At 40.4% G+C, this 144179-nt stretch overlaps 1 long non-coding RNA gene across 1 annotated transcript; it reads right to left on the reverse strand.

Annotated features, from left to right (window-relative positions):
• Nucleotides 1-28036: 28036 nt before the first annotated feature.
• LOC114292936 (uncharacterized) lies at nucleotides 28037-109145 on the reverse strand. Its single transcript, XR_014366633.1, has 3 exons — nucleotides 109073-109145; nucleotides 107757-108004; nucleotides 28037-28331 (listed from the first exon to the last, which is right to left on the reverse strand). It is a non-coding gene; the product is annotated as an uncharacterized LOC114292936 (long non-coding RNA).
• Nucleotides 109146-144179: the final 35034 nt, after the last annotated feature.

Raw genomic sequence — 144179 nt, forward strand, 5'->3', positions numbered from 1 at the left:
ATTACGTTTGTCTTCTTTAAAGTTTAATTCATATAACACTTAACTTCTTTTTTTATTTTTATTTTTTTAATTATCAATAATTATATAAATAGAAAAATTGTTGAAAAAAATGATTTTGCAATATTATTTTTCATAAACTTTGAGCTATAATTAATGTAGGACCCACATGCCATTTTTTGGTGAGTTTAAGTGGTGATACATTCATTGCCGTGTGACAAATAAAAATATATAATTAGTTAGTCAAAACTATTTACAAGTAAATGAAAAATTGAATTCAAAGTGAACCTCATGAACTTGGTAAATTATTGTGTGGTTCTCAACTAGTTGTTGTGTATTCTTGTACCACATAGAAAACTTACGAAAATTTTGGAGTGTTTGTAAACTGTTAGATCAGCTCCAATGGCTTGCCATTGCCATTGGAGTTACTATTGCCATAATTTGGTCACTGCATCAATGCAGTGTGCTCCGATGGCACTTTATAGCACCTGTTATATTTGAGAAATGTCAAAGTTTGTGTCAAATTTGACACAAGCTTTGGTATGTGCTATTTGTGTCCGTGAAGTGTAACAAAGCAATTGTTTCCCTTCCTCTCTCCAGTTTTTGTTCATCTTCAGACCATTTCAGCAAACGCACAGAGGAAGAAACGCAGAAATTGGTCTATCGAACGTCCACCCAGACGTCCGAACAAAAACTGGAAAGGCTGAAATGGTCTGAGAAGATGAACAAAAACTGGAGAGAAAGTTTGTTGAAATTTGCCAAAATGACAAATGACCATTGGAGTACCATTATTATAATTTGACAATTGGCAATGCTATAATTACATTTGCCATCGGAGATGCTCTTAGTTGGACAAGTGGGGATGGCTCCAAAGAAAACCGAGTTCTATAAGGTGGGGAGTGATTGGCCAGGGTAAGTTGGCCCTAACTGGACCAAAATCACATAATACCTCCCTTCCCTAGACAAAATTTGAGTTGGATTTCGCTAGCTCAATACTTCACCTTTTAAATTTATATTTTTTTGCTCTAATTCAAATTTCAGATTCAAAATCTTGGGCCAAAAACTTTTGAAATCCAAATTCGAACTCCGGTCACCTTCTACGATCAATCACATCTTTCCAGTACGTGGATGCGACTATAAAGTTGTAACTTTTTGGGTCATCCGAACACATTTCCTTGCCTATATAAAGACAATCCCTTTATTCGTTTTTCTCATTGAATTTGTTCTTTGCTTTTGTCTTCCTCTTCTATTTTAATTCTGAATATTATATATTCTAAGAGTTTGAAATTGTGAGTGTGCAAAGCACAATCTTTGGTTCATTGTACACACAAAATCTATGCATACTCTGTGTTGTGGTGATTGTTGTATCCTAAAGATAGAACATTCATTTTATTTTAAAGACATAGTGTTCAAACACCAGTCCTCAATCACAATTTATTCTTCGCAATATACAAAATGTTTGTAAGTAACTTTGTTATTTATTGTTTATTTACTTAGTTTGATTTTTGGACAAATTATACCTGAGGTCCCTACATTTTACCCATTGTGTCATTTTGCTCACTAAATTTTCATTTGACTCAATTTTGATCCTTACTTTTAAATTTTGTGTTAATTTGATCCAATTGATAATATTGTTAGTGATATTTTAGGAAAAATTGATACATAATCACAAATCAACATCTAGGGGATTTCTAAAATTTTCAATTGGTATCAGAGCATGTCGTTCTATTTTTTTAAAAAAAATATTCTTTTAGAGCGAGATCTTGTTTGATTTGTGATAATGGATTCAATTCGTGAGGGAAATTCTATGGTTCGACCACCCCTACTTGACGGATCTAATTATTCTTTTTGGAAAGCTCGAATGAGATCGTTTTTGAAATCTATAGATGAAAAAGTTTGGCAATCTGTCATGAATGGGTGGACTGAACCAACAATTACCATTGATGAAGTAACTTTCCCCAAACCAATTGAAAAGTGGGACACTATTGATTACCAAAATAGTAGCTAGAATAGTAAAGCTATCAATTCTCTCTTTTGCGCTGTCACACCTGAAGAGTTTAGTCGAATTTGCAATTGTGAAGTCGCAAAAGAGGCTTGGGATATCTTACAAACTATTCATGAGGGAACTCCTTCTGTGAAATGCTCAAAACTTCAAAGGCTCACATCTAGTTTCGAAAACCTTTCAATGAAAGATAGTGAGACCTTTGATGAATTTTATGTGAAGTTGAGTGACATTGTAAATTCTAGCTTCAATTTAGGTGAAAAAATACCAGAATCCAAAGTTGTGGGAAAAATTTTGAGATCCTTGCCCGATCAGTTCCAACCAAAAGTTACGGCTATTGAGGAGACTCAACATGTTGATAACCTCAAGCTGGATCAGTTGGTTGGAAATCTCCAAACTTATGAGGCACATAGGAACTTCAAAAAGAAACAAAAAGATATTGCCTTTAGTAGTGCTCATAGAGTTGGAGAGGATTCTGATGAAGATTGTGAGATAGATTCCAAGATTACGGCTGCTTTTGTTAAACAATTTAAAAAATTCTTTTTGAAAAAGAATCCTAATCTTTTGGAATCTACTCAAACTCATAAATCTAAAGGCAAAGATAAACTCAAAATTAATTCTATAGCCAAGAAGGAGAAATGAAAGATACAAGGGAACTCTGAAAGAGTCCAATGCTATGAATGCCAAGGATATGGCCACTTTGCTCAAGAATGCCCCACTCGGTTGAGGAAGAAGAAAGCCCTCGTTATCACTTGGGATGATGAATCAGAATCTGATGAAGATGAAAGTGACAATGAAGATCAAGGTGAAGAGGGACATAAACAATTCCTTGCTTTCATGGTGGCTTCTGAAACTGAAGGATGAACAGAGTATCCGAAGAGCCCGGTTGAGAAAACCACTGATGATGAATCCTCGGGAAGTGATGATGAAGAGCTTGAGCAAGCTTATGAAAAGTTGTATAAGGAATTTCTTAAGTTATCCAAATTGAATGACAAACTCACTATGAAACTCACAGCATGTGAAAGTGAGAATGTCAAACTAAAGGAGAAGATTTCCGAGGCTAGGCTTGATGCCACCAAGATAGCTAATGATCGACAAGCTCTTTGTGCAAAACTCTTGACTTGTGAGACAGAGAGGAATGAGCTACGGCAAATCTATGTAACATATGAAGAAAAAATTGAAACTCTCGAGATGTCTCAAAATGCTTTGGAAGAACTAATGATCAAAAAAAAGGAAGAGCTCAAGTGTGCTATGGCTACCATTGGTCTTTGGAACAAATGATCAAAGTCTTTGGACAATATCAATGGTTCTCAACAAATTTGTTCTGACAAGAGTGGCATTGGCTTTGGTAGTAAGAAAGAGCAAAAACAGAGTGCATCAACATCTCATGATACAAGAACTCAAGGAAAGGGGGAACAAAAAATTCAACATAAGGATGGACTTCTCAAACTTCCTAGAGTTGGTAAGGTAAAAGAAAAGAAGGCACACCCTGTACACCCTGTTTTTATTTGTCATCATTGTGGTATGCATGGTCATATTCGCCCTTATTGTTATAAGTTGCATGGGAAAGTGTATTTGCCCTAGACCTAGGAATAGGAAGTTGGAAACCATGTCGAGACGGGTTCCTCTTGCAAGGGAAAGGAACCACAACGTCAAGACACCACCCAAGAACTGCAATTTTCATAACTTTGTTCGTACTAAAGCAGTTTGGATGAGAAAACTTGACTTGTGTTAATTTGTTTTGTTTTTAAAAAAAAATGTGTGCATGTTCGTTTTTTTGTCTTGCTTTGGTTAAGAAAAAAATGAAATAAATAAATAAATAAATAAATAATCCAAAAAGATTTTCTTAGTATGGTTTTGCAAGCTTGAAATTTTTGAGTGGTCCTTGGTGCATATTGGAATTGATAAGAATATCCATTACATGTTAATATATGTGTGCTTTCTATGGTCTTTTCTCATTTTGGAGTGTGTGTTTTTTGATTAGTATGTCTCATTCTGTACACACTCTTGGATTAGCAAATTTTAGAGTCTTCCGCCTTAGTGATTATTTTTTCTTTATGGACTTCTGTCATTGATCTTTTGCGTTTCTAGAGGAATTGACCTATACTAGCATATCATGGGTGATGTTGAGTCTCTTAACCACCTTCCATCTTTTTGCATCTCCACGGCTTTCCCCTCTATTCTTTGTAGTCCAGCCATGAGGAAAAGGCTACCTCAGAGTCACCAACCAGGCCATCCTTATTATATCCATGCTTCTCTGGTTTGGTTTCCATACTCTTGAGCGTGTCAGCCGCCAATGAGTGTGCAAAAGAATAAGAATAAGAAAAAGAAAAAGAAAAAAAAAGAAAAAAAACTGTGCACAAGAAAGAAAAGAAAAGAAAAAAAAAATGCAAAAGAAAGAAAAGAAAAAGTGTGTGAAAAAAAGAAAAGATTCATTGATTGAGGGGGAGCCTCCGCCTTTACTCACCAAATACCCCTTGATTCCTAGTGGTTTGACTTTCCTTTGTTGTGCTTAGATTCTCTTGCCAGAGGTTCAACTTTCAGATCACTACTAGGATTGAATCTAGTGTTTGTCGAAATCCAAGAGTCACACATGCACTTTTATCATAGGATCTATGCTTTTCACATAATTCATCACTTTCTTTCATGAGGAATCTTCTACAGACTGTGCACATTGTGTTTACTAGTAATTGTGCTTCTTGGATAATCTTGTGTGTTTTAAGGTACAAATCTGAGATTTCTTGCTTCCTCCACCATATTATTGTTGTTGTTTTTCTTCTTGATTCACTGTTTTCAGTGTTTGTGGTTGCTTTTAGTGAGGGGAAGTTTGGTTTTTCATTGCAAGAGTTTGTTAGCATGAACTCTTTGATTTTTTTGGTAAGGGAGATTGGCTATAGTTGTTTTGCATGTTGCTATGCACTGTTTGCTAATTATTTCCTTCTTGCATGTTCTTGGTATTTACATCGTCATATCATTGCCTGTGTGGTTTATGATCTTGCTTTTGTTGTTTAAGAGTTGCTTTTCATGAGTCTTAGTTTTCATCTATTCATGTTTTCCATCTCATGTTTCAAGATAATCGTGTCATATGTCTATTACTTTTTCATATACTCTTGTGGGACTAATAGTTGTTTTGGAGATTGTGGCACTAATAGCTGTTTTGCAGATCATGACCTTGAGAAAGAAGTTTGTGTTTGTTGGCTGTAATGGGTTGGGGTGATTAGGATGTTATTTGTTAAGTGTGTTTTGTCACGGCATTGCCAAAGGAGGAGATTGTTAGGTTTTTATTCTTGGCAACCCCGTCTGACAAAACTCCTTTCAGTTGTATTTGTTTTCGCTCTTTTTATTTCAGTGAGGCTATGAGAGTTTAGATGCGAATCTAACCTGAATTGTGCCTTTTAGAGAAGTTTGTGATGCTAATGCTTTCAAGATTGCCACTTCACTGATTATGACGGGGATCGAGCTTCCCGGTCAGCTCGCGGGGGTCCAGGGGGCAGCGCCCTGGCGAGGTCGAGGGGCAGCGCCTCCGAAGCAAAATGGAAAATTGCCTTCAAAGTTGCCTATCCGCTCGAGCGGAGAATCCCTGGTTCCAGCAGTTTTGGTCGCCTATAAAAGTACTGAGCAGTGTGATTTCGCGCTCGAGTGGGTTCTCTAGCGCTCGAGTGGACCTCTGTTATATCACGCGCATATTTTGCTGAAGCCGCTCAAGCGGGCTGTTAGGCGCTCGAGTGGAGATCGCGGGACAGATTCTATAAATTCGCGTGTTGGGTCAGGTTTTAGGATTACTACTCCAGATCTTCTTTTTGGGTTCTAGGGTTTATATCTGGGGATACTTTGTGAGTTTTCTTTGATGTTTTGATTGAGTATTCAACTCATGGTTTAAAGAGTATACATCAAAGGATTGTTTGTTTAATTCTACACAAAAGAGAGAGTTGTTCTTCGGTGGATTCTGAAGAATTCGAGCCTGAAGCTTTGGTGGATTCCGGTGTGGCTCATCGTCAAGACAATTCCGAGGTGAAGACGGGATTGGAAGAGACACATAGAGGTTGGTTCAATTAGGCGTGGATTCGCTAGGTAATTGAGAGTATACCTGTATAATTCCTTTAAATCTTCTTAGTGGATTGTTTTTGTGGCTGTTGCCCGTGGTTTTTTATCACAATTGGAGGTGTCCAATTGTGGTTTTTCCACGTAAAATCGTTGTGTCGATTTGTCTTGATTGTTTGATTGGGATTGTTATATATTGCTTAAAATTGATACATAATCACAAATCAACATCTAGGGTATTTCTAGAATTTTCAAAGTCAATTAATAATTCTTAATGATATTAGCAATATATTTCAATTAACAATTCTGGTAATTTTATTGTTGTATAGAAGGAGAGTTAAAAAAATTATTTTTTTTCCTGTCAATTCTATTAAATAAAAAATTTTGACAGTGAAATATTTTTAATTTTCATAACCGTTGGGGGTAATTTATTAGGTGTATTTTTAATTTATCTAATTTTTTTTTACTAAAGCCAATAAAACCAAAAACAACAAATTCTTTTGGCTTTTTTTTTTTTTTGTTTTTGTTTAGTGGATTTTTTTCAATTTTTATTATTATTTTGATTTGTCAAGTAGAATCTAATGTACAAAAAAAAAATTTAAATAAAAAAATTAATAAAAAATAAAAAAATAATTAAAAAAGCTAATTTCAAACTTACCTATGCAAAAGTTAAGAGAGAAAATTTGTATGAGAGAGTCCATGAAAAACAAGTCAGAGTTGGCATATCTCATAAATTGTTTACTTTCTTTATTGCTTTTTAAATCTTTATTTATTTCATACTTACAATATTTAATGAGAATTTTTTTTTAAAGAATAATTTTATGTACAAGTGAGTCAAGTTCGACTCCTGGCGATGTGAAATGTTAGGTATTTTCCAGTGATTCTCTTCGAGACCTCGTGTTATGCTCCAATCGAACCTTGGCCTAGCTGGGGGGGTTGATGAGCTTTACTTTCTTTATTGCTTTTAAATATTTATTTATTTGATACTTACAATATTTAATGAGAAAAAAATAAAAATAATAATTTTATGTACAAGTGAGTCAAGTTCGACTCCTTGGGATGTGAAATACTAGGTATTTTCCAGTGGTTCTCTTCGAGACCTTAAGCTGTACTTCAATCGAACCTTGACCCTATTGGGGGTGATTGATGAGTTTCACTGGTGCTTCGGTGGTGGGTCCCTTCTTATGGGTTGGGTTAAATTAGGTCGACAACCTATTACTCCTGGGTTTGGGCCCACAGATGTCGTGATAATACCTCAGAGTATCATTTTTCCTTGTTGAAAAAAAAGGAAGATAAAAAGATAAAAGGAAAATAATATATAAGCTCACTTTTTAGATTCATTTTTTAGATCTATTAATGTGGAAGTGAGATTATTGATTAATGATTAGAGAAAATAAGAGAGAGAAAGTTGTTTTCATATTCTAATTGGTTGTCACATCATTCAATTTAGAAAATAAATTTAATTTTTAAATTTGAATAACAATGTTCAAAAGATAATAGAAAAAGAAAGCTCAACAAATCTTAGCGAGGAATGAATAATTTAAAAAATAAAAAATATAATAAAATAAAATAAAATTGTATAAGTGTAGAAAATGACCTTTTCTAGGTGGTAGTTAATATGGGGAGATGGGGAGCCACAACAATTATGAAGACAAATGCGTGAGAGAAATGACAAAGAAAATGTGTTCTATTAAGAATGTTAGAGAAAGTTGGACGCATGAAATATACAATTTAAAAAATATTTGTATAAAGAAAGGTTAATTTTAGCAAGATTTCTTTAACTAATAGTAAATATTGTTTTGATCCCATCATTAATGAACTCGTACATATTAACTCCATCAATTATGAAAATCGAACAAATATACCCAATTTCAAGGTTGTCTAGATGGGGTAAAACAAATACATTTTTATAATTGAGTAAATCAAAATGCCCAGGTTCATAGATGAGAGGGTCATAATGATATTCACTAATAGTATAGTCTAAATTTAATCAATAGATGATGAACCCACAATACACCATTTGAGACAATCACACTACATATTTAAAATTTTCACCCATAATTTTATTTAGAATTATGAATGTATAGTCTAAATTTAATCAATAGATGATGAACCCACAATACACCATTTGAATCTCAACCCTTTATTTAATTTCTAGATAGTTTTTTTCAAATGAAAAACTAACACCAAATGGGTTAACTATCCAATGAATAGAGAAAAAACATAATACAACAATTAATGAATTCTTTTCTCATAATGCATAAATATAAATAGGGTTTATTATTTTTAGTTTCCAAAGCATGCGATTGGTGTTATTTTGGTTCATAGTGTACAAATTGTATCAATTTAGTTTTTATGGTATAAAAAAGAATTTCAGTTTTGTTCTTGAACCTAATTATGTAGGTAGATGTTGTTAATGTTGGGGTTTGATGTGGAAACCAATTTTTTTTTTTAAAAAAAAAAATACAATTTTTAATCTCCAAAGTGTGCAATCTATATTATTTTGGTCAACTTTTTTTAAATTCAATTCAACCATTAATGTATAAAAAGTATTCAAATATGGTCACCTAATCTAATTTACATATATAACATACTTTGAGAATTCTAATTTTTCTAGTTCAATATATTGGGGGACGAAATGAAAATATTCTTTTATATTGTGGGTACTAAAATCTAACCACACAACTAATACTTTAATCTTCCTACTGGAATTCTGGAAACAAAGTCGACGAACACATGACTACTACTGAGATCCATGCTTGCAAGATAGAAAGAATAACTAACTTGGTTGCTTGTCAATTGAGAGGGCTCTCTGATGATAAAATCAGTAATTAACTCGTGAAATACAATTGCGCAGAGTAACAATAAGTACAAAATCTTATGTATTAATACATATCTCTCACTCATGATACAGTTGCGCACAGTAACAATAAGCACAAAATCTCAGTATTAATACATATCTCTTACTCATGGGGTGTCTGCTTTACATAGAGTGCGTAGTCTCTCTATAATGATCATCTAGTCAAACATTAATTCCCTTGAGGAACAACAAGTCATCTAAGACTTATCTCTCCTAGTTGGATTAGGACTTAGCTCTCTGAAGAGTCTCATCTTACCCAACCTAGAAGTCAACTCTCAGTAAGACTCTAGTCCCATGCCAATTATCTCGAACGAGGCGGTGAACTATTTTCACACCTCAACCAATCACATTTCGCTATGTGGCACCTCGGTTCTCAAGCCTTGCTATGTGGATGAGATGAAAATTATGTCCCCATGCCTACCCCAAGCTCTTATTAGTTGGGGAAATGTAAGGTGATAAGAGCAACCATTTTCCGAATTACCATCATGTCGGCCATCTACTTGTACATTGCTTGCCCCTTAGTAGAGGTCATGGCAAACATTATTTAGATTGATGCCCTCACCCCTCATGGGTTTTATTTACCTCGCCTTAAAATAACATCTTATGTCTAACTTTTGTTACCATGGATGCACTGAATAGATGGTACTCGTTGCCTCGGCTTTACATTAGACAGTTTCATTAACTTAGTTGGCCAATCGTTTGCCACACCTTCTCAGTGCACCTAAGTTAATTTGCTCAGTTTCTCATTGAAACAACTCATCAACCAAGTTGGCCAATCGTCTGTCCACACCCTCTCGGTGTGCCTAGTTTGACTCGCTTAGCGGTTATTCCCAGCTCAAGGGTTGTTCCATTAGAACTAGTTTCATTCAAGGGTTGTTCATTTCGAATTTGTTTCGCTCATGGGTCATTCCCTTAAAACTTGATTTGTTCACCATATCCTCGCCAACTCTCTCTACGTGTCCTTGGACAGTGTTAGGATCCAGCTAGTTTAACTTCGTTCTCACAAATAACACCAAATTATAGGGACTAAAATGTGACTACACAACCAGTACTATAATCTTCCTCTTGGAATTCTGGGAACAAAACCAATGAGCACATGACTACTGCTGAGACCCACTCTTGCAAGACCGAAAGAATAGCTAACAGTTGCTCATTAATTGGAAGGGCACTCCGATGATAAAATCAATAATAGTTGGTGTTTTAGCAAGGAAATGACATTGTTAAGAAGAAACTGTTGAAGATAAGACTTATTACCGATCTCACATTTTTAATTATTATTATTATTATTATTATATTTACTGATGGTTGATTATTGAGGAATGTTGTTGATGATGAAATAGATCTATAATGGATAAGATTTCCTATCAGATTTCTTTAAGAATAGAATTTTTTCAAATTTGTTAAACATTAACGACCTTTTTGATCAACTTAGAGGTTCAAAGTTTTATTTGAAGATTGATCTCAGGTCAAGCAACCATTAACTATGAGTCAAGAATGAGGAAATACCAAAGACTACATTTCAGACTAGGTATGGTCATATGAGTTTATAGTAATGCCCTTCGGACTAATCAATGAGCCAACAGTATTTATGAGCCTAATGAACAAGATCTTTACACCATATCTCAACCAGTTTGTAGTGGTGTTCATTGATGATATTGTAATACATTTAAGGTCCAAAGAGGAGCATGAACAACATTTGAGGATTGTTTTTCCAGTCCTTAGAGATAACTAGCTGTACGTCAAAGCAAGTAAATGTGAGTTCTGGCTAAAAGAAGTAAAATTTTTGGGACATGAAGTATCTGAGAAAGGAATTGCTGTAGATTCAACCAAGGTAGAAGCAATCTTGAATTGGAAGCAACCAAAGACTGTGTCGAAAATCCATAGTTTCTTAGGATTAGCTAGGTATTACTAGATGTTCATTCAAGATTTCCCTAAACTAGCCAAGCCAATGATGCATTTGACGCAGAAAGGAGTAAAGTACAAATGAAATGAAGCTTGCGAAAAGTCTTTTTAGGAATTGAAAATGAGATTAACTAGCCCACCAATACTAATCATTCTAGAACGAGATGTATAGTACACTGTCACGTCCCCAAAATAATACAATAGGCCAACCAAGACAATAAGTGAATGACAGTAGGAACTAGAGTATAAATTCCTTATATTACAAGAGATCCAATTATATAAGAGAGTGACATATACAATTATACATTCATGAGTCTGTCTCTGAATCTACAGCATATATCACAGCACGAGATAGAGCAGGAAGTAAAACAAAGAATAAATGCCCTAAAGGCTTACATCTTTCCAAGATAGTTCTTGGTTACAACAAAAGTCGACTTTCAGTCCAATACATTTAAAGCCCTTTGGTTGTACAAAAGTTAAATACAAAAACAATAAGATTGAGCCTTCAGCTCCACAGTCCTCCCAAGCTAAGTCCTTGGTGGACGCATATTACTAGCACCTGAAAATGGTTTTCCCAAATAAGGTGAGCCAAAGCCCAGTAGAAATAATCTAACACAATATATGAATCTTAACAAAGATATAAATATGATGCACATATATAATACCGGTGACAAAATCATTTATAACTCATTTGCAAACAATGCCATGCCATGTTTTGTATCACAATTCATGCTATCTTAATCTCCTTTTTATCTCATTTCATGAGCTATTTACATTTATCACAAAAACCAAATTGAGGATACAACTCAAAGGTTCTCAAAACCATATAATCATCATATAAAAACTTCCATTTGCCATTTTACGAAAATTTCATCCGCTGGAATCAGCACCCATGTATACATAACATTTCGGGACTTTCACCCTGGACACACAGGCCAACTTAATTCAATAGAGTTCATCACCTTTCTCCTCCCAAACAGCGGAGTACATCCTCTTTCATCTCCCAAACATTATACATATACAATGTATTAAAACACATAGTCATATTCAATGACAACCGATAAGAGATTAGTTTCAATTCACCTAATTCTCATGCAATTTCCACAACAAGCATAGCTATTCTCCACCAATAGCCCAAAACAACTATTTCTAAACAGATATACAATCTTTTCAACAGATATACAATCTCTTCAACAGATAAAATTATCCAAAATTTCATAGGTGGGTGATAACGCAAATTCAACTCCACCATTAACATACACCCTCATCCAATTTCATTATTCCCAATACTAATTTCATTAGTTTATACAAAATAACAATTTGAACCATTTAGGGCAAAACTCTTTTTTATTCCGAACTCCGCCCCGGGTATCAAAATCAACAAATTTACCACAACACAACTTCACATTTACTCCCATAACCATTTTAAATGCATACATTTGAAAACCCCTCTTTGATTTTAAACTGAAACCCTACGTTGTTCAAAATCACCTCACGTTCCAAAGTTTCTTACACATCAACAAATAACTAAGTTAAAAACTATTTGAGCGTGTAGAAAATCGCTACTTCAAGTTTACAAGATCAAGGGAGAAGTGGAGAAACTCCAAAGACGCCGAAACGAGGATTGATTCGGATCAAAACGTAGCTCTTGAAGTGCTCTACCATTTTAACCAAAGCACAAGTGTGGAGGAATCACTAGATCTAGATAAAAAAGTAGAGAGAAGGTAGATTTTAGAGAGAAAGGGTCTCAACTTTAGGGTTTGGAGAGAAATAGATCTGAAAAAGTGATGAAAAGTGTGTTGATGCGAATTGATATACACACAGTCCACTCGAGCGCAAGAAGTGATGCTCGAGCGTAGAATACACAATTCGAGTAGTTTTGTAGAGAACAGATCATTGCTCGAGCACAAAAAGGGCCACTCGTGCTGAGCTCACTTGAGCGCAGAAAGAACTGCTTAAGCGTAGAACACACCCTCCCAGTAGTTTTGTAGACCTGTAAAAGTACTGAGAGTTTGCAAAGCCCGCTCGAGCGCAAGAAGTGCCGCTCGAGCAGAGGGGGCAAAAATCTGGGCAACAAAAGTTTGGAAACTAAGCAACCAACATGTTCCAAACACAACCACAACAACCCAATAGCCAAATTTAAAGGAACACAAGGGAAGCAAGATATGATCAACAATACAACACCATGAAACCCGAGTCCGGAACATAATAAGGATCGCTTCAAAATCGAAATCGCTATAATCTTCATCCCTTAAGGAATTTCGTTCCCGAAATTTCAAATCAAGTTTTAAAACTAAATCAAGACCAATTACGACAATGATAATCATTCGATTTCATCACCAGGACTTATCCTCCGGCCACTCAATCTCATCAACATGATAAATGAATTTTAAATACTGTGTACACAATTCATATTTCCAAAACATTTACAATGTTTATATTAAACCCGTGTTTCCAAGACATATACAGCATATACAAGTTTCCGTACTCTAAAAACACATACAATGTTTTCATATTTCACTAATATAACAAAATTTCAATACATGATCAAGCATCAACAAATAAATCCGGGTATTTCTCATGGACTTCCAACTTACGTTCCCAAGTTGCTTCCTCAACCCCGTGATGTTTCCATAATACCTTAACTGAGGGAATTGTCTTGCCTCACAAGACTTGGTCCTGGGTATCCAAGACTCTCACCGGCCTCATATGAAGCATCCTCATCTACCTTTAACTCAGTCCAATCTAACACGTGCGATGGATCTGGCTCATACTTCCGAAGCATGCTAATATGAAACACATCATGAACCCCTGAAAGCTGTGGCGGCAAGGCCAAATGATAAGCTACCTCTCCAATCCGCTCAAGGATCTCAAAAGGCCTAATGAATCGAGGGGACAACTTTCCACTCTTCCCAAACCTCATCAAACCTCTCCTAGGTGATATCTTTAAGAATACATGGTCTCCCACCTCAAAAGACAAAGGTCTCCTCCTATGGTTGGCATAACTTTTCTGACGACCCTGGGCAGTAACCAATCTCTTACGGATAAGTGTAACTTTCTCCGTCGTTTCTCGGACTAACTCCGGACCCAACATAGGTGCATCACCCACCTTGGCTTAACACATAGGGGATCTACATGGTCGACCATACAAGGCCTCAAACGGTTCCATGCTAATACTCGATTGGAAACTATTATTATAGGTAAACTCCAGTAAGGGCAAGTGCCTCTCCCATGAACCTTTAAAGTCAAGGACACAATCTCGAAGCATATCCTCTAAAATTTGAATGGTGTGTTATGACTGCCTGTCAGTTTGAGGATGATATGCAGTGCTAAAGGTTAATCTCGTGCCCATGGCACTCTGTAGGCTCTTCCACAACCGAGTCATGAAATGCGGATCGCTATATGAAAAAATGGTTACTGGGACCCCGTGCAACCTCACTATGTCTCTAATGTAAAGGTTGGCAAGATAATTTATCGAGTCACTCACACGCATAGGAATAAAGTGTGCCGACTTGGTCAACTGGTCAACTACCACCCAAATTGCATCACTACTGCATTGAGTCCTTGGGAGGCCTACAACAAGATCCATCGTGACATGCTCCCACTTCCACTCGGCTATAAGCAAGGGTTGTAACAAACTCGCTGACCTCTGATGTTCAGCCTTCACTTGTTGACAAGTAAGGCACCTTGACACAAACATAGCTACATCCTTCTTCATTTCCCTCCACTAAAACTGGCGGTTAAGGTCGTGATACATCTTTGTGCCTTCCGGATGCATTGCAAGGCGCAAATGGTGAAACTCTCAGAGTACCTCCTCTCGGCAAGACTTCAGCACGAAGAGACAGTCACAGTATCAAACACTTGAGTCAGAGTACATGTTCAAGCCTCTTTCTACTTTCCCATTGGAGATCTTCTCCCGGAGGGATTCCACCTCAAGGTCACTCCTTTGTGCTTCTATCAGTCGGTTCACAAGTGTAGGTTGTGCAACTACAGAAAACAAGGCTGCCATCTCAACAGACTCGCCAATATGCAAATCAAACTCCCCAATAACATCCAACATCTCTCATTCTCGGATGGCAATACTAGCTACACTACTAATGGATTTCCTTCTCAAAGCATCGGTCACAACATTGGCCTTCCCCAGATGGCAATTTAACTCAAAGTCATAGTCCTCTATGAACTCCATCCATATACTCTGCCTCAAATTCAAGTCTTTCTGTGTAAACAGATATTTCAGACTCTTATAATTAGAAAATACCTCAAACTTCTCTCCATACAAATAGTGTCTCCAAATCTTCAAGGCAAAGATCACCGTCGCTAACTCTAAGTCGTGAGTAGGGTAGTTCCTCTCATGTGTTTTCAACTGCCACGAGCCATAAGCTACCACCTTTCCCTCTTGCATCAAGACACAACCCAAACCTTCCTGTGAGGCATCACAATACACTGAATAGGCCAAACCTCTCTCTGGAATAATTAAACTGGAGCAGTGGTAAGTCTAACCTTAAGTTCTTGAAAAGACTTCTCACAAGTCTCACTCCTCACAAATTTGATCCATTTTCTCGTCAGTTTAGTCAATGGTGAGGTTAGCTTAGAGAAATCATTCACAAATCTATGGTAATACCCTGCCAACCCTAAGAAACTACGGATCTCAAAAGCATTCTTAGGTGGTTCCCAATCTTGCATTGCCTTTATCTTGGATGAATCCACAGTCACCCCTTCTCTGGATACTACATGGCTTAAGAACTTAACTTCCCTCAGTCAAAATTCATATTTCCCAAACTTAGCATACAGTTTGTGGGCTCTATGAAACTCAAGTACCACTCGTAAGTGTTCCTTGTGCTCCTCCCCAAAGGGTGAGTAAATCAAGATGTCGTCTACAAAGATAACTACAAAACGGTCTAGGAAGTCACGGAAGATCCAGTTTGTCAAATTCATAAACACAACCGGTGCATTGGTTACCCAAAGGGGTGCTCCCCAAGGTGAAGTACTAGGGCGAATAAAACCCTTATCTAATAATTCCTGGAGTTGAACCTTCAACTCACTCAATGCGGCAGGTGCAAATTTAAACGGTGCCATAGAAATTGGTGTCGTACCAGGTACTAAATCAATAGAGAACTCGATCTCCCGATGAGGTGGCAAACTGGTAAGATCTTTTGGAAAAACATTCAAATATTCACAAACTACCCTTGACAACTCAACTCGGACTTTATCACACTCACTACTCAAGAAGTTGGAAAGAAGGCAACTAAGCTCACTCCGCCCACGCGGATCATACACCGATGATAAGACCCTATCCACCCGGTCCCCCAAGAAATAAAATAAATTACTGCTCAATGTACATACAGTAACCCTCTAACGGTAGCAGTTTATAGCAGCATGATAGGATGACAACCTGTCTATACCCAATATAACGTCAAAACTAGACATATCAATCAACACAAATGCAAAAGGGAGTCAGCGACTGGCAACCTCTATGTCACAACCCCGACACCCCTACTTCAAAATAACCTCACCACCAATAGGTGATTCTATACAGATAGAAGATGGTAACTGAGCCAACTCTAAGCCCAAAATCAATGCAAATGCAGACGATATAACCTGTATCAATCAACACATTAGCAACTGAATTGCAAAAAGAAAAAGATAGCTCTCACTGTCGAAGGTGCTAGTATAAGATCTGGCGTAGTAATAACATACACACGCCCTATAGGACCTACTCACCCCTCGGAGCATAAACCTGATGCACTGACTGAGCCGAAGAGGCTTCCTAATTGGCCCTTGAGGCCTATAATGACTATGCCGGCTGGTGGCTCTGTGTTTGCCTCTAACCAAACGCACCAGATGTGCCGCCCAACTGAGGGCAAAACCTCTTCATGTGGCTCGTCTGCCCACATTGATAACAAGCGAGTGGCTGGCCTCTCCTCTGACTCTAGCCTTGAGAATGAGCCGAAGACGGTGCAGATTGTTGCTCTCCTCCTCTCTGTGGGCAAGCTATAGACTTGTGGCCCAACTGTCCACACTTGTATCAAGTAACATCTCTTTGAGCACCTCTCCCAGAACCCGAACTTGGCACTGGAAAGGTAGACCTCGACTTTGCTTCCTGGGACTATTGTGGGTTGGAACCCCTCTGCCTCTTATTGTCCCCCTAAATATCCTGACTCCTCCTGGAGTCCTTCATCCTTTTCTCCTCCATCTGTATCACCGTCTCAAGATGAGCCGCCGCTTCCACAAGGTGTCTATAGTCTCTAATCGTTGACCCGATTACTTTAAACATGAACCCGGTCCTCAACCTTTCCTCAAACTTCAAACAATGGTGCTCCTCAGTCACCAATAACTTTGGTGCAAACCTAGAGAGGCTAGTAAATGTGGCCTCAAACTCGGCCACCGGAGTGTTCAATTGCACAAGCTTGGAGAACTGGTCTCTCAACTTTTCCCTAACCGTGGGAGGTAGAAACTTATCTTGGAAGGAACTGACGAAAGCCTCCCAAGTCACCCTAATGACCATCCTGCAGCGTTGCCAGAGTTCCAATTAGAAACAACAGTGATCAAGTGCCTTTCTAATAGGACTCCTAGAAACTCGTAGACTCGATTAACATCATAGAAATTAGATTCCATACCCATATAATCACATAAACATGTTATCACATAGCATTGCAAACATATAAACATCTCTGTGAAACGAGATAAACCCATTGTGGTACTAACCACTTCCCACGTACCCAAAGTATTCAAACCCGGTACGCTTTAATACCAAATTGTCACGCCCCCAAAATAATACAATAGGCCAACCAAGACAATAAGTGAATGACAGTAGGAATCAGAGTATCAAGTCCTTCCATTAGAAGAGATCCAATTATACAAAAGAGTCGCATATATAATTATACATTCATGAGTCTATCCCTGAATCTACAACATATATCACAGCATAAGATAGAGCTGGAAGTAAAACAAAGAATAAATGCCCTAAAGGCTTACATCTTTCCAAGATAGTTCTTGGTTACAACAAAAGTCGACTTTCAGTCCAATACATTTAAAGCCCTTTGGTTGTACAAAAGTTAAGTACAAAAATAATAAGATTGAGCCTTCAGCTCCACAGTCCTCCCAAACTAAATCCTTGGTGGACGCATATTACTAGCACCTGAAAATGGTTTTCCCAAATAAGGTGAGCCAAAGCCCAATAGAAACAATCTAACACAATATATGAATCTTAACAAAGATATAAATATGATACACATATATAATACCGGTGACAAAATCATTTACAACTCATTTGCAAACCATGCCATGCTATGTTTTGTATCACAATTCATGTTATCTTAATCTCCTTTTTTATCTCATTTCATGAGCTATTTACATTTATCACAAAAACCAAACGGAGGATACAACTCAAAGGTTCTCAAAACCATATAATCATCACATAAAAACTTCCATTTTCCATTTTAAAAATTTCATCCGCTGGAATAAGCACCCATGTATACAAAACATTTCAGGACTTTCACCCTGGACACACAGGCCAACTTAATTCAATGGAGTCCATCCCCTTTCTCTTTCCAAACAACGGAGTACATCCCCTTTCATCTCCCAAACATCATACATATACAATGTATTAAAACACACAGTCATATTCAATGACAACCGATAAGAGATTAGTTTCAATTCACTTAATTCTCATGCAATTTCTACAACAATCATAGCTATCATCCACTAATAGCCCAAAACAGCTATTTCTAAACAGATATACAATCTCTTCAACAAATAAAATTATCCAAAATTTCATAGGTGGGTGATAACGCAAATTCAACTCCACCATTAACATACACCCTCATCCAATTTCATTATTCCCAATACTAATTTCATTAGTTTATACAAAATAACAATTTGAACCATTTAGGGCAAAACTCTTTTTTATTCCGAACTCCGCCCCGGGTATCAAAATCAACAAATTTACCACAACACAACTTCACATTTATTCCCATAACCATTTTAAACACATTCATTTGAAAACCCCTCTTTGATTTTAAACTAAAACCCTAGGTTGTTCAAAATCTCCTCAAGTTTCAAAGTTTCTTACACATCAACAAATAACTAAGTCAAAAACCATATGAGAGTGTAGAAAATCGCTACCTCAAGTTTAGAAGATCAAGGGAGAAGTGGAGAAACTCCAAAGATGCCCAAACCAGGGTTGATTCGGATCAAAACGTAGCTCTTGAAGTGCTCTACCTTTTTAACAAAGGCACAAGGGTGGAGAAATCACTAGATCTAGATGAAAAAGTAGAGAGAATGTAGGTTTTAAAGAGAGAGGGTCTCAACTTTAGGGTTTGGAGAGAAATAGATCTGAAAAAGTGTGTTGTTGCGAACTGATATACGCATAGTCCGCTTGAGCGTAAGAAGTGACGCTCGAGCGCTCGAGCTTGGAGCTCGACTTTTTTGCACCCCTTTTTGAAGGTTGAAATAAGCCCTATAGTTTAGACTCCCGCGGTGCTAAATTTGATCTCACAAGTGCATTGTGAAATAGACACACACCAAAGAGACCAAATCCGACAAATCTTTTAGAAAATCGATTCTGAATCAAATTGCCAAAAATGGACTGCTTTGCCAGATACAGAGTCACTACCTAAATATTTTATTTTTGAGAAATTTAAGAAATTCATGACTCGTGCCAAAGGCCACGTGTCCATCATCACCAAGATTGTCTCGGCTCGGGAACTTAGGTACGAGATAGGAAGGTCATGAATGAATTGAGTACCCCCGCTTGCCCGATCAAAGATCGGCCTCTACTAATCATGATATGAATCTTATGTACATTATATGCTCTTGTTCTGGTTTATTAGGCTAGCATTACTATGTAATGTGCACACATACAAGTATAGACTAACTTTGCAAGAATTGGAACACTTGATTCATGTTTGTTTTGAAAATTGTTTCAAAATATGTACCACTTGAAAAAGTGATCTCATATGAACATTACTCAAATTGTTCCAATTTAAGCAACAAGCCTTCATCCATAGGCATTCAAGCAGTTTATCATTTAAGCAATTAGCCTCACAGAAACCATGCTAAACATGGCAACAATCACACACATGTGATATGCTAAAGCGAGTAAAGGCTCACCTAGTACTCCAAGCCAAAAAAGAAAGATGAGTTAGAAAAATGCATGATCCTAACTTATGCAACATGACTAATACAACACATGCAATATGCAACTATTAGGCTCGGCTACTAATATGGCATATGAATCAATTAAATAGCATGCGGTCTAAGCACATATTCAAAGAAGTATTTAAACTAACAATGCAAAATGATGAATCGAGCCTCTGTGCAGACAATACACGTGGATGCAATCATGAAGAATGCTAAACGAAACTTGATGTCCCTAAACTAATCATCATAAGCTAGTAAATAAAAGGGAGAAAGACGTGGGGTTGGAAGACATACACATTATTACAACATTGCGCTCTCACGAAGGAGAGTCCGAATGAATAAACTAGCTAACTAATTAAAACTAAGCTAAGCTAAGCTAATTATTACAAAAAAAAAAAAAGAATAAATAGCTAAACTACTTAACTAATTGTTACAACAAATGAATTAACTATTCTAATTAACTAAAATAATTACAAAACGAAATCGAATAACTAGTTAACTAACTAATTAATTAAAACAGTTTACAAAATTAACTAGCTACAACTAATTAAAAATATTTAAGCTAAATATTTAGACTCAAACATGCCCGGTATGCGAGGAATGCTCATGCACGTGCTCGGTTTCCACCCGAAAAGCCATGATTTTGCTTCCAGAAGGCCTCTGTTGCACAATAGAACACTAACACCTTTGTCCACTTTTAGAATAACTCTGCTCTGCTCAAAGAACACACTGCTAAATTTTGCATTAGTGGCCGGCTGGCCAGTAGTGAGGCCTGCCGGCCACTGGTGATAGCTGGCCGGCCATCAAAGGTGGCCTGCCAGCCACTGCTGCCCAGTTCACCTTGTTGCAATAGAGGACAAATAGAGCATGCATAGGGTATTTCAAGGGTTTGTTCGCACAACTCACTCCTCCTTTTCATGAACAAATCCAAGGCATAGTGAGCTTAAGCCACGAACCACCAACTCAAGCAATTTCATTGCATGATGGCTTGTGAACCAAAGTGTGCAAGTGCAATAAATGCAACAAAATGAGACTCTCAAAACGACCTCCCTATCATGAAAGATCAAGGGAAGTAGTGACCTTAGAACCTTGAATCATTTCATGATTGATGAGTATGAAATTGTTCAAGTTTTCATGTGTTCAATTAACGTCCGATTGAACACAACCAAACTATTATCTTTCACTATTTTTAGCCTTAATTTTAATTACTCCATTTTAGATTACCATCCATTCTTTAATCAATTGAGTCCAACGGTGAGTTTAAGTCCTCTAGCGGAAAGAAGTCTTAAATCAAGAGCTATTTTAGGCATGAAAGAGACATCATACCATTGGTAATGAACCCAAAAGGGATTAAACCATTAAGCATGACATCTCAATCTCATGCTTAAACAAACAAGTAGTTTGAACCAATTTCAAAGCAAAACAAAAGTTAAGAAAGGAGGGAGGTTGCAGACGTGATTAAGTGTGATCATAAGTATGGAAAGCCATAAATAAATGTAATCAACTCAAACAAGAAGGTGCCTAAGGCCTAGAACACCAAACTCATGAGGACTATTACACTACAAGCATGCAAAACAAAGCTCAAATGCAACTAACAGCCCAAAATAGTCTAAAATAGGTCCTAAAACATACTGGAATTAAGACAAAAATAGCTAGATTAATATGCTAAAACATGGCACAAACTAGGCTAGTAAGCAAAACACAAGGAGGGGAGGCTAATCCCTCCAAATTTGGACTTCAAAACATGATTTTAGCCACTGAAATGACTCTGAAAAACAGTATTTAAAAGCTAAAAAAAAAGGTGACAACAAGGTGGGAAACATAAGGGTAAAGGCCTTAGAAGCTAGGTAGAAGGAATGGTGAGCCACCCCTCCACCCTTATTGGCCTTAAACCATAAGTTTCAGCCCAAAAATACAGAGTTTTTACAGTCCAAAAACAGCCCAAAAATAGTACAAAAATGTGCTGGAATGAAAACAAAAGTAGCTAAAATAATAAGGTAAAACATGGAGCAATTTAAGCTAGTAAACAAGCCAAAGGAGGAGTGGCTAACCCCTCCATTTTTGGGACTTCAAAACCACTTTTTTCGCCTCTGAAAATTAGTCGTAAAAAACTCAAAAAAAGTTGATAAAAGAATGGGAAACACAAGTGTAAAGGCTTAGGAAACAAGGTGTAAAGAAGGGTGGTGAACCCCTCTACCTTTAATAGCCTTAAACCACAAGCTTCAACCCATAAAAAAGTAAAAAACAACAAGAAAAGATAGGAGAGAAGCGGTGTAGAGATGGTACAAAAGCAAGAGAAGGTATACCTCTTGAAGTGGAATGCTTTTTTGAGTTATAAACCACTAATTTCACACTCTCAAGTATTTCAAGAGCTCAAATTCAAGCTCAAATCACCTTAGCAAGAAGCTCTCTAGGTTTGGTTTAGAGTGTTTGGGCAAAGGCTATGCAAGTTGCAAAAGAGAGAGAGAGAGAATTGTAAAGAGAGATAATATTTTTCAAAATTATTTCATCACTCTAAATGTTTTTTAACCTTCAAAGCAAGAAGAAAGGTCCTCTATATATAGAAATATGAGCCTTAGGTTGAAAATATCTATAAAGGGACAGCTGGAGCTTTGCAGAAACAGCTGGCAAAAATATTTGGGTTTTACACTAGTGGCCGGCAGGTGGCCGGCTGGCCAGAAGTGTGAATTGCCGGCCACCAATGGTGTCCGGCCGGCTACCAAAAATCTGCTTCTAGGTCCGACTTGAAATGGGTATATCTCCTTCATCCGGACTCGGTTTTAGGTCATTCTTGAGTCTAAATTGAAGCACCAGACGTATAATTTCCAATGGATGTGGCCTAACATCTAAATTCTAAGTGTGCAAAGACATATCCTTATTTTAGTGAAGGTTGCTCAATTTTGTCTAAGTCGAATTGATGCCTAACGTCAAACAACCATATCTCCCTCATCCGAACTCGGCTTTAGGAGATTCTTGAGTATAAAATGAAGCCCTAGAAGTCCAATTTCTAATGGTGGTGGCCTCACAACTAAATTCTAAGTGTACAAAGAGATATGTCTGATTTAGTAAAGGTTGCCCAGTTCTCTCTTAACAGTTTCATGCTCAACCATCCCCGACTAATTTTCTTCCATCTCCTCCTATTTTCTTCAATTCCAAACCTCTAAATAAGATGTTTAAAAATATCTTTTCAAAGATTTCACCTCTCTTCCATTTATTTCCACTTTGTTCGTGCTCAGTTTACCGAAAAGCGTAACTTTTTGAACGAAATGCGAGCCTTAGAACATCGAAGAAACATTTTTAAAAATATTTTGAAAGAGTGGGTTTTAAGGTCTAAAATAGTTTTGGTCCAAAATGGGGTGTAAGATTGAGATTTAGAAGCTCTTCTTGTTGAAGAAATCAAACATTTGCACAGCATAACTTTCATCATCGAGTGATCAATCAGTGGCGCCTAAGTCTTAAGGACGGTTAAAAATGGGGTGTCTACAAACCTGAGTCTGTTTGACTACAGAAAGAACCGCTTTACCGTAGAATACACTCTTCTAGTAGTTTTGCAGACCTGTAAAAGGACTGAGAGTTTGCAAAGCCCGCTCGAGCGCAAGAAGTGCCGCTCGAGCGGAGGGGCAAAAATCTGGGCAACAAAAGTTTGGAAACTAAGCAACCAACCTGTTCTAAACACAACCACAACAACCCAATAGCCAAATTTAAAGAAACACAAGGGAAGCAAGATATGATCAACAATACAACACCATGAAACCCGAGTCCAGAACACAATATGGGTCGGGTCAAAATCTGAATCGCTATATACACCGTGTATTGTGATGCATCTAAGGAAAGATTAGGTTGCGTACTCATGCAGAACAAAAAGGTAGTAGCCTATGGTTCCAAGCAGTTCAAATCGCATGAGCGAAATTATCCAATGCTTGACTTGAAATTGGCGGCCGTGGTTTTTGCCCTAAAACAATGACTATATTGCTTGCTTGGAGAACAGTTTGAGATTTTCACAGATTATAAGAGTTTGAAATATCTGTTTACACAAAAGAACTTAAACTTGAGGCAGAGACAGTGGATTGAGTATCTCGAAGACTATCAGTTTACTCTTTCGTATTATCCCGGTAAGGCTAACATAGTCGTGGATGTGTTGAGTCTCAAAAGTAGGGAAATGATAGCTAGATTAGCTGTGAAAGAGTGGGATGTGATTAAAACTCTCAATGAATTTGGAGTTCAAGTGAAGGTTCAAGATGAGAAGGCATACGTTGGTACACAAAATGTGATGCCTAAGTTAATAAGTGAAGTGATAGAAGCTCAAGATCACGATCAAGTAGTAGTTTTAATTAAGACAAGCTTGGATATATATAAAAAGAGAGAGAGAGAAAGAGAGAGAGAGAGAGAGAGAGAGAGAGAGAGAGGCCAAAAATGCCTGGTGTGCGCTGGAGGAGAGACAAATCAAAGTAGCTACTGTTGTCCGTCGCTGGTGGGGAGATGGGTGGTACCGTCACTGGTGGGGAGGTGGGTCGTACCGTCGTCGGTGAGGAGGTGGGTGCTCGTGTGCGACAGTGGTTGCCGGTAGGAGGGTCGCCTACGATGGAGTGAGAGGAAGAGAGAGAAGAGGGATGAGAGAGAACAATGGGAGAGGACTGACAGAGTAGTCGAATAATTAATAACAATTGGGGACTAAATATTTTAGTTGCTAATTATTTTTTAATCCCTCCAAAATTTGAAATCTCCTTCCAAATATTTTAGATTTTCGGCGACTAAAATATTATTTTGTCGCTGAAAATATATTTTTGGTGACTAAATTTTTGGTCGTCAAAAATAAAAAATATTTTTTTTCTTTTTCATTTGGCTACTAAACAATTGTAGTAGCTAAAACTAACTATACGGCTACTAAATTATTCTCTTGTCGCCGAAAATATACTTTTGGCGACCAAACTTTTGGTCGCCAAATATATATATTTTTGATTCAGTTACTAAATAGTTTTAGTAGCCAAAACTAGCTATATGGCTACTAAATTTTTTTTTAGTCGCCAATTGTGATATTTTTAGTGGCTAAATTTTTTTTAGTCACCAATAATCAATATTCCCCGGATAAAAAAAAAATAGTAGCTAAATATTTGACTTTTGCCGACTAATATTATTTTTGGTCGCCAATTCCACAACTTTTGGCGACTAAATTTTTTTTAGTCGCCAAAAATGTATTTTGTTGTAGTGTCAAGAGAGTGGCACTTTTCACAAAATTGTTAATTTTAATGTCCAATTTAAAAGAAAAGACTAAATGGAAAATGTATAGATCAAATTAAAAAAATTGAAAAAATAAGAACCAAAATCAAATTTAAATCAATAAATAAGAGGAAAAGAAATAACTTATCCAACATTTTATAATACCATGAATGTCAATAGGCTAAATTTGTTCATGCAAAAAAGAGCCCCAACTGTATAGACCCCTACCCAAAATTTATGCCCCACATCTAAATGGCCTCTAAAATTTGTTCCAACCCCACCCAAACCATCACTTAAAATTTAAAAAATTAATTGCTGCCACCATGTTAATAAAGCTTCCTTGGTCAATATTTGTGTCTATATTACTATACTATGGGGGTGTTTGGTGGGGCTTTTTTGAGCCAGCTTATGGCTTCTGGCTTTTAGAAAGTTATTTTGGACTGTTTGGTTAAACTTATTTCAAACAGTTTCTGATTCTAACAATTTATTTTAAGTCAAAAAAGCTGATTCTGAGAAGCTACTCACCCTTGCTTCTTATTATCAGCTTTTGCTGTGGACATATTAATTCACGGTTATACTCATAGATTTTTTTATTTATTATTTTTTTTAAAAATAGAAAAAGACCCAAATGGACTATAAAATATTATTATTATTTTTTATGAAAAATGTAGACAAATAGTGAATAATAAAAAATAAAAATTAATTGAAAAAGTTACTTCACAGCTTATTTAACAAACACTACACAGCAATTTAAATCTATAATCCAACATCTATACCAAACAAATTAACAGTTTCTGATTAAAGTCATAATCTATAATCTGTTAAGCTATAATCTATAATCTATTTTAACAGCTACACCAAACAGCACCTATATATGAAATTTAATACGAGTGTCTAATTAAGCACTTTATACACCTACATGTTGCAAGTATTTTATGCCAACAATACAAAGATAAAAGTTTTGTGGAAGTATACCTCACGTTTTTATCAGGGGAAATTTCAGTCCAATTTAAGTTCTAAGAAATAATTATAAATAAATAATAAATTGCATGAATATTAATAATTAAAATTATAAATTTTTCTATGACATTCTAACAACATTTGAAGTTATAACTGAACAATATTTTTTCCTTTTAACGGAAAAAAATGAGAAAGATGGATGCGTGCGTGCCAATGTTTGTGAAAGAAACGCTTTTGGTGATATGCGGAGGGGTAAATTATACTGACCTTTCTTGTGGTTTTGAAAAATCTAGTACTTAAATCTCACAGTTTTAGCATAATTACATTTGGCTTCTTTAAAGTTTAATTCGTATAACACTTAACCTCTTTTTTTTTTATTATTTATTTATCAATAATTATATAAATAGAAAAATTGTTGAAAAAAAAATGATTTTGCAATATTATTTGTCATAAACTTTGAGCTATAGTTAATATAGGATCCACATGCCATTTTTTGGTGAGTTCGAGTGGTGATACATTCATTGCCGTGTGACGAATGAAAATATATAATTAGTTAGTCAAAACTATTTACAAGTAAATGAAAAATTGAATTAAAAGTGAACCTCATGACCTTGGTAAATTATTGTGTGGTTCTCAATTAGTTGTTATGTATTCTTGTACCACATAGAAGCTTACAAATATTTTGGAGTGTTTGTAAACTGTTAGAGTAGCTCCAATGGCTTGCCATTGCCATTAGAGCTACTATTGCCATAATTTGGTCAGTTTATCAATGCAATGTGCTCCAATGGCACTTTATAGCACCTGTTATATTTGAGAAATGCCAAAGTTTGTGTCAAATTTGACATAAGCTTTGGCTGTTGCTATTTGTGTCCATGAAGTGTAACAAAGCATCTGTTTCCCTTCCTCTCTCTAGTTTTTGTTCATCTTCAAACCATTTCAGCAAACGCACAGAGGAAGAAACACACAAATTGGTCTACCGGACGTCCGAACAAAAACTGGAAGGGTTGAAATGGTCTGAGAAAATGAACAAAAACTAGAGAGAAAGTTCGTTGATATTTGCCAAAATGAAAAATGACCATTGGAGCACCATTATTAGAATTTGACAATTGGCAATGCTATAATTACATTTGCCATCGAAGATGCTCTTAGTTGGACAAGTGGGGATGGCTCCAAAGGAAACCAAGTTCTATAAGGTGGGGAGTGATGGGCCAGGGTAAGTTGGCCCTAACTGGACCAAAATCACATAATACCTCCCTTCCCTAGACACAATTTGAGTTGGATTTCGCTAGCTTAATACTTCACCTTTTAAATTTAAATTTTTTGCTCTAATTCAAATTTCATATTCAAAATCTTGTGCCAAAAACTTCTGAAAACCAAATTCGAACTCCGGTCACCTTCTACGATCAATCACATCTTTCCAGTACGTGGATGCGACTATAAAGTTGTAACTTTTCTGCTCATCCAAACACATTTCCTTGCCTATATAAAGACAATCCCTCTATTCGTTTTTCTCATTGAATTTGTTCTTTGCTTTTGTCTTTCTCTTCTATTTTAATTCTGAATATTATATATTCTAAGAGTTTGAAATTGTGAGAGTGCAAAGCACAATCTTTGGTTCATTGTACACACAAAATCTATGCATACTCTATGTCGTGGTGATTGTTGTATCCTAAAGACAGAACATTCATTTTATTTTAAAGACATAGTGTTCAAACACCAGTCTCAATCACAATCTATTCTTCCCAATAAACAAAATATTTTTAAGTAACTTTGTTATTTATTGTTTATTTACTTGGTTTGATTTTTGGACAAATTATACTGGGGGTCCCTACATTTTACCCCTTGTATAACTCCCCGAAAATAATCCCTCAGATGAAGATGCATTAACCAACATTCTCCAAATAATAATGGCAATCTCCAACCCTTTCATCATAAATCAATATAGTTTATACAAGTTCTACATGTGAATTATACATTCAACCATATGAGAATACATGAATCTATAGCATGTAAAGCGTCAAATTCCAAGTAAATAAAATGCCCTTAAGGGCTTACATCTTCCAAGGCAAATGCTCGGTTACACAAAATGGTCTCTCGGATCCATACACGTTTAGCCCTTGGCTTACAAAAATTACAACAAAATAAAAGAGCAATCTACTATTCACAAAATACATTCACGCCCCCAGCTCGGCAGGATCACCACATCTTTACCTGCACCAATGTCCCATAGAGGTAAGCATAAAGCCCAGTAGAGGAAACCTTAACAAAGTATATAAATTTATGTAAGATATCCAACATCAAATGCAATGCGATGCCATTTTATAAAAAAAAAATCACATGTCATGCTTTACTTGAAAAATCACCATGCCTTCAATAACATTTTTGCAATCTCATTAATTCCAAACTTCCAATTTAATCATAAGGGGCGGCAAATACGATTCAGGTAATCCCTAGGTTGGTGTCTGCAAGTAGGCTCAACAAGCACTACCAATAACCCCACTTTACCGGTTGCTAATCGGAAGGGAAGTGGTACCTCCTCCACGCGTGTTTTCGGTCTTTCACCCCGGACACTCAGGCCAACTTATCAACTTTATCTACACCTCCTAACCGGATTTACCAAAGTATTTACCCCACAACATTTCAATAGTTTTCATCACCATATTTCATTATTAGTGAAAGTTTCCAATCTTCAAAACCAATTTTCATGATATGCAAGATGTTCGTAATGCCAACGCAATAAATAACCATGCTACTACATGTCTCTCTACATTGATCATATTTTTCACAATGTTCCATAAGGATCCACCTTCCGTTTTCTTATTTCCATGTTCTTCCATTCAATAGTCAAGAGTTTATCATCATCCGATCATGTTTAACAATATAACTAACATTCATGCTCTTTCAACATTTAAATCAATTTAGCTCTTGCATTACATAGATATTTACTCCCAAATTTCAATATCCTTCATATATTAAGGAAATTCTCCATCAACATTTATATGCATAGTTGTGTGCAGTAAACATTTCTCATTCTCTTGCCTAACATGGCACCAACAATACAAATAAAAACATACATATATAGTTGCATATATATAATCTCAACACAGGTCCTCAACCTTTTTCTTTTAAGAAATCCCCAAATTTCTAGGGTTTCACCAAAATCCAAACATTTCCTCATCTCCATTTTGAAACCCCACCACATACTTCAATCTCTATTCATATGGCTCAACATTTCACAAAATCTTTTAAAAGAAATTAGAATGAGTTTTCCTTCAAACAAAATCAACAATTTCTTGAGCCATAGACCCCATTTTCGAAATACAAGGAGGAGCTCACAAAATCAACTAAAACTTACATAAACATATATATAACTCAAAGGAAAACCCTACCTCAATGCTTGATGTAGAAAAAGAGATGAAACACTAACTTCAAGGATGAGAAAGCTTTGATTTCCACCACACCAAGTGAAGCTCTAGCTTGATCTTCAAGATTAGAGGAAGATGAGGATGATCTAGACCTAATGGATAGCAAGAATCAAGTGTTTTAGTGTTTTGGTGAGAGTTTCTAGAGAGGAGGAGAGAAATGGGGTTTAGAGTGAGAGAAAAATGTCCAAAATGTGATATAACTTCGGCCCAAAAGGTAAAAAAAAACAGAGATTCGGACTGCCAAAGTGCCGCACGTGCAGTGCCCTTTCCCGCACGTGCGGAGCGTCCCTTCCCGTACGTGCGGCCTTCACCCTCGCACGTGCAAGGCTCCTCTCCCGCACCTCTTTCCGCTCGTGCTTATTAAGCAAAAAGCCACCCAAACTTCCCCTGAATTTCGCATGTGCGGCCTCACTCCCCGCACGTGCAGCCCAAGTCCTTACATGTGTGGCCCTTGGTTTCTAGCCCAGAATTTTCCTGCTTCGCTCTTGGGCACTCTGGACTCAGTCGTGCACCCTCCGAAACAAGAGAGACTTAATTCCCAAACAAACGAAAATAAGAACTATTATTTTGAAAACCAATTCCGAATGTGTCGAAACCAATGAAGGTAAAAGGAGAACGGAGCGAAGGAAGAAAGAAAAGGGAGGAAAAAGGACCCAATCGTCACACTTTGTGTCATTTTGATCACTAAATTTTCATTTGACTCAATTTTGACACTTTTAAATTTTGTGTTAATTTGGTCCAATTGATAATATTGTTAGTGATATTTTACGAAAAATTATCACTAAATTTATTGAAGTTAACTCATAGAATTTATTAAATTTATAATTTTGTTCTTAAAAATATGACACATGACACTTCTATGCATATTTTTCATAAAAACGTCACGCCCCCAAAATAATACAATAAACCAACAAAGACAATATATGAATGACAGTAAGAATCAGAGTATAAAGTCCTTCTATTACATGAGGTCCAATTATACAAAAGAGTGACATATGCAATTATACATTCATGAACCTGTCCTTGAAACTACAACATATATCACGGCATGAGATGGAGCTGGAGGCAAAACAAAGAATAAATGCCCTAAAGGCTTACATCTTTCCAAGATAGTTCTTGGTTACAACAAAAGTGGACTTTCAGTCCAATATATTTAAAGCTCTTTGGCTATAACAAAGTTAAGTATAAAAATAATAAGATTGAGCCTTCAGCTCCACAGTCCTCCCAAACTAAGTCCTTGGTGGAGGCATATCAACAACACTTGAAAATGTTTTTCCCAAATAGGGTGAGCCAAAGCATAGTAGAAACAATCTAACACAATATATGAACTTAACAAAGATATAAATATGATGCGTATATACAATAGCGGTGACAAAATCTTTTACAACTCGTTTGCAAACCATGCCATGCCAAGTTTTGTATCACAATTCATGCTATCTTAATCCCCCCCTCCCTTATTATTATTATTATTTTTATCTTAATGCATTTATCTCACTTCATGAGTTATTTCCATTTATTACAAACAACCAAACCGAGGACTCAACGCAAAGGTTCTCAAAATGATATTGTCATCACCTAAACATTTCTATTTGCCATTTTACGAAAATTTCGTCCGCAGGAATTGGCACCCATGTATACACAACATTTTCAGGACTTTCACCCTGGACACACAGGCCAACTTAATTCAATGGAGTCCATCCCCTTTCTCCACCCAAACAACGGAGTACATCCCTTTTCTCCTCCCAAATATCATACATATACAATGTATTAAAACACACAGTCATATTAAATGACAACCGATAAGAGATTAGTTTCAATTCACCTAATCCTCATACAATTTCTACAACAATTATAGCTATCCTCCACCGATAGCTCAAAACAGGTATTTCTAAACAAATATACAATCTCTTTAACAGATGAAATTATCCAAAATTCCATAGGTGGGTGATAATGCAAATCCAACTCCACCATTAACATAAACCCTCATCCAATTTCATATTCCCAATACCAATTTCATTAGTTTATAGAAAATAACAATCTGAACCATTTTAGGGCAAAACTTCCTCCTATTCCAAAGTCCACCCTGGGTATCAAAATGAACAAATGTACCACAACACTTCACTTTTACTCCCATAACCATTTTTAACACATACATTTGAAAAACCCTCTTTTGATTTTAAATTGAAACCCTAGGTTTGTTCAAAATCACCTAAAGTTCCAAAGTTTCTTATACATCAACAAATAACTAAGTTAAAAACCATATGAGAGTGTAGAAAAACCCTGCATCAAGTTTAGAAGACCAAGGAAGAAAAGGAGGAACTTTGAAGACGCTGAAACCAAGATTTACCTGAATCAAAATGAAGCTCTTGAGATGCTATACCCTTTTTCCAAAGACACTAAGGTACAGAAACCAACGAATCTAGATGAAAAAGTAGAGATAAGGCAGGTTTTAGAGAGAGAGGGTCACAACTATAGGGTTTTGAGTGAGAAGATTGAAAGAGTTATGTAAAAAGGTGCTGTTGCGAACTGATATATGCATAGTTCGCTCGAGCGCAAGAAGTGACGCTCGAGTGTTAGACACAATAAATATACACTTCCAGTAGTTTTGCAGAAAACAGACCATCGCTCGAGTGTCCACCCACTTGAGCGTAGGAAACGCCGCTCGAGCGTAGAATACACAACCACAACAACCCAAAAGCCAAATTTGAAGGGAAACAAGATATAATCAACAATACGAAACCATGAAACCCGTATCCAAAATACAAGGGTCGGGTCAAAATTGGAATCGCTATAAAAAAGATGTTAAGAGTTATAATCTATTGGACAAAATTGAGACAAAATTATAAATTCAAGGTCAAAATTGAGTCAATTGAAATTATAAGGACCAAATTGACAAAATGACCAAAGTATAAGGACTACTATATTAATATTTCCTCAATTTTTTATTTCCATTAAATTGATTTCCTAATATTATTTTTAACAAAGAATGATATTATCATCTCTTTTATACTTACTGATATTTTTTTTCTTTTTATTATTATGTTTTTATACTATTTGCATTAGTTTCAACTCTTTTAATCTTACTAAAAAAATATAAAATAAGTGGAACTATATCAAAACTATAGGCTTATATATATATATATATTTAAAAAAAATTCTAATGAGAGGTCATTGTAATTTACCCTACGCGTTGGACCTTACCGTTTAATGTGTCAATTGTGGGTGAGTTTGGGATAAACAAAAAAAATAAATAAAATGAAAAATAGAAAAGTGTATTTGAACTTTTTTTTTTTTAAGTTCTTATAGCGTGGAAGAATCTTAAAATTAAAAAAAAAATAAAAAATATATAAAAAGGGGTAAACTATGAATACACTCCGATGATGTTTGCTTAAAATACTAATTGTTCATGTACTTCTGAAAATTACTTTTCACCTCTTAAAATTTCTAATCGTATAACAAATAATTTTTTTCATTAATCAACCATTAAGTCAATTAATAATTTTTAATGATATTAGCAATATATTTCAATTAACAATTATGGTAATTTTATTGTCGTATAGAAGGAGAGTTAATTTTTTTTTTTGTCAATTCTATTAAATAACAAATTCTGACAATGAAATATTTGTAATTTTCCTAACCGTTGGGGGTAATTTATTAGATGTATTTGTAATTTATCTAATTTTTTTTTTACTAAAGCCAATAACACCAAAAACAACAAATTCTTTTGGCTTTTTTTTTTGTATTTTTTTTCAATTTTTACTATTATTTTGATTTGTCAAGTAGAGTCTAATGTACAATTTTTTTTAAATAAAAAATTAATGAAAAATAAAAAAATATTAAAAAAGCTAATTTCAAACACACCTATGCAAGAGTTGAGAGAGAAAATTTGTATGAGAGCGTCCATGAAAAACAAGTGAGTTGGCATATCTCATAAATTGTTTACTTTCTTTATTGCTCTTTAAACATTTATTTATTTGATACTTACAATATTTAATGAGAAAACAATAAAAATAATAATTTTATGTATAGGTGAGTCAAGTTTGACTCCTAGAGGCGTGAAATACTGGGTATTTTCCAGTGGTTCTCTTCGAGACCTTGAGATGTACTCCAATCAAACATTGGCTTTGTTGGGGGTGATGGATGAGCTTTACTAGTGTTTCGGTGGTGGGTCCCTTCTTATGGGTTAGGTTAAATTAGGCCGACAACCTATTACCCCTAGGCTTGGGCCCATAGATGTCGTGATAATACCTCAAGAGCATCATTTTCCTTGTTGAAAAAAAAGGAAGATAAAAAGATAAAAGGAAAATAATATATAAGGTCACTTTTTAGGTTCATTTTTTAGATCTATTAATGTGGAAGTGAGATTATTGATTAATTATTGGAGAAAATAAGAGAGAGAGAGAGAGAGAGAGAGAGAGAGAGAGAGAGAGAAAGAGAGAGAGAGAGAGAGTTGTTTGCATATTCTAATTGGTTATCACATCATTCAATTTAGAAAATAAATTTAATTTTTAAATTTGAATAACAATGTTCAAAAGATAATAGAAAAAGAAAGCTCAACAAATCTTAGCGAGAAATGAATAATTTAAAAAATAAAAAATAAAAAAAAATAAAATTGTATAGGTGTAGGAGAGGACCTTTTCTAGGTGGTAGTTAATATGGGGAGATGGGGAGCCACAACACTTATGAAGGCAAATGCATGAGAGAAATGACAAAGAAAATGTGTTCTATTAAGAATGTTAGAGAAAGTTGGATGCATGAAATATACAATTTAAAAAATATTTGTATGAAGAAAGGTTAATTTTACCAAGATTTCTTTAACTATTAGTGAATATCGTTTTCATCCTTTCATTAATGAACTTGAACATATTAACTCCATCAATTATGAAAATCGAACAAATATACCCAATTTGAAGCTGGTCTAGATGGGGTGAAACAAATACATTTTTATAATTGAGTAAATCAAAATGCACAGGTTCATAGATGAGAGAGTCAAAATGATATTTACTAATTGTTGAAGAAGTAAGAGAAAGTCGGCCAAAATGCTCTCGTCAAAAATTTTAACCAAAGTAAGGGCAAAAAAGAAAACAATCACACTACATATTTAAAATTTTCACCCATAATTTTATTTAGAATTATGAATGTATAGTCTAAATTTAATCAATAGATGATGAACCCACAATACACCATTTGAATCTCAACCCTTTATTTATTTTCTAGATAGGTTTTTTCAAATGAAAAACTAATACCAAATGGGTTAACTATCCAATGGATAGAGAAAAAACATAATACAACAATTAATGAATTCTTTTCTCATAATGCATAAATATAAATAGGGTTTATTATTTTTTAGTTTCCAAAGTATGCCATTTGTGTTATTTTGGTTCAGTGTACAAATTGTATAAATTTAGTTTTTGTGGTATAAAAAAGAATTTCAGTTTTGTTCCTAAACCTAACTATGTAGGTAGATGTTGTTAATGTTGGGGTTTGATGTGGAAACCAAATTTAAAAAAAAAATAAAAATAAATACAATTTTGAATCTCCAAAGTGTGTAATCTATGTTATTTTGGTCAACTTTTTTAAATTCAATTCAATCATTAATGTATAAAAAGTATTCAAATATGGTCACCTAACCTAATTTACATAGATAACATACTTTGAGACTTCTAATTTTTTTAGTTCAATATATTGGGGGATGAAATGAAAATATTCTTTTATATTATGGGCTTTAAAATCTGACCACACAACTAATACTTTAATCTTCCTGTTGGAATTCTGGAAACAAAGTCCTTGAACACATGACTGCTGCTAAGATCCATGCTTGCAAGATAGAAAGAATAACTAACCTGGTTGCTTGTCAACTAAGAGGGCTCTCTAATGATAAAATCAGTAATTAACTTGCGAAATACAATTGCATAGAGTAACAATAAGTACAAAATCTTATGTATTAATACATATCTCTCACTTATGATATAGTTGCGTACAGTAACAATAAGCACAAAATCTCATGTATTAATACATATCTCTCACTCATGGGGTGTCTGCTTTATATAGAGTGCGTAGTCTCTCTATAATGATCATATTCCAGTCAAACACTTATTCCCTTGAGGAACAACAAGTCATCTAAGACTTATCTCTCCTAGTTGGATTAGGACTTAGTTGTGATAACCCTGTTCCGTATTATGCTAATTGATCTTAATTATGATTGTGATTATGTGTTTAATATGATTTTGAGTGCCATTTACTTAATTATATGTGTCTTTGTATTTCCATCTGTTTACCGTATGAAAATCTGTTTGATTTTCTGCTTTAGAATTTAAATTGAAGGCCGTAGAGGTATCAGAAGCTGAAATTGACTACACCATTGTGATTAGCGTAATTTTTAGAGCCTACAGTGAAATTTAATTGAAAATTTATTTGGATCAAAATAATTAGATTCAGAACGATTAAATTAGGCTCAATTACTTAGCCTTAATCAGTTTGATTAGCCAAGCCTATAAATAGGCTTATATACACTCAATTCCTCTCTCTTGAACTCATGTTGCAAAAATTACACTCTAGAGAGAGAGAGAAAGTGCCGATTATAGAGAGAGAGAGAGAGGGAGCTCAAGTTGGAGAATTGATCAAGAAGCTTGAAGATTAACTCAAGAATTAACTATAATTTACAAGATTGGAGCTCATAGGTGAGTAATTAGACATGAATTCATGAGTTTGAGTTGTAATTATCTGAGCTCAAAGATGAATTGAAATCAAAAGTGTGAATTGAGTTGAATATGAAGTTGGTATGTACATGCATGTAGAGAATTACCATGAATTTGTATAATCTAACATGTAGCATGTTAATTATGAAAAATTGAGTGTTGAATCATACATGCAAGCATGGTTTTGTTGAGCTTCATGAGTATAAACATCACTTGTGCCATTTGAAATGGTATTGGAGTCTATATTACACATGCATCTATAATCCATGAAATTATGGAGTTTGGTTATATGTATATTGAAGTTTAATCATGAAGTATGTGTTTTGTTGAGATGATTTGAGAATTGGACCATGATTTTGAACAATTGGCCTCATATTGCTTATATCCTCATGATGTATATTGTGTTCCCACGTTTTTGAACCAAAAACATGAGTTTTGGGCCTTTGAATGTTAAGTTTGAGTTTCAAGAACAGTTCTGGAAATTCCAGAATTTGGCATGTCCGCTCGAGCGGGAAAAGCGCCGCTCGAGCGTGAAATGTTAGTTGCCAGAAGTTTTGCAGACATTGATGTCCGGTCGAGCAGGGAGAGTTACGCTCGAGCGTCCAGTCACATGTCTGACTCTCAGCTCGAGCATCCGAAGTCACGCTCGAGTGCAAAAAGGAGGTGACTAGCACTTTTGCAGACAGAGGGGTCCGCTCAAGCGGCAAAAACCTCGCTTGAGCGGGGAGCCCTGTTTCAGAAATTTTGAAAAGTTGTTTTACGAATTGCTTTCCGTTCTCTTTCATTTCTAAGCACTCTTAGGCATACATTGAACATTATAAATGGATGTAGAAGATAAGAAAGAGGCATAAGAAGATTATGTGAATTAAGAACGGATTGAATCGCTTGTGACCTAATATATTTATGAAATGTGTAGGGTCAAGCACAAGGGCAAATCATCCAGCAGATTACTGTGAGTAATATCTTAGTAAATATATTTTGAAACATGTTATTTGTCCAATTATTTACTTCTATTTGAGTTTCATAAGTTTGTCAATTTGGATCGAGGACAAATATCTGTTATGCCTTATGATTGAGCCAAAGGCCGTTGGACATGAATGATCGGGCCAAAGGCCGTTTGATTTGAATGATTGGGCCAAAGGCCATTGGACACAAATGATTGGGCCAAAGGCAGTTTGATATGAAAGATTGGGCCAAAAGTCGTCATATATGAATGATTGGGCCAAAGGCCATCGAACATGAATGATTGGGCCAAAGGCCGTTTGAGACGAATGAATTGGGCCTGAGGCCGTTTGATACGAATGAATTGGGCCTGAGGCCGTTTGATACGAATGAATTGGGCCTGAGGCCGTTTGATATGTCTGGATTTGTAGTCGTTTGATACACTAGATAGAACATAAATTGGGCCCAAGGCTGTCTAATGTATCTGTTTTAAATTTCGTTCATGTATCTTCTTTATTTGATATTATTCACTGGGCTTTCGCCCACTTTCATTCATGTGTATGTAGGTGAGCTAAGAGATGTCCAAACCCAACCTCAGTGAAGTATGTGAGAAACAGTCGAAGTTTTGGAGAGTCAGCCCAAACGTCTCACGCACGAGACTTGTTTTTGCCCTTTGTTCTTTTGTTATATTTTTACTAATGTTGGCGAAAACTTTGGATCACCTTTGTATATAAGTTTTGTTTGGCTGACTGCGTAACTGAAAGTTCCTAGATATGGGTTAACTCTATGGGTATGTGTGAGTTATTATGAAATACTTTTGGAATGATTTTTGCTATACCATGTAAGCACAGCTCTATGGACAAAGTTTTTAAGCTAGCTTCCGTTTTGGCCTCTTTAACTCTGTTCAAATATGTTTTATTTGATTTGAGGCTGTAGGTAATCTCTTGGATTGGTATCAGAGCACATAATCATACTCATGACAGAGTGGTATCAGAGCACGAGTTAATAACTCACACACTTGTCCAAATGAGCAATTAGCATCTAGAAAAGATCTAGGATGCATTCATATGATAAGTGTGAATCTGAAAGCATTAAGAACATGCTGGAATGTTTTGAGATGAATGATTATGTGCTATATGTTTGTGATTTACTTGCATTGCGAATTATTTGAATATGTGTGCTCTTTAGTATATGCATACTTGTAAACATTTTGTATAAGAAATAATGCAAGTCTAATAGATGGTGAGAACAAGAGATGATAAGATAGAGGAGTCTTCTACTGCCAGAATGGATATGAAGGAAAGATTGATTCAGGAAATGACAGAAACGTTAAGGCAACAATAACAGTGGCAACAATAGTGGCAACAATCACATCCTCCACCTCCACCTCCACCTCCGGCACCACCTGTGCCGGACCTACAAAATGATGACCGAATAATAGCTCTCACCAAAGAGCTTAAGAAGATGAAACCGCCATAGTTTCACGGGGAATTGGATACGCTGAAGGCCGAAGCATGGGTTCTCGGCATTGAAAATCTATTTGAAGTGCGTCATTGTTTAGAAACACATAAGGTACTTCTAGCCACCTTTATGTTAGAAGATGAAGCGAGAAGATGGTGGATGTTAATGAGTGAGAATCATAAAGACATTGGCTGGACACAATTCCTGGAAATTTTCTATGACAAGTACTTCCCACAATGTGTCTGTGACAGGAAAGTATCGGAGTTCATGGAACTTAAACAAAGTAGCATGACAGTGGCTAAGTATGAGGCCAAGTTCACTGAGTTGGCCAGATTTGCACCACATGTGGTCGATACTGACTACAAGAAAATGAGACATTTTGAAGGTGGGCCTCGAGATGATATTTTAGAAAGGGTGAATGTTCTCAAGCTGGAAACCTATATTGGGGTGCTAGACCGAGCCATAATATCAAAAGCTAACGTAGCCAAACAGGCCCAATCAGCAACTGACTAGAAGGGTAGTAAAAGACAGGACTTCTTTTTGAAGAAGAAATTTTCAAAGAAGCAGAATATGGGCTCCTCAAGTACTTCGAATTCTTCTCGAGATACATCTCCAATGTGCAATATTTGTAGTAAAAGGCACCGCAGAGTTTGTTACCGTGTGTCAGGAGCTTGCTTTAAATGTGGTAAAACCGGTCATATGGCCAGAGATTGTAGCTAGAACAGCAAAAGGTTAGTTGCTAGCTCAACTGCATCAATCCCAAAATCGGGAAATACTACGAGACCTACTATTACCGGAGATACTGTAAGGCAATGGAGAGTTTTTGCGCTTGTTCGAGGCGATACACGGAATGCCGAAGCCGTTGTCTCAGGTACTATATCTATATGCAATCAGGATGCTTTTAAATTAATTGACTCTGGATCGACACACTCTTTCGTAACTTGTGCATTTGCATCTAGACTGAGTAGACCTCTAGAATCATTGCCATATTTGCTATGTGTATCTGCTCCATCCGGGGAATCTGTGTTGTGTACATCTGTATATCGATTTTGTGACATGTGTGTTGGAAATGCTATTCTATATGTAGATTTATTACCCTTGGATTTTAGACACTTTGATATAATTCTGGGCATGGATTGATTAGCTAAATACTGTGCCACCATTGATTGTATAACAAAACGGGTTGTATTTAAGCCATTGGAACAAGAAGAAACTGTGTTTGTGGGTAACGGGGTAGTGCCTCCACCTTATTTGATATCTACAATAAAAGCATGTAAATTGATTAGGAAAGGGTGCCAGGGTAATTTGTGTTGTGTGCTATCTGAACAATCTGTGAATGTTGAATTGAACGGTATCCCTATTGTTAGAGAATTTCCAGATGTGTTTCCAAATGAATTACCAGGGGAATTAGTGGACAGGGAGATAGAGTTTACTATTGAAATTGTGCCAGGCACTCAGCCTATTTCTAAAACTCCCTACAAAATATGTAACGACCCCAAATTACGTATCGGAAATTATCTTTAACTAATTGTGGGTTACTGTACTTTAATTTAATGATATCTATTCGAATTGAAGAATTATCTGTTGAGTTACGACTTTAAAACTGAAATTGCCGACCTTTGTAGGATCATAAATCAAAATTGAGTACATGGTTACGTTAATGGGAATTTTTAGAGCTATTTGGAAAAGTTAATTGGAAATTTATTTTGTCTGATTCGTTAAGGTGTGTTTGGGTAGTTAACTTTGCATTGCAAATTGAAGGCCTTAGAGGCTTCAGAAACTAGAACAGAGTACATAGTTATGATCAGCATAATTTTTAGAGTCATCTGGGAAGTTTAATTGAAATTTGATTTCATATGATTCGTAAGGGTGTGTTTGGCTCTCCCTAATTGTTATAAGCTTATATATATATACATATATGTGTGTGTGTGTGATATAGGAGTGAACTATCACTTTAAGCCAAAATATCTAAGGGAGAGGGAGAGAACCATGAGAGAGAGAGAGAGAGAGAGCTCAACATTCATGGGGGTTTGAAGATAAATTGAAGAGATTGAAGAGAAATGAAGAAGATCAACTATGGAAGCTTGAGAAATTGAATAGAGCTAAGAGAAAGGCAAAGATTGAACTAAGGTTTGGAAGTCTATCTTGAATCCTTATGTTTAATGCATCAATTTCATGTAATCATAATGATATTGGAAGATTTGAAACCCATTTGGGTTAGGGTTCTATGTATGTATTTAATTGAGCTCAATTTAAGAAATTAGAACTTGGGTCCTATGATTTTGTTTATCATTGAAGCTCAACCTTATGAATACCTGTAGGCGCGCCCGTGGGCCTCATGCTACAGTTCGGACTCAAATGCCACGGTTTTGAATCTAGTCTCACAAAGTGTAATGCAAGACCGATAAATCACCAAAGAGTCCAAATCCAACAAATCGTTTTGGAAAATTGATTTCTAAGAAAGAAGTGTCAAACATGGACTGTTTTGCCAAATACAGAGTCGCCACCTAAATATTTTATTTTGGGGGAATTTACGAAACCCTGACTCGTTGCCTAAGGCCACGTATCCGTCATCACCAAAGTTGCGTCGGCTCGGGAACTTGGGTACGATTGGGGAAGGTCATCTATGAGCACCCCCACTTGCCCGATCAAAGATCGGCCACTATTAAACATGATATCTTGTTTTTGAAAACACTTGCGTTCTTATTCCGGTTATTAGTTAGATTTACTATGTGATGCACACAACACACAAGTATAGACTAGATCGCCTAATTTGGAACAAAACATCGCATATCCGTTTGTTTGGAAATGGTTTGAAGTTTGCTACTCACAAGTAGGCTAAAACACAAATTTCAATGAATCGTTCCAATTCAAGTAATCCAACCGTCACCAACAGGCATTCAGGTAGTTATATCACATAAGCAATTAGCCTCATGGTAAGCATGCTGTCATGTTAACACTCATATACATGCAAGATGCTAAAGCATAAACACTCATAGTGTACTCCGAGCCAAAACAAGAAACTAGTTAGTAATCATGCATGATCCTAATTCATATTGAGATGAGTAATGCATCACATACAAAATGCAACTAGAATAGGCTCAGCTAGTCTAAAATGGCATGTCAGATGCGACAATTCGATACACGTATTCAACTTAGAATTGAAATACAATACAGTTAGTATGATGCACCGAGCCCGGTACATGCAATACAGATGAATGTTGCAAACATGCATAACATAAGGATGCTAATTGAAACGTGCCCTAGAACTAACCATCGTAAGCGGTTAAGTAAAAGGGAGAAAGAAGTGGAGGTTGGAAGACATGCATCACACACACGCACACTTATTACACAATTGCACCCTCTCGACGGAGGGACCGAAAGAATAATACAAATTACATAATTAACTAACTAACAAGCTAATTAATTATTACATAACACTTAACTAATTAAGCAAATCAATTAAGCTATGTAAACAGTAAAAACAGCCTCGGGAAGAGGGATGCATGCGTGCTCGGACGGCTTTGCTCGGAAATCCATTGCCATGTCACATGTTGCCTCTATTTACACTGCTCTGTACCTCTGAAAACTGTGACAACTTTTGTGACACTTCTGAACCACCTTGGGGACTTTCTGAGAGTCCATCGGCCAAGAGATAGGGCCATCGGCCAAGGGAAATTGGTCATCGACCAAATATAAAGCTCTCGGCCAACAATGTTTAGCTGACCGGCACTAAAGATGGCCGACCGGCACTAAAGATGGCCGACCGGCCATATATTCCTGCAGAATGCTGTGTTGCTGCAGCAGAGGACAAATAGAGCATGGCAATACATTTGCAAGACAATGTTTGCATGACCACCCCCCTATCATGTTATGAACTCAAGGGAGTATAGTCCTCAACCCTCGGACCATCAATCACGCATTTCAATGCATGATGGCCAAAGAAGCCAAGTGTGCATTTAATATCAAATGAAATGCACACAAAACAAACAAGGGGCCCCAAACTCTATCATGGTTGATCAAGAGGCAATGGATGCAAACATGCAAGCAAAACTAATGCAACATGAGCATGTTAAGGACAATACCATACAAGGCTAATGGTAATAAGCATGCCAAATGCAGTGCAACCTAGGCAAGCATGCAAACATGCAAGGCATGTGGCAACATTCAAGGATAAGCAAGCATGTAACAACATGTGGGGCATGCATGCAACAACGTGCAAGGGATAATGCATGCAAATATGCAAAGCAACTTAACAAAAGGCATGTCAAATGCAATATAACTCAAGCATGCAACAACATGCAATAGGTCAAGTATGCGACAACATGCAAGGCAAGCATGCAACAACATGCGGAGATGGTCTTAAACCAAAAATGGGCAGCTCTCAAATAGGCCTAAATCAGTGGTCAAAATGCTATGAAAATGAGGACAAAAGCTTATACAAACATGCATGCCAATTGGCCTAACACTTAAGCACAGTAGAGCAACTTTTAAGAACGTTTAAAGGGAGACAAACATGGATATTAGGCAAACATGTAAAGCCCTAAAATTATGCAAGGAATGATGCCAACTCAACTAAACCATGCAATTAAGGCATACAATAAAGCCCAAAACTTGAAACTAGCCGAAGGACTCAAACCGAGGCTACATGAAGCAAGCCCTAAAAGGCCAAGAGGACCTAAAACAGTCCCAAGGCAGGTCTAAACAAGACCAAAAGTGAGCTCAACACTAGCCGACACAAGCTAGAACATAATGCCAAAACATGAGGCATGCAAGGCCACAAATGAGGTGTTACACTACCCCTAACACAATCCAACACGGTATGATTTAAGCAACCAAAATCAGAGTTATGGCATGTTAGAATGAGCCCAAAAACACATTGAAATGGCATACAAATGACCTACGCATGGAAGCATACACAATGACCCATTCAAGAGGCCTAAAACATCAACTCTTTAAAACATTAAAGGGGTGACAAATGCAAGTATATGAGCATACTATATGGGCTGAAATAACATAACAAGTGACGCCAAACCACTGAAATAAGCCAAGTAATGCATGCCAGTGACTTGAATACTCAAAGCTAACAAGCTAGGTTGTATGGTGGCTATACAAAGCATGTCATGCATGGCCAAAGAGACCAAAATCAGAGCTTAAGCATATTACAACAAGGTTAAAAGCTTCATGGAGTTGAGCCAAAATCATGCTAAAATGACATGTTACAACATGATGCATGTTAAGGCAAATCAAGGGATTACAAGACAAGTATATGGTGCATGCAAGAGACCACTAAACCAACTTTGGACAGAGGTAAATCATGGCAAAATAACACCAAATACTTGCTGAAATGAAGTTAAAACAAGCTAAGCACACATGCTACAAACATAAGCCATTTATGCTATCATTTAAGACAATAAGGAGAGGGGATGACCCTCTCCTATTGAGGACCTGAAAACCACCTCTCCACCACTGAAAATCCTTTGGATTTCAGTGGTAGAGAGGCCATACAAAGCTAAAAGCAAGGGCCAAAAGGGATGGCCTAAAACAAGGCCTAACAAGGCCTTGGAGGGGGTAAACAACCCCAAACCTCAAAATGACCTTAAACAAAGTTCTAAAGCAAGAAAAATCAGAACTTTTATCAGTTATAGTCAAAGCTTAAAACAATAAGCAAGAAGGGCTAAAAGCCTTAGCAAGAAAGGGGTATCTAAAGCAAGAATGCTTACCCTTGTAGAACTTCTTCAAGAACAAGGCTCCAGCAGGTTCCTCTTACCAAAACCAGCCCAAGAACACTGAAATCAACCTCCTAGCACCTCAGAAACCAAGGATGGTGTTTTAGTGTGTGTTTATGTACAATAGTGAGACAATACTACACTTTTGGACACAAAGCAAGGCTAAACAAAGAAGAATAGATACAATACTATATCTATCCTCTCAAGAACAATTTTATGAGCCCTTGAGGAGGGAGGAGGAGCTCCCTCTTTATAGAGGTTCAATTCTAAAGCTTCTAAGAGAAGCTAAGCAAAGGAGGCAAATCCCTCCATACACGTGTATAGAGGGGGTGAATATGGGTGCCAGCTGGCACAAAATATCTGCATAAAGCAGATGAATAGGGTTCAGCCAGCAAAAATGGCCGGCCGACCAACACAATGGCCGACCGACTAAATACAGTGCCGATCGGCCAATACTTTTGGCCGATGGCAGGGAGACAGGGCCGATGGCTTCAAGCCTTGGCTGGTGGGTTGAGGGGATGGCCAACAAACCACCCTCTTCCCTCCGAAGCAAAAACACAAGTGTTTGGTCCACAACCAAGTACAAAATAGACAAGTTGAGAGATCTTGAGGCAAGGCGCGCGACCGAGGCCTCCAGGAATTCAAAACGAACATGAGCATGGATAATCATCGAGTGTTCAAACGATGACGTCCAAGTCTTGAGGACGATCAAAAATGGGGTGTCTACAGTTGCCCCTCTTTGACAGAACTTAAAAGTCATAAAGATGACGGGAGTGAATGTCAAAGCCCAGAGACGACCCATTTTTGACAAGGTCGAAGACTCAAACAAGCATAAAAGATAGCAAGATATGTGCCCGAAGACAGGGGCAAAATGAAAAGGGCAATGCACAAAGCCAAGCATAACGTATGATCATACAAAGAAAGCTATAACGAAGCATAACATGCAACAGTTTTAAGCAGGCAATACAAATCTAACTACATTATATGCAGAAATGATGTAAGAGAATTATACAATTCTCGCTACGTCTCACACGGAGTTCATACAATACCTGTGCAGTTCGTCTGGTCGCACCAGCCTCAAATGAACCGTACATACAATATCGTGCCTGAAAGAGGAAGAAACTCAACAGGTACAATATTGTTAGCGACATGCATAACAATGCAAATTAAAACTGCGTGCCAACGCGTGTGAAGTGTGCATAACAATGCAACCTAAGGGTGTACATAACAATGTGAAAAGGGGTGTAAGACAATGCAACTTAAAGGTGACGCATAACAATGCGGTAAAAACAACACAATGCATTAACAAGTGCAGGTAAGGTGCGCAAGATAACGCGACGTGTAAAATAGCGCGAATGAAATGCAATGCATGCATGCAAAATGCAAGTAAGGTGCACAAAATAGTGCGATGCAAACTAATACAGCAGATGCAAAAGGATGACACACTCCAACCATGTTGGGAACATGAGAGGAGGAAAAACAAACAATCAGGCGTGTATACAGTACAACCTGAGATAAATTCCAAACACGCTGAAATCGTGTGAGGAATGTGACACTCAAACCACGCTAAAATCGTGAGAGGAGGTCCAGAAACAACCCGCCCAAGCGCGTACACGACGCAACCTGAAATAAATTCAAAACACGCTGAAATCGTGTAAGGAAAGGGACACTCAAACCACGCTGAATTCGTGAGAAGAGGTCCAAAAACAACCCGCCCAAGCACGTACACGACGCAACTTGAGATCAATTCCAAACACGCTGAAATCGTGTAAGGAAAGGGACACTCAAACCACGCTGAATTCGTAAGAAGAGATAAGTAATTCCAAACACGCTGAAATCGTGTGAGGAATGAACAACTCTAACCACCCTGAATTTGTGAGAAGAGGTAAGCAATTCCAAACACACTGAAATCATGTGAGGAAGGAACAACGCTAACCACGCTAAATTCGTGAGAAGAGGTAAGCGATTCCAAACACGCTGAAATCGTATGAGAAAGGAACAACTCTAACCACGCTGAATTCGTGAGAAGAGGTAAGCAATTCCAAACACGTTGAAATCGTGTGAGGAAGGAACAACTCTAACCACGCTGAATTCATGAGAAGAGGTAAAGAATTCCAAACACGCTGCAATCGTGTGAGGAAGGAACAACTCCAACCACGCTGAATTCGTGAGAAGAGGTAAGCAATTCCAAACACGCAGAAATCATGTGAGGAATGGGACAAGAAGAAACATAGGGACGTATCCCGTGTTTCGAAAAGAGGGAGGAATCATAGGGACATATCCCCGTGTTCCTTGAAAGAAACATAGGGACGTATCCCCGTGTTCCCCGAAGGAAAGAGAAACATAGGGACATATCCCCATGTTTCCCGAAGGAAAGAGAAACATAGGGACATATCCCCGTGTTCCCTGAAGGAAAGAGAAACATAGGGACATGTCCCCGTGTTTCGGAATGGTATGAGCATTGAAATGTATTCCAAATACTCTAAACCAGAAAAGGAGAAACATAGGGAGATATCCCCGTGTTTCAGAATGGTATGAGCATTGGAACGTATTCCAAATGCTCTAAAGCAGAAAATGAGAAACATAGGGAGACATCCCCATGTTTCAGAATGGTATGAGCATTGGAACGTATTCCAAATGCTCTAAACCAGAAGAGGAGAAACATAGGGAGACATCCCCGTGTTTCAGAATGGTATGAGCATTGGAACGTATTCCAAATGCTCTAAACCAGAAGAGGAGAAACATAGAGAGACATCCCCGTGTTTCGGAAAGAAGAAGGAAAACCTCTCAGCGTATCAATACGCGAGAGAGGGAAACGACTGTGCAAGAAAGCACAGTCATCCAAATGCGTATTAAACGTGAGAAGAGAAGGGTAGATCCAAGCGCATGCCGAATGCGAGAGGAGAAAGGTATCAGTCAAAATTGAACCGGAACTTCTCTGAATGAACAATACATACAATACTGTGCATAAATGAGAAAGAAACAAGATAGGTACAATGCAAAACAATGCATGATGTTTAATGAAAGCAATAAACAAATAAAGCGGTGCTTTAGAAAGTACCTCACTGGGTGAGTGGTGATAAACCGCTCTACTCCGATGGGGATATCTCCCTCTGCGTTCCTCGAACACTTACCTGCAACTCGCAGTACAAGGGTCTGGAATATTGACTAGGAGCAACATCTGCTGGGAAAACCACGGATGCCACTTTTCTGCCTGATCATATTCACAACTTTTCCTATTCTTCAACGGGGTGACAGACTAGGTTGGATCAGTATCTAGAATTGAAGTGCGTACATGCCGCCTCAACCTATGGGGCTTCCATACAGATTTCAAGCCGGGGATAAGCCCTTGGGTATTTAAACCAGACTTTAGTTTCGGAAATTCCAAACCTTTGTGTTCTAGGCAACTGCCATTCGAACTCTAGTTTCCACCATCTTAATTGGTCTCCTAGGAACTCATTGCAAACACAGCCAAGATGCCTCTGGTAGGGATTGGTACTCCGAGAGAGCACTTCTGATTGCCATTCCGGTACAAAAAAAGTCGACACAGTATTTTATTCACTTCGAAGACATAGCTCGTATAGTACACTGTTCATTCTGAACAAGCAGCTCATAACACAGCACTCGGTTTATTCTGAACACGACTCATTCTGAACAAACAGTTCAATCTGAACATATAGAATGCAATAATGGGACATGCAGAAGTTGAAACAAACTCGGATGCTCCAAATTTTCCTCTTTTCTTTTGCTTCGTAGTCCAGAACCCATATAGCTTCAGATAGGTCCTGATTCTACTGCTCTGAGATGACTTGGGTTGAACCCTGTGGTTTTATGAAAGAACGAATTCTGTTTTGCACAAATGTGGAGAATAACACAGCACTCTGAGCACAAAACGATTCATTTTGAAATTAAGAAATGAGTTCTTAACTGGGTATTGAGCCTACAGTTGACCACAGTCAAAACGACTCAACAAAGACAAACAAAAGGTAAACAACCTAAATGCATCGAGTAACATTCGAAACGACTCAAAACAAGAATCGAGATAAACAAAACAGCAAACACGACACTCTGACGTATTACAAAGGCGAGAGACCTCTCAGTTGGCGATGAGCCAGTTTCTCCGGGTACTGTTTCCCACCCCTTCTTATTTGTGATTCTCACATCACTCTGGCACTCAATCTCTTGTTTTCTAAAAAAGCCCTTTTCTCACTTTTTCTCTCATCGCACATCTCTCTATTCATTAATCTCTCTTCTTTTTTTTATCCCTCCCCTGGGTGGTTGATGGATAAACAGGAAGTTGTGGGCTCTTCCCCTGGTATTCTACCAGATTCTCATCTTCTGCTCACAACAATGAACTTTCCCCACAAAGGGGTTGCGCTACAACTGGGTGTGTAGCAAATCTGCAATTGACATCGGTTGACGATGCTCTGCTGGGGAGTTTGGACGTGATCAGATCTGTCCAAATGAGAGAGTGGAATACCCTGCCCCATTCTAATTGTGTTTCACACATGGCTTGATACCTGTAGACGTCCCCCGAACGCCCCGGGAGGGTTAGCTCCCGTTCTGTTCATTAGGGGGTCACTACAGCTTGGACTCTTGAATGTCACGGTTCCTAATCTGAACCAAAGAGTCCAAATCCGGCAAATCATTTTGAGAAACTGATTTTTGAAAAAGTAGTGCCAAACATGGACTGCTTTGCCAGATACAGAGTCGCCACCTAAATATTTTATTTTGGGAAATTTAGGAAACCCTGACTCGGTGCCAAGAGGCCACGTGTCCGTCATCACCAAAGTTGCCTCGGCTCGGGAACTTGGGTACGATTGGGGAAGGTCACTTCGTGAGCACCCCCGCTCGCCCGGTCGTAGACCGGCCTCTACTAACCATGATATCAATTTTTGAAAACATTGTGAGTTCTTATCCCGGGTATTAGCCTAGGTTGCTATGTGATGCTCACAGCATATAAGTATAGACCGGGTCGCCCAGATTGGAACAAAACATTTCATGCTTGTTTTTGAAAATGGTTTGCTACCCGCAGGTAGGCTTGAAACATTTGATGATTTATTCCAATTCAGATAACCCAACCTTCACCCACAGGCATTCAGACAGTTATATCACATAAGCACATAGCCTCATGGTAAGCATGCTATTCATGGCAACACTCACACGCATGCAAGGATGCTAAAGCATAAAACTCACCGAGTACTCCAAGCCAAAATAGCAACCACATTAGAAATCATGCATGATCCTAAGTATACAAAAATGCTTAGTGCAACACATGCAAAATGCAACTATAACAGGCTCGGCTATTCTAAACATGGCATATGAAATGCTACAACTATCATGTATTCAACTTTGAAATCGAAAATACAATGCAGTTAGTATGATGCGCCGAGCCCGGTGCATGCAATACAGATGAATGATGCAAACATGCTATCATACTGTATGCTAATTTAAATATGCCCTAATCTAACCATCATAAGCGGATAAATAAAAGGGAGAAAGACGTGGGGTTGGAAGACATACATCACACTCACGCACACTTATTACAGTTGTGCCCTCGCAGAGGGGGTCCGAATAAATAATACAGTCCCAATATTACAGTCCCGAATAAAAGAATATTACAGTCCAAAATATTACAAGATCCTAATTAATTAATGAATTAACTAAGAAAGCAAATAAAACTGGCGTGCAAGCCAGGGACTGCCTTGCTTCTGATGGACGATGCATGTCCGGGTTGTCTTGCGCGGAAATCCACCGGAATGCCCCAATTAGCCTCTGTTTACACCTGTTCTTGAAATGCGTGCCAAGCCCCGAAAAGTTGCTGATTCTTCGTTTTGCTGCAACAGAGAGCAGGAAAGGGGCATAGCAATGTATTTGCACAGATATATGCATGTCTCGATCCTCGTGCCACCAATCACGCATACCGAGGCATGATGGCCGAGGAGTCGAAATGCACAACTCAATATAGAATGAATGCACGTGAAACTACAGCTAAAACCTAACTCCATCATGGATAATCCGGAGTGTCGGTGACTGGGGAATTGAGACACATTCCGTCACTCGGAGTACGAAATGTACCTCGTTTCCCGTGCCCGGGCTAACTCCTATCCCGAACACGATGCAATATGCATGATATGCATGAAATGCAACTAAGATACAATCCTAACATATACAATGTTATGGAAATGAAATGCCTCGAAATGCGTGCACACGGGCACGCGAACCGAGAAAATACATGAATGCAATGAAAATGAGACGCCTTGAAATGCGTGCACACGGGCACGCAAACCGAGGCGATGGCATACGCAGTGCAATGAAAATGAGATGCTTCGAAATGCGTGCACACGGGCACGCAAACCGAGAAAATACAGAATGTTATGAAAATGAGATGCCTTGAAATGCGTGCGCGCGGGCACGCAAACCGAGGCGATGGCATACACAGTGCAATGAAAATGAGATGTCTCGAAATGCGTGCACACGGGCACGCAAACCGAGGCGATGGCATACGCAGTGCAATGATAATGAGATGTCTCGAAATGCGTGCACACAGGCACGCAAACCGAGAAAATGATATATGCAATGCAAGTGACTAAATGGCATAAAAAAGGTAACATGGATTTATACTAACATGAGAGAGCCTCAGCCATACTCACATAAGAAGCCGGTTGATGAAAATGAAGTGCCTCGAAATGCGTGCACACAGGCACGCTAACCGAGGCAATGGCATACGCAACGCAAATGACATGGAAACATGATATGGGCTTATACCAACATGAGTGAGCCTCAGCCACACCCACATAGGATGCCGTCGGATAAAGATGAAGTTCCTCGAAATGCGCGCACACGGGCACGCAAACCGAGGCGGTGGCAAAATGTGATGAAATGATATGAAAACGTGATATGGGCTTATACCAACATGAGTGAGCCTCAGCCACACCCACATAGGATGCCGGTAGATAAAAATAAAGTGCCTCGAAATGCGTGCACACGGGCACGCAAACCGAGGCGATAGCGGAATGCAATGTAATGACATGGAAATGACAAATGGGCTTATACCAACATGAGTGAGCCTCAGCCACACTCACATAGGACGCCGGCGGATAAAAATGAAGTGCCTCGAAATGCGTGCACACGGGCACGCAAACTGAGGCGATGGCGGAATGCAATGTAATGACATGGAAATGACAAATCGGCTTATACCAACATGAGTGAGCCTCAGCCACACTCACATAGGATGCCGGCGGATAAAAATGAAGTGCCTCGAAATGCGTGCACACGGGCACGCAAACCGAGGCGATGGCGGAATGCAATGTAATGACATGGAAATGACAAATGGGCTTATACCAACATGAGTGAGCCTCAGCCACACCCACATAGGATGCCGTCGGATAAAAATGAAGTGCCTCGAAATGCGCGCACACGGGCACGCAAACCGAGGCGGTGACAAAATGTGATGAAATGATATGAAAATGATAGCAATCATTCTAATGGAATTTCAGCAGTAAGATATGGGGGAAAACAGCCCCGAAATGAGGCGAAATGACATGAAATGCATGGAATTGTCCCGAAATGCGAATTTTAGGCACCCGAAATGACCTATAGCTATGCCAAACATGCACAATATGGACATGCAATGCAAAGACAGAAGCTAGAAAGTCCCAAAAGATGCACTTTCACAGTTATGAACATGGCCAAACAGCAAGCATAGGTATGGCAAAAATGGCATGCAAGAATAGGGGCCAAAAGAGGGGTAATGAAGCAAGTGATATAAGAAAAACCCAAACTGAAAAATTTCCTTCTACAACACTGAAGAGGGACCAAAAATATGAATATTTACAGTTTATGGCAGCCTTAAAATCAGTATACAAACATGCTAAAAGTGTGATGCAAAATTAGGCTCAAAAGTGGCTACAACATGAAGTATACAAAATAATCGCCAAACAGCCAAAGACACTTAATAAAACATGTAGAATTAACCAAAATAAGGACTTTTCAAGAACTGTAAAATGGCCAAAAACAAAAGCATGGTAGGCTAACTAAACATGCAAGAATGGGGAATAAAAGAGAGATATAACATGAAGTGACCTATGGAAGCCCCAAAACATGAAAGGATCTAAATGAAACATGAAGTATGGACCAAAATAAGAACTTTTTCAGAACTGTAAAATGGCCAAAAACAAAAGCATGGTAGGCTGCCATTGCATGCAAGAATGGGGAAGAAAAGAGGAGTATAAAGGTAGGTACAACATGGAAACCCCAAATGGTGTTGAGTCCTTCTTCAATATTTAAGAGGGGCTCAAAATAAGCCTAATATAAGTTTACAACATGCTCGAAAACATATTTTTCATGGGTCAAAAATAGCATGCAAAACTATGACATACAAGAGGATCAATGAAGCAAGTGTGTCATGGAGGGCTCAAACAAGGTTGAGCCCTTAATGAAAAGTGAAGATGAGCTCAAAAGAGGGCCCTTTTCAGTTAGGGCCGGAGCTTGAAACAAAAAGAAAAGAAGACTTACAAATAGATCAAGAAAAAGGGTCAAAAGGGTAAAAGTGTTACTCACCCTTGAAGACTAAGGCTTTTGTTGCTTCTTGGACCAATTTGCAGCTTCTTTGGCCTTTGAGAAACCTCCCTTGTTGCTGGAAATGAGGTGGTGGTGGTAGAGCTTGGTGGTGTAGAAGGAATGAAGGTTAGGGACTTAGGGTTTTTCAAAGAATTGAGAAGGATGGAGATGGAGTTGTGTATGGAGGCTTGAAGGAGAATTTTTCTAACCTCTATAATGCATGTTGGCAGCTGGTTATAAGGACCAAAAGGAGGGTGTAAAGGTGGGGCATAAAGGAGGCAAGCTTTTCCCACAAAATATTCTCCGGATACAGATATTATCTGGGGGAAAGGGCTACACAGCTGTAAAGTGCACACAGTGAGGAAGCAGGCCGGCCAGGTACTTTTACTGCAGGTGGCCGGCCGGCCACCCCACCTAGCCGGCCGGCCAAGTGAAAAATTGGCCTGAACAATTAGTGGCCGGCCATGACTTTTTTGGGTTCTCCAAGGTGTGTAGATCACAGGTATGTGGTTGAAAGTTGGTAACACTAACCCTAGGGTGTTCAACATTAGCCTCAAAGAGGAGGGGCAAAAATGGAAAGAACAATTAGTGGCCGGCCATGACTTTTTTGGGTTCTCCAAGGTGTGTAGATCACAGGTATGTGGTTGAAAGTTGGCAACACTAACCCTAGGGTGTTCAACATTAGCCTGGAAGTTGGAAAAACGGGCGCCGGGAGGCTCCGGAGGAGAGATAACTGGTTGCTGCAACAATTACTAGCCTTCCACCCTTCCATGACCTTCCTAGTGATGAAACAGAGGTACCTGCCAAAAATGAGCAAAAACCGATGCAAAACGAATGTTCGGGGGCCAAAACACGCAGTTCGGGATCCCGAAAATGGGCTGTTAAGCACCGAAAATGGCGTTCAGCCACGAAGTGGGTTTCCGGGACCCCAGTGTCCCTCAAAAGGGAGCAAATAGGAAGTATGCCGAAAACCGGAGCAAAAGGAGATGGTTAAGCGGTCCCGAACCGAGGCACACGGCCTGACGGCCCCGAAAACCGGAAACCGGACTCCGAAATGGGAAAAATGGCCTACGGCCACCAAATGTAGCCTACGGACATTGAGAGATGGTCTACGGGACCTCTCCCTTCCCTTAGGTAAAGAAACAGAGAAAACCGAGTCTGGTTCGCAAACCGAGACAAGGCACAGAAGAGGGTTCGGAAGTCCGGAGGTAGGGCTCACGGCCGTGACTCTGAAACTTCTGAACAAGCACATTACGCAATATCACCAAGTGCTCAACTGGTGACGTCTAAGTCGCAAGGTTGGTCAAAAATGGGGTGTCTACAGTTGCCCCTCTTTGACAGAACTCGGAAGTCACAAGTGACGGGAGTGAATGTCAAAGCCCAGAGACGACCCATTTTTGACAAGGCCGAAGACTTAGACAAACATACAAGATAAAAAGGTGTGCCCGCAGGCATGCCCGCAGGCAGGGGCAAAATGCAAAATGATATGCAAGAAGATTTTGAAGATTGGACTTATACGCGACGCGAAGCCAATTTTGAAAGTTGGACTTATACGCTACGCGAAGCCGATTTTGAAAGTTGGACTTATACGCTACGCGAAGCCGATTTTGAAAGTTGGGGATTCATGCAATGCACTGTAACGTAGTGGCTAAAATGCAATGTAATAGCTAAGAGGTAAAGGTACCTTACAGGGGCAATTGGCAATGACTTACCTCATGCTGCTGGGGATCTTTCGCTCGTTCTTGGTTGAACTGCAGGTACTACTTTTCTCTCTGACTATGGTCGCAGCTTTCTCTATTCTCCAACGGGGTGACAGACTAGGTTGGTTCAGTATCCAGAATTGAGGTGCATACAGATGCTATCTCAATCTATGGGGCTGCCATACAGATTTCAAGCCGAGGATATACCCCTGGGTATTTAAACCAGACTTTAATCTTGGAAATCCCGAACCTTTGCGTTCTAGGCATAAGCCATTCGAACTCTAGTTTCCACCCTCTCAGTTGGTCTCCTAGGAACTCACCGCGAACACAGGCAGGTGGCTATACCAGACCACCGGAAGTCGTTCGGGCACGACAAACACCAAAGGAATTACACCTTTAGAGGATTTAAGGTCTCCCAGACCAGGAGTGCACAAGATAGCGCGAATAAAGATGCAGGATTTAAGGTCTCCGCAGACCGGAGGATTTAAGGTCTCCTAGACCGGGGAGTGCACAAGACAGTGCGATGCAGAGTGAATGCACAAAACAGTGCTAAACAGATGTACAAAATAGTGCGATGCTAAAGGTGTACAAAACAGTACGAGCAAGGTGAATGCACAAAACAGTGCGATACAAATAAGGTGCGCAAGATAGCGCGATACAATGCACTAATAAGTACAGGTGAGATGCGCAAGATAGCGCGATGGAATGCATGCAAAATGCAAGTAAGGTGCACAAAACAGTGCAATGCGCAAGAAAGCGTGAGTGATTTGAAATGCACAGGACAGTGCGATACGTTAAACAGCGCGATTGAAATGCACTAAACAGTGCGATTGATTCGAAATGCACTAGACAGTGCGATGCGCTAAACAGCGCGATTGATTTGAAATGCACTAGACAGTGCGATGCGCTAAACAGCGCGATTGATATGCACAAGACAGTGCGATACGCTAAACAGCGCGATTGAAATGCACAAGACAGTGCGATACGCTAAACAGCGCGATTGAAATGCACTAAACAGCGCGATACGCTAAACAGCGCGATTGATTTTGAAATGCACTAGACAGTGCGATACGCTAAACAGCGCGATTGAAATGCACTAACAGTGCGATACGCTAAACAGCGCGATTGAAGTGCAATGCACAAAATAGTGCGAGTGAGATACAACCACAAGATGTACAAGACAGTGCTAGTGAGATACAAAGTGTAAGTGCACAAGATAGTGCGAGTGAATGCATGTTCTACGCAAATGAGGTGCATTTTCTATGCAAGTATGGAAGAGTGCATTTTCTACGCAACATTGAAAGCAAGCATATTCTATGCATGAATCATAACGATGTGCGGCACGCATGTCACAGAAGTGTATATGAAAGTGCACATTCTATGTAGTAGAGGAGCATCAAATATGTACTCTGGTGCCTCTGATTTACCTCTTAGAGGACTTTGCAACACATTCAGCGCAAAAAGGGCACACCCTGTTCATATTGGCGAGAGATAACATCTGCTGCTGCTGCTTTAATTGCCGTTCTGGCTTGAAGCATGCTTAAGCTTGGAGTAGAGGCATGCTCATTCTTCAGGGCACTGGCAAGGCCTGAAAAGGTACATCCGGAGCATAATCACGGAGTTTGAAGAAGGTGAAACACATTCAGATGCTTCGGTTTTCCCTCTTTTCTTTTGCTTTGTAGTCTGGAACCCATATAGCTTCAAATAGGTCCTTGTTTTACTGTTCCCACATGACTCAGGTCGAACCCTGTGGTTTTATGAAAGAACAAATCTTGTTTTGCACAGATGTGGAGAACGGCACGACACTCGGAGCGCAAAACGATTTTATTTTGAAATTGATAAATGAGCTCTCGACCGGGTATCAAGCCTACGACTGAACACAGCAAGACAACTCAACACGGAAATAAAAGGCACACAACCTAGACACATCGGGTAACACTCGAAACGACTCAAAACAAGAATCGAGATAAAACAAAAAGACACGACACTCAAATGTGCATAGGGAGCCTGTTTCACCGGGTAGTGTTTCGCACCCTTTTCTTATTTGTGGTTCTCACATCACTCGGCCCTCAAGCTCTGTTTTTTTTTCTGAAAAAGCCCCTTTCTCACTTTTTCTCTCATCGTACATCTCTCTATTCTTCAATCTCTCGTTTTTCATCCCTCCCCTGGGTGGTTGATGGATGAACAGGAAGTTGCGGGCTCACGCCCAACATAATCAGCTCACGGCTATTTCCTTCGGTGACATCTGTCGATACGCCGGATGAGGGAGTGGAGCATCTTGATCCATTCCAATTCGTGCTTCGCACTCGGCTTGATACCTCGCTGCTTGGAGGATGAGAGAGCTTTCAGCCCTTTGTTGTTAACTTCGGTCATCCCCCTTTTTTTGGCGGGTAGAGTGGCCTTTCTGGCAAGTATGTTGGCAATGGGGAAAAGACAGGAAGCCTGACTCAACTGTGCCCGTAGTTCATCATTTTGACCATTTTTTAGTTTTAGTTTTCTCCTAAAAAATTTTTTGACCAAAATGAGAGTTAGATTAACATACTTGTTCAATTTTCTGATTTAAAATCACGCAAGTTAGGCAGTGAGCACTGAGAGTTTTCCTTTTTTGGGTCCAAGAAATGGTCCAGTTTTGAAAATGGAATACTTTTCGAGAAGATTAGTCAACCTTAGTAAAAATTCTCAAAAACTATTTCGCAAACGACCACTGCTCAACGAGCATGGGACCTACTCTTGAGATGCGCAACCTCGGATCCATGGCAATGGAAAATTGCCCCTTGTCTGAAGGACACTGCATGGCAACGGAATGTTGCCCCTTGTTTGAAATGGCACCGCGGCGTTCTGAATGGCAACGGAAAGTTGCCCCTTGTTTGGATAGCACCGCAGCGCATTGAATGGCAACGGAAAGTTGCCCCTTGTTTGAATGACACCGCGGTGCATTGAATGGCAACGGAAAGTTGTCCCTTGTCTGAATGGCACTGTAGTGTATTGTAGTCAGTCCTCAGAGCGACGAACGCAACCAGACTCTCAGATATAGAGAAGGCAAAGATTATCAGAACCATTACATGGACATGATTGAGTTTGAAGTGTTTTACGGCTGGACTTCAGAATGAAGTTGCCTACGTATCCCAAAGATGGGAATCAAGCCTCACGTAGTTCGGGGTTAAGGTACACTCGGGTATTAACCTCTCCTTTTTAGGCTCTAACTTTTGCCAAGGCGCCCGTTGTGGGTTTTCGACCTTGCGAGCTTTGTTCTTCTTTTCTTTTCAATTCTTTTCATTTCTTTTTCCTTTTTTGATTTTTTCGTTCTTTTCTTTGCATCTTTCTTTTTTGTTCTCTTTTTTTTCTTTTTGCATTTTTTGCTTCTTCTTTTTTTGTATTTTTCTCTTGCTCTAACTTTTGCCTGGGTCGCCCTTCCGGGTTTTCGGCCCAGCGAGCCTCTCAAGGGTAAAAGTATAACAAGTCCATGCCAAATGGTTTTGAGATCCTGGAGTCATCTGAATCCAGGAGAATGGCTGCTGCTTTGCTTTGTAAGCTTCTTCTGATGAGATCTGATCTTCTTGACCTGACTTTGGTGCCTCTTGTTCGAGGGCTGCTTCAAATTTGGCCACACAAGCCTCACATTGTAGTTGACCGTTGAATGTTCTGAATGGGCCCAAGGTTTGAAAGCAAGGGCTCAAGTCTCGAGGCTGAGAGCGATCCTAAGCTGCGCAATCTCAAGAGCGATTCCACACAAGTCTTCGCAGGACCGCGCAAAACATTTTGTTTTTGAAAATTTTTAAGAAAGCGACAAATCGCTTGCGCTGAAGATAGTGTAGAACCAATCTGGATCAAGCCAGGATCCTTCCCAGTACTCACGCTAACAAGCATGATTTCATTCATTAAGGGCTTAGCATGCCTCTCTTTCTCTCAAATGATCAAAGTTTTGCAAATCCCGAGGAATTCCTTCCTCTTCGTTTTCACCGCAGTGTTCAAAAAGTTTTGAAAAACTTAGGTTAAATGCAATGATTTTGGGATGCAGAAGAGAGCAGGTGGAATGTACTGCCATTTCATTCAGATTCCGTCACAACTAGCACACGGCAGAAGCGAACATAGAAGTGCAAAAATTACTGCTGTTTCATTCAAATCTGTTGGTACAACTGGCTCCCTGGCAGAAACAGACTCAAAACAAAACGAAAAGACAAACACAAAACAAAATGGTGACGCCCGAGGTAACACCCCCCGGAATCACCCGACTCCTGTACAACAGGACTGACTCGATACAATAAGACAGATCCAAAATAAAAAGAGACTGACTCAAAACAAAAAGACAGACTCAAAACAAAACAACAAGACTGACCCAATACTCGAGTCGGAAACCGGTATTCGCCAATGCTCAAAACAGTGCATGCCATCCACCATATCTGGAGTAAACTGAGCGCTGCCCACAGGTGGTTCATCCCTCCAATCGCATCACATTATCCCCTTCAAATTCACTGATCAAGTGCCGATAGACTTTGCAGGACCTGGTGCGGGGATGACCCCATTGTCAAATAGATCCTGTACTTCATGGCGAAGACGGAAGCAGGCGTTGGTAGTATGGCCAGTTTGTTGATGGTACGCGCAGTACTGGGTAGTATCATGTGTAGCCGGAAGAGGATTCGGGAGAGGCCGAGGCTCAAGGGGTTTGAGATGGCCTTGTCCAACAAGGATTTGGAGAGCTTTGGACAAAGGCATATAGAGGGCATGGAAGACCCTCCGACCTCGGGGTTGGTATTTCAAGGTTTGTGGATTTTTGCTGGACGCACCAGCAAAGGGATTGGCAGGTGCTGGCCTGGTTTGCCGATCTCTTCCAAGTGGAGGATTAGAGATAACAGGATCGTCTCTGGTATGACAGCCCTTTTCCCGATGTTCCCTTTGATTCGGACTGCCCCCAACCTGAGTAGCGAAAGTGTCATCCACAGCTTTTGCAACAACTGCGAGGACTTGCTCTTTGTTCAGTCCCTCGGCTTTCAAAGCCTCAACAGCCAACAGAAGATGTTCATTGGGATCCATGTCCACCCCTATCTTGTTCCTCCCACTCACCTCCATTCTGCCAAGGGATTGGCTTTCCTCAAATGCAGCTCGTCCCAACATCGGGGAGTCTCTTGACATGAAGTTCCCGGTATGTGGTGTGGTCGATGATGGAGCCAATGTCCCGGAGGCCAGATCTGTCACGGGTTTTTTGAAGGTCTTTAATCATTCCCATCAACTCAGAAGTAGTGGGTTCACGGGTTTGAAATGGTTGAGGTTCGGGTGTACCCATCATGCATAAGTCCATGCTTTCTGGGATAAACACCTCAGGCTTGGGTAGATGGGCCGGGGTGATGTATATGCTGGGGTCAAAGGTGGATGGCAGTATGTAGATGAGATTGAGGTAAGCAGGAGATGTTTGGTCATTGGGGTCTGAAGGTGGAGCTATCGTCCGGTTGTCAATGAGATTTTGGACCTCATGACGAAGGCGGTAGCAACGGTCGGTGCCATGACCGCGCTGCTGATGGTACACACAGTACTTGGCGGGGTTATGTCTGGCTGGGAGTGGGTTGGGAAGAGGTTGAGGATCGAGGGGTTTGAGATGCCCTTTTTCCATCAAGGCTTTCAGTGTGCTAGTCAGGCTCATATAGAGGGGGGTGAAAGTTCTACCCTAAGCTCGGGCTGGGCCAGCTGTTTGTAGGCTTGGTTTGGCAAAAGGGTCGGCTGTGGTGACTGTATTGATTTCGGTGGGTTCGGGAATAGCGCTACTACCAGCGTTGGTACTCCCTGAAATCACCCTCCTTGTCAGTTCCCTTGTCCTGGGAATGATCCTGCTATTGAACGCATTCTCGACTTGAACCCCCAGTTCATGCAAACTTTTGAAAGTGAATAGTGGAGCAACTATCAACTTTTGCAACATATCATGCTCGAGGTTTCGGACCATCATCTGCACTTGATCCTTCTCAGAAGGGCGACGATCTGTCATTTGCGCTGCCTTTGCTCTCCACCTTGCAACGAATTCCACAAAAGGCTCTGTTGGGTTCTGGCGGGTTGCTTCAAGCTCTTGGATGGTCATTTCAACTTGGGTATTGTAGGAATACTGATCGATAAAGGCCTCAGCCAGTTCTTCCCAGTTTTGCTTCACTGTATCCTCCAATTTGGTATACCAAGTAGCTGCTACACCCGACAGGGTTCTTCCATACAGAGAGAGTTTCTGTGGCTTAGTCAGACCCATCGGCTTCAGGACATCTAAGAAAAGTCGGATATGTACCATTGGATCTCCAGACCCGTCGAAACGGTCGATATATGGCATTTTGAATCTGTCTGGGAGCCGGATGGCAGCCTCGGTGTGCCCATCCTCAATACCAGGAATGGAGTTAAGGCCCTGTGCCTTTTTGAATTGCTTCTCAAGGTTTGCAATTTTCACTGCAGTCGGGTTGAACTCATCAACATGAAAGGGTTGAGTTCTCTCATTAGGCTGCACCAGGGGTCTGAGCACCTGAGCTTGAGTCGACCCTTCTCGAGGATTCAGACACTGCAAATCTTCAACTGGCGGAATTGGGTCAAAGTTCGGCTGGGGTCCCAAAGCTGGATGTGAGGCAGATGCCCCAGATGGGCGCTGCGTTTCAATACTGGTCTCAGCCTGCATGGCAGTTCCCTGACTTAGCGCTGCTGTCATGGCCACAAATTCTTCCGAACCTTGTGCCATCACGGTCTGCTGAGTCCGAACAAAGGTGATGTGACTGGCGACTGACGGATTAGATGAACAGATGAGCCCTGACCGGCTTTTCTTTACCTTGCCTCAGCGAAAGAACACTGGTTGCCCTTGAATTGAATTTCTGACCTAACAAAGTCTATCAGCACAAGTTCGATGAACCTCGGGGGATATCGGAGCCTTCTGAAGCTATGGTTCCCAGACTACCTTGCAAAAGAGAAAACAGACAGCATCTCAGCCTGATTCCACCTGAATAGATATGAGCCTATTTGAATGAGTGTGCTCTCTACTGAATTCTGCCCCAAACTTCGGCCTCGAAATCTGAGTCTGATACCCACGGGTAAAGCTGACTCCCAAATACTGATAGTAATGCCCGCAGGCCTGATGCCAAAATTCGCAAACTGGTGCCCGCAGGCCTGGTGCCCAAACTCATACACTGATACATGCATTCCTGTAGAGACGCACTCTAAAGCACATAACAGATAAGTGAGAGCCAAAACACCCCTATGTTGGGGTAGGGTTTCCCTGTCCTATCGTGTCAGGAGCTAGGGTTTCACTACGCACAGAGCGGTTTCAAACAACCTATAAACGGGTAAGCAACCTGTCCTAATTTGGAATGGTCACTATGGATCCGAATATGCACTAGGTCGAATGGTCAAAGAGGGTGCCCCGGTAAAACCGGGGTTTGTGTTCCCATACTGGCAGAGCCCACAACCGGTTAGCCTTATGGTCATGCCTTGACAAGACAAGCCTCCGGCAAACCGTTCAGGAATAGCAGATGGCAAACACGGTGTCCTAGGCGTACCAATGCAAATGCAATGCAAAGAATCACACAAGTGTAGTCAAAAACAGATATCATGAGTTCGAGTCAAGTTCTCTAAATCCCCAGCAGAGTCGCCAGAAACTGTAGACGTCCCCCGAACGCCCCGGGAGGGTTAGCTCCCGTTCTGTTCATTAGGGGGTCACTACAGCTCGGACTCTTGAATGTCACGGTTCCTAATCTGAACCAAAGAGTCCAAATCCGGCAAATCATTTTGAGAAACTGATTTCTGAAAAAGTAGTGCCAAACATGGACTGCTTTGCCAGATACAGAGTCGCCACCTAAATATTTTATTTTGGGAAATTTAGGAAACCCTGACTCGGTGCCAAGAGGCCACGTGTCCGTCATCACCAAAGTTGCCTCGGCTCGGGAACTTGGGTACGATTGGGGAAGGTCACTTCGTGAGCACCCTCGCTTGCCCGGTCGTAGACCGGCCTCTACTAACCATGATATCAATTTTTGAAAACATTGTGAGTTCTTATCCCGGGTATTAGCCTAGGTTACTATGTGATGCTCACAGCATATAAGTATAGACCGGGTCGCCCAGATTGGAACAAAACATTTCATGCTTGTTTTTGAAAATGGTTTGCTACCCGCAGGTAGGCTTGAAACATTTGATGATTTATTCCAATTCAGATAACCCAACCTTCACACACAGGCCTTCAGGCAGTTATATCACATAAGCACATAGCCTCATGGTAAGCATGCTATTCATGGCAACACTCACACGCATGCAAGGATGCTAAAGCATAAAACTCACCGAGTACTCCAAGCCAAAATAGCAACCACATTAGAAATCATGCATGATCCTAAGTATACAAAAATGCTTAGTGCAACACATGCAAAATGCAACTATAACAGGCTCGGCTATTCTAAACATGGCATATGAAATGCTACAACTATCATGTATTCAACTTTGAAATCGAAAATACAATGCAGTTAGTATGATGCGCCGAGCCCGGTGCATGCAATACAGATGAATGATGCAAACATGCTATCATACTGTATGCTAATTTAAATATGCCCTAATCTAACCATCATAAGCGGATAAATAAAAGGGAGAAAGACGTGGGGTTGGAAGACATACATCACACTCACGCACATTTATTACAGTTGTGCCCTCGCAGAGGGGGTCCGAATAAATAATACAGTCCCAATATTACAGTCCTGAATAAAAGACTATTACAGTCCAAAATATTACAAGATCCTAATTAATTAATGAATTAACTAAGAAAGCAAATAAAACTGGCGTGCAAGCCAGGGACTGCCTTGCTTCTGATGGACGATGCATGTCCGGGTTGTCTTGCGCGGAAATCCACCGGAATGCCCCAATTAGCCTCTGTTTACACCTGTTCTTGAAATGCGTGCCAAGCCCCGAAAAGTTGCTAATTCTTCGTTTTGCTGCAACAGAGAGCAGGAAAGGGGCATAGCAATGTATTTGCACAGATATATGCATGTCTCGATCCTCGTGCCACCAATCACGCATACCGAGGCATGATGGCCGAGGAGTCGAAATGCACAACTCAATATAGAATGAATGCACGTGAAACTACAGCTAAAACCTAACTCCATCATGGATAATCCGGAGTGTCGGTGACTGGGGAATTGAGACACATTCCGTCACTCGGAGTACGAAATGTACCTCGTTTCCCGTGCCCGGGCTAACTCCTATCCCGAACACGATGCAATATGCATGATATGCATGAAATGCAACTAAGATACAATCCTAACATATACAATGTTATGTAAATGAAATGCCTCGAAATGCGTGCACACGGGCACGCGAACCGAGATGCCTCGAAATGCGTGCACACGGGCACGCAAACCGAGAAAATACATGAATGCAATGAAAATGAGACGCCTTGAAATGCGTGCACACGGGCACGCAAACCGAGGCGATGGCATACGCAGTGCAATGAAAATGAGATGCCTCGAAATGCGTGCACACGGGCACGCAAACCGAGAAAATACAGAATGTTATGAAAATGAGATGCCTTGAAATGCGTGCGCGCGGGCACGCAAACCGAGGCGATGGCATACACAGTGCAATGAAAATGAGATGTCTCGAAATGCGTGCACACGGGCACGCAAACCGAGGCGATGGCATACGCAGTGCAATGATAATGAGATGTCTCGAAATGCGTGCACACAGGCACGCAAACCGAGAAAATGATATATGCAATGCAAGTGACTAAATGGCATAAAAAAGGTAACATGGATTTATACTAACATGAGAGAGCCTCAGCCATACTCACATAAGAAGCCGGTTGATGAAAATGAAGTGCCTCGAAATGCGTGCACACAGGCACGCAAACCGAGGCAATGGCATACGCAACGCAAATGACATGGAAACATGATATGGGCTTATACCAACATGAGTGAGCCTCAGCCACACCCACATAGGATGCCGTCGGATAAAGATGAAGTTCCTCGAAATGCGCGCACACGGGCACGCAAACCGAGGCGGTGGCAAAATGTGATGAAATGATATGAAAACGTGATATGGGCTTATACCAACATGAGTGAGCCTCAGCCACACCCACATAGGATGCCGGTAGATAAAAATAAAGTGCCTCGAAATGCGTGCACACGGGCACGCAAACCGAGGCGATGGCGGAATGCAATGTAATGACATGGAAATGACAAATGGGCTTATACCAACATGAGTGAGCCTCAGCCACACTCACATAGGACGCCGGCGGATAAAAATGAAGTGCCTCGAAATGCGTGCACACGGGCACGCAAACTGAGGCGATGGCAGAATGCAATGTAATGACATGGAAATGACAAATCGGCTTATACCAACATGAGTGAGCCTCAGCCACACTCACATAGGATGCCGGCGGATAAAAATGAAGTGCCTCGAAATGCGTGCACACGGGCACGCAAACCGAGGCGATGGCGGAATGCAATGTAATGACATGGAAATGACAAATGGACTTATACCGACATGAGTGAGCCTCAGCCACACCCACATAGGATGCCGTCGGATAAAAATGAAGTGCCTCGAAATGCGCGCACACGGGCACGCAAACCGAGGCGGTGACAAAATGTGATGAAATGATATGAAAATGATAGCAATCATTCTAATGGAATTTCAGCAGTAAGATATGGGGGAAAACAGCCCCGAAATGAGGCGAAATGACATGAAATGCATGGAATTGTCCCGAAATGCGAATTTTAGGCACCCGAAATGACCTATAGCTATGCCAAACATGCACAATATGGACATGCAATGCAAAGACAGAAGCTAGACAGTCCCAAAAGATGCACTTTCACAGTTATGAACATGGCCAAACAGCAAGCATAGGTATGGCAAAAATGGCATGCAAGAATAGGGGCCAAAAGAGGGGTAATGAAGCAAGTGATATAAGAAAAACCCAAACTGAAAAATTTCCTTCTACAACACTGAAGAGGGACCAAAAATATGAATATTTACAGTTTATGGCAGCCTTAAAATCAGTATACAAACATGCTAAAAGTGTGATGCAAAATTAGGCTCAAAAGTGGCTACAACATGAAGTATACAAAATAATCGCCAAACAGCCAAAGACACTTAATAAAACATGTAGAATTAACCAAAATAAGGACTTTTCAAGAACTGTAAAATGGCCAAAAACAAAAGCATGGTAGGCTAACTAAACATGCAAGAATGGGGAATAAAAGAGAGATATAACATGAAGTGACCTATGGAAGCCCCAAAACATGAAAGGATCTAAATGAAACATGAAGTATGGACCAAAATAAGAACTTTTTCAGAACTGTAAAATGGCCAAAAACAAAAGCATGGTAGGCTGCCATTGCATGCAAGAATGTGGAAGAAAAGAGGAGTATAAAGGTAGGTACAACATGGAAACCCCAAATGGTGTTGAGTCCTTCTTCAATATTTAAGAGGGCCTCAAAATAAGCCTAATATCAGTTTACAACATGCTCGAAAACATATTTTTCATGGGTCAAAAATAGCATGCAAAACTATGACATACAAGAGGATCAATGAAGCAAGTGTGTCATGGAGGGCTCAAACAAGGTTGAGCCCTTAATGAAAAGTGAAGATGAGCTCAAAAGAGGGCCCTTTTCAGTTAGGGCCGGAGCTTGAAACAAAAAGAAAAGAAGACTTACAAATAGATCAAGAAAAAGGGTCAAAAGGGTAAAAGTGTTACTCACCCTTGAAGACTAAGGCTTTTGTTGCTTCTTGGACCAATTTGCAGCTTCTTTGGCCTTTGAGAAACCTCCCTTGTTTCTGGAAATGAGGTGGTGGTGGTAGAGCTTGGTGGTGTAGAAGGAATGAAGGTTAGGGACTTAGGGTTTTTCAAAGAATTGAGAAGGATGGAGATGGAGTTGTGTATGGAGGCTTGAAGGAGAATTTTTCTAACCTCTATAATGCATGTTGGCAGCTGGTTATAAGGACCAAAAGGAGGGTGTAAAGGTGGGGCATAAAGGAGGCAAGCTTTTCCCACAAAATATTCTCCGGATACAGATATTATCTGGGGGAAAGGGCTACACAGCTGTAAAGTGCACACAGTGAGGAAGCAGGCCGGCCAGGTACTTTTACTGCAGGTGGCCGGCCGGCCACCCCACCTAGCCGGCCGGCCAAGTGAAAAATTGGCCTGAACAATTAGTGGCCGGCCATGACTTTTTTGGGTTCTCCAAGGTGTGTAGATCACAGGTATGTGGTTGAAAGTTGGTAACACTAACCCTAGGGTGTTCAACATTAGCCTCAAAGAGGAGGGGCAAAAATGGAAAGAACAATTAGTGGCCGGCCATGACTTTTTTGGGTTCTCCAAGGTGTGTAGATCACAGGTATGTGGTTGAAAGTTGGCAACACTAACCCTAGGGTGTTCAACATTAGCCCGGAAGTTGGAAAAACGGGCGCCGGGAGGCTCCGGAGGAGAGATAACTGGTTGCTGCAACAATTACTAGCCTTCCACCCTTCCATGACCTTCCTAGTGATGAAACAGAGGTACCTGCCAAAAATGAGCAAAAACCGATGCAAAACGAATGTTCGGGGGCCAAAACACGCAGTTCGGGATCCCGAAAATGGGCTGTTAAGCACCGAAAATGGCGTTCAGCCACGAAGTGGGTTTCCGGGACCCCAGTGTCCCTCAAAAGGGAGCAAATAGGAAGTATGCCGAAAACCGGAGCAAAAGGAGATGGTTAAGCGGTCCCGAACCGAGGCACACGGCCTGACGGCCCCGAAAACCGGAAACCGGACTCCGAAATGGGAAAAATGGCCTACGGCCACCAAATGTAGCCTACGGACATTGAGAGATGGTCTACGGGACCTCTCCCTTCCCTTAGGTAAAGAAACAGAGAAAACCGAGTCTGGTTCGCAAACCGAGACAAGGCACAGAAGAGGGTTCGGAAGTCCGGAGGTAGGGCTCACGGCCGTGACTCTGAAACTTCTGAACAAGCACATTACGCAATATCACCAAGTGCTCAACTGGTGACGTCTAAGTCTCAAGGTTGGTCAAAAATGGGGTGTCTACAGTTGCCCCTCTTTGACAGAACTCGGAAGTCACAAGTGACGGGAGTGAATGTCAAAGCCCAGAGACGACCCATTTTTGACAAGGCCGAAGACTTAGACAAACATACAAGATAAAAGGTGTGCCCGCAGGCATGCCTGCAGGCAGGGGAAAATGCAAAATGATATGCAAGAAGATTTTGAAGATTGGACTTATACGCGACGGGAAGCCAATTTTGAAAGTTGGACTTATACGCTACGCAAAGCCGATTTTGAAAGTTGGACTTATACGCTACGCGAAGCCGATTTTGAAAGTTGGGGATTCATGCAATGCACTGTAACGTAGTGGCTAAAATGCAATGTAATAGCTAAGAGGTAAAGGTACCTTACAGGGGCAATTGGCAATGACTTACCTCATGCTGCTGGGGATCTTTCGCTCCTTCTTGGTTGAACTGCAGGTACTACTTTTCTCTCTGACTATGGTCGCAGCTTTCCCTATTCTCCAACGGGGTGACAGACTAGGTTGGTTCAGTATCCAGAATTGAGGTGCATACAGATGCTATCTCAATCTATGGGGCTGCCATACAGATTTCAAGCCGAGGATATACCCCTGGGTATTTAAACCAGACTTTAATCTTGGAAATCCCGAACCTTTGCGTTCTAGGCATAAGCCATTCGAACTCTAGTTTCCATCGTCTCAGTTGGTCTCCTAGGAACTCACCGCGAACACAGGCAGGTGGCTATACCAGACCACCGGAAGTCGTTCGGGCACGACAAACACCAAAGGAATTACACCTTTAGAGGATTTAAGGTCTCCCAGACCAGGAGTGCACAAGATAGCGCGAATAAAGATGCAGGATTTAAGGTCTCCGCAGACCGGAGGATTTAAGGTCTCCTAGACCGGGGAGTGCACAAGACAGTGCGATGCAGAGTGAATGCACAAAACAGTGCTAAACAGATGTACAAAATAGTGCGATGCTAAAGGTGTACAAAACAGTACGAGCAAGGTGAATGCACAAAACAGTGCGATACAAATAAGGTGCGCAAGATAGCGCGATACAATGCACTAATAAGTACAGGTGAGATGCGCAAGATAGCGCGATGGAATGCATGCAAAATGCAAGTAAGGTGCACAAAACAGTGCAATGCGCAAGAAAGCGTGAGTGATTTGAAATGCACAGGACAGTGCGATACGCTAAACAGCGCGATTGAAATGCACTAAACAGTGCGATTGATTCGAAATGCACTAGACAGTGCGATGCGCTAAACAGCGCGATTGATTTGAAATGCACTAGACAGTGCGATGCGCTAAACAGCGCGATTGATATGCACAAGACAGTGCGATACGCTAAACAGCGCGATTGAAATGCACAAGACAGTGCGATACGCTAAACAGCGCGATTGAAATGCACTAAACAGCGCGATACGCTAAACAGCGCGATTGATTTTGAAATGCACTAGACAGTGCGATACGCTAAACAGCGCGATTGAAATGCACTAACAGTGCGATACGCTAAACAGCGCGATTGAAATGCAATGCACAAAATAGTGCGAGTGAGATACAACCACAAGATGTACAAGACAGTGCTAGTGAGATACAAAGTGTAAGTGCACAAGATAGTGCGAGTGAATGCATGTTCTACGCAAATGAGGTGCATTTTCTATGCAAGTATGGAAGAGTGCATTTTCTACGCAACATTGAAAGCAAGCATATTCTATGCATGAATCATAACGATGTGCGGCACGCATGTCACAGAAGTGTATATGAAAGTGCACATTCTATGTAGTAGAGGAGCATCAAATATGTACTCTGGTGCCTCTGATTTACCTCTTAGAGGACTTTGCAACACATTCAGCGCAAAAAGGGCACACCCTGTTCATATTGGCGAGAGATAACATCTGCTGCTGCTGCTTTAATTGCCGTTCTGGCTTGAAGCATGCTTAAGCTTGGAGTAGAGGCATGCTCATTCTTCAGGGCACTGGCAAGGCCTGAAAAGGTACATCCGGAGCATAATCACGGAGTTTGAAGAAGGTGAAACACATTCAGATGCTTCGGTTTTCCCTCTTTTCTTTTGCTTTGTAGTCTGGAACCCATATAGCTTCAAATAGGTCCTTGTTTTACTGTTCCCACATGACTCAGGTCGAACCCTGTGGTTTTATGAAAGAACGAATCTTGTTTTGCACAGATGTGGAGAACGGCACGGCACTCGGAGCGCAAAACGATTTTATTTTGAAATTGATAAATGAGCTCTCGACCGGGTATCGAGCCTACGACTGAACACAGCAAGACAACTCAACACGGAAATAAAAGGCACACAACCTAGACACATCGGGTAACACTCGAAACGACTCAAAACAAGAATCGAGATAAAACAAAAAGACACGACACTCAAATGTGCATAGGGAGCCTGTTTCACCGGGTAGTGTTTCGCACCCTTTTCTTATTTGTGGTTCTCACATCACTCGGCCCTCAAGCTCTGTTTTTTTTTTTTCTGAAAAAGCCCCTTTCTCACTTTTTCTCTCATCGTACATCTCTCTATTCTTCAATCTCTCGTTTTTCATCCCTCCCCTGGGTGGTTGATAGATGAACAGGAAGTTGCGGGCTCACGCCCAACATAATCAGCTCACGGCTATTTCCTTCGGTGACATCTGTCGATACGCCGGATGAGGGAGTGGAGCATCTTGATCCATTCCAATTCGTGCTTCGCACTCGGCTTGATACCTCGCTGCTTGGAGGATGAGAGAGCTTTCAGCCCTTTGTTGTTAACTTCGGTCATCCCCCTTTTTTTGGCGGGTAGAGTGGCCTTTCTGGCAAGTATGTTGGCAATGGGGAAAAGACAGGAAGCCTGACTCAACTGTGCCCGTAGTTCATCATTTTGACCATTTTTTAGTTTTAGTTTTCTCCTAAAAAATTTTTTGACCAAAATGAGAGTTAGATTAACATACTTGTTCAATTTTCTGATTTAAAATCACGCAAGTTAGGCAGTGAGCACTGAGAGTTTTCCTTTTTTGGGTCCAAGAAATGGTCCAGTTTTGAAAATGGAATACTTTTCGAGAAGATTAGTCAACCTTAGTAAAAATTCTCAAAAACTATTTCGCAAACGACCACTGCTCAACGAGCATGGGACCTACTCTTGAGATGCGCAACCTCGGATCCATGGCAATGGAAAATTGCCCCTTGTCTGAAGGACACTGCATGGCAACGGAATGTTGCCCCTTGTTTGAAATGGCACCGCGGCGTTCTGAATGGCAACGGAAAGTTGCCCCTTGTTTGGATAGCACCGCAGCGCATTGAATGGCAACGGAAAGTTGCCCCTTGTTTGAATGACACCGCGGTGCATTGAATGGCAACGGAAAGTTGTCCCTTGTCTGAATGGCACTGTAGTGTATTGTAGTCAGTCCTCAGAGCGACGAACGCAACCAGACTCTCAGATATAGAGAAGACAAAGATTATCAGAACCATTACATGGACATGATTGAGTTTGAAGTGTTTTACGGCTGGACTTCAGAATGAAGTTGCCTACGTATCCCAAAGATGGGAATCAAGCCTCACGTAGTTCGGGGTTAAGGTACACTCGGGTATTAACCTCTCCTTTTTAGGCTCTAACTTTTGCCAAGGCGCCCGTTGTGGGTTTTCGACCTTGCGAGCTTTGTTCTTCTTTTCTTTTCAATTCTTTTCATTTCTTTTTCCTTTTTTGATTTTTTCGTTCTTTTCTTTGCATCTTTCTTTTTTGTTCTCTTTTTTTTCTTTTTGCATTTTTTGCTTCTTCTTTTTTTGTATTTTTCTCTTGCTCTAACTTTTGCCTGGGTCGCCCTTCCGGGTTTTCGGCCCAGCGAGCCTCTCAAGGGTAAAAGTATAACAAGTCCATGCCAAATGGTTTTGAGATCCTGGAGTCATCTGAATCCAGGAGAATGGCTGCTGCTTTGCTTTGTAAGCTTCTTCTGATGAGATCTGATCTTCTTGACCTGACTTTGGTGCCTCTTGTTCGAGGGCTGCTTCAAATTTGGCCACACAAGCCTCACATTGTAGTTGACCGTTGAATGTTCTGAATGGGCCCAAGGTTTGAAAGCAAGGGCTCAAGTCTCGAGGCTGAGAGCGATCCTAAGCTGCGCAATCTCAAGAGCGATTCCACACAAGTCTTCGCAGGACCGCGCAAAACATTTTGTTTTTGAAAATTTTTAAGAAAGCGACAAATCGCTTGCGCTGAAGATAGTGTAGAACCAATCTGGATCAAGCCAGGATCCTTCCCAGTACTCACGCTAACAAGCATGATTTCATTCATTAAGGGCTTAGCATGCCTCTCTTTCTCTCAAATGATCAAAGTTTTGCAAATCCCGAGGAATTCCTTCCTCTTCGTTTTCACCGCAGTGTTCAAAAAGTTTTGAAAAACTTAGGTTAAATGCAATGATTTTGGGATGCAGAAGAGAGCAGGTGGAATGTACTGCCATTTCATTCAGATTCCGTCACAACTAGCACACGGCAGAAGCGAACATAGAAGTGCAAAAATTACTGCTGTTTCATTCAAATCTGTTGGTACAACTGGCTCCCTGGCAGAAACAGACTCAAAACAAAACGAAAAGACAAACACAAAACAAAATGGTGACGCCCGAGGTAACACCCCCCGGAATCACCCGACTCCTGTACAACAGGACTGACTCGATACAATAAGACAGATCCAAAATAAAAAGAGACTGACTCAAAACAAAAAGACAGACTCAAAACAAAACAACAAGACTGACCCAATACCCGAGTCGGAAACCGGTATTCGCCAATGCTCAAAACAGTGCATGCCATCCACCATATCTGGAGTAAACTGAGCGCTGCCCACAGGTGGTTCATCCCTCCAATCGCATCACATTATCCCCTTCAAATTCACTGATCAAGTGCCGATAGACTTTGCAGGACCTGGTGCGGGGATGACCCCATTGTCAAATAGATCCTGTACTTCATGGCGAAGACGGAAGCAGGCGTTGGTAGTATGGCCAGTTTGTTGATGGTACGCGCAGTACTGGGTAGTATCATGTGTAGCCGGAAGAGGATTCGGGAGAGGCCGAGGCTCAAGGGGTTTGAGATGGCCTTGTCCAACAAGGATTTGGAGAGCTTTGGACAAAGGCATATAGAGGGCATGGAAGACCCTCCGACCTCGGGGTTGGTATTTCAAGGTTTGTGGATTTTTGCTGGACGCACCAGCAAAGGGATTGGCAGGTGCTGGCCTGGTTTGCCGATCTCTTCCAAGTGGAGGATTAGAGATAACAGGATCGTCTCTGGTATGACAGTCCTTTTCCCGATGTTCCCTTTGATTCGGACTGCCCCCAACCTGAGTAGCGAAAGTGTCATCCACAGCTTTTGCAACAACTGCGAGGACTTGCTCTTTGTTCAGTCCCTCGGCTTTCAAAGCCTCAACAGCCAACAGAAGATGTTCATTGGGATCCATGTCCACCCCTATCTTGTTCCTCCCACTCACCTCCATTCTGCCAAGGGATTGGCTTTCCTCAAATGCAGCTCGTCCCAACATCGGGGAGTCTCTTGACATGAAGTTCCCGGTATGTGGTGTGGTCGATGATGGAGCCAATGTCCCGGAGGCCAGATCTGTCACGGGTTTTTTGAAGGTCTTTAATCATTCCCATCAACTCAGAAGTAGTGGGTTCACGGGTTTGAAATGGTTGAGGTTCGGGTGTACCCATCATGCATAAGTCCATGCTTTCTGGGATAAACACCTCAGGCTTGGGTAGATGGGCCGGGGTGATGTATATGCTGGGGTCAAAGGTGGATGGCAGTATGTAGATGAGATTGAGGTAAGCAGGAGATGTTTGGTCATTGGGGTCTGAAGGTGGAGCTATCGTCCGGTTGTCAATGAGATTTTGGACCTCATGACGAAGGCGGTAGCAACGGTCGGTGCCATGACCGCGCTGCTGATGGTACACACAGTACTTGGCGGGGTTATGTCTGGCTGGGAGTGGGTTGGGAAGAGGTTGAGGATCGAGGGGTTTGAGATGCCCTTTTTCCATCAAGGCTTTCAGTGTGCTAGTCAGGCTCATATAGAGGGGGGTGAAAGTTCTACCCTAAGCTCGGGCTGGGCCAGCTGTTTGTAGGCTTGGTTTGGCAAAAGGGTCGGCTGTGGCGACTGTATTGATTTCGGTGGGTTCGGGAATAGCGCTACTACCAGCGTTGGTACTCCCTGAAATCACCCTCCTTGTCAGTTCCCTTGTCCTGGGAATGATCCTGCTATTGAACGCATTCTCGACTTGAACCCCCAGTTCATGCAAACTTTTGAAAGTGAATAGTGGAGCAACTATCAACTTTTGCAACATATCATGCTCGAGGTTTCGGACCATCATCTGCACTTGATCCTTCTCAGAAGGGCGACGATCTGTCATTTGCGCTGCCTTTGCTCTCCACCTTGCAACGAATTCCACAAAAGGCTCTGTTGGGTTCTGGCGGGTTGCTTCAAGCTCTTGGATGGTCATTTCAACTTGGGTATTGTAGGAATACTGATCGATAAAGGCCTCAGCCAGTTCTTCCCAGTTTTGCTTCACTGTATCCTCCAATTTGGTATACCAAGTAGCTGCTACACCCGACAGGGTTCTTCCATACAGAGAGAGTTTCTGTGGCTTAGTCAGACCCATCGGCTTCAGGACATCTAAGAAAAGTCGGATATGTACCATTGGATCTCCAGACCCGTCGAAACGGTCGATATATGGCATTTTGAATCTGTCTGGGAGCCGGATGGCAGCCTCGGTGTGCCCATCCTCAATACCAGGAATGGAGTTAAGGCCCTGTGCCTTTTTGAATTGCTTCTCAAGGTTTGCAATTTTCACTGCAGTCGGGTTGAACTCATCAACATGAAAGGGTTGAGTTCTCTCATTAGGCTGCACCAGGGGTCTGAGCACCTGAGCTTGAGTCGACCCTTCTCGAGGATTCAGACACTGCAAATCTTCAACTGGCGGAATTGGGTCAAAGTTCGGCTGGGGTCCCAAAGCTGGATGTGAGGCAGATGCCCCAGATGGGCGCTGCGTTTCAATACTGGTCTCAGCCTGCATGGCAGTTCCCTGACTTAGCGCTGCTGTCATGGCCACAAATTCTTCCGAACCTTGTGCCATCACGGTCTGCTGAGTCCGAACAAAGGTGATGTGACTGGCGACTGACGGATTAGATGAACAGATGAGCCCTGACCGGCTTTTCTTTACCTTGCCTCAGCGAAAGAACACTGGTTGCCCTTGAATTGAATTTCTGACCTAACAAAGTCTATCAGCACAAGTTCGATGAACCTCGGGGGATATCGGAGCCTTCTGAAGCTATGGTTCCCAGACTACCTTGCAAAAGAGAAAACAGACAGCATCTCAGCCTGATTCCACCTGAATAGATATGAGCCTATTTGAATGAGTGTGCTCTCTACTGAATTCTGCCCCAAACTTCGGCCTCGAAATCTGAGTCTGATACCCACGGGTAAAGCTGACTCCCAAATACTGATAGTAATGCCCGCAGGCCTGATGCCAAAATTCGCAAACTGGTGCCCGCAGGCCTGGTGCCCAAACTCATACACTGATACATGCATTCCTGTAGAGACGCACTCTAAAGCACATAACAGATAAGTGAGAGCCAAAACACCCCTATGTTGGGGTAGGGTTTCCCTGTCCTATCGTGTCAGGAGCTAGGGTTTCACTACGCACAGAGCGGTTTCAAACAACCTATAAACGGGTAAGCAACCTGTCCTAATTTGGAATGGTCACTATGGATCCGAATATGCACTAGGTCGAATGGTCAAAGAGGGTGCCCCGGTAAAACCGGGGTTTGTGTTCCCATACTGGCAGAGCCCACAACCGGTTAGCCTTATGGTCATGCCTTGACAAGACAAGCCTCCGGCAAACCGTTCAGGAATAGCAGATGGCAAACACGGTGTCCTAGGCGTACCAATGCAAATGCAATGCAAAGAATCACACAAGTGTAGTCAAAAACAGATATCATGAGTTCGAGTCAAGTTCTCTAAATCCCCAGCAGAGTCGCCAGAAACTGTAGACGTCCCCCGAACGCCCCGGGAGGGTTAGCTCCCGTTCTGTTCATTAGGGGGTCACTACAGCTCGGACTCTTGAATGTCACGGTTCCTAATCTGAACCAAAGAGTCCAAATCCGGCAAATCATTTTGAGAAACTGATTTCTGAAAAAGTAGTGCCAAACATGGACTGCTTTGCCAGATACAGAGTCGCCACCTAAATATTTTATTTTGGGAAATTTAGGAAACCCTGACTCGGTGCCAAGAGGCCACGTGTCCGTCATCACCAAAGTTGCCTCGGCTCGGGAACTTGGGTACGATTGGGGAAGGTCACTTCGTGAGCACCCTCGCTTGCCCGGTCGTAGACCGGCCTCTACTAACCATGATATCAATTTTTGAAAACATTGTGAGTTCTTATCCCGGGTATTAGCCTAGGTTACTATGTGATGCTCACAGCATATAAGTATAGACCGGGTCGCCCAGATTGGAACAAAACATTTCATGCTTGTTTTTGAAAATGGTTTGCTACCCGCAGGTAGGCTTGAAACATTTGATGATTTATTCCAATTCAGATAACCCAACCTTCACACACAGGCCTTCAGGCAGTTATATCACATAAGCACATAGCCTCATGGTAAGCATGCTATTCATGGCAACACTCACACGCATGCAAGGATGCTAAAGCATAAAACTCACCGAGTACTCCAAGCCAAAATAGCAACCACATTAGAAATCATGCATGATCCTAAGTATACAAAAATGCTTAGTGCAACACATGCAAAATGCAACTATAACAGGCTCGGCTATTCTAAACATGGCATATGAAATGCTACAACTATCATGTATTCAACTTTGAAATCGAAAATACAATGCAGTTAGTATGATGCGCCGAGCCCGGTGCATGCAATACAGATGAATGATGCAAACATGCTATCATACTGTATGCTAATTTAAATATGCCCTAATCTAACCATCATAAGCGGATAAATAAAATGGAGAAAGACGTGGGGTTGGAAGACATACATCACACTCACGCACATTTATTACAGTTGTGCCCTCGCAGAGGGGGTCCGAATAAATAATACAGTCCCAATATTACAGTCCTGAATAAAAGACTATTACAGTCCAAAATATTACAAGATCCTAATTAATTAATGAATTAACTAAGAAAGCAAATAAAACTGGCGTGCAAGCCAGGGACTGCCTTGCTTCTGATGGACGATGCATGTCCGGGTTGTCTTGCGCGGAAATCCACCGGAATGCCCCAATTAGCCTCTGTTTACACCTGTTCTTGAAATGCGTGCCAAGCCCCGAAAAGTTGCTGATTCTTCGTTTTGCTGCAACAGAGAGCAGGAAAGGGGCATAGCAATGTATTTGCACAGATATATGCATGTCTCGATCCTCGTGCCACCAATCACGCATACCGAGGCATGATGGCCGAGGAGTCGAAATGCACAACTCAATATAGAATGAATGCACGTGAAACTACAGCTAAAACCTAACTCCATCATGGATAATCCGGAGTGTCGGTGACTGGGGAATTGAGACACATTCCGTCACTCGGAGTACGAAATGTACCTCGTTTCCCGTGCCCGGGCTAACTCCTATCCCGAACACGATGCAATATGCATGATATGCATGAAATGCAACTAAGATACAATCCTAACATATACAATGTTATGTAAATGAAATGCCTCGAAATGCGTGCACACGGGCACGCGAACCGAGATGCCTCGAAATGCGTGCACACGGGCACGCAAACCGAGAAAATACATGAATGCAATGAAAATGAGACGCCTTGAAATGCGTGCACACGGGCACGCAAACCGAGGCGATGGCATACGCAGTGCAATGAAAATGAGATGCCTCGAAATGCGTGCACACGGGCACGCAAACCGAGAAAATACAGAATGTTATGAAAATGAGATGCCTTGAAATGCGTGCGCGCGGGCACGCAAACCGAGGCGATGGCATACACAGTGCAATGAAAATGAGATGTCTCGAAATGCGTGCACACGGGCACGCAAACCGAGGCGATGGCATACGCAGTGCAATGATAATGAGATGTCTCGAAATGCGTGCACACAGGCACGCAAACCGAGAAAATGATATATGCAATGCAAGTGACTAAATGGCATAAAAAAGGTAACATGGATTTATACTAACATGAGAGAGCCTCAGCCATACTCACATAAGAAGCCGGTTGATGAAAATGAAGTGCCTCGAAATGCGTGCACACAGGCACGCAAACCGAGGCAATGGCATACGCAACGCAAATGACATGGAAACATGATATGGGCTTATACCAACATGAGTGAGCCTCAGCCACACCCACATAGGATGCCGTCGGATAAAGATGAAGTTCCTCGAAATGCGCACACACGGGCACGCAAACCGAGGCGGTGGCAAAATGTGATGAAATGATATGAAAACATGATATGGGCTTATACCAACATGAGTGAGCCTCAGCCACACCCACATAGGATGCCGGTAGATAAAAATAAAGTGCCTCGAAATGCGTGCACACGGGCACGCAAACCGAGGCGATGGCGGAATGCAATGTAATGACATGGAAATGACAAATGGGATTATACCAACATGAGTGAGCCTCAGCCACACTCACATAGGACGCCGGCGGATAAAAATGAAGTGCCTCGAAATGCGTGCACACGGGCACGCAAACTGAGGCGATGGCGGAATGCAATGTAATGACATGAAAATGACAAATCGGCTTATACCAACATGAGTGAGCCTCAGCCACACTCACATAGGATGCCGGCGGATAAAAATGAAGTGCCTCGAAATGCGTGCACACGGGCACGCAAACCGAGGCGATGGCGGAATGCAATGTAATGACATGGAAATGACAAATGGGCTTATACCGACATGAGTGAGCCTCAGCCACACCCACATAGGATGCCGTCGGATAAAAATGAAGTGCCTCGAAATGCGCGCACACGGGCACGCAAACCGAGGCGGTGACAAAATGTGATGAAATGATATGAAAATGATAGCAATCATTCTAATGGAATTTCAGCAGTAAGATATGGGGGAAAACAGCCCCGAAATGAGGCGAAATGACATGAAATGCATGGAATTGTCCCGAAATGCGAATTTTAGGCACCCGAAATGACCTATAGCTATGCCAAACATGCACAATATGGACATGCAATGCAAAGACAGAAGCTAGACAGTCCCAAAAGATGCACTTTCACAGTTATGAACATGGCCAAATAGCAAGCATAGGTATGGCAAAAATGGCATGCAAGAATAGGGGCCAAAAGAGGGGTAATGAAGCAAGTGATATAAGAAAAACCCAAACTGAAAAATTTCCTTCTACAACACTGAAGAGGGACCAAAAATATGAATATTTACAGTTTATGGCAGCCTTAAAATCAGTATACAAACATGCTAAAAGTGTGATGCAAAATTAGGCTCAAAAGTGGCTACAACATGAAGTATACAAAATAATCGCCAAACAGCCAAAGACACTTAATAAAACATGTAGAATTAACCAAAATAAGGACTTTTCAAGAACTGTAAAATGGCCAAAAACAAAAGCATGGTAGGCTAACTAAACATGCAAGAATGGGGAATAAAAGAGAGATATAACATGAAGTGACCTATGGAAGCCCCAAAACATGAAAGGATCTAAATGAAACATGAAGTATGGACCAAAATAAGAACTTTTTCAGAACTGTAAAATGGCCAAAAACAAAAGCATGGTAGGCTGCCATTGCATGCAAGAATGGGGAAGAAAAGAGGAGTATAAAGGTAGGTACAACATGGAAACCCCAAATGGTGTTGAGTCCTTCTTCAATATTTAAGAGGGGCTCAAAATAAGCCTAATATCAGTTTACAACATGCTCGAAAACATATTTTTCATGGGTCAAAAATAGCATGCAAAACTATGACATACAAGAGGATCAATGAAGCAAGTGTGTCATGGAGGGCTCAAACAAGGTTGAGCCCTTAATGAAAAGTGAAGATGAGCTCAAAAGAGGGCCCTTTTCAGTTAGGGCCGGAGGTTGAAACAAAAAGAAAAGAAGACTTACAAATAGATCAAGAAAAAGGGTCAAAAGGGTAAAAGTGTTACTCACCCTTGAAGACTAAGGCTTTTGTTGCTTCTTGGACCAATTTGCAGCTTCTTTGGCCTTTGAGAAACCTCCCTTGTTGCTGGAAATGAGGTGGTGGTGGTAGTGCTTGGTGGTGTAGAAGGAATGAAGGTTAGGGACTTAGGGTTTTTCAAAGAATTGAGAAGGATGGAGATGGAGTTGTGTATGGAGGCTTGAAGGAGAATTTTTCTAACCTCTATAATGCATGTTGGCAGCTGGTTATAAGGACCAAAAGGAGGGTGTAAAGGTGGGGCATAAAGGAGGCAAGCTTTTCCCACAAAATATTCTCTGGATACAGATATTATCTGGGGGAAAGGGCTACACAGCTGTAAAGTGCACACAGTGAGGAAGCAGGCCGGCCAGGTACTTTTACTGCAGGTGGCCGGCCGGCCACCCCACCTAGCCGGCCGGCCAAGTGAAAAATTGGCCTGAACAATTAGTGGCCGGCCATGACTTTTTTGGGTTCTCCAAGGTGTGTAGATCACAGGTATGTGGTTGAAAGTTAGTAACACTAACCCTAGGGTGTTCAACATTAGCCTCAAAGAGGAGGGGCAAAAATGGAAAGAACAATTAGTGGCCGGCCATGACTTTTTTGGGTTCTCCAAGGTGTGTAGATCACAGGTATGTGGTTGAAAGTTGGCAACACTAACCCTAGGGTGTTCAACATTAGCCCGGAAGTTGGAAAAACGGGCGCCGGGAGGCTCCGGAGGAGAGATAACTGGTTGCTGCAACAATTACTAGCCTTCCACCCTTCCATGACCTTCCTAGTGATGAAACAGAGGTACCTGCCAAAAATGAGCAAAAACCGATGCAAAACGAATGTTCGGGGGCCAAAACACGCAGTTCGGGATCCCGAAAATGGGCTGTTAAGCACCGAAAATGGCGTTCAGCCACGAAGTGGGTTTCCGGGACCCCAGTGTCCCTCAAAAGGGAGCAAATAGGAAGTATGCCGAAAACCGGAGCAAAAGGAGATGGTTAAGCGGTCCCGAACCGAGGCACACGGCCTGACGGCCCCGAAAACCGGAAACCGGACTCCGAAATGGGAAAAATGGCCTACGGCCACCAAATGTAGCCTACGGACATTGAGAGATGGTCTACGGGACCTCTCCCTTCCCTTAGGTAAAGAAACAGAGAAAACCGAGTCTGGTTCGCAAACCGAGACAAGGCACAGAAGAGGGTTCGGAAGTCCGGAGGTAGGGCTCACGGCCGTGACTCTGAAACTTCTGAACAAGCACATTACGCAATATCACCAAGTGCTCAACTGGTGACGTCTAAGTCTCAAGGTTGGTCAAAAATGGGGTGTCTACAGTTGCCCCTCTTTGACAGAACTCGGAAGTCACAAGTGACGGGAGTGAATGTCAAAGCCCAGAGACGACCCATTTTTGACAAGGCCGAAGACTTAGACAAACATACAAGATAAAAAGGTGTGCCCGCAGGCAGGGGCAAAATGCAAAATGATATGCAAGAAGATTTTGAAGATTGGACTTATACGCGACGCGAAGCCAATTTTGAAAGTTGGACTTATACGCTACGCGAAGCCGATTTTGAAAGTTGGACTTATACGCTACGCGAAGCCGATTTTGAAAGTTGGGGATTCATGCAATGCACTGTAACGTAGTGGCTAAAATGCAATGTAATAGCTAAGAGGTAAAGGTACCTTACAGGGGCAATTGGCAATGACTTACCTCATGCTGCTGGGGATCTTTCGCTCCTTCTTGGTTGAACTGCAGGTACTACTTTTCTCTCTGACTATGGTCGCAGCTTTCCCTATTCTCCAACGGGGTGACAGACTAGGTTGGTTCAGTATCCAGAATTGAGGTGCATACAGATGCTATCTCAATCTATGGGGCTGCCATACAGATTTCAAGCCGAGGATATACCCCTGGGTATTTAAACCAGACTTTAATCTTGGAAATCCCGAACCTTTGCGTTCTAGGCATAAGCCATTCGAACTCTAGTTTCCACCGTCTCAGTTGGTCTCCTAGGAACTCACCGCGAACACAGGCAGGTGGCTATACCAGACCACCGGAAGTCGTTCGGGCACGACAAACACCAAAGGAATTACACCTTTAGAGGATTTAAGGTCTCCCAGACCAGGAGTGCACAAGATAGCGCGAATAAAGATGCAGGATTTAAGGTCTCCGCAGACCGGAGGATTTAAGGTCTCCTAGACCGGGGAGTGCACAAGACAGTGCGATGCAGAGTGAATGCACAAAACAGTGCTAAACAGATGTACAAAATAGTGCGATGCTAAAGGTGTACAAAACAGTACGAGCAAGGTGAATGCACAAAACAGTGCGATACAAATAAGGTGCGCAAGATAGCGCGATACAATGCACTAATAAGTACAGGTGAGATGCGCAAGATAGCGCGATGGAATGCATGCAAAATGCAAGTAAGGTGCACAAAACAGTGCAATGCGCAAGAAAGCGTGAGTGATTTGAAATGCACAGGACAGTGCGATACGCTAAACAGCGCGATTGAAATGCACTAAACAGTGCGATTGATTCGAAATGCACTAGACAGTGCGATGCGCTAAACAGCGCGATTGATTTGAAATGCACTAGACAGTGCGATGCGCTAAACAGCGCGATTGATATGCACAAGACAGTGCGATACGCTAAACAGCGCGATTGAAATGCACAAGACAGTGCGATACGCTAAACAGCGCGATTGAAATGCACTAAACAGCGCGATACGCTAAACAGCGCGATTGATTTTGAAATGCACTAGACAGTGCGATACGCTAAACAGCGCGATTGAAATGCACTAACAGTGCGATACGCTAAACAGCGCGATTGAAATGCAATGCACAAAATAGTGCGAGTGAGATACAACCACAAGATGTACAAGACAGTGCTAGTGAGATACAAAGTGTAAGTGCACAAGATAGTGCGAGTGAATGCATGTTCTACGCAAATGAGGTGCATTTTCTATGCAAGTATGGAAGAGTGCATTTTCTACGCAACATTGAAAGCAAGCATATTCTATGCATGAATCATAACGATGTGCGGCACGCATGTCACAGAAGTGTATATGAAAGTGCACATTCTATGTAGTAGAGGAGCATCAAATATGTACTCTGGTGCCTCTGATTTACCTCTTAGAGGACTTTGCAACACATTCAGCGCAAAAAGGGCACACCCTGTTCATATTGGCGAGAGATAACATCTGCTGCTGCTGCTTTAATTGCCGTTCTGGCTTGAAGCATGCTTAAGCTTGGAGTAGAGGCATGCTCATTCTTCAGGGCACTGGCAAGGCCTGAAAAGGTACATCCGGAGCATAATCACGGAGTTTGAAGAAGGTGAAACACATTCAGATGCTTCGGTTTTCCCTCTTTTCTTTTGCTTTGTAGTCTGGAACCCATATAGCTTCAAATAGGTCCTTGTTTTACTGTTCCCACATGACTCAGGTCGAACCCTGTGGTTTTATGAAAGAACGAATCTTGTTTTGCACAGATGTGGAGAACGGCACGGCACTCGGAGCGCAAAACGATTTTATTTTGAAATTGATAAATGAGCTCTCGACCGGGTATCGAGCCTACGACTGAACACAGCAAGACAACTCAACACGGAAATAAAAGGCACACAACCTAGACACATCGGGTAACACTCGAAACGACTCAAAACAAGAATCGAGATAAAACAAAAAGACACGACACTCAAATGTGCATAGGGAGCCTGTTTCACCGGGTAGTGTTTCGCACCCTTTTCTTATTTGTGGTTCTCACATCACTCGGCCCTCAAGCTCTGTTTTTTTTCTGAAAAAGCCCCTTTCTCACTTTTTCTCTCATCGTACATCTCTCTATTCTTCAATCTCTCGTTTTTCATCCCTCCCCTGGGTGGTTGATGGATGAACAGGAAGTTGCGGGCTCACGCCCAACATAATCAGCTCACGGCTATTTCCTTCGGTGACATCTGTCGATGCGCCGGATGAGGGAGTGGAGCATCTTGATCCATTCCAATTCGTGCTTCGCACTCGGCTTGATACCTCGCTGCTTGGAGGATGAGAGAGCTTTCAGCCCTTTGTTGTTAACTTCGGTCATCCCCCTTTTTTTGGCGGGTAGAGTGGCCTTTCTGGCAAGTATGTTGGCAATGGGGAAAAGACAGGAAGCCTGACTCAACTGTGCCCGTAGTTCATCATTTTGACCATTTTTTAGTTTTAGTTTTCTCCTAAAAAAATTTTTGACCAAAATGAGAGTTAGATTAACATACTTGTTCAATTTTCTGATTTAAAATCACGCAAGTTAGGCAGTGAGCACTGAGAGTTTTCCTTTTTTGGGTCCAAGAAATGGTCCAGTTTTGAAAATGGAATACTTTTCGAGAAGATTAGTCAACCTTAGTAAAAATTCTCAAAAACTATTTCGCAAACGACCACTGCTCAACGACCATGGGACCTACTCTTGAGATGCGCAACCTCGGATCCATGGCAATGGAAAATTGCCCCTTGTCTGAAGGACACTGCATGGCAACGGAATGTTGCCCCTTGTTTGAAATGGCACCGCGGCGTTCTGAATGGCAACGGAAAGTTGCCCCTTGTTTGGATAGCACCGCAGCGCATTGAATGGCAACAGAAAGTTGCCCCTTGTTTGAATGACACCGCGGTGCATTGAATGGCAACGGAAAGTTGTCCCTTGTCTGAATGGCACTGTAGTGTATTGTAGTCAGTCCTCAGAGCGACGAACGCAACCAGACTCTCAGATATAGAGAAGGCAAAGATTATCAGAACCATTACATGGACATGATTGAGTTTGAAGTGTTTTACGGCTGGACTTCAGAATGAAGTTGCCTACGTATCCCAAAGATGGGAATCAAGCCTCACGTAGTTCGGGGTTAAGGTACACTCGGGTATTAACCTCTCCTTTTTAGGCTCTAACTTTTGCCAAGGCGCCCGTTGTGGGTTTTCGACCTTGCGAGCTTTGTTCTTCTTTTCTTTTCAATTCTTTTCATTTCTTTTTCCTTTTTTGATTTTTTCGTTCTTTTCTTTGCATCTTTCTTTTTTGTTCTCTTTTTTTTGTTTTTGCATTTTTTGCTTCTTCTTTTTTTGTATTTTTCTCTTGCTCTAACTTTTGCCTGGGTCGCCCTTCCGGGTTTTCGGCCCAGCGAGCCTCTCAAGGGTAAAAGTATAACAAGTCCATGCCAAATGGTTTTGAGATCCTGGAGTCATCTGAATCCAGGAGAATGGCTGCTGCTTTGCTTTGCTTTGTAAGCTTCTTCTGATGAGATCTGATCTTCTTGACCTGACTTTGGTGCCTCTTGTTCGAGGGCTGCTTCAAATTTGGCCACACAAGCCTCACATTGTAGTTGACCGTTGAATGTTCTGAATGGGCCCAAGGTTTGAAAGCAAGGGCTCAAGTCTCGAGGCTGAGAGCGATCCTAAGCTGCGCAATCTCAAGAGCGATTCCACACAAGTCTTCGCAGGACCGCGCAAAACATTTTGTTTTTGAAAATTTTTAAGAAAGCGACAAATCGCTTGCGCTGAAGATAGTGTAGAACCAATCTGGATCAAGCCAGGATCCTTCCCAGTACTCACGCTAACAAGCATGATTTCATTCATTAAGGGCTTAGCATGCCTCTCTTTCTCTCAAATGATCAAAGTTTTGCAAATCCCGAGGAATTCCTTCCTCTTCGTTTTCACCGCAGTGTTCAAAAAGTTTTGAAAAACTTAGGTTAAATGCAATGATTTTGGGATGCAGAAGAGAGCAGGTGGAATGTACTGCCATTTCATTCAGATTCCGTCACAACTAGCACACGGCAGAAGCGAACATAGAAGTGCAAAAATTACTGCTGTTTCATTCAAATCTGTTGGTACAACTGGCTCCCTGGCAGAAACAGACTCAAAACAAAACGAAAAGACAAACACAAAACAAAATGGTGACGCCCGAGGTAACACCCCCCGGAATCACCCGACTCTTGTACAACAGGACTGACTCGATACAATAAGACAGATCCAAAATAAAAAGAGACTGACTCAAAACAAAAAGACAGACTCAAAACAAAACAACAAGACTGACCCAATACCCGAGTCGGAAACCGGTATTCGCCAATGCTCAAAACAGTGCATGCCATCCACCATATCTGGAGTAAACTGAGCGCTGCCCACAGGTGGTTCATCCCTCCAATCGCATCACATTATCCCCTTCAAATTCACTGATCAAGTGCCGATAGACTTTGCAGGACCTGGTGCGGGGATGACCCCATTGTCAAATAGATCCTGTACTTCATGGCGAAGACGGAAGCAGGCGTTGGTAGTATGGCCAGTTTGTTGATGGTACGCGCAGTACTGGGTAGTATCATGTGTAGCCGGAAGAGGATTCGGGAGAGGCCGAGGCTCAAGGGGTTTGAGATGGCCTTGTCCAACAAGGATTTGGAGAGCTTTGGACAAAGGCATATAGAGGGCATGGAAGACCCTCCGACCTCAGGGTTGGTATTTCAAGGTTTGTGGATTTTTGCTGGACGCACCAGCAAAGGGATTGGCAGGTGCTGGCCTGGTTTGCCGATCTCTTCCAAGTGGAGGATTAGAGATAACAGGATCGTCTCTAGTATGACAGCCCTTTTCCCGATGTTCCCTTTGATTCGGACTGCCCCCAACCTGAGTAGCGAAAGTGTCATCCACAGCTTTTGCAACAACTGCGAGGACTTGCTCTTTGTTCAGTCCCTCGGCTTTCAAAGCCTCAACAGCCAACAGAAGATGTTCATTGGGATCCATGTCCACCCCTATCTTGTTCCTCCCACTCACCTCCATTCTGCCAAGGGATTGGCTTTCCTCAAATGCAGCTCGTCCCAACATCGGGGAGTCTCTTGACATGAAGTTCCCGGTATGTGGTGTGGTCGATGATGGAGCCAATGTCCCGGAGGCCAGATCTGTCACGGGTTTTTTGAAGGTCTTTAATCATTCCCATCAACTCAGAAGTAGTGGGTTCACGGGTTTGAAATGGTTGAGGTTCGGGTGTACCCATCATGCATAAGTCCATGCTTTCTGGGATAAACACCTCAGGCTTGGGTAGATGGGCCGGGGTGATGTATATGCTGGGGTCAAAGGTGGATGGCAGTATGTAGATGAGATTGAGGTAAGCAGGAGATGTTTGGTCATTGGGGTCTGAAGGTGGAGCTATCGTCCGGTTGTCAATGAGATTTTGGACCTCATGACGAAGGCGGTAGCAACGGTCGGTGCCATGACCGCGCTGCTGATGGTACACACAGTACTTGGCGGGGTTATGTCTGGCTGGGAGTGGGTTGGGAAGAGGTTGAGGATCGAGGGGTTTGAGATGCCCTTTTTCCATCAAGGCTTTCAGTGTGCTAGTCAGGCTCATATAGAGGGGGGTGAAAGTTCTACCCTGAGCTCGGGCTGGGCCAGCTGTTTGTAGGCTTGGTTTGGCAAAAGGGTCGGCTGTGGCGACTGTATTGATTTCGGTGGGTTCGGGAATAGCGCTACTACCAGCGTTGGTACTCCCTGAAATCACCCTCCTTGTCAGTTCCCTTGTCTTGGGAATGATCCTGCTATTGAACGCATTCTCGACTTGAACCCCCAGTTCATGCAAACTTTTGAAAGTGAATAGTGGAGCAACTATCAACTTTTGCAACATATCATGCTCGAGGTTTCGGACCATCATCTGCACTTGATCCTTCTCAGAAGGGCGACGATCTGTCATTTGCGCTGCCTTTGCTCTCCACCTTGCAACGAATTCCACAAAAGGCTCTGTTGGGTTCTGGCGGGTTGCTTCAAGCTCTTGGATGGTCATTTCAACTTGGGTATTGTAGGAATACTGATCGATAAAGGCCTCAGCCAGTTCTTCCCAGTTTTGCTTCACTGTATCCTCCAATTTGGTATACCAAGTAGCTGCTACACCCGACAGGGTTCTTCCATACAGAGAGAGTTTCTGTGGCTTAGTCAGACCCATCGGCTTCAGGACATCTAAGAAAAGTCGGATATGTACCATTGGATCTCCAGACCCGTCGAAACGGTCGATATATGGCATTTTGAATCTGTCTGGGAGTCGGATGGCAGCCTCGGTGTGCCCATCCTCAATACCAGGAATGGAGTTAAGGCCCTGTGCCTTTTTGAATTGCTTCTCAAGGTTTGCAATTTTCACTGCAGTCGGGTTGAACTCATCAACATGAAAGGGTTGAGTTCTCTCATTAGGCTGCACCAGGGGTCTGAGCACCTGAGCTTGAGTCGACCCTTCTCGAGGATTCAGACACTGCAAATCTTCAACTGGCGGAATTGGGTCAAAGTTCGGCTGGGGTCCCAAAGCTGGATGTGAGGCAGATGCCCCAGATGGGCGCTGCGTTTCAATACTGGTCTCAGCCTGCATGGCAGTTCCCTGACTTAGCGCTGCTGTCATGGCCACAAATTCTTCCGAACCTTGTGCCATCACGGTCTGCTGAGTCCGAACAAAGGTGATGTGACTGGCGACTGACGGATTAGATGAACAGATGAGCCCTGACCGGCTTTTCTTTACCTTGCCTCAGCGAAAGAACACTGGTTGCCCTTGAATTGAATTTCTGACCTAACAAAGTCTATCAGCACAAGTTCGATGAACCTCGGGGGATATCGGAGCCTTCTGAAGCTATGGTTCCCAGACTACCTTGCAAAAGAGAAAACAGACAGCATCTCAGCCTGATTCCACCTGAATAGATATGAGCCTATTTGAATGAGTGTGCTCTCTACTGAATTCTGCCCCAAACTTCGGCCTCGAAATCTGAGTCTGATACCCACGGGTAAAGCTGACTCCCAAATACTGATAGTAATGCCCGCAGGCCTGATGCCAAAATTCGCAAACTGGTGCCCGCAGGCCTGGTGCCCAAACTCATACACTGATACATGCATTCCTGTAGAGACGCACTCTAAAGCACATAACAGATAAGTGAGAGCCAAAACACCCCTATGTTGGGGTAGGGTTTCCCTGTCCTATCGTGTCAGGAGCTAGGGTTTCACTACGCACAGAGCGGTTTCAAACAACCTATAAACGGGTAAGCAACCTGTCCTAATTTGGAATGGTCACTATGGATCCGAATATGCACTAGGTCGAATGGTCAAAGAGGGTGCCCCGGTAAAACCGGGGTTTGTGTTCCCATACTGGCAGAGCCCACAACCGGTCAGCCTTATGGTCATGCCTTGACAAGACAAGCCTCCGGCAAACCGTTCAGGAATAGCAGATGGCAAACACGGTGTCCTAGGCGCACCAATGCAAATGCAATGCAAAGAATCACACAAGTGTAGTCAAAAACAGATATCATGAGTTCGAGTCAAGTTCTCTAAATCCCCAGCAGAGTCGCCAGAAACTGTAGACGTCCCCCGAACGCCCCGGGAGGGTTAGCTCCCGTTCTGTTCATTAGGGGGTCACTACAGCTCGGACTCTTGAATGTCACGGTTCCTAATCTGAACCAAAGAGTCCAAATCCGGCAAATCATTTTGAGAAACTGATTTTTGAAAAAGTAGTGCCAAACATGGACTGCTTTGCCAGATACAGAGTCGCCACCTAAATATTTTATTTTGGGAAATTTAGGAAACCCTGACTCGGTGCCAAGAGGCCACGTGTCCGTCATCACCAAAGTTGCCTCGGCTCGGGAACTTGGGTACGATTGGGGAAGGTCACTTCGTGAGCACCCTCGCTTGCCCGGTCGTAGACCGGCCTCTACTAACCATGATATCAATTTTTGAAAACATTGTGAGTTCTTATCCCGGGTATTAGCCTAGGTTACTATGTGATGCTCACAGCATATAAGTATAGACCGGGTCGCCCAGATTGGAACAAAACATTTCATGCTTGTTTTTGAAAATGGTTTGCTACCCGCAGGTAGGCTTGAAACATTTGATGATTTATTCCAATTCAGATAACCCAACCTTCACACACAGGCCTTCAGGCAGTTATATCACATAAGCACATAGCCTCATGGTAAGCATGCTATTCATGGCAACACTCACACGCATGCAAGGATGCTAAAGCATAAAACTCACCGAGTACTCCAAGCCAAAATAGCAACCACATTAGAAATCATGCATGATCCTAAGTATACAAAAATGCTTAGTGCAACACATGCAAAATGCAACTATAACAGGCTCGGCTATTCTAAACATGGCATATGAAATGCTACAACTATCATGTATTCAACTTTGAAATCGAAAATACAATGCAGTTAGTATGATGCGCCGAGCCCGGTGCATGCAATACAGATGAATGATGCAAACATGCTATCATACTGTATGCTAATTTAAATATGCCCTAATCTAACCATCATAAGCGGATAAATAAAAGGGAGAAAGACGTGGGGTTGGAAGACATACATCACACTCACGCACACTTATTACAGTTGTGCCCTCGCAGAGGGGGTCCGAATAAATAATACAGTCCCAATATTACAGTCCCGAATAAAAGAATATTACAGTCCAAAATATTACAAGATCCTAATTAATTAATGAATTAACTAAGAAAGCAAATAAAACTGGCGTGCAAGCCAGGGACTGCCTTGCTTCTGATGGACGATGCATGTCCGGGTTGTCTTGCGCGGAAATCCACCGGAATGCCCCAATTAGCCTCTGTTTACACCTGTTCTTGAAATGCGTGCCAAGCCCCGAAAAGTTGCTGATTCTTCGTTTTGCTGCAACAGAGAGCAGGAAAGGGGCATAGCAATGTATTTGCACAGATATATGCATGTCTCGATCCTCGTGCCACCAATCACGCATACCGAGGCATGATGGCCGAGGAGTCGAAATGCACAACTCAATACAGAATGAATGCACGTGAAACTACAGCTAAAACCTAACTCCATCATGGATAATCCGGAGTGTCGGTGACTGGGGAATTGAGACACATTCCGTCACTCGGAGTACGAAATGTACCTCGTTTCCCGTGCCCGGGCTAACTCCTATCCCGAACACGATGCAATATGCATGATATGCATGAAATGCAACTAAGATACAATCCTAACATATACAATGTTATGGAAATGAAATGCCTCGAAATGCGTGCACACGGGCACGCGAACCGAGATGCCTCGAAATGCGTGCACACGGGCACGCAAACCGAGAAAATACATGAATGCAATGAAAATGAGACGCCTTGAAATGCGTGTACACGGGCACGCAAACAGAGGCGATGGCATACGCAATGCAATGAAAATGAGATGCCTCGAAATGCGTGCACACGGGTACGCAAACCGAGAAAATGTAAAATGTTATGAAAATGAGATGCCTTAAAATGCGTGCGCGCGGGCACGCAAACCGAGGCGATGGCATACACAGTGCAATGAAAATGAGATGTCTCGAAATGCGTGCACACGGGCACGCAAACCGAGGCGATGGCATACGCAGTGCAATGATAATGAGATGTCTCGAAATGCGTGCACACGGGCACGCAAACTGAGAAAATGATGTATGCAATGCAAGTGACTAAATGGCATAAAAAAGGTAACATGGACTTATACTAACATGAGAGAGCCTCAGCCATACTCACATAAGAAGCCGGTTGATGAAAATGAAGTGCCTCGAAATGCGTGCACACAGGCACGCAAACCGAGGCAATGGCATACGCAACGCAAATGACATGGAAACATGATATGGGCTTATACCAACATGAGTGAGCCTCAGCCACACCCACATAGGATGCCGGTAGATAAAAATAAAGTGCCTCGAAATGCGTGCACACGGGCACGCAAACTGAGGCGATGGCGGAATGCAATGTAATGACATGGAAATGACAAATGGGCTTATACCAACATGAGTGAGCCTCAGCCACACTCACATAGGATGCCGGCGGATAAAAATGAAGTGCCTCGAAATGCGTGCACACGGGCACGCAAACCGAGGCGATGACGGAATGCAATGTAATGACATGGAAATGACAAATGGGCTTATACCAACATGAGTGAGCCTCAGCCACACTCACATAGGATGCCGGAGGATAAAAATGAAGTGCCTCGAAATGTGTGCACACGGGCACGCAAACCGAGGCGATGGCGGAATGCAATGTAATGACATGGAAATGACAAATCGGCTTATACCAACATGAGTGAGCCTCAGCCACACTCACATAGGATGCCGGCGGATAAAAATGAAGTGCCTCGAAATGCGTGCACACCGGCACGCAAACCGAGGCGATGGCGGAATGCAATGTAATGACATGGAAATGACAAATGGGCTTATACCAACATGAGTGAGCCTCAGCTACACCCACATAGGATGCCGTCGGATAAAAATGAAGTGCCTCGAAATGCGCGCACAGGGGCACGCAAACCGAGGCAGTGACAAAATGTGATGAAATGATATGAAAATGATAGCAATCATTCTAATGGAATTTCAGCAGTAAGATATGGGGGAAAACAGCCCCGAAATGAGGCGAAATGACATGAAATGCATGGAATTTCCCCGAAATGCGAATTTTAGGCACCCGAAATGACCTATAGCTATGCCAAACATGCACAATATGGACATGCAATGCAAAGACAGAAGCTAGACAGTCCCAAAAGATGCACTTTCACAGTTATGAACATGGCCAAACAGCAAGCATAGGTATGGCAAAAATGGCATGCAAGAATAGGGGCCAAAAGAGGGGTAATGAAGCAAGTGATATAAGAAAAACCCAAACTGAAAAATTTCCTTCTACAACACTGAAGAGGGACCAAAAATATGAATATTTACAGTTTATGGCAGCCTTAAAATCAGTATACAAACATGCTAAAAGTGTGATGCAAAATTAGGCTCAAAAGTGGCTACAACATGAAGTATACAAAATAATCACCAAACAGCCAAATACCCTTAATAAAACATGTAGAATGGACCAAAATAAGGACTTTTCCAGAACTGTAAAATGGCCAAAAACAAAAGCATGGTAGGCTAACTAAACATGCAAGAATGGGGAATAAAAGAGAGATATAACATGAAGTGACCTATGGAAGCCCCAAACCATGAAAGGATCTAAATGAAACATGAAGTATGGACCAAAATAAGAACTTTTTCAGAACTGTAAAATGGCCAAAAACAAAAGCATGGTAGGCTGCCATTGCATGCAAGAATGGGGAAGAAAAGAGGAGTATAAAGGTAGGTACAACATGGAAACCCCAAATGGTGTTGAGCCCTTCTTCAATGTTGAAGAGGGGCTCAAAATAAGCCTAATATCAGTTTACAACATGCTCGAAAACAGATTTTTCATGGGTCAAAAATAGCATGCAAAACTATGACATACAAGAGGATCAATGAAGCAAGTGTGTCATGGAGGGCTCAAACAAGGTTGAGCCCTTAATGAAAAGTGAAGATGAGCTCAAAAGAGGGCCCTTTTCAGTTAGGGCCGGAGCTTGAAACAAAAAGCAAAGAAGACTTACAAATAGATCAAGAAAAAGGGTCAAAAGGGTAAAAGTGTTACTCACCCTTGAAGACTAAGGCTTTTGTTGCTTCTTGGACCGATTTGCAGCTTCTTTGGCCTTTGAGAAACCTCCCTTGTTTCTGGAAATGAGGTGGTGGTGGTAGAGCTTGGTGGTGTAGAAGGAATGAAGGCTAGGGACTTAGGGTTTTTCAAAGAATTGAAAAGGATGGAGATGGAGTTGTGTATGGAGGCTTGAAGGAGAATTTTTCTAACCTCTATAATGCATGTTGGCAACTGGTTATAAGGACCAAAAGGAGGGTGTAAAGGTGGGGCATAAAGGAGGCAAGCTTTTCCCACAAAATGTCCCCCGGATACAGATATTATCTGGGGGAAAGGGCTACACAGCTGTAAAGTGCACACAGTGAGGAAGCAGGCCGGCCAGGTACTTTTGCTGCAGGTGGCCGGCCGGCCACCCCACCTAGTCGGCCGGCCAAGTGAAAAATTGGCCTGAACAATTAGTGGCCGGCCATGACTTTTTTGGGTTCTCCAAGGTGTGTAGATCACAGGTATGTGGTTGAAAGTTGGCAACACTAACCCTAGGGTGTTCAACATTAGCCTCAAAGAGGAGGGGCAAAAATGGAAAGAACAATTAGTGGCCGGCCATGACTTTTTTGGGTTCTCCAAGGTGTGTAGATCACAGGTATATGGTTGAAAGTTGGCAACACTAACCCTAGGGTGTTCAACATTAGCCCGGAAGTTGGAAAAACGGGCGCCGGGAGGCTCCAGAGGAGAGATAACTGGTTGCTGCAACAATTACTAGCCTTCCACCCTTCCATGACCTTCCTAGTGATGAAACAGAGGTACCTGCCAAAAATGAGCAAAAACCGATGCAAAACGAATGTTCGGGGGCCAAAACACGCAGTTCGGGATCCCGAAAATGGGCTGTTAAGCACCGAAAATGGCGTTCAGCCACGAAGTGGGTTTCCGGGACCCCAGTGTCCCTCAAAAGGGAGCAAATAGGAAGTATGCCGAAAACCGGAGCAAAAGGAGATGGTTAAGCGGTCCCGAACCGAGGCACACGGCCTGACGTCCCCGAAAACCGGAAACCAGACTCCGAAATGGGAAAAATGGCCTACGGCCACCAAATGTAGCCTACGGACATTGAGAGATGGTCTACGGGACCTCTCCCTTCCCTTAGGAAAAGAAACAGAGAAAACCGAGTCTGGTTCGCAAACCGAGACAAGGCACAGAAGAGGGTTCGGAAGTCCGGAGGTAGGGCTCATGGCCGTGACTCTGAAACTTCTGAACAAGCACATTACGCAATATCACCAAGTGCTCAACTGGTGACGTCTAAGTCTCAAGGTCGGTCAAAAATGGGGTGTCTACAATACCCCGTTGCTATAGCTTTCGACATTTTGCTGTTAGCTTCAGTTGTGCCCCTTTTCTGGCAGGTAGAGTGCCATTTCTGGCAAATGCACTGATAATGGGGGAAAGACAGAAAACCTGACTCAACTGTGGCCCTGATTTATTATTTTGACCATTTTTTTGTTTTGGTTTCTACTAAAACAATTTTGACCAGTATGAGAGTTAGATTAATATACTTGTTCAACTTTTTGATTTGAAATCATGCAAGTCAGGTTGTGAGCACTGAGAATTTTCCTTTTTTAGGTCTAAGAAATGGTCTAGTTTTGGAAAAATGGAATAATTTTTGAGAAAATTAGTCAACCTCAGTAAAAATTCTCAAAAACTGTTTTTGCAAACGGCCACTGCTCAACGAGCACGGAACTTACTCTTGAGATGCACAACCTCAGATCCAAAATAATGGAAAATTGCCCTTTGTGTAAATGGCACTGCACGACAACGAAAAGTTGCCCCTTGTTTGAATAGTACAGCAGCACACTGTAACCAGTTCTCATAATGAAGGTCACAACCGAACTCCCAGATACAGCGAAGACAAAGATGATCAGAACCATTACATGGGCATAGTTGAATTGGAAGTGTTTATGGCTGGACTTCAGAATGAAGTTGCCTACGTATCCCAAACATGGGAATTAAGCCTTATGTAGTTCAGGTTAAGATACACTCGTGTATTAACCCTCACCTTTTACGCTCTGACTTTTGCCAAGGCCGCCCTTCCGGATTTTCAACCTTGCGAGCTATGTTCTTCTTTTCTTTTCATTTCTTTTTCTTTTTCTTTTCATTTCTTTTTTTTCTTTTTTGTTTTTTTTTTTTCATCTTTCTTCATCTTTTCTTTTTTCATTCTTTGCATTTTTTCCTTTTTTGTTATTTTCTTTTCTTTTTTCATTTGCTCTAACTTTTGTCTGGGTCGCCCTTCCGGGTTTTCGGCCCAGCGAGCCTCTCAAGGGTAAAAGTGTGGATTTGTCCATGTCAAATGGTTTTAGGATCTTGAGGCCATCTGTGTCCAGGAGAGTAGCTGTTGTTCGCTGATGATGTAGAAGTCCATCCAATGGGGGCTGAATTTGCCCCTAGTGTTATGGATAGGAACTTGGTTGTCCTTCAGCAATGCTTTCTTCTTTCTTCCCATCTGAGATTTGGCATTCTTGCTGATCTTCGCTAGCTTGAGCAATGTGCCAACTTTTTTTTGAATCTTTGAGCACATTTGACATTTTTGCCCATAGCTCGAGGGGTGCTTCAAATCTGGCCTGACAGGCCTCACATTGATGGTGGACCATTGACCATTTGGAATCTAAGTTCAAGGTTTGAAAACAAGGGGTCGAGTCTAGAGGCCGAGAGCGATCCCAGGCTGCACAATCTCAAGAGCGATTCCACACAGGTCTTCGCAAGATCGCGCAAAACATTTTTTGAAATCTTTTAAGAAAGCGACTAGTCGCTCGCACTGAAGACAATGCGAAACCAATCTAGATTAAGTCAGGATCCTTCTCAGCACTCACGTTGACAAGCATGATTTCATTCATTAAGGGCTTAGCATGCCTTTCTTTCCCTCAATTGATCAAATTTTGCAAAACCCAAGGAATTCCTTCCTCTTTGTTTTTACTGCAGTGTTCTCAAAATTTTTGAAGAACTTAGGTCAGTGCAATAATCTCAACGCACAGAAAAGCAGGTGAGATGCTCCGCCATTTCATTCTAAACTTGCTGGTACAACAGGCTCAAAGTAGCAATAAGCACAAAACATGACAGCCACAGCTGTTTCATTCAGATCTTCTAGTTGTAACTGGCTCCACAGCAGAGACAGACTCAAAAGAAAGGAAAATACAATCACAAAACAAAGTAGTGATGTCCGAGGTAACCGCCCCAGAATCACCTGACTCCTATACAACATGACTAACTTAATACAACAAGACAAACCTTTAAACACAAAAGACAGACTCAAAACAAAGAGACAGACTGAAAATAAAACACAGAACCGACTCAACACCCAAGTCAGAAACTACAAAAGCTAGCATTCACAAATGCTCAAAACAGTGCGTGCCATACGCCACATCCGGAGTAAATTGAGTGCCGCCAGCAGGTGGTTCACCCCCTGATCGCATACTCGTATTATCCTCGAAGTCCATGAACTCAGTGATGACAAACTTTGCCGAACTTGGTGGGAGGATGACCCCGTCGTCAAACAGATCCTGTACTTCGTGGCGAAGTCGGAAGCAGTTGTTGGTGGTGTGACCAGTCTGTTGATGGTACGCACAGTACTAGGTAGCATCATGTGAGAGAGGGAGGTTACTCGGGAGAGGCCGTGGCACGAGAGGTTTGAGATGATCATTTTCAGTGAGGATTCGGAGAGCCTTGGACAAAGGCATGTAGAGGGCATGAAAGACTCTGCGACCTCGGGGCAGATACTTTGAAGTTTGTGGATTCTTGCTAGACACACTAGTAAAAGGATCGGCAGGTGCTGCCCTAGCTCTTTGATCTTTTCCAGGTGCAGGGTTAGGATTGGAAGGAACTGTTCTGGTGCGGCGATCCCTATGGCTGGAGAAGGTGTCATCCACAGTCTTAGCCACAACCGCAAGTACTTGTTGCTTATTCAACCCCGCGACTTTCAGATTCTCAACAGCTTGCTGGAGTTGTGCATAGGGATCAGTGTCCATCTTCACTTTGTTCTTTCCACTAGCCTCAGCTTGGTGATGGTTTGGGTTGTTACTTCAGTGCGAAGCCCTGTTGTCATCGACATATCATTGCCGGAGCTTGAGATAACTTCAGGTTGGCTGAGCTCAATCACAATTCGTCCTAGTAGCGGGGGCTCCTGCGGCATGAAGTTCTCGGCATACGATGCAGTTGGTGGCGGGGCCGACATTCCATAGGCTAGATCAGCTACAGATCTCTGAAGGTCGCCAATCATTCCCATCAGCTCAAAGGTGGTAGGCTCACGGGGTTTGAAATAACTGGGGTTCCCAGATTGGATGTGCGGCAGGCAACCTGGGTGGATGTGGTACCTCAATATCGGTCTCGCCTTGCAAGATGATTCCTTGGTTTAGTGCGGCTGCCATAACCATAATTTCCTTTGAATTCTGGGATGCCATAAGTCTACTGAACTGGACAGAGGTGGTGTAACTAGTGATTGATGGATCTGATGAACCGATGAGTCTTTTCCTGCTTTGCCTCAGCAGAGGAGAACACTGGCTATTCTGAACCGAATCTCTGAACCCCCCTGAAAGCGAGAACAGGTAGCATCTCAACCCAATTTCACCAGAACAGACATAAGTATGGCTGAATAACTATATTCGACCATTGATCACTGTTCCCCAAATTACTACCCCAAAATTGAATGTGATACCCGCAGATATAACTGATTCTCAAAATACTGATGCCCGTAGGCCTGATACTTAAACTTGCAAACTGATACGTGCATTCCCTGTAGAGACACTCTAAAAGCACATAACAAGCAAATGAGAGCCAAAAAAAACACCCCTATGTTGGGGTAGGGTTTCCCTGTCCTAGTTTCGTCAAGAACTAGGGTTTTGCTATGCACACAGCGGTTTCAAACAACCTAAAATCGGGTAAGCAACCCGTCCTAGTTTGGAATAGTCACTACGGATTCCGAATATGCACTAGGTCGAATGGTCAAAAGAGGTGCCTTGGCAACAACCGAGGTTCGTGTTCCCGTTGTGGCAGAGCCCGCAACCGGCCAGCCTTATGACACGCTTCTCAAAGCAAGCCTCCAGCAAACCGTTCAGGAATAGCATACGGCAAACACGGTGTCCTATGCGCACCAATGTAAATGCAATGCAAAGAAACACATAAGTGTAATCAAAACAAGAGATCATGAGTTCGAGTCAAGTTCTCTAAATCCCCAGCGGAGTCGCCAGAAACTGTAGACGTGCCCGTGGGCCTCATGCTACAGTTCAGACTCAAATGCCACGGTTCTGAATCTAGTCTCGTAAAGTGCAATGGAAGACTGATAAATCACCAAAGAGTCCAAATCCGACAAATTATTTTGGAAAACTGATTTTTAAGAAAGAAGTGCCAAACATGGACTGCTTTGCCAGATATAGAGTTGCCACATAAATATTTTATTTTGGGGGAATTTAGGAAATCCTGACCCGTTGCCTAAGGCCACGTGTCCGTCATCACCAAAGTTGTCTCGGTTAGGGAATTTGGGTACGATTGGGGAAGGTCATCTATGAGAACCCCCGCTCGCCCGATCAAAGATCGGTCACTACTAAACATGATATCTTATTTTTGAAAACACATGCGTTCTTATTCCGGTTATTAGCTAGATTTACTATGTGATGCGCACAATACACAAGTATAGACTAGATCGCTTAATTTGGAACAAAACATCGCATATCCGTTTGTTTGGAAATGGTTTGATGTTTGCTACTCGCAAGGAGGCTAAAACACAGATTTCAATGAATCGTTCCAATTCAAGTAATCTAACCTTCACCCACAGGCATTCAGGTAGTTATATCACATAAGCAATTAGCCTCATGGTAAGCATGCTGTCATGTTAACACGCACATACATGCAAGGTGCTAAAGCATAAACACTCACAGTGTACTCTGAGCCAAAACAAGAAATTAGTTAGTAATCATGCATGATCCTAATTCATATTGAGATGGCTAATGCATCACATACAAAATGCAACTAGAATAGGCTCGGCTAGTCTAAAATGGCATGTCAGATGCAACGATTCGATACACGTATTCAACTTAGAATTGAAATACAATGCAGTTAGTATGATGCGCCGAGCCCGGTGCATGCAATACAGATGAATGATGCAAACATGCATAGCATAAGGATGCTAATTGAAACGTGACCTAGAACTAACCATCGTAAGCGGTTAAGTAAAAGGGAGAAAGAAGTGGAGGTTGGAAGACATGCATCACACACACGCACGCTTATTACACAATTGCGCCCTCTCGACGGAGGGACCGAAAGAATAACACAAATTACATAATTAACTAACTAACAAGCTAATTAATTATTACACAACACTTAACTAATTACGCAAATCAATTAAGCTATGAAAACAGTAAAAACAGCCTCAGAAAGAGGGATGCATGTGTGCTCGGACAGCTTCGCTCGGAAATCCATTGCCATGTCACATGTTGCCTCTGTTTACACTGCTCTGTACCTCTGAAAACTGTGACAACTTCTGTGACACTTCTGAACCACCTTGGAGACTTTCTGAGAGTCCATCGGCCAAGAGATAGGGCCATCGACCATGGGAAATTGGTCATCGACCAAATGTAAAGCTCTCGGCCAACAATGTTTAGCCGACCGGAACTAAAGATGGCCGACCGGCCATATATTCCTACAGAATGCAGTGTTGCTGCAGCAGAGGACAAACAGAGCATGGCAATACATTTGCAAGACAATATTTGCATGACCACCCCCCTATCATGTTATGAACTCAAGGGAGTATAGTCCTCGACCCTCGGACCATCAATCATGCATTTCAATGCATGACGGCCAAAGAAGCCAAGTGTGCATTTAATATCAAATGAAATGCACACAAAACAAACAAGGAGCCCCAAACTCTATCATGGTTGATCAAGAGGCAAGGGATGCAAACATGCAAGCAAAACTAATGCAACATGTGCATGTTAAGGACAATGTCATACAAGGCTAATGGTAATAAGCATGCCAAATGCAATGCAACCTAGGCAAGCATGCAAACATGCAAGGCATGTGGCAACATTCAAGGATAAGCAAGCATGTAACAACATGTGGGGCATGCATGCAACAACGTGCAAGGGATAATGCATGCAAATATGTAAAGCAACTTAACAAAAGGCATGTCAAATGCAATATAACTCAAGTATGCAACAACATGCAATAGGCCAAGTATGCGACAACATGCAAGGCAAGCATACAATAACATGCGGAGATGGTTTTAAACCAAAATGGGCAGCTCTCAAATAGGCCCAAATCAGTGGCCAAAATGCTATGGAAATGAGGACAAAAGCTCATACAAACATGCATGCCAATTGGCCTAACACTTAAGCATAGTAAAGCAACTTTTAAGAACGCTTAAGGGGAGACAAGCATGGATATTAGGCAAACATGTTAAGCCCTGAAATAATGAAAGGGATGATGCCAAATCAACTAAACCATGCAATTAAGGCATGCAATGAAGCTCAAAACTTGAAACTAGCCGAAGGACTCAAACCGAGGCTACATGAAACAAGCCCTAAAGGGCAAAGGGGACCTAAAAAAGTCCCAAGGCAGGTCTAAACAAGACCAAAAGTGAGCTCAACACTAGCCGACACAAGCTAGAACATAATGCCAAAACATGAGGCATGCAAGGCTACAAAAGAGGTGTTACACTACCCCTAACACAACCCAACACGGTATGATTTAAGTAACCAAAATCAGAGTTATGGCATGTTAGAATGAGCCCAAAAACACATTGAAATGGCATACAAATGACCTAAGCATGGAAGCATACACAATGACCCATTCAAAAGGCCTAAAACATCAACTCTTTAAAACATTAAAGGGGTGACAAATGCAAGTATATGAGCATACTATATGGGCTGAAATAACATAACAAGTGATGCCAAACCACTAAAATAAGCCAAGTAATGCATACTAGTGACTTGAATACTCAAAGCTAACAAGCTAGGTTGCATGGTGGCTATACAAAGCATGTCATGCATGGCCAAAGAGACCAAAATTAGAGCTTAAGCATGTTACAACAAGGCTAAATGCTTCATGGAGTTAAGCCAAAATCATGCTAAAACGACATGTTACGACATGATGCATGTTAAGGCAAATCAAGGGATTATATGACAAGTATATGGTGCATGCAAAAGACCACTAAACCAACTTTGGACAGAGGTAAATCATGGCAAAATAACACCAAATACTTGCTGAAATGAAGTTAAAACAAGCTAAGCACACATGCTACAAACATAAGCCATTTATGCTATCATTCAAGACAATAAGGAGAGGGGATGACCCTCTCCTATTGAGGACCTCAAAACCACCTCTCCACCACTGAAAATCCTTTGGATTTCAGCGGTAGAGAGGCCATGCAAAGCTAAACGCAAGGGCCAAAAGGGATGGCCTAAAACAAGGCCTAACAAGACCTTGGAGGGGGTAAACAACCCCAAACCTCAAAATGACCTTAAACAAAGTTCTAAAGCAAGAAAAATCAGAACTTTTATTAGTTATAGTCAAAGCTTAAAACAATAAGCAAGAAGTGCTAAAAGCCTTAGCAAGAAAGGGGTATCTAAAGCAAGAATGCTTACCCTTGTAGAACTTCTTCAAGAACAAGGCTCCAGCAGGTTCCTCTGACCAAAACCAGCCCAAGAACACTGAAATCAACCTCCTAGCACCTCAACAACCAAGGATGGTGTTCTAGTGTGTGTTTGTGTACAATAGTGAGACAATACTACACTTTTGGACACAAAGTAAGGCTAAACAAAGAAGAATAGATACAATACTATATCTATCCTCTCAAGAACAATTTTCTGAACCCTTGAGGAGGGAGGAGGAGCTCCCTCTTTATAGAGGTTCAATTCTAAAGCTTCTAAGAGAAGCTAAGCAAAGGAGGCAAATCCCTCCATACACGTGTATGGAGGGGGTGAATAATGGGTGCCAGCTGACACAAAATATCTGCATAAAGCAGATGAACAGGGTTCAGCCAGCAAAAATGGCCGATCGACCAACACAATGGCCGGCTGACTAAATACAGTGCCAATCGGCCAATACTTTTGGCCGATGGCAGGGAGACAGGGCCGATGGCCAACAAGCCACCCTCTTCCCTCAGAAGCAAAAACACAAGTGTTTGGTCCACAACCAAGCACAAAATAGACAAGTTGAGAGATCTTGAGGCAAGGCGCGCGACCGAGGCCTCTAGGAACTCAAAATGAACACGAGCATGGATGATCATCGAGTGTTCAAACGATGACGTCCAAGTCTTGAGGACGATTAAAAATGAGGTGTCCACAATACCATATGAAATGAACTCTAGATTGTCCATAGAACAAGATTGTGCAAGAATTAAGTGTGTTTGTGGGTTGCGCTTTGAGAACTTTAAAGATTATGAAAAATGGAACATCGATCTTGAACTTAACATGATCTCTTTCAACTAACAAACCTTTGAATTTTGATAAATCTTGTCCCAATTACTTGGGTCATGAATATTTAAAGGTTCACATTCAACATTGACGTCTTCACTTTTATTTTCCAAATCTTCATTCTCATTCATATGTTCACTAGGTTCTTCAATCACCAAATCATCATCATCATCATCGTCATTCTTATTTAAACATTCAGTAGGTCATTCAATTACCAACCTTCATTATCATTGTCATTTATACATTGATTAGTTTCTTCAATTACCAAATTTTGATAACTAAACTTGAAATCTCTATTTTAAAATTTTTTTTTTTTACCTACCAAAATACTTATCAGCACTTCCGATTGATCGAATTAATTGTTCCATTTTTTTCTTCTGCTTCTTTTTTTTTTTTTTTTTTTTTTTTCATTCCTAGAACTATACTTCCTTGGAGACATGGCTATACAATCAATAATATACACAAATCACACAATCCACTAATATGTGCAGTTCACAATTTTCATATTTGACAAATCAATGAAAAATATATATTAGACAGAGTACATTTCCAATGCTATGTCAATATAGAATGCCCAAGTCTAATATTAGCATAATACAATATTTTAAATATTAAGATTTGCAACTCTGATCCAATATAAAAATAAAATAAAATAAAAAAATGTTATCTTTTCTATTTGTTACACAAAAATTTAAATACAAATGACATTTATGAACCCATCAAGAAAGAAAGAGATGGAGAGAATACTCCTGCCAAGCTTTCATAGACTCAAATGGCAACAATTGAAAATTTCAATAGCTCAAATGGCAGCTACATTCAAACTAAGTCTAGGTACTGATTTATCTCCCAAACTAAGCTTAGTTTGGCCGAATTTCCCAAACTAAGCTGAAGTGTGTTTACAAAACACACTTTCAGCATGTTTCTAGCCCAAACGGACAAAATAAATAAAATCATAAAAGCATGGTTAGAAAACATAACTTTAATTAAGAAAACGCTGTTGCTATTAGCATTTTCAGGCTTAAAGAATAACGCGATTTGGAAACAGGCTTTTAATAGAAAGCGTGATTTGTAACCACGCTTTTAAGAGAAAGCCATTATAAAATGGCCCACCCTGCCCCATTTGCAACCACGCTTTTAAACACTTCTCTTTCTTTTTCCCCAAAACAAAATAATAAGGTAAATTAAGCAAATAATTAATTTATATTTTTTCATATTCTTTTTTACTTTTATATTTTTAAAGTCATAAGCGGTAATCATTGATTCAATGGTAAAATCTTAGTCTAATAATCTTTGAGATTATGAGTTTAAGTCTCAGGACAATCACTTTGTGCACTATGTCGAAGGTTAGGTGTGTACCTAATCTTTTTTCTCTGAGTAATGCTAGGGACCCCAAATGTTTTACCAAATATTTTACTAAACGTTTCACATGAGTGTGAGACCCACATGGAACCCACATGGTGTGGGTCCCCCACCCATGTAAGACATTTGATAGAACATTTGGTAAAATATTTGGGGTTTAGCATTTTTTTTCCCTCTTTCCTCTCCCAAACACACATTAATGTTAGGTGTATACCTTATCTTTTCTCTCTTTTTTCTATGTTTACACATTAATATGTACTATTAAATTATGGGTGTATTCAATTTTTTCTCTTCTAAAAACACATTAGGATGTACTATTTAAACATTGTTTTTCTTTTTATTTAAATTCATAATATGACACATTATGCGAGTACCAACTGGTATTGTTTGGCTACTCAAAAAGTTGTAGAGAGAATCTCTTCATTTTGGATTTTGGAATTTTTCAATAAGGGGATATAAGTGTGTTTATGGTGGGTTGTAAATGAAAAATTGTAGAGATGCGTGTTATTTATACCCCTCCATGTGTTGATTGTTTTTTATCTAACTCTTACTTGTATATAGTTCTCCTGTTCAATAATAGTGTGACAGTGTAAGAACTGCGTCATTAATCATTTTACTTTTAATTTCATTTATTTGCAAGACATACGGTCACACATCTGATTTAGACAACAAAAATGATTGAGAGCTTTAATTTTGGAGCTCTAGGAGGAGCTTTAATGGTGGGACGCACCATGTGATATGAAGTTTATGCTTGCTTGTTTGTGGTTTTCTTTTTATTTTTTTATACCACATCATTAGAGCTTAAATTAGAACTCTACTTTTAGAGCTCTTAATCACTACCCTTTAGACAATTCATGCTGTTTATTTTTTAAAAATTTTATATATAAATTATTTATGTAAATATCAAATTGATTTGATAATCGTATATATAATTTTATCATTTTTAAAAAAAAATAATGGATGAAAAACATAATTTTAAAATTAGATAATTTATTTTTAAATATTAAAATAATAAAATTTGGTAGCTAAGATTGTTTATCAATATGATATTTTATATGAATAATTTATATATAGAGATCTAAAAGATGACTGGGTGAATTATAGAATGTGGATTGAAGAGAAATCAATCAAAATAATAATAATAATAATAATAATAATAATAATAAACAGTTTTTTACTAATTTCAAATGTTGGACAAACAAATATTTCTTTAAAAGTGTGGCAACAAATCACACTTTCTATTAAAAGCGAATATTTCTTTAAAAGCGTGGTTACAAATCACGCTTTCTATTAAAAGCGTGTTTCCAAATCGCACTATCATTTAAGCCTGAAGACACTAATAGCAACAGCAATTTCTTAATTAAAGTCGTGTTTTCTAACCACACTTTTATAATTTTATATATTTTGTCTGTCTGGGCCAAAAACATGCTGAAAGCTTCAGCTTAGTTTGGGAAATTCAGCCAAACTGAGCTTAGTTTGGGAAATAAATTAGTACCTAGGCCTAGTTTGGGAAAAGCTTCCATTAATTGGAGCTCTCTTTCTTTCCATGTTGCTATCTTAACTTCATAAAGGGGCTACGTTAATTTTCTTCCCTCCAAAAATATCTTTCCTTGTATTCTTTTTCAATTTCTCAATAAAATTCTATTTCTTTAGCTAATCAAAATAAATAAATAAATAAATGAATAAATTAAATTGGAGCACTCTTTCATGCTTTATCACTATATTAACTCCCCTTCATACACGGGTCAAACTAGTGCAATTACTACAAATATTGGGTAGATAGTGAGATTGAACACTGAATCTATTTATTTTTTGTAAGAAAAATTCTAAACATACATAAAATTCATACAAAAACCTTTAACATGAATGATATCACAATGCCATGATTGTAAATAAATCTATCTTCAATTGTGTTTTGTTTTGAAGTGAAAAATCCACAAAATGTTTTGAGGTGCCCACATGTCCGATCGTGTGAAGATGATAAATGTGGAAAATATTTTAAGGTGTCCACTTGCCCGGACGTGTGAGGATGACAAATGTGGACAGATCTTTGTTTGAGGTGCCCAACTATCCATTTGTGTGAGGACGGAAAATGTAGGACTATTTTGGTGATTTCTTGTAGTCAGTATTTTGAAATAGATTGAAACATGCCCAATCGCCTTCCGTACCAAGGCCAGTAAATGTGAGTAATTAAGATGTTATATTGTTGAATGGTATGTGGAATGTGATAAGACACATGGTGAACAATGAATGAATGTAATTAGTATGTTTAATGTTCAGTTATATGATTTTGTAGAATTATATATTGGTAAGAGATGAAGGTATGTTATTAGTAACTTAATATTTAAAGCAAGAATGCAATTAACTGTATATGAAATCGTTTTTGGTGAAACGTGGAGTTAAGAAATTGTTTTTATCAAAATATGAGAAATGACTAGTAAGAGTAAGAAAAGAAATGAATTATCTAGTGATGTTAAAAATGGATCCTCTTCGAAAGGTATATGTAAGTGTATGTATTTTGATTATATATAAAGAGCACCTTACTTATATACTTATAACATTGAGCATCATGATCATTTTTATCTATAAGGGGTTATTATTTAGAATTATTGTAGATCCCTACTGGACCTTTGTGTTCATCCCTATTGTTTAACAATTTTTCAAGTGCAGAGTCGAAGGCATCGACAAACAATCAAGGAGTTATTTTGTGATGATTGCATTTACGTATTTCATCATTTGTATAATGCGAGAGAGCACCTACTATCTATTCATTTATCCTCCTGCTTCCACATTTGTATTATGTAATTGGACTTTAATAAGGAACTTGGTAACATTTTCGGGTAAAAAAATATGGGGGTTTGACAACTTGGTATCAGAGCTAACTGGGTTTAAAAACCTTGGGCTCATGGGACGTGATTTTTACCACAACGGGTTTTGTTTCGCTTGTGAGGACGCTTGCATGTAGGTAGAGTAGGAGTTAGGATATTATGTGTTGCATTTATGTCAGTCAGCATGAGATTAAGTTTCAGGAATAGTGCTTGTAACCAGTTAACTTATTTTGAGGTCTCACTAGAAACACACCTAATCAACGTGGTTTCTGCTGGGAATTCTTTGAGAGTTCTGGGATAAGTGGATGTCCTTGTAGACTTGACCCAATTTTGTGATTAAATGTCTAAACTATTTATGTGCAATATGATTATCTGTTAAGTGTATCTTGTAATTTAGTCGTGTTGAGTGAGAGTCGCTGGGGAAGAATATAGTTGCTTACTAAGTTGGGATTTTGTCATTTATAAGATGTTAGGATGGGGGAGTATAGGGCATATCGGCAATAGAAGTGTCGGTAGAGGCACAATAGTCTTAGTAGCACCTATTCCTGTAGCACTGGTTGTGGGCGAAGAAATTGCATGCAAGATTATAAGGACAGTTGGGGAGACTAAACTGCAATGAGAGGGACGATTCTCGTTCCCTCAAGCTACTAAGGAGTTCTTTCCCTCCAACCCATTGGAGTTCACAGGAGTGCCTGACCCATTGAAGGAGCATGATTGGTTAGAGCAAGTCACTAAGACTTTAGGGATGTTGAGAATTGAGGATGGATTAAGGGTTGCACAAGCTAGTTTCCAACTGAGGCCTTTCTGGTCAAGTATTTTCCTCCTTCCGTTCGGGAAAGATTAAGGAAACAATTTATGGAGTTGCACCAAGGTACTACTTCTTTGGCACAGTTCGAGACGAGATTCACCAATTTGTCTAGGTTTGATCCAGAGCTGGTAGCAATGGAGGAGGGTCGTTGTATTATTATTAGATTCATCTAAAATGCCTATATCTATTAAAGAAGATGAGATAACCTCATAAGAACAAGAAGGATGATACCTTTCTGGTAGAACTCCAAACCTCTCCCACACAGAAAAGAACTCACGGTGTGATGAATTAGCAGCTGCAATATCCCCAACAAGTACCTAATTACCATAATAAAATATCGAAATTGTGCTCTAGGTTCAAGATGTTCAGGAACATATAATGGTCTTTGTTTACTTGCTTGTAGACTAGGCCAAAATGCTTGAAGGCTTGTTAGTTGCCAATAAGTTGCTTGTCCAGTCCTCATATCAGTTTCATGGTACCTACATTATAGTACAACGATTCATATAAATACCAAAATCAAATAGTTGTCAAGTTAATTTACACGCCCACCTTTCGTTTTCTCTAAGCATGTACACTATATTAAGGATGTAAGATATTTTATTGAATTTCTATCTCAAATAGGTGAAAAGTAGTTTTATGATATGCATGCAAGATGTAAATTTTGTAATTTGAAAAAGAAGCTAGTCGTACATTTGAAATGTTAAGAAAGATAAAAGATGTTGAAGACATTACACTCCAAATTCTAATTATATAATCGTAAAAAATAGAAAAGAAGAATATGATTTAGAATTGCAAAAATCTAACTTCTAAAGCAAATAGACCTAACCTTGCTTAATAAGGACACATTTTATTTTATTTTATTTTTTTGTTTTATGTGTGTGTGTGTGTGTGTGTGTGTATTTTTACAATTAAAAACAGGTATAGTTCTTATTTGAAGGGATCCTGTCTTTAGAACACTCCCTTTCTTTTTGTTATTGCTCTAAAAAAATTATTGTGAATCTCTGAAACAGTCCAACTGGTGGCCAGGACTTTCATTTTGACATTTAGTTAGTCAATCCAAATCAAAGGACTCACTAGCTGAACTTGGATCTGAACAAGCACTGTTATTGAGACTACTGGTAATTTTAGAGTTGATCTTACACTAACATTGGGAAAACTAGGAAATTACCCATATAAGATGTTTTAGCAAATTTGGCAACTTCAATGCCCTTCAAAATTGGACAAGATTTTGGAAATTCCATTCAACTCATGATAAATAAAACTCTAAAACTCAGGTATCAGCCAAAAAGAACTGACATGCCTATGCCTCTATGGACTAGAAGCTTTAATGAGGATAAATGAACCACCAAATTCGCATTAGTCTCTTTTCTCAGGATGGAAGATGATCAACGCGCATAAACATCAATTTAGTATAATAAATAAAAAAAAATCAGGACCACGATAGCATACTTTACAGTTCTGATCATTAAAAGCTAATTAGCTGGTTCTGCATTGGGGAAAGAAAATGGCACTATATTGAACTAGAAGATAATTAGTTGGTACTGTACCATTGGCCATGTCTAAAATATTTCTGCACACCAAGATAAGCAGACTGTAACATTCTCCAAAACTCATCTTTTCTGTTACGCCCTCAAAACAATAACATCAAACCCATCAAATAAGACATGCATTGATATGTAAAAGTTTCACATTCTTCCATATATCAGAATTTCATTACATAAGTATTACATGTTAACAACAAAAGCAAATGCCCTATGGGCTTACAGCTTTCCAAGTTAACACTTGGTTACAACAAAAGAGTACTAACTCATTACACATTAAGCCCTTGGCTTGAATTACATGTAATACATCAAAAAGTAAACGACAAAAGTATGTCCGCCTCTAGCCTCCCATGCTATGTCCTCGGAGGTGGCATGCTACCTGTACCTGAAAATGATATTCCCATATAGGGTGAGCCACAGCCCAGTAGAAATACACTAAACCAACCATGAACAATGACTAAAATATTAGCAATTGATAGATGGCCAACACTGATACATTCACATAAATCACATATTTATGTCATACGACTTATGAGTCCAAGTTACTTTTCATTTTCCCCTTTTTCAACAGATAGACATATAAGCTCTATCCACATTCTCAACAGATATGTATAAAAACTATATCCCACATTCACAGATAAGCATATAAGCTGTATCCACATTCTACAACAGAAATGTATAACAACAATATCCACAGATAAGCATATAAGCTGTATCCACACTTCACAAAGATAAGCATATGAGCTCTATCTTCACTTCTCTAGACAAGCATATGAGCTGTATCTACGGAGTTCATCCCCTATCTTCTCCCAATACTATCCGGTTTAGAGGTACATCCCCTATCTTCCCCTAAACCGCGGAGTACATCCCCCATCTCCTCCTCTACATATAACGTATACAAACACAATGGTTCTATATACAATCACTCAATACATACAGTTAATGTATTCTATCAACCGTCAAGTTCCATGACACATTCCATTGATTAGTTTCCGTTTGCCTAATCATCATGCATTGTCTACAACAATCACGACTATCCTCCACCGATAGCCCAAAGCAGTTATTTCTAAAACAGAAAATAAATGCACAATGGATATTCAATCAACATTTCATTTCCTCATTTCTCACAATTAATTATCCCAATTAATCAAACAATGTAATTAGGTTGTTATCCATAATTACCATTTCAACCCTTAGGTCCCATTTTCATCAATGATTCAACATTTATTCCATTTCTCTATGCCAAACATGCATCTAGGTTTATTATGAATAAAACCCCAACTTTTGTAAAATAACACAAAAGCCCCAAACTTTCACAAAATTACCAAACCAACCCCAACATCTCAAAACACTAAAATTTAAAGACAAAATCCATAGAGAGGAGTAGGATATCCCTACCTCGAAGTTTGAGTCAAAAAGGAGATGAAGACTCGAAGATCAACGTGTTCCAAATCCCAACTTTTTCAGATTAAAACAAAGCTCTCGACGCCCTCTATCTTTTAAACAAAGGCCCTAGGCTAGATTCACACTCTAGGGAGATCAATTCTTAGAGAGAGTGTAAGTTTAGAGAGAGAGGGTCTCGGATCTAGGTTTTGATAAAAAAAGAAAGTGAAAAAGTGATGTTCAAAAACGCTACTGTCCGCTGATATAAAACACGCTCGCTCGAGCGAAGACTTGGTCGCTCGAGCGACCAGGCACAGAAACTCTCGCTCGAGCCAAGGAACTCTCGCTCGAGCCAATAACTCAGAAGTGCGCTCGAGCGAAGGAATGCTCGCTCGAGCCAACAACTCAAACCCTCAGGTCTGCAACCAGAAGCTCGCTCGAGCGACAGACCTCTCGCTCGAGCGAAGAACAAACCAGACCGCTCGAGCCAAGAAAAACTCGCTCGAGCCAAGAAATGCAACTCTCAGGTCCAGAACCAGACGCAAGCGTTCGCTCGAGCGAAGCCACTCTGGCTCGATCCACCAGACACAAACTCAACTCTCGCTCGAGCGACCAACTCCTCGCTCGAGCGAAGGTCCAAAAATCTGGGCAGCAACACTAGGCTCCCAAACACAACTAACCTGTAACAAACCTGCCTAACACATCCTATAACTCAATATACAAAGTAAAGAGGATGCAAACAAGATAATAAACAACTACCAACATCCACGGACACATGTCCGGATCACTGTACAACAAGGGTAAACCCGGGATCGCTATATTTTCCACAAAGAATGTGGGCTTTTAACAGATACTCATAGAATGAATCAACCCCTGAACAAACCACAAAGAACACAACGTCAGAAAGAGTAATGTCTCCAAACCATATATGGATAGGGAAGTTGATTCCTACCAAGGAATGCAATATGCCAATGTATAACTAGCCATTTCATGTTTAATAAAAAATAACTAAGTCTTGAACACCACACTACCTAATGCAACTGAAGGAAGATTAAGTATTTTAGCAACTCCCGTGAACTTTATGCACATAATCCATCACAAGAACGGATCAAAGCTGAGAGAACATACCCACCCCGATCCCAGATAAGTACTCTATCCTTTATCAAAAGTAGTTCCTAGAAGATTCAAAGAACTCCGCATGCTCCATAACTTGCAAAGAGCACGCAAGGATGCAGATTCAAATCTAGGTTCACTAGTTAATCGTGATACTGAAATATGAACACTCCTTGCAAAATGTATCAATTATTTTTTACTTTCCCATGAATATATCTAAACTTTTGATAACTTGAAAATTTGTTTATACACTAATCTAATATCATGAATCTAAGCTTAATAATAATACATATTACATCAAGCAATGCAAACATCAAGTAAAATCAGACATATACAAGTAGAATAACCAACATCCAATTGTCTAAACAAAATTTATAAAAACAAAGTCAGTGTTATTTGCTTTCTTTCAATTCTTCAACTTTGCATTGTATATATGAGCTTAGTTTATATTTCAAAATGTGACAAACACTACCAAGTCAATAGGGTTTCAGGACTAAACTCTTCAGAGATCGAAAAACACCTCAAAATTCATGGCTACAATGAGCTCAAAAAGCATGACGGACCATCCATATGGACTCTAATTCTTGGCCAATTCAACAACACCCCTGTTCGAAGCCTACTTGTTGCCGCCATCATCTCCTTGGTCCTAGCAGTCTACGATGGAGGCGAGGGTGATGACAAGTTCATGCCATTCGTGGAACCCAAAGTGATTTTCCTTACCTTGATTGTTAACACGATCATGGGCATTTGGCAAGAGAATAGTGTCGAGAAAGCACCCGGGGAGCTCAAAGAGATCCAATCCGAAAACCCAAATGTCATTCGAGACAATCATCGAACACCTGACTTGCCTGCCAAAGAGCTAGTCCCTGGGGACATAGTTGAGCTTAAAGTTGGCGATAAAGAGAAATTTTGAATGTCATTCTAAATGTCATTCTGCTTAAACCCCAGGTTTCATCACAACATAAATCCCCCCAAAAAAACAACACCCTCCGACAAAAATTAAAAACCCGAACTCCACAAAAAGCTCAAAATTCTGATAAAAAATCAAAGATCGAACAAACAAACACAAAACCGATACATCGAAATCAAATCAACCATGAATTTGTAGACAGAGATGAAAAGGAGGAACCTGAGGGGCAGCCAAGAGGCCAGGATGGTACATGGATTGTTGTTGAAGAAGAGCTGCTTGCTGCATCAAGGCCTGTTGTTGTTGTTGCTTCATCCTCTGATGCTGCATTTTCTCAGTGGTTATTCGAAATCGATTTCACAGAGAGGGATTATTAATCAAACAGAAGATGGAACAGAAAAGAGATACCCAAATCCCTACCCAATCTGACAACCCACCTATTGAGACTAATAGATAGAGAAAAGAGAGAAACCAAAGACAGAGGCATGGAGAGAGAGATACATACCACTACAAGAAGGAAGAGCACCATTGGATTGGAGACTAAGGTTCTATTTGGTTAGGGATTTAGGAATGGATTCAGAAAAGAAAAAAATGTGTAAAATTAAGTGAAATGTAATTATATTTTTCTTATTTTTTTATTTTTCTTTCCAAAATATCTTCTCAAATTACTTAGATTAAACCATTGGAGAGAGAGTGGTGGTGGTAGCTTGAGAAAGCCTTTTTTCTTATAATGATGAGTCGCATAAAAATGGAAGATGGAAGATAGAAGATGCAGATGGAGAGAGAGATTGAGAGAGAAAGTTGAGCATGAAAATGAGATAGAGGGAAAAAGAAAAATCAGTGGCGCCAAGGATTTGATAAAATTTAAGGATTTTGGATGTCAGGAGTTTCAGCGTCTTTTATTTATTTATTTATTTATTTTGTGTGTGTCTATTAGCCACGACACAACAAAGGCCATGGCAAAATTTAAGGATTTTGGATGTCAGGAGTTTCAGCGTCTTTTATTTATTTATTTATTTATTTTGTGTGTGTCTATTAGCCACGACACAACAAAGGCCATGGCAAAAAAAAAAAAAAATTCTTTTTGCGACAGACAGAAAAAGCCATCTCAAAAAATAGGCCGGCCTTGACGACTAATGATTTGTCACCGCAAAAACCATGCAACATATCCTTCCCTCTTTTTGAGACCGGAATTGTCGTTGCAAAAAATGACCATTGACAACGGAATATTAATTGTCACAAAAGGTTACCTTTTGTGACAAAAAATATACCATCGCAAAAGATTGGTGTCTTATACCCATTTTTTTAGTAGTGCCCCCCACATCTAATGGCATCCAAAATTTGTTCCAACCCCACCCAAACCCTCACTTAAAATTTAAAAAATTAATTGCAGCCACCAAATTAGTAAGGCTTCTTTGGTGTATCTACTACTATACTATATATGAAATTTATTGAGAGTGTCTAACTACGCACTTTATACACCTACATGTTTCAAGTGTTTATGCTAATAATACGAACATAAATTTTTTGTGTAACTATATTTCACGTTTTTATTAGGGAAAATTTTAGTTTAAGTTCTAAAAAAAAATTACAAATAAATAATAAAATTTTCTACTATTAGTGATTAAAATTATAAATTTTTCTATGAAGTTCTAACAACTTTTGAAATTATATTTGCATGATAATTTTTCATTTTCATTACATTTTATTTCAACATTTAATGAAAAAAAATTGAGAAAGATGTGTGAGTGCCAGTGTTTGTGAGAGAAATGCTTTTGGTCATACAGAGGGGTAAATTACACTCAGTGGCGGGCGCATAAATTTGGTGAAGAGGGGACCAAACTATGTGCATAAACTACAAAATTCAATCATTATTCTATCACATTTCACAAAAATTTTGTATGTATGTTTGTACTAAAATATTTACTTTTACTGTAAAAGTTTTGCGGGTATAAATTTTGAACATTGTCATTAAATTTGTAACCAAAAAGTACCAAAACAAGATTATAAAGTATTTTTACATATTATACAAAATTAAAAATTAAAAAAAAATAGTAATATACAAATACTTTTTTCCACATTGATCATAGTTATATTGACTCATAACTGGCATCAATTACATTCATAATCAAAAATCATTTTGATCAGAATCAAAACCACCACAATGAGTGGTGACAAACATTATTCTGAAACATGATTAAGCATCATAATGAGATATAATTGTTTTTTATTTAAGAATATATTGACGGTTCACAATCAAACACTACAATAATTCATAGCTAACATCAATTTAGACTATAACTCTAGCTAAAATTTCAAACAATTTAAAACTTCAGCCAAAAAAACAAAGAAATTGGGATTTGTGGGAGCCATCTCTTTTGGAAAATATATATTTATTTACAAATAAATATAGCATATCAATTAGCATTGTTTAAATGGATGCAAGGGCTATGGCCCCCCTAGCCACCGCTGCGTCACCATGATTACATCTGTTAGGTTTTTATTCTTGGCAATCCCGTTTGACAAAACTCCTTTAAGTTGTATTTTTTTTCGCACTTTTTTTTTTTTATTTCAGTGAGACTATGAGAGTTTAGATGCGAATCCAACCTGAATTGTGCTTTGTAGAGAAGTTTGTGATGTTAATACTTTCAAGATTGCCACTTCGCTGATTATGACGGGGATCGAGTTGCCCGGTCAGCTCGCGGGGGTCCAGGAGGTAGCACCCCTTGGTGGGTTCGGGGCAGCGCCCCCAAAGCAAAATGCAAAAATGTATTCAAAATTGCCTGTCTGCTCGAGCGGAGAATGCTGGGTTTCAGAAGTTTGTCAGGTCTGTAAAAATACTGGAAGGTGTGATTTCGCGCTCGAGCGGGCCTATAGCGACCCCGGTTTTTTTTCCCATTTGATTATTGTATCCGGACTTAGGTTCCGTAGATTCTGTTATTGTATATTTGTTGTTGTTGTCCCTTATTTTCTTATTTGGAATTATAGGATGTGTTGGGCAGGTTTGTTTCAGGTTGGTTGGGTTTAGAAACCTAGTGTAGCTGTCCAGAATTTTGGTTCTTCGCTCGAGCGAGTGGTTGGTCGCTCGAGCGAGATGTTGTTTTTGGTTCTTCGTTCGAGCTAGGGTTGGGTCGCTCGAGCGAAAGGTTGCGTCCAGTATGGACCTGTAGCATTGCATTCTTGGCTCGAGCGAGATTTTCTTTGCTCGAGCGAGGTTTTCTTGTGTCTGGTCGCTCGAGCGACCATGTCTTCGCTCGAGCGAGCCTGTCCAGTTTATATACGCAGCAGCGGGTTTTGATCAGTCTTTTTCATCTTCTTTTTGATTCCAAACCCTAGATCCGACATCTCTCTCTCTCTACTCACCTTCTCTCTTAGATTTGATCCACTTAGGGTGTGTTTCTACCCTAGATCCTTCATTAAAAAGGTAGAGTGAGTCGAGGGCTTCCATTTAATCTGAACATTTGGCAATTTGGAGCACTTTGGTATTTGGGTATTCATCTCTGTCTTCTCCATTTGGGTTGTTTTTCTTCGAGGTAGGGATTTCCTACTCCATTTTATAGGTTTTGTTCTAAGTTTTGGTATATTGATATGTTGGGGTTACTTTGATAATTTTGGGAAAAACCCTAGTTGAATTAATAAATTAATTTGTATATTTAATTCATGGAAATGGGGAATTCATTGATTAAATGGCGTAGTTGGTTAATTTAAGTCACTCGTCTATTGAATTGTTGGTATATTTATTTCCAAGTCTAGAAATAACTGTTTTGGGCTATCGGTGGAGGATAGTCGTGCTTGTTGTAGACTCTACATATGGATTAGGGATAACTGAAACTAATCATTGATTAAGTCATCAATCTTGACTGTTGAATTAATACAGACATTATGTGTATTGATTGTGTGTTGTATATGTTATGTGTTTGCATACATTGTTTTGTGTGGGAGGAGATAGGGGATGTACTCCACGGTTTAGGGGAAGATAGGGGATGGACCTCTAAACCGGATTTTGTTTTGGGAGGAGATAGGGGATGGACTCCATTAGCATCATTTTTATGTGTGCTTATCTATATTGAAGTGTTTTTATTGATACAGCACTAAAATGTGTATCAAACTGGAAGTATGAAGTGTTTTGATTTGAGCCTGAGTCTCATTTGTTTGTTGATATTGGAAGAATGTGAATTTGATATATATATGGTTCACTATTGTAAGTTTGGCCAGGTTCTGAGCCATATTGATAATGTTGAAAAGTAAAATGTGTCTTAGACATTAATATCATGAAACTGTATAGAGATATAACTGATTATCTTGGTTAACCAATTATTGAATGCTATTGCTTTATTTAATGCTTATATTTGGTTTAGTATATTTCTGCTGGGCTGTGGCTCACCCTTTATGGGAACATCATTTTCAGGTTCAGGTGATAAGCTACCTCCAAGGACTTAGCTTGGGAGGGTTTGGGCTTCTGGATTTTGAAGAAGATTATCTTTAGTTAATTGTCTTTATTTATTAGTACATGTAAACATTCAAGCCTAGGGCTTTTCTAGTATTGAGTTAGAACTCATATTTTTGTATCCAAGTGTTGGCTTGGAAAGATGTAAGCCTGTGGGGCAACTTATTCGATGTTACATGTAATGCTTTTACTTAGTAATACTCTGATGAATGAATTAATAAAATGTTTTCATTAAATAATGTATGTCAATGATATATATTGTTGGTTTATTTGGAGGGCGTTACAACTTGGTATCAGAGCGTACCGGGTTTGAATACTTTGGGTACGTGGGAAGTGATTAGTATCACATTGGGTTCGTCTCGTTTGATAGAGACTTAATGTAATGCTATATGCTTATGTGATAATATGTTTATGTGATTATGTGGGTATGGAATCTAGTTTCTAGGATGTTGATTGGACCTTGAGTTTCTTGTAGTCTTGTTGGAAAGGCACTTGATCACTGCTGCTTCCAACCGGAACTATAGTAACGCATTGGGACTATCATTATTCCGGGAATGAAATTCGTAGGTGCTTATGTGATTATGTGCTTACATGGAATGAATTATTGTTGTCCAATGCATTAGGACGCGAGTGTTTAGCTTTGGCACATTTATTAATGTGCTAATGTCTGTGTTTCCTTTATTAGGATGTCAGGACGAGGATGAGGACGAGGATGCGGTAGGCGTGGTAGGCCGGGTAGGCAGGAGGTGCCTGTGCCAGAGGAAATTCCGCCAGTTCAGGAGGGAATTGGCCAAGCCAATGTGGCGGAGCCAGTAGGCCAGCAGGCTATGGGCGCTTTAGCCCGAGAGATAGCAGGGGCATTCAGGGAGTCAGTAGGCATCCTCAGAGTTGAGAATCAAGCTCAGGTTGTTGTTGCGGATGCTGGACCTGCCTTTCTGAGGAGGGAGTTCTTCCGGTCAAATCCGGATGAATTTGTGGGTGATCCTAAGGAGCCGCTTAAGGCAGATGAATGGCTCGAACAGACAACGAAGACGTTTGAGATGCTTGGCATCGAAGACGAAGGGTTGAAAGTGACCTTGGCATCTTTCCAGTCGAAGGGGGATGCGGGTCAGTGGTGGAAGTTTACTAAGGGTCGTATAGGAGGTACATGGGAGGCTTTTGTGAATGCTTTCCAGGAGAAGTTTTTATCTCCAGCAGTTAGGGAGAAGCTGAGAGACCAGTTCTGCCAGCTTAAACAGTCGAGTTCTTCAGTGGCCGAGTTTGAGGCTGCATTTACTAGCTTGTCCAGGTTTGCACCTGAGTTGGTGGCGTCTGAGGAACGCCGTTGTATCGAGTTTGAGAAGAAGTTGAGGCGTGGCCTCAAGCTGAGAGTTGGGGGAACTATGATTCGGGATTATGGGCGTATGGTTGATGCTGCAGCCCATATGGAGATCATGATGCAGGAGGAGGAGGACGGACAGAAGGGCTCCAAGAGGAGTCAGGATAGTCAGAGTGATGGTAGGAGACAGAAGGGTTTTAATCCTCAGCAGTCTCAGGGTAGCTTTTCTAGATCGACTTTTCCTGTGCCGAGTGCTAGTTCGGGGAAAGGCAGTCAGGGAGACATTACCTGCTTCAAGTGTGGCCAGCTGGGTCACAAGTCTCCAGTTTGTCCTCAGAGGGGAGGAGTTCAGAGAGCAGCATCTTCTTCAGCTCGATCTCAGAGCCAGAGTCAGGGTAGAGGCCAGCCACTCTCGTGTTATCAGTGTGGTCAGCCAGGGCATATGAAGAGGTATTGCCCGCAGTTGGGTGGCACACCTGGTGCATCTGGTTTGAGGCCGATTCAGGGTCAGCAGCCAGCTCAGTCAGGTCAGGCCTCAAGGGCCAATCAGGGGGCTTCATCGTCCCAGTCAGTGCAGCAATCTTATGCACCTAGGGTTGAGCAGGTTGATCAGAGGTCGTCTGGGCGCGTATATGCTGTTACCGCGCAGGATCTTGTGCCGGCACCATCAGTTGTGAGAGGTACCTTTTTGTTTTGCAACTCGGTTGCTAATGTTTTGATCGATACGGGTGCATCTCATTCCTTTGTGTCTGCTGCATTTGCATCTGTTTTGGAGTTGGAGTTAGCACAGTTAACATCTCCTATTTGTGTAGTGTCACCTCTTGGGGGTGAATTGATCTTGAAACAAGGTGTTAGGGGTTGTGATATAGAGGTTGATTATCATAGAATTCCATTTTCCTTTGTAGTTATGCCTATGAAGGGTTTCGATGTTATTTTGGGTATGGACTGGTTATCGTCATACCGGGCAGTTATTGATTGCTATCGCCAGAGGGTCACTTGTTGTACCGTGAGCGGAGAGTATTTTCATTTTCTGGGGGACCGGGTTGGTGATGTGTTGCCACCGGGGTATGTTCCGCGGGGACAGAGTGAACTTAGTGGTCTACTTGCTAACCTTTCGATTAGTGAGGATGATGAGACTCAGATTGTGTTACCAAGGGTGGTTTGTGAGTACTCGGACGTCTTTCCCGAGGATCTTGTTGGTTTGCCACCGCATCGGGAGATTGAGTTCTCTATTGACCTAGTGCCCGGCACGGCATCGATTTCCATGGCACCTTATCGTTTTGCCCCAGCCGAGTTAGTTGAGTTGAAGATTCAGCTCCAGGAGTTGCTTGATAAGGGCTTTATACGTCCTAGTGTTTCGCCGTGGGGAGCACCGGCCCTCTTTGTTAAAAAGAAAGGTGGTGCTTTGAGACTTTGTATAGATTACCGGAAGTTGAATCGGGGTACGGTCAAGAATAAGTACCCTATGCCCCGTATAGATGACCTGTTTGACCAGTTGAAGGGTTCCCGTTGTTTTTCTAAGATAGATTTGAGATCGGGTTACCACCAGTTGAGGGTCAGGGATGAGGATATTTCGAAGACGGCATTCCGTACGCGGTACGGCCATTATGAGTTTCTGGTGATGCCATTCGGGCTCACCAATGCACCGGCAGTCTTTATGGACTTGATGAACCGAATATTCCGGGAATTTTTAGATCGTTTTGTAGTTGTCTTCATGGACGACATCCTTTTCTATTCACCCTCTGAGGAGAAGCACGAGGAACACTTGAGAGTGGTGCTTGAGTTACTTAGAGCCCATAAGCTTTATGCCAAGTTTGGGAAGTGTGAGTTTTGGCTAGAAAAGGTCAAGTTCTTAGGCCATGTCGTTTCTGGGGAAGGAGTGTCTGTTGATACATCCAAGACTGAGGCAGTGCAAGATTGGGCACAGCCTAAGAGTGTGTTTGAGATCCGCAGTTTTCTGAGGTTAGCTGAGTATTATCGCCGGTTTGTGAAAGATTTCTCCAGATTAGCTTCGCCTTTGACTAGATTGACTCGGAAGGGAGTCAAATTTGTATGGAGTGAGACTTGTGAAAAGTCGTTCCAGGAGTTGAAAGTTAGACTGACCACCGCTCCAGTATTGATTATTCCAGAGAGAGGGTTGGGATATGCAGTCTATTGTGATGCCTCACGAGAGGGTCTGGGTTGTGTGTTAATGCAAGAAGGGAAAGTAGTTGCCTATGGCTCACGTCAGTTGAAAATTCACGAGCAAAATTACCCTACGCATGATCTAGAGTTAGCAACTGTGATTTTTGCCTTGAAGATTTGGAGGCATTATCTTTATGGTGTGAAATTTGAGGTATTCTCGGATCATAAGAGTCTGAAATATTTGTTTACACAGAAAGACTTGAACTTGAGGCAGAGGAGGTGGATGGAGTTCATAGAGGATTATGACTTTGAGTTGCATTATCATCCGGGAAAGGCCAATGTGGTGGCCGATGCCCTTAGCAGGAAACCTGTTGGTGACATAGCTAGTATAGCCATCCGAGAATGGGAGATGTTGGGTGCACTTGGAGTGTTTGATTTACTTCTGGGCGAATCCGTTGAGGCTGCGGCCTTGTTTTCTGTTGTTGCACAGCCTACACTTGTGATTCGAGTGTTAGAGGCTCAGAGAGGTGACCTTGAGGTAGAATCTCTCCGTGAGAAGATTTCCGATGGGAAGGTTGAGAAGGGTTTGACGGTGTTTTCCGACCTGAGTGTGAGATACCGAGACCGTCTGTTTGTGCCGGAGTCTTGCCGAGAGGAGGTACTCCGAGAGTTTCATCATTCACGCCTTGCGGTGCATCCGGGAGGCACTAAGATGTATCGGGATTTGGGTCGCCAGTTTTGGTGGCGGGGTATGAAGAGAGATGTGGCAGCTTTTGTATCTAAGTACCTTACTTGTCAGCAAGTGAAGGCCGAACATCAGAGGCCAGCGGGTTTGTTGTAACCCTTGCCTATTGCCGAATGGAAGTGGAAACACGTCACTATGGACTTCGTTGTGGGTCTTCCGAAGACTCAGCGGGGTAGTGATGCGATTTGGGTGGTTGTAGACCGGTTGACTAAGTCGGCGCACTTTATTCCTATGCGTGTTAGAGATTCAGTCGATCATTTGGCCGATTTATATATTCGGGACATAGTGAGGTTACACGGGGTTCCAGTGACGATCATTTCAGATAGAGATCCTCGTTTTACTGCCAAGTTGTGGCAGAGTTTGCAGAGTGCCTTAGGCGCTAAGTTGACTTTTAGTACGGCTTATCATCCTCAGACTGACGGGCAGTCCGGACGTACTATTCAGATCCTTGAGGATATGCTTCGGGGTTGTGTTCTAGACTTTAGTGGGTCGTGGGAGAGGCACTTGCCATTAGTCGAGTTTGCTTACAACAACAGTTTCCAGTCCAGTATCGGTATGGCACCATTTGAGGCCTTGTATGGCCGACCGTGTAGATCTCCTGTTTGTTGGGCCGAGGTGGGTGATGCACCTCTGTTGGGTCCGGAGTTGGTGAGGGAAACGACGGAGAAAGTTGAGCTTATCCGTAAGAGGCTTGTTAAAGCACAGAGTCGTCAGAAATCCTATGCCGACCGTAGGAGGAGACCTTTGGTGTTTGAGGTGGGTGATCATGTCTTTCTGAAGATATCACCTAGACGGGGTTTGGTGAGGTTTGGGAAGAGCGGGAAGTTGTCCCCTTGGTTCATTGGTCCATTTGAGATCCTTGAAAGGATTGGCGAGGCTGCTTATCGTTTAGCTTTGCCGCCGCAGTTGTCCGGAGTACATGACGTGTTTCATGTGAGTATGCTTCGGAAGTATGAGCCGGATCCATCACATGTGTTGGATTGGACTGATTTAGTGGTTGACGAGGATGCCTCGTATGAGGAGAGACCGGTTCGGGTCTTGGATAGGCGGGATCAAGTTTTGCGAGGCAAGACCATCCTTTTGGTAAAAGTTTTGTGGAAACATCACGGAGTGGAGGAAGCCACTTGGGAACGTGAGTTGGAAGTTCGCGAAAAATATCCGGACATGTTTGTTGATTTGTAATCTTATAATTAGATTCCGTTATATTAATGAACTTAAGAGCTTTACATCTGTCTTAAGTTGTGAAACATTGAGTATGTTTTGGTAAATGGGTGTATTTTGAAACTTGCTTCATTATAAAAGTTTAGTGTAACATTGCATATGTTGATTGCATTGTTAAATGTGTTGTATATATCATGCATTTGACTATGATATGGGAATTGCTAACATTGAAGGGAGTAATGCATAATAGTGATACAGGCTGAAATATATGTTGTTTTATATATTGTGAGATGCTTTTTGATAAAGAGATGAAGTGACCAGTATTGGGTCAAGCTGTTTATTATTGTTATATAATATCTTGGGGAAAAAAAAAAAAAAAAACTTGTTTTTTTTTTATAAACTTATGCTTAATTTCGGGGACGAAATTCTTTTAAGGGGGGGAGTTTATAGCGACCCCGGTTTTTTTTCCCATTTGATTATTGTATCCGGACTTAGGTTCCGTAGATTCTGTTATTGTATATTTGTTGTTGTTGTCCCTTATTTTCTTATTTGGAATTATAGGATGTGTTGGGCAGGTTTGTTTCAGGTTGGTTGGGTTTAGAACCTAGTGTAGCTGTCCAGAATTTTGGTTCTTCGCTCGAGCGAGTGGTTGGTCGCTCGAGCGAGATGTTGTTTTTGGTTCTTCGCTCGAGCTAGGGTTGGGTCGCTCGAGCGAAAGGTTGCGTCCAGTATGGACCTGTAGCATTGCATTCTTGGCTCGAGCGAGATTTTCTTTGCTCGAGCGAGGTTTTCTTGTGTCTGGTCGCTCGAGCGACCATGTCTTCGCTCGAGCGAGCCTGTCCAGTTTATATACGCAGCAGCGGGTTTTGATCAGTCTTTTTCATCTTCTTTTTGATTCCAAACCCTAGATCCGACATCTCTCTCTCTCTACTCACCTTCTCTCTTAGATTTGATCCACTTAGGGTGTGTTTCTACCCTAGATCCTTCATTAAAAAGGTAGAGTGAGTCGAGGGCTTCCATTTAATCTGAACATTTGGCAATTTGGAGCACTTTGGTATTTGGGTATTCATCTCTGTCTTCTCCATTTGGGTTGTTTTTCTTCGAGGTAGGGATTTCCTACTCCATTTTATAGGTTTTGTTCTAAGTTTTGGTATATTGATATGTTGGGGTTACTTTGATAATTTTGGGAAAAACCCTAGTTGAATTAATAAATTAATTTGTATATTTAATTCATGGAAATGGGGAATTCATTGATTAAATGGCGTAGTTGGTTAATTTAAGTCACTCGTCTATTGAATTGTTGGTATATTTATTTCCAAGTCTAGAAATAACTGTTTTGGGCTATCGGTGGAGGATAGTCGTGCTTGTTGTAGACTCTACATATGGATTAGGGATAACTGAAACTAATCATTGATTAAGTCATCAATCTTGACTGTTGAATTAATACAGACATTATGTGTATTGATTGTGTGTTGTATATGTTATGTGTTTGCATACATTGTTTTGTGTGGGAGGAGATAGGGGATGTACTCCACGGTTTAGGGGAAGATAGGGGATGGACCTCTAAACCGGATTTTGTTTTGGGAGGAGATAGGGGATGGACTCCATTAGCATCACTTTTATGTGTGCTTATCTATATTGAAGTGTTTTTATTGATACAGCACTAAAATGTGTATCAAACTGGAAGTATGAAGTGTTTTGATTTGAGCCTGAGTCTCATTTGTTTGTTGATATTGGAAGAATGTGAATTTGATATATATATGGTTCACTATTGTAAGTTTGGCCAGGTTCTGAGCCATATTGATAATGTTGAAAAGTAAAATGTGTCTTAGACATTAATATCATGAAACTGTATAGAGATATAACTGATTATCTTGGTTAACCAATTATTGAATGCTATTGCTTTATTCAATGCTTATATTTGGTTTAGTATATTTTTGCTGGGCTGTGGCTCACCCTTTATGGGAACATCATTTTCAGGTTCAGGTGATAAGCTACCTCCAAGGACTTAGCTTGGGAGGGTTTGGGCTTCTGGATTTTGAAGAAGATTATCTTTAGTTAATTGTCTTTATTTATTAGTACATGTAAACATTCAAGCCTAGGGCTTTTCTACTATTGAGTTAGAACTCATATTTTTGTATGCAAGTGTTGGCTTGGAAAGATGTAAGCCTGTTGGGCAACTTATTCGATGTTACATGTAATGCTTTTACTTAGTAATACTCTGATGAATGAATTAATAAAATGTTTTCATTAAATAATGTATGTCAATGATATATATTGTTGGTTTATTTGGAGGGCGTTACAGGACCTCTGTTTTGTCACACGCATATTTTGCTGAATCCGCTCGAGCGGGCTGTTGGGCGCTCAAGCGGAGATCGCGGGATAGTTTTCTATAAATACGTGTTTTGTAACGCCCTCAAAATAATAACATTAAACCCGACAAATAAGACATGCATTGATACTCAAAAGTTCCACATTCTTTTACTCATTAGAGTTCCATTACATAAGTATTACATGTTAACATCAAAACAAAATGCCCTACGGGCTTACAGCTTTCCAAGTTAACACTTGGTTACAACAAAAGAGTACTAACTCGTTTACACATTAAGCCCTTGGCTTGAAGTTACATGTAATACATCAAAAGTTAAGCGACAACATTATGTCCGCCTCAAGCCTCCCAAGCTACGTCCTTGGAGGTGGCATGCTTCCTGCACCTGAAAATGATATTCCCATATAGGGTGAGCCACAGCCCAGTAGAAATACACTAAACCAACCATGAACAATGACTAAAATATTAGCAATTGATAGATGGCCAACACTGATACAATCACATAAATCACATATTTATGTCATACGACTTATGAGTCCAAGTTTCCTTTCATTTTCTCTTTTTCAACAGATAAGCATGCTAGCTCTATCATCATTTCCACAGATATGTATAAAAACTATATCCCACATTCAGATAAGCATATAAGCTATATCCACATTCTCAACAGATATGTATAACAACACTATCCACAGATAAGCATATAAGCTATATCCACACTTCACAAAGATAAGCATATGAGCTCTATCTTCACTTTACTAGACAAGCATAAGAGCTGTATCTACGGAGTTCATCCCCTATCTTCTCCCAACACTATCCGGTTTAGAGGTACATCCCCTATCTTCCCCTAAACCGCAGAGTACATCCCCTATCTCCTCCTCTACACATAACGTATACAAACACATTGGTTCTATATACAATCACCCAATACATACAATTAATGTATTCTATCAACTGTCAAGTTTCATGACACATTTCATTGATTAGTTTCAGTTTGCCTAATCATCATGCATTGTCTACAACAGTCACGACTATCCTCCACCGATAGCCCAAAGCAGTTATTTCTAAACAGAAAATAAATGCACAAATGGATATTCAATCAACATTTCATTTCTTCATTCTTCTCAATTAATTATCCCAATTAATTAAACAATGTAATTAGGTCAATTCCCATAATTAACATTTCAACCCTTAGGTCCCATTTTCATCAATGATTCAATAATCACTCCATTTCTCTATGCCAAACATGCATCTAGGTTTATTGTGAATAAAACCCCAACTTTTGTAAAATTACACAAAAGCCCCAAACTTTCACAAAATTACCACACCAAGCCCAACATCTCAAAATACCAAAATTTAAAGACAAAACCCATAGAGAGGAGTAGGATATCCCTACCTTGAAGTTCGGAGTTCCAAGGGAGAAGACGACAAAACCCAACGTGCTCCAAAACCCGAGATTTTCAGATTAAAATGAAGCCCTCGACGATCAACAACTTTTTTGTAAAGGCCAAAGGTGAGCAAATCACTCCTACTAGATCAAAACCTAGAGAGAAGGTAGAGTCTAGAGTGAGAGGCTCAACAATGGTGATTTTGGAAAAGTAAGAGAGAGAAGAGAAAGTAAAAAGTGATTTGAAAAGTCACAATTTCAGGACTTAAACCCAGTCTCCCGCTCGAGCGTAAAACACCCCGCTCGAGCGTCACTCACAGACTCCCGCTCGAGCGTCCAAACTTCCGCTCGAGCTCCGGATGCACTCTCCCAGCATTTATACAGAACCAGGCCTCCGCTCGAGCTTCCAACTCCCCGCTCGAGCGGTACTCACACAACCCCGCTCGAGCGGCCAATCCCACGCTCGAGCATACAACGCTGCACAGGAAAATACTGAATGGGTGTAATCTCCGCTCGAGCGCTAAAACCCTCGCTCGAGCGTACAGGCCAAAAATCTAGGCAACTAGTTTTGGTTTCTAAACTCGACCAACCTGTAACAAACTTGCCCAACACATCCTATAACTCAATTACGAAGTAAAAAGGATGTAAACAAAATAATAAACAACTACCAACATCCACGGACACATGTCCGGATCACGGTATAACAAGGGTAAACCCGGGATCGCTATATGTTTTCAGTCGAAATCTAGGATAACTCCTCCAGATCTTCTTTTTGGGTTCTAAGGTTTATATCTGGAGAGATTGTGCTAGTTTTCTTTGATGTTTTGATTGAGTATTCAACTCATGGTTTAAGAAGCATACATCAAAGGTTTGTTTGTTTATTCTACACAAAAGAGAGCGTTGTTCTTCGGTGGATTCTAAAGAATTCGAGCCTGAAGCTTTGGTGGATTCCGGAGAGGCTCATCGTCAAGACAATTCCGAGGTGAAGACGGGGTTGGAAGAGGCACATAGAGGTTGGTTCAACTCGGGCGTGGATTTGCTAGGTAATTGAGAGTATACCTGTGTAATTCCTTTATATCTTCTTAGTGGATTGTTTTGTGGCTGTTGCCCATGGTTTTTTTTATCACAATTGGAGGTGTCCAATTGTGGTTTTTCCACGTAAAATCGTTGTGTCGTTTTGTCTTGATTGTTTGATTGAGATTGTTATATTCTGATTAAAATTGATACATAATCACAAATCAACATCTAGGGGATTTCAAGATTTTTCAACACCGACCTTGCTTGAGGTTTTAAAAATTATAATAAATTTCAAAAAAAATAAAAAATAAAAAAGCATAAATTTAAAATAAAAATAAAAATAAATAAAAACCAAAACCATGATTTGTCTCGAGTTGATATAGACTGTGTTGTTTAGGGTACGTCACAAATCTGATTCTTATGATTTGACTAGTTATTTTTTAGGTATAATCCATGAAAAAATGATATTGATGGAAAATTATAATCAAATGATTTTATCTTCTTTGTTTTCAGAGAAAAAAAAAAAAAAAAAAACCCGATAATGTCACGCTATACTTGTCATTTTTTTAACAACAAATATAATGAAACCATAGGATCATGATTATTATATCAATTTGATTTTCTTAATATTTTTCATGAATGACTACACACTATGATTTAAAAAATGAATGAATTAAATTATCCAAGTAGGATTTCTTATGGATCCCACGGTGTATGAGAGACGAATCTTAATTTTTTTTAAAAAATGTCCTTTTCAATTTTCGCTAATTTTAATAGAAAATTATATACAAGTTCATTTTCTAGACTCACTTTCTAGAACTAATAATGTATAAATGAGATAATTAATTGATAATTAAAAAAGATATGATGTATTCTGTTTGTATTTCTTGTATTCTTTATTCATCAGTAAATTTTTTCGTCACTGAGATTGCCTGGATATTCTAAGACAATACTACATCATTGGGTTTGAAAAATGAATCTAATTTTTAGGCCTAAATAACATCATCCAATTTTAATTGTTTTTCTTCTTTCTTTTTTTTTGAATTTTTTTTAATACAATTGCAATGATAGGTTAGTATGTTAGTGATTGCCAACGTGAACTCTTTACCTTAACCTTGTCAGATAAATAGAAAATTATTGGAACCAGAAAAACAATCTAAAATATATCCAAAATGTTATTGAATGGTATAGATTCAATTTTAGATTCAAAATTTGTTCTTATTATTTTTTTGAATAAATATTCTAAATTCCTAACATTGCTAGTAAGATAAATTGGTCCATAAAACCATGCTCCATAACATTTCTCTACTTTTAATCAATAAGTTCACGTAAATAATGGATTGGATAGATCTTATCTTGCAACAATTTTTCCTGTTGGGTCAAGTTGGCTCCATTTACTCCATATTATTAGTGTTGTCATTGGTTTACGAGAACTACATTATCCTACTTAGTTTTAGAATATTGAATAATTGATAGGTTTATTTTTGCATCACAAGTGCAAGACAAGCATCATGTAGAGAAGTAATTATCAATTATGGTTTGAACATAGAAATTTTTTATAAAATGAGACATAATTGTAAGATAAATGGTGTTGGGATTTATACCATATCTTACTAACGTAAACGGAAGCATATCTACACATACACCAAAAAGAAAAACATTCACACAATAGGGGTGTTTAGGAAGCCAAAATTGGGTAAAAGACGAAAATCATCCATGTTTCCTACCAATACATTTGATCTTACGTGATAAGCACATGAGAGTTATATAATACAATAGGGGTGTTTAGGAAGCCAAAATTGGGCTTTTTTTGGGGGAAAAAATTTCACAAATAGATAAAATATGCAAAAATAGCCAATAAGACAAAATGTCACATCAAATTCATAATCATTTTTATTTTTTCTCTCACAAATATCACATCTAACATACTAAAATAGCCAAAAACTAAAATAGCCTACTAAAATAGCCAACTTCTAAAACAAGGCTAATATATATATATGTTCGTATGGTAAAAATTGAGACGAAAAAGGCAAGAAAATAGGGCTTTTGAAATAATAAAAAAAATGTGACAAAGAAATCAAAGAGAATGAAAGATGAATAGACAAAAGGCTTTGTTACCGTAAAAAACAGAGTTTCATGATCAATTTATATAAAACTCTAGTTCATCTTCTTAATTATTCGCAATCTGCATACAATCAAATTTTGTTGTAAATTTTAGGATAAAGTGTGCATTGGTAAAAAATATAGATGATTTTTCTTTCTTACCCTCCTATCGTAGTCACATTTTTATCACATAAGTAGATTCTGTTATAGATTTAAACAATTGAGTAACAAAAATAGGACTCTGACACTTATGTAGGGACCAAAGTGAGATTTGACCAAAACTACCGGGGATTGATTGTCACAATTTAATGTGGAGGGACAAAAGTGAGATTTAACCAGAAGTGCAAGGTGTTGACCATCATGATTTCATGTGTAGGGGTCAAAGTGAGATTTGGTGCAAAATGTAGGGGGTACAAAGTGTGATTTATCCAAAATAGAGAATACATGTGAGATAACCAAAACACTCAAAACTTACACCATTATTTGAACCCCCATGCTCAAGGGTAGTTGAGCCCTTACCCACCTCAGTGCCCTTGGTATTTTTTTTCTCTTACCCTATACATCTCTATTTTGTCCCTCATCACTCTTTTAATCTCTTTCAAAAAAACTTATACTCTACATAACTATTTATAATAGTCTATCTATGAGAATACTGATTCCATACAACTAGGTAATCAAATCATATATATATTAAGTTTCCTAGAAGATTTCGAACTCTATTATTCTAACCCAAATATCCATATAATAAGGGAGAGTGGTTTTTAAATTCTGATGGGACTGTTGTCCCTTTGTCAAAATGTGAACCGTTAGATTGATTCAATCCAATAGCTAAAAAATGTCCAAGCGACATTATATTTCAAAGGTGGATTTACAATGGTGATTCAATCTTACGGTGTCCAAGAGCATATACATTTTCTCATATGTTCTTCTTCCCTTCCATCCATCTCTCTCTCTCTCTCTCTCATATTCAAGAGCAGATCGGTGACTTCGCAGATGGAGAGTTTGTTGGGTGCTAGCCTTGCTAGATCGGTGGGTCCAAATCGGCGACATCGCTGTAACAAATCGGTGAGGTTCTCCAAAATCTTGACTATATTTGTTCATTCCTCATAAGGTTCTCCAAAATTTTTTGGCGCTTCAATGAAACCGATTTTTTGGCGCTTCCCTTTGTTAGCAATGAAACTGATTTTTTTTGTAAGGTTTTCTTTGTGTGTATATATATTGATTACAGATTTTTTAGAGATCATCAATTGAAGAGTTGGTTGCACTTTTATGGGTAATGTTTCCTTTGAAACCGATTTTTTTCTTTGTTTGTTTGTTTTTTTTTTTTTTCCTGTGAGTATTGTTTTTCTTTAATTTTGGGTGCACTTTTATGGGTTTTGTTGATTTTTCTTATACAGATAATATATACACACATATATGAAGAGTTGGTTGTGTTTCACGAAACCCATTTACTTTGATTTAGTAGGAATTTGTGCAACTATTGTATTGAGTTACTCTATTGAATGGTTGTTACCAAAATGTTCGATAACCATTCTATATTCCTTACTTATTAAGTGTTTGATAAAATGTTTCAATGGAATTTACACACAACAAATGCAGTTGATGGTATCTTCTCTCATATTTTTGTTTTCGGTTTGATTTTGTGGAGAAATGGGAATCATCCCAATAATTTTTAACTTGCTTTTGGATAATGGCTATCTTCTTCTGGGTTTGTATTCTGTTATTTTTTTTGCGATTTTTCTATGTGGGTTTTCTAAGTTTAGGCTTAAGTTACAATGATGTTGTGTAGATTTTTTCTTTGTTAGGAATAGACATCATTTCTTTACTTGCATTTAGCTGAACCTTTCAGATTCACTTTTCTAAATTCTATACCTTTCAGATTCACTTTTCTAACACCTATAAATTTAATTTTGCTATAGAATTGTTGGTTTTCTTCTTCAACATTACCTTTGGTCAGGTAACTAATTGCAAATTTTGCTAGAAAGTTGTGGTAGTTGTTTTTGATGTTCAAATTTTGGATGTTCTATAAAATGCCTCAATTAAAATAGTTTACTTTCTTATATAGTTATACTTTTTTGTTGTTCAAATAGTGAGTGAATCTATCAAGCTAAGTAAATGACTAAACAACCTTTCTTACAGAGAGTTTGATTAACCATGCTTGAATGCACTTAGTACTGGTAATGTGAATGTCCTAATTGATCAAAGTTATCTTATAGTTTATTCTACATTCCCCCCCCCCCACACACACAAAAAAAAAAAAAAAATAGTGAGTGAATCCATCATAGTTTATTCTACATTCCCCCCAAATAGTGAATGATACATGTCTTGGATATTTGGTAAGGTTAACAAAAATATAGGTATATTCAAATTGGTGAATCAATCAATAGGCGTTGGATCTTATTTTTAATAATAAACAGTGGGCAATTTTTAGGGAGTTGATTTTAGATAATGGATAATCGAGCTTGCTTGCTTGCTTATATTTTTTATTCTTCCTTTTGCTTCAGTTACATATGCCTTGGCTTGAAGGGGTGTTTGATTAGTTCATAAAAAGTTGTTATGCCTTTGTCAATAATTTGTTGCTTATCTATTGTTTAACTTGGCTTCTTTTTACGTGTTGTGAAAATTAAGAATCTTAAATTTTTACTAGCTAGGCTTCATTTTATATGTTGGCTATCTTCTGAATTATTAGCTAGATACAGTTTATGTTTTTTGTTCAGAGACGGTAGAGAAGCAAGAACCAAGAAGAGCGAGTACTTGATTTTTTTATGCTAATAATTTGGGTCTTCTATTTTAATTTTTGAATTTCATACTATTTTGATGATAATCATTGTGATAATTTTTATTGTAATTTTAAAAATAAGCATTGTTTAGAATGCCTTTATGTTTGATTTTATTATTTTTAAAAAACAAGATGTTTTAGTTTGTTTTGATTAGACTTGAAAATTTCAAGTTAGGCAATAAATGGAAGTGTTGTGTGGGTCTATTAGTGAATGTTTCAAGAAATGGAGAGCAATGGCACAACGACCCATTTAACAGGTGAGCCTTTTTTTTTCTTCACAATTTTAGAAGTTTATTTATTAAGTTTCTTTTTATTAGAATTTTTCTTCTTGATAGGTGATTTTGGGAGTGGAAGAGAAATTTAGATTATATTGATTCAATAGAATAACTTTGTCTATTACTTTTTTCACACCCGATAACTCTACCAGTGCTTATAATCAATTAAAATTTTAATTTTAAAACTTAGACACTGTAGGCACAATTGTATATTCATTTTAAAATATATGTGACAAAAAAATGTGGTTATAATAAATTAAATTTTTGATTGGATGGGTTAGAGTCAAATTTTTTTCTTCTTCTTCCCTTTACTCTTGTGACTCTTAACTCAATATATTTTTGTTTCATTGGGTGAAAACTGTCTTTTATTTTTTACAGGAGCTGAGCCTTTTCTTTCCTTTCTTTCTTTCTTGTTTTTTTTTCTTTCTTCTTTTCCGCTCATTTTTTATTTTACTTTCACAGTGAGGATTGTAAGTTCTGATAAAAAATAAAACAAATTATGCTTTCAGCTTTGCCAGTTAAACAATGCTAAGATTGGCTCAATGAGGTCTAGAAATAATTTGTAAAAAAAAAAAAAAATAGTAAAGGGGTCTAGAGTAACAAAAGTCAGTTTTAAGCCAATTGGCCATTTTGATTTTTCTTCGAATATTTGGTTTTGGAACTACATTAATTCAGTAGACAAGGAAATATGTGAAGAAAGTGAGTTGGACTGTGTGTGATGGCAAGGGGTGTTTGATAAATGATAGATGCTTTTGAGCAGTTAGAAAGTTTATTACATACTATGTGACGTTGATTTGAAAATACTAAACATTAGACATTTTTGCTTTAATCCATCTAATCTAACTTTATTATTATTTTCAAATTTAATTTTTGTTTTTTTTAATTTCAGGTATCGATACTAGAATGGCTATTGAATGACTTTCAAATCCTTTTAACTTTGGCCAATTTTAGGGCAACAATTTCATTTTTAAAATTGTCTTAGTTAATGTAATTGATGGCTTTTTACAAAAGTACAAAATAAAGGAGAAATAATCTTGGGATTAATCTTCTCCTGTCCAATTTTATTACGGGTATACACTGTCCTCCCAACATTAATCTTGTGATTAATCTTGGGACAAAATGTTTGGAGATATTGGGATTAATCTTGGGATTAATCCCAACATCAATTTTATAGCAACTATCATCCCAACATTAATCTCAAAATGTTGTCATTGGGGTTTGAAGTAATATGCTCATGTCATAGAGGAGATATTATATAAATTTTTATTTCTTCACAATGTTTTATTGATTTTGCAATGTTTGTTTTAATGATAGAAGAGTTTTCTTTTTCAATGATCTATTGTTTGATTGTTTTACATGTTTTAATGATAGAGGTTTATTTATTTTCTATTTTTTTAATCAAGGTGTGAATAGTTTTACCTGTTTTAAGATATTACATAAATTTTTCTTTCCTCTCATTGCAATATACAATTGTTAATTTCTGAAATTCCCCGCTCTTTCATTTTTGACTTCATTATTTTTACCAGTTACCAAACAGAAATTTCCGACTCTAGAGCAAGAACTGAACTGATTCTCACCAAGGTAATCTCTTTCTCCTTCTCTTTCTGCTCTGTTTTGTTTCCCAAAAAAGGTATTATGGGTTTTTAATTCTTGGAACTCTAGAAAATGAAAACCTCAACATCATTTTGATAGGTAAGAAAACCCACCATTTTGATAGCAATTTGTTAGAAACTTTTTTTTATTCTTCAAGTCACTGCCTCACTTTTTAGGGGTTTGTTTGGTTGCTCACTTCTAATTCTGTATAATCTGAACTGCTAACCCCAAATATCGACAAAACTTTACCTTTATGAAACATTCATATATGTGGATGTATGCTTAAGTAGTTGGTTGTAATCTTTGTTTAAAAAAATAGTATAGTTAATTTTATTTAATGAACCTTGGGTTTAATTTTAGTTAGATTTTCCCATTGAAATTGACTTCAAAGAAGCAATTAGAACCTGTTTTTGAGTTTTGAGATCCTTGGGTTTCATTACTTTTGTTCTTCTATGTTGTGTGCTTTTGGATGATTCATGTAACATTTTTTTAATTAAGATAGTATTGTGTTATGTATAGTTCACAAGTTGAGGCTCAATTTTACCATCAATTGGTCAACCGACTTGACAAGATAGTATGAAAAAAAACTCATCCGCTTCTAATCGAATTATGATTTGCAACCCGTTTGGGAATTATGGTTTGAATGAAAGAGAAAAAAAATTGAATCGACTCGGCCCTTTAGCTCTTTGGGGTGGGTATGTGAATGAACTCTTTAAAGTAGGTGTGTAAAAAAAAAAAATTTAAAGTCTGTTTTGAAATTATAATTTTTAATTAAAAATTTAAAAATCACTATAAAATATTTTATCATTTTTTTTAAGATTTTTTTTTGGGGTAAAAAATTAGAAAATTAACTAAGTTAGCAATTTTCAAATAGAGCCTAAATATAGTTGAGAAGAGTTTTATTGGGACATTTCAATGGTTGAGATCAATTTTATTCAATTTGAATGGTCTAGGTTTAGCTTTTTGGGTTCCCACCCAACTCTCACGTCTCTCACATCTCAAACACGCCTCAACTCTCACATGTCACAGACATCTTCTCTCTCTTTCACCCTCATTTTGATTTCAAAATTTGAAACTTCATTCTCTCTCACACCTCTTCCTCTTCCCAAGCTTTCTCAAGCTCTCTCTCTCTACCACAATAGCACCATCTGACTTTCCTTTATACAGCTCAATTCACATAGCTCCAAGGTAGAAGGTTAAATTCTCACTTTTTTTCCCCCTCTTTTGTTATTGTTCCATTGTATTTTCATTTGTACCATGTTGGGTTAGGTTTTTTTTGGAAGAGGGTGTGAGAATCAAGGAGTTTTATTTGGGTTTTCTATTTGTGTAAAATGTGATATGATTTGTGTAAATGTGAGGGTGTGAGAATCTAGCTTTTTTATTTGGGTTTTGATACGATAATCTATTTGTGTAAATGTGATATAATCAGGATTTGAAACTCCAAACGAAGCCCCTCCTCTGCAACAAATCACATAGCCTTACAAAGAAACCCAGGTAATATTTTATTTTTTTCTTATCAGCCCAGAAACTTTTCTTGCTGCAGAAACTTTTCATCCCATAACCTTTTCTTGCTGGTCTTCTCTCTCTATTAATGCATGGGCTACATTCCAGTGTTTGTGAATGCATAGGACACATTCCAAGCTCATCATTGGTTAGTTGTATACATATGTGTCAAAACCCTTTAATAGTAATTCTGCTAAATGTGTCTCTGTATCTAATTTTTTTGGCTTGCTAATCAAACATGCACACACTTACCTTTTTTTCTCTCTTTCATTTGCAATATTGTTTTTGGTTTGGCAACCCCATGCTTTGCCATGCAAAAATCTGCAACTGACTAATCATCCTCTAATTTGCAGCAATTTTAGTATAATAGAAAAGAATTAGTTTCAACCAAACTATTAACATACAAGATAACAAAATTCATCCACTTTACACCGTGCCAATTATAGAGATGAAATTATGCCTTCAACCTCAAAATGCCTGTTTCTATACCAAGAAAATGGCATAGGCAAACAACCATTGTTGAGCTTTGGTGACCCACCAGGAAACAAACTCAAAAACATCTATCTAAGTTCACAGAAGCTGTGGGAGTTTCCAATCAAATGAAGGGATTTGAAATTAAACTTTATAAGAACATAGGCGAGTTTTCAAATGAAATTCAATTAACGCGCAAATTGTTTTATTTTAAGTTAATTACGTGTTTATGCGATCTTTAAGTTACTGTTATGTTATTTCATTTATAGTCAACAATAAAGCAAAAAAATTTGCGAGCAGGTAAAGAACAAAGTTTTCCAACAATCAAAGCACAACCAAACTCAATGTTTGAACTTTCAAGGAAGGAGAAAAAAAGAAGCTTGAAAACAAAAACTTATTTGGTAAATTTTTGGCAAATTTTCTACAGACTTCAAAGAGTAGAAATAAAATGTCCACTGTTTAATTGAGATTGAAATGGGCTCAACTCCAAAATACATTATTATTAACTCCAAAATTGGACATATCTCTATAAAGTTACATGTCAAATAGAAGGCTGACTATTGCAAAAGGGAAGCACTGTGTGCTGTACATGAAATCTTAAAAGTAATACAAAATATTATCAACCAACAAATCCAAACAACAAATCCTTCAGGATTTAGAATTCAAACAACAAATCCAAACAACATAATCAACCAACAACAGCGATATAGCGACCCCGGTCTTTTCCCATTAGATTATTGTATCCGGACTTAGGTTCCGTAGATTCTGTCATTGAATTATTGTTGTTGTTGTCCTTTACTTTCTCATTTGGAATTATAGGATGTGTTGGGCAGGTTTGTTTCAGGTTGGTTGGGTTTAGAAACCAAGTGTTGCTGTCCAGGTTTTTGGTTTTTCGCTCGAGCGAGGAGTTGGTCGCTCGAGCGAGATGTCATTTTGGTTCTTCGCTCGAGCTGGGGTTTGGTCGCTCGAGCGAGAGATGGCGTCCAGTATGGACCTGTAGCTTTGCATTCTTGGCTCGAGCGAGCTTTTCTTCGCTCGAGCGAGTTAGTTCATCCTTCGCTCGAGCTATAGTTCCTTCGCTCGAGCGTGTGTCCGGTTTCAGACCTGAGGGTTTGAGTTCTTCGCTCGATCGAGCTTTCTTTCGCTCGAGCGAGATTTTGGGTTGTTGGCTCGAGCAAGACTTCCTTGGCTCGAGCGTAGTTTCTCTGTGTCTGGTCGCTCGAGCGACCAAGTCTTCGCTCGAGCGAGCCTGTCCAGTTTATATACACAGCAGCGGGATTTGATCAGTTTTTTTTCATCTTCTTTTGATTCCAAACCCTAGGTCCGACCTCTCTCTCTCCCTATTCACCTTCTCTCTTAGATTTGATTCACTTAGGGTGTGTTCCTACCCTAGTTCCTTCATTAAAAAGATAGAGGGAGTCGAGGGCTTTCATTTAATCTGAACATTTGGCGATTTGGAGCACTTTGGTATTTGGGCACTCATCTTTGTCTTCACCATTTGTGTTGTTTTCTTCGAGGTAGGGATTTCCTACTCCATTTTATAGGTTTTGTTCTAAGTTTTGGTATTTTGATAAGTTGGGGATACTTTGGTAAATTTTGGGAAAAAACCCTAGTTGTATTATTGAATTAATTTATATAAGTAATTCATGGAATTGGGAAAAGAGGGTTAAATTCATGGAATTGGGGAATTCATTGATTAAATGGCGTAATTGGGTAATTGGAATCATTTGTCTATTGAATTGTTGACATAGTTATTCTCAGTTTAGAAATAACTGTTTTGGGCTATCGGTGGAGGATAGTCGTGATTGTTGTAGACATTGCATGTGAATTAGGAATAACTGAAACTAATCACGTTGGTTAAGTCATTAATTTTGACTATGGCATTGATACAGAAAATACGTGTATTGATTGAGCATTGCATTTGCATACATTGTTTTGTGTGTGGGAGGAGATAGGGGATGTACTCCACGGTTTAGGGGAAGATAGGGGATGGACCTCTAAACCGGATTTTGTTTGGGAGGAGATAGGGGATGGGCTCCATTAGCATCACTTTTATGTGTGCTTATTTATATAGAAGTGTTTTATTGATACAGCACTAAAATGTGTATCAATCTGGAAGTATGAAGTGTTTGATTTGAGCTTGAGTCTCATTTGTTTGTTGATATTGGAAGAATGTGAATATGATATATGTGATTCACTGTTGTAAGTTTGGCCAGGTTCTGAGCCATGTTGATAAAATTGGAAGGTAAAACGTATCTTAGACAATAGTGTCATGAGACTGTAAAATGAAGTAGTTGATTATCTTGGTTAACCATCTGTTGAATGCTATTGCTTTATTCATTGCTTATATATTGTTTAGTATCTTTCTACTGGGCTGTGGCTCACCCTTTATGCGAACATCATTTTCAGGTTCAGGTGATAAACTACCTCCAAGGACTTAGCTTGGGAGGGTTTGGCTTCTGGATTGGAGAAGACTACCTTTAGTTAATTGTCTTTAATTATTAGTACATGTAAACATTCAAGCCTTGGGCTTTTCATGTATTGAGTTAGAACTCATATTTTTTGTATCCAAGTGTTGGCTTGGAAAGATGTAAGCCTGTAGGGCATTTTATTCGATGTTACATGTAATGTTTTATTTAGTAATACTCTGATGAATGAATTAATAAATTGTCTTCTTTAAGTAATGCCTGTCAATGATTTATATAATGGGTTAATTTTGAGGGCGTGACAACTTGGTATCAGAGCGTACCGGGTTTGAATACTTTGGGTACGTGGAAAGTGATTAGTATCACATTGGGTTCGTCTCGTTTGATAGAGACTTAGTGTAATGTTATATGCTTATGTGATAACATGTTTATGTGATTATGTGGGTATGGAATGTAGTTTCTAGGATGTTGATTGGACGCTTGAGTTTCTAGTAGTCTTGTTGGAAAGGCACTTGATCACTGCTGCTTCCAACCGGAACTATAGTAACGCATTGGGACTATCATTATCCGGGAATGAAATTCGTAGGTGCTTATGTGATTATGTGCTTACGTGGAATGAATTATTGTTGTCCATTGCATTAGGACGCGAGTGTTTAGCTTCGGCACATTTATTAATGTGCTAATGTCTCTGTTTCCTTTATTAGGATGTCAGGACGAGGACGAGGACGCGGTAGGCGTGGTAGGTCGGGTAGGCAGGAGGTGCCTGTGCCAGAGGAGATTCCGGCAGTTCAGGAGGGAATTGGCCAGGCCAATGTGGCCGAGCCAGTAGGCCAGCAGGCTATGGGCGCTCTAGCCCGAGAGATAGCAGGGGCATTCAGGGAATCAGTAGGCATTCTCAGAGCTGAGAATCAAGCTCAAGTTGTTGTGGCGGATGCAGGACCTTCCTTTCTGAAGAGGGAGTTCTTCCGGTCTAACCCGGAGGAATTTGTGGGTGATCCTAAAGAGCCGCTTAAGGCAGATGAATGGCTCGAACAGACAACGAAGACGTTTGAGATGCTTGGCATCGAAGACGAGGGGTTGAAAGTGACCTTGGCATCTTTCCAGTTGAAGGGGGATGCGGGTCAGTGGTGGAAGTTTACTAAGGGTCGTATAGGAGGTACGTGGGAGGCTTTTGTGAATGCTTTCCAGGAGAAGTTCTTATCTCCAGCAGTCAGGGAGAAGCTGCGAGACCAGTTTTGTCAGCTTAAGCAGTCGAGTTCTTCAGTGGCCGAATTTGAGGCTGCATTCACTAGTTGTCCAGGTTTGCACCTGAGTTGGTGGCGTCTGAGGAACGCCGTTGTATTGAGTTTGAGAAGAAGTTGAGGCGTGGCCTCAAGCTGAGAGTTGGGGGAACTATGATTCGGGATTATGGGCGTATGGTTGATGCTGCAGCCCACATGGAAATTATGATGCAGGAGGAGGATGAAGGACAGAAGGGCTCCAAGAGGAGTCAGGATGGTCAGAGTGATGGTAGGAGACAGAAGGGTTTTAATCCCCAGCAGTCTCAGGGTAGCTTTTCGAGATCGACTTTCCCTGTACCGAGTGCTAGTTCGGGGAAAGGCAGTCAGGGAGACATTACCTGTTTCAAGTGTGGCCAGTTGGGCCACAAGTCTCCAGTTTGTCCTCAGAGGGGAGGAGTTCAGAGAGCAGCATCTTCTTCGGCTCGATCTCAGAGCCAGAGTCAGGGTAGAGGTCTGCCACTCTCGTGTTATCAGTGTGGTCAGCCAGGGCATATGAAGAGGTATTGCCCGCAGTTGGGTGGCACACCTGGTGCATCTGGTTTGAGGCAGATTCAGAGTCAGCAGCCAGCGCAGTCGGGTCAGGCCTCGAGGGCCAATCAGGGGGCTTCATCGTCCCAGTCAGTGCAGCAATCTCATGCTCCTAGGGTTGAGCAAGTTGATCAGAGGTCGTCTGGGCGCGTGTATACTGTTACCGCGCAGGATCTTGTGCCAGCACCATCAGTTGTGAGAGGTACCTTCTTGTTTTGCAACTCGGTTGCTAATGTTTTGATTGATACGGGTGCATCTCATTCCTTTGTGTCTGCTGCATTTGCATCTGTTTTGGAGTTGGAGTTAGCACAGCTAGCATCTCCTATTTGTGTAGTGTCACCTCTTGGGGGTGAATTGATTTTGAAACAAGGTGTTAGGGGTTGTGATATAGAGGTTGATTATCATAGAATCCCATTTTCCTTTGTAGTTATGCCTATGAGGGGTTTCGATGTTATTTTGGGTATGGACTGGTTATCGTCATACCGGGCAGTTATTGATTGCTACCGCCAGAGGGTCACTTGTTGTACCGTGAGCGGAGAGTATTTTCATTTTCTGGGGGACCGGGTTGGTGATGTGTTGCCACCGGGGTATGTTCCGCGAGGACGGAGTGAGCTTAGTGGTCTACTTGCTAACCTTTCTATTAGTGAGGATGTTGAGACTCAGATTGAGTTGCCAAGGGTGGTTTGTGAGTACTCGGACGTCTTTCCCGAGGATCTTGTTGGTTTGCCACCGCATCGAGAGATTGAGTTCTCTATTGACCTAGTGCCCGGCACGGCGCCGATTTCTATGGCACCTTATCGTTTTGCCCCAGCCGAGTTAGTTGAGTTGAAGATTCAGCTCCAGGAGTTGCTAGACAAGGGTTTTATACGTCCTAGTGTTTCGCTGTGGGGAGCACCAGCCCTCTTTGTTAAAAAGAAAGGTGGTGCTTTGAGACTGTGTACAGATTACCGGAAATTGAATCGGGCTACGGTTAAGAATAAGTACCCTATGCCTCGTATTGATGATCTGTTTGACCAGTTGAAGGGTTCCCGTTGTTTCTCTAAGATAGACTTGAGATTGGGTTACCACCAGTTGAGGGTCAGGGAAGAGGATATTCCGAAAACGGCATTCCGTACGCGGTATGGCCATTATGAGTTTTTGGTAATGCCATTTGGACTTAACAATGCACCGGCAGTCTTTATGGACTTGATGAACCGGATTTTCCGGGAGTTCTTAGACCGATTTGTGGTCGTCTTCGTGGACGACATTCTTATCTATTCGCCTTCTGAGGAGGAGCACGAGGCACACTTGAGAGTGGTGCTTGAGTTACTTAGAGCCCATAGGCTGTATGCCAAGTTTGGGAAGTGTGAGTTCTGGCTGAGGGAAGTCAACTTCTTAGGCCATGTGGTATCCGGTGAAGGAGTGTCTGTTGATACATCCAAGGTAGAGGCAGTGCAGGATTGGGCACAGCCTAAGAGCGTATTTGAGATCCGTAGTTTTCTGGGATTAGCTGGGTATTACCGTCGGTTTGTGAAATATTTCTCCAGGTCAGCATCACCGTTGACTAGACTGACTCGGAAGGGAGTCAAATTTGTATGGAGTGAGACTTGTGAAAAGTCATTTCAGGAGTTGAAAGTTAGACTGACCACCGCTCCGGTTTTGATTATTCCAGAGAGAGGGTTGGGTTATGCAGTCTATTGTGACGCCTCACGAGAGGGTCTGGGTTGTGTGTTAATGCAAGAAGGGAAAGTAGTTGCCTATGGCTCACGTCAGTTGAAAATTCACGAGCAGAATTACCCTACACATGATCTAGAGTTAGCAGCTGTGATATTTGCCTTGAAAATTTGGAGGCATTATCTTTATGGTGAGAGGTTTGAGGTGTTCTCGGATCATAAGAGTTTGAAGTATTTGTTTACACAGAAAGACTTAAACTTGAGGCAGAGGAGGTGGATGGAGTTTATAGAGGATTATGACTTTGAATTGCATTATCATCCGGGAAAGGCCAATGTGGTGGCCGATGCCCTTAGCAGGAAACCTGTTGGTGACATAGCTTGTATAGCCATCCGAGAATGGGAGATGTTGGGTGCACTTGGGGAGTTCGATTTACTTCTGGGCGAATCCGTTGAGGCTGCGGCCTTGTTTTCTGTTGTTGTTCAGCCTACACTTGTGACTCGAGTGTTAGAGGCTCAGAGAGGTGACCTTGAGGTAGAATCTCTCCGTGAGAAGATTTCTGGTGGAAAGGTTGAGAAAGGTTTGACGGTGTATCCCGACCTCAGTGTGAGATACCGAGACCGTCTGTTTGTGCCGGAGTCTTGCCGAGAGGAAGTACTCCGAGAGTTCCACCATTCACGCCTTGCGGTGCATCCGGGAGGCACTAAGATGTATCGGGATTTGGGTCGCCAGTTCTGGTGGCGGGGTATGAAGAGGGATGTGGCAGCTTTCGTATCTACGTGCCTTACTTGCCAGCAAGTGAAGGCCGAGCATCAGAGGCCAGCGGGTTTGTTGCAACCCTTGCCTATTGCCGAGTGGAAGTGGGAGCATGTCACTATGGACTTCGTTGTAGGTCTTCCGAGGACTCAGCGGGGTAGTGATGCTATTTGGGTGGTTGTAGACCGGTTGACTAAGTCAGCGCACTTCATTCCTATGCGCGTGAGAGATACGGTAGATCATCTTGCCGACTTGTATATTCGGGACATAGTGAGATTGCACGGGGTCCCAGTGACGATCGTCTTAGATAGAGATCCTCGTTTTACTGCCAGGTTGTGGCAGAGTTTGCAAAGTGCCTTAGGCACTAAGTTGACCTTTAGCACGACTTATCATCCTCAGACTGACGGACAGTTCGAGCATACTATTCAGATACTTGAGGATATGCTTCGGGGTTGTGTTCTAGACTTTAGTGGATCGTGGGAGAGGCACTTGCCGTTGGTAGAGTTTGCCTACAACAACAGTTTCCAGTCTAGTATTGGTATGGCACCATTTGAGGCCTTGTATGGCCGACCGTGTAGATCTCCTGTTTGTTGGGCTGAGGTGGGTGATGCACCTCTGTTGGGTCCGGAGTTGGTGAGGGAAACGACGGAGAAAGTTGAGCTTATCCGTAAGAGGCTTGTTACAGCACAGAGTCGTCAGAAATCTTATGCCGACCGTAGGAGGAGACCCTTGGTGTTTGCGGTGGGTTATCATGTCTTTCTGAAGATATCACCTAGACGGGGTTTGATGAGGTTTGGGAAGAGTGGGAAGTTGTCCCCTCGGTTCATTGGTCCGTTTGAGATCCTTGAGAGGATTGGCGAGGCTGCTTATCGTTTAGCTTTGCCGCCGCAGTTGTCCGGAGTACATGACGTGTTTCATGTGAGTATGCTTCGGAAGTATGAGCCGGATCCATCACATGTGTTGGATTGGACCGATTTAGTGGTTGATGAGGATGTTTCGTATGAGGAGAGACCAGTTCGGATCTTGGATAGGCGGGATCAAGTTTTGCGAGGCAAAACCATCCCTTTGGTCAAAGTTTTGTGGAAACACCACGGAGTGGAAGAAGCCACTTGGGAACGTGAGTTAGAAATCCGCGAGAAATATCCGGATATGTTTATTGATTTGTAATCTTATAATTAGATTCTGTTATATTGTTAAACTTAAGAGCTTTATATATGTCTTAAGTTGTAAAACGTTGAGTTTGTTTTGGTAAAAGAGTGTATCTTGAAACTTGCTTCATTATAGAAGTTTAGTGTAACATTGCATTTGTTGAGTACATTGTGAATGGGTTGTATATATCATGCGATTGAATATGATATGAGAATTGTTAACATTGAAAGGAATAATGCATAATAAATGTTACAGGTTGAAATATATCTTGTTTTATATGTATGTTGTGAGATGCCTCTTGATAAAGAGATGAGATGACCAGTTTTGGGTCAAGATGTTTACTAATGTACCGTCTTATAAAAAAAAAAAACTGTTTTCAAAAATTTAAGCTTAATTTCGGGGACGAAATTCTTTGAAGGGGGGGAGGTTATAGCAACCCCGGTCTTTTCCCATTTGATTATTGTATCCGGACTTAGGTTCCGTAGATTCTGTCATTGAATTATTGTTGTTGTTGTCCTTTACTTTCTCATTTGGAATTATAGGATGTGTTGGGCAGGTTTGTTTCAGGTTGGTTGGGTTTAGAAACCAAGTGTTGCTGTCCAGGTTTTTGGTTTTTCGCTCGAGCTAGGAGTTGGTCGCTCGAGCGAGATGTCGTTTTGGTTCTTCGCTCGA

The sequence above is a fragment of the Camellia sinensis genome, chromosome 4 (assembly GCF_055761805.1).
Source record: "Camellia sinensis isolate YWXY chromosome 4, ASM5576180v1, whole genome shotgun sequence".
In the NCBI taxonomy this organism is placed as follows: domain Eukaryota; kingdom Viridiplantae; phylum Streptophyta; class Magnoliopsida; order Ericales; family Theaceae; genus Camellia; species Camellia sinensis.